The following is a 115,223-nucleotide window of genomic DNA, read 5'->3' on the forward strand; positions in this document are numbered from 1 at the left end:
AGGGAATGGTGGCTGCTGCAGTGGGGGGCAAGGGCTGCTTCTCTGAGCCAACACTGGAAGATTTCGCTGACCCCCCCCCCCCCGTGCTAAGTGGAAGGAAGGTGGCGAAGCTGTTGCTGTGACTATGGCAGCAGGCCCTGGACCAAAGGTACTGGCTACAGTGATCTCAGTCTTGCAGAGCCGTGGGACGTGCACTTTTAGCCTTTCTCTGGCTGTCTCCAGAAGCTGTGAATGAAGTGGCTTTCTGTTGAGCTGTGAAGGATCTCGGTCGGGAGCTGCTGGGGCATTAAGAGGCATCTCGGGAGTGACTCGGAGCAAGAAGCCGATAACTGAGGGTTCTCCTGGAACGGCATCTGATCTCTGTGAGCTTGCTTGCTGCTTCCTCCTCTCCCTGGCGTGTCCCTGGAACCACAGCAGTTCAGAAACAGTAAAGCCAAGAGAGGTGGTAGCTCTTGCTGTGTTTCTGGGCTTGACGCTGGCTGAAATATCCCCCCTTACCCCTTCGAATCCGAATCTGCTGTTTCATCCGCTGCAGCAGCTGCGACGAGTTTGCATTCCCTGAAGTTTAAAGTTTGCCCAAAGTGATGCTGAGGAGTCTGGAGAAGCATCTTTCCTCCTCTGTTTAAACGAGCGAGTGCTCCTGCGCTCTCTCAGCCCCAGCGAAGGAAACGCTCCGTCCTGCGACAGCGTGGTCTGAAAATGTGACGCTGCACGTGGCCCGGGTCTCCGGCGCGGGGGTCGGTGCCCTGTGAGCTGGCTGCGGTCACTCAGGAGCTGCTGGGACTTCGGCCTTGCCCTGCAGGGTGATCTGTGTCCTTGAACGAGACGCAGTCGTGTGGATCTTGGAGCAGCCTGGGAAAAAAACCCTCCGATTGTCTGCCTCTGCCAAGCGCTGCTACGAAGGGTGCTAACAAATCCTGCCCTCCCTTTCTTCACCGTCACCTCTGGCCTCGGTTTTGGTCTTGGAGGAAAAGTTTGTTTGTTTGTTTGTTTTCAAAAAAGGATTTGGCTTCCAGATGAAACTAATAACTGAGCTTCAAAACCTGTAGAAATACCTCATCGGACACCACTCACTACTGACCTGGTGTTGTCGGGGCAGTGGTTATCAGGAAGGGGGAGCTGCCCCAAGACGTGCTGAACCAGCATATCCTGACCCGTGGTGAAACTGGAGCGAATCTTCTCTGCAGCTACTGTCCCCGCTCTGCACGGGCACCGGCGTTCAGCCCTCCGCAGCCGCCGCTGCGCCCCCTCCCCTCGGCCCTCGCGCCGAGTTCTCCTCAGCGGAGCCTGCCGAGACGCGCAGCTGCTCCAGCTGGAACGCCCAGCGCGTCGGGCGGCTGTCGGGGGGGGGGGGAGGAAAAAAGCGTCTGTCTGTCCTTGTGCGGGGGAAACCCGAATATCCCTGCCCCCTGGCCCTGCTGCATCTCAGCCGTCCGTGTGCTGGAGATTTAAATCTTCCAACGTATCCATATGCTGGAAAGGAAAACCTTCCCAAGAGCCCAGCCTGGTCTGACACCTGAAGTGTCCCGCTCTGCCAGCAGAGAACGGTGTCCCCGGTGCACGTGTCTCCTCTCAAGCTTCTCTCCAAAAAACAAAAAGACCCCCCGAGTCAAGGATACGATGGTGTGGGCTGGTGCGTGTGACGGCTCGTAGGATGTGGGAAATGGGGGAGCTGTGAGATTCCCCTCGCTGAAGCCGGGGAGAAGCCGGTCCTGTCCCTCGTGTGACGGTAGTGACGGCATTGTCACTCCTTCCTTCCCCCTTCTGGGGTGGAGAGGCGCAGGTTGGGTTTGGGAAGGGGAAGCGGCCAACCTGGAGAGCAGATCGGGGAAAATTGGGGCTGGCCGGGCCCGGGGGGGGTCGGTACAGAGCCTGTCCTGCCACCGCTGGGCTTGCCTGGGGTGAAAACACACGATCCTCCTCCACGGTGGGGCAGGAGAGATGTCCTGCACTGCTCCATCCCCTGTCCCTGCGGGGAGCTCCCTGTGTGCCCCCCCGAGCTCCTTGCGTACCCCTGAGGGGGGATGGGGTGGCTCTGTGGCTTTCGGAGCTGTCGAAGAAGCCGCCAGACTTTAGGGGCAATACTTGAATTCCGTGTATTTGGTCGGCTGTCACTGTCCTCGGGAGGACTTCTCCCAACAGCCTGCCGGTGCTTCTGCCGTTACTTGAACCCTGCGCAGGGCAGGGGCAGCCGAAATGTCGGAGGAAACGTGCTCTGGGGCGTTGGGTAGGGGATGGTGGGACACCAGCTGGTCACGCTGGTGTGTTTGGTGTCGGCTGAAGCTGCCCAAGACACCCCCCCCCATGTCGATCCGCAGGAGCGGCGGGGACAGCTCTGCCGTGGAGGTGGCAGATGCTCTTCAGCCTCCCCAGGGCCCTGCTCCACCTCTCCGTGCTCCAAGACAGGCAGGGGAGCTGGAGCGTGGTCAGTGCCAGCCTGCTGAGAGTGCTGGGTGAGATCCCAAGGTTAACTGCAGTTTACAGCCTCCTCTTGAAGTCCGTTTAAAATAAAGCTGTTCCTAGAGCTCCTCCACATCTAGGTGCAAGGGGAGGGAGGGACTTGATCTGCTGTTTGGGCGAGGAAAAGGTCCAGAGCGCTTGTTTCAGGGCTGGATGTGAGCGGAGCGAGCAGAGCTGCCCCTGCCGAGGGGGTGATGGTCTTGGTGGGCACGGGTGAGATCTCAAGGAGGTGGCTCGGTCCTGTCTTGCCCGTGAATCCCCATCCCCATTTAGGGAGGGACACCCAATGGTTGTGTCCTGCCTGGAATGGCTTTGTACGTTGGTTCTGGAGGGTGCTCTTGTCCTGCTGAGTTGGAACCTTTTTTTTTTTATAGCCTCCTTTGTCCAACCTTGAATTTTGCAGAGGTGGCTGCTGTCCTCCTCCCTCTGTCAGGGACCGGAGGCAGAGGAATGAAATGGACCGTAAAAACTACCAAAGCGCAGAAAATACCTGGGGAAAAGCTCCTTTTTCAGCTGGATGGGTGCAGCCTTCACCCGTGTGGTGTCGCTGGCTGTTGGCTCCGCGGGATCCCACGGCTCGGCGCGGGGCCCCCGCTCCTCCCCCCTGCAGCCCTGTCTCAAGGCGGGGAATGACCTGGCTCGCTCCTGCGGTGTGAGGTCCGGATAAGCCAGGACAGTTTCCTTGCGTGGAGGTTTTCACCTCAGCATCGACCTCCTTGGGGCCAGGAGAAGGGAGGGAAAAAGAAAAAAAAAAAAAAAAAAGAATCCTTGGCTTGGTTTGGTTGGGACCTGCTGCGGGCAGGGTGGGAACCACCTGAGCCGCTCGTGCGAGAGGGAATCGGTGGTTTTGAGAGCACCGGGCACGGGGGAGCTGACTTGTGTGGCCAGTTTTTAAACCCTAAAAGTGTTTTTAATAGGGACCTGAGTTATCCTGCGTGTGCCTGAGGGAGCACGTGGGTGCGGGGAGAGGTGCAGGGCCGTTGGGCAGGCTCTGCTGCGGGTGATGGTGGGGGCTGAAGTCTTGTCCGGGAGCATTTTGGGGGAGGAAAGCGCTGGAAAGCAGGGATTGCAAAAAGGAAGGGTCTTCCTGCTTCCAGGAGGAAGGGGACCGGCTGTTGTCCGTTGCTCTTCATGGCCGAAATCTCCTCTTTACCCTTAAAATGGACCATCAGGTCCGAGCCTGCCCCTTGGAGGGCTCCTCGGGGATCCAGGCACCCCCCTTGGCTTGCAGGGATGGAGGGGTTGATCGGTGTGCTCCCAGCACGCTCCCTTCCCCGGCCCCTCGCTCCTCATCCAGAGTCTTCCAGGTGAGACGGAGCAGGCGGGACCCCCCTGCTCCTCCCAAACCTCCCCCAGGCTTAACGGGGTCCCAGCGGCGCTGCCTCCGCCCGTGCCTCCAGCTGACAAGCACAACGGGTGCCCACCCCGGGGTGCTGCCCGCCCCAGCCAGGGCTTTACTCCGAAAATCGCTGGTGGGCAGCGAGTAACACTGGATCCGGACTTGCCTTTGGAGAAGGAAGGAGCAGATCCCGGCAGCTCCGAGCGCAGGACCTCGCGCTGCTCAGCGCCAGGACTGTTGAACCACCCTTGGGTAGAAATGCAGCTTTGCTTAATTTTACCTTTTTTTTTTTTCTTTTTTTTTTTTTTTCTTTTTTTTTTTTTTCTTTTTTTTTTTTTCTTTTTTTTTTTTTTCCTTTTTTGGTGTGTGCTTAATTTATTAAAATAGTTGCTGTATAATTTATTTTCGTAAACTATATTAAAAAGTTACTAAATGGTAAAAACAGACTTGCAGGCCAATCTTTCAGAAGAAGAAGAAAAAAAATGGTTTTGATATAAACACAACAAATGCACTTTTGGGTGCGTTTGGTTATTTTTGGGGGTGGGGAGGGGGAGCCTGGCTGTACCTGTGGGTTTGTCTGTATATATTGTATTAATAGGCATGTTTGGCCTCTCGTGTGGAGACGTTAGTAACTGCTGCAGGTCCTGTTGGGGAAGCTGGCGTGAAATTCCCGGGTTTTTTTGTTTGTTTGTTTGGGTTTTGTTTAATTTTTTTGTAAGTTGTCAGTGAGGGAGAGCTGACTTCTGTGTTTGTAACTCATTTCTATCGTCGTTTTGACCCATGGGGTTGGGTTGTTTTTTTTTTTCAGTTGGGGGGGGCGGGAAGGGATGAGAGCGGGGGTTTGAAATAAAAGAATTGGAAATTGTTTTATGTGCTGTCTCTTGTCCTGAACCGCTGACTTTTCTCCCGCCTCGGGGTCCACTTCCAGCATCCCTGTGGGGCAGGATGGGGACCCAAGGGCTGGAGATGCCCCCCTCCCCCCTCAGATCCAGCTCCTGCCCCCCCAATTTCACCTTGTCCCCCTTCCCCAGCCGCAGGAGCCACGTGCGGTGCCTTCCCCTGGGCCCGGGCGCTTTGAACGCCCCCGAGTTTGGCAGATCAAAGGCTGCGGAGCGACAGAATGGGGCTGAGGCGGGGGCTGCGTGGCCCCCCCCGGCCTGCTGGGGACGGGGGGCTCGCAGCCCTGGGGACCCTGCATCCCTCTTCTTCCTCCATCCCTGCTCCTGAGGTGATGAGGGGGTATTGGGAGGGGGGCAGTGGGGTGGGGGGACCCCATTCCTCCTGCCACGGTCCTGGCCCCAGGGTTGGGGTTTGCCCCAGTGCCCCAGCCATGGGCACAGTCCCCGGGCCAGGGCTCTGCGTGGGGACAAAGGCCCCATTGATGGGTCCAGACGGCTTCTCCAGGCGGGATCCGACATCTGGAGCCTCCTCCTGAATTTTTTTTCTCTGCTGATCCGAGCCCGGGGGCTGGAGCCGAGATGCCAACGGCCCCCTCCATCTCCTGCCCGCGGCCGGTGGACCCCGCGAGCTGGGTGTTCTGGGAGAGGAGGGGAGCGGGGAGGTTTTGGGGTTCGCCCAGCTATGTCTTGTCCTGAACCACTGGCTTCTTTTCCGCCGCCTCGGGGTCCGCTTCCAGCATCCTTGTGGGGGAGGATGGGGACCCAAGGGATGGAGATGCCCCCCCGCCCCGGGCAGGCTGTACCCCAGGACTCACCCTCGATGGGGAGGAGGCCGTGGGGAGCCACATGCCCAGGGCAGGGATGGGGCACCCCCTCGATGCCCCCCGCAGCCCCATAAAGCCCCTTTGTCCGGCCGCCTCCGAGCCGCCCTGGAAAAGCCCCAACATGGCTGCGCTGCGCAGAGCTTATTTTTAACATCTCATTAGCATCAGAAAGCAGCAAATTTCCCCGATCCCCAGCGAGGTTCGGAGCCCCCAGACAAAAGCCGCTTTCTTCCCACCCACGCTCCCTCCTCGCCTCCCCCCTGGCCCCTGGGGTGCTGCTGCAGCTGGGGGGGCGGCCAACCAGGACCCCCACCCAGCCCCGAGGGGTGCAGTGGTCTCAATGTGTGGGCTCAGGCGAGGTGGGGGGACCTGGGGGGGGGGGGCAGGTTGAGCATTGCTGGCTCCTGGTGCTGCCCACCCTGTGCCAGCTCCGAGCCTGGTGGGGTCCCCAGCTGGAAAAAGCCCGTTGGGGGGTCACTGCGCTGCTCCCCCACCCCTACCTTGGCCAGCCCTGCCTGAACTGTGAGGCTGGACCCACTCGGAGGTGGGGTACGGGGCATCCCGTCCCCCCAGTGTGGCACCAGCTTGGGGCTGAAGCCCGTCGAGGAGATGGGGTGGGTGGTCTGGCCCTCCTCATCCTCACTCGCCCCAATGTGCTGGGGCAAGAGCGGGAACGCAGAAAGGAAACTGAGGCACAGCCTAGGGCGGTGCAAAGGGAGGCAGAGCGGGGGGCCATGCCTGGGCAGCTGAGGCTGGGCGCGGGGCCGGGTGCTCCTGGCCGAGGCACGCAGGGTGCTGGCGGTGCCCCAGCGGGTCACTGGGCTGTGCTGGGCCTGGCACTGGTGCTGCCTCCGAGCTAATATTTACCCAGGCTGGAGGGCTTGGCCGCGGCGCCGGGAAATGCCACGGCCTTGCCAGGGGCCACGAACCCGCCGCTCGCAGGGAGAGGGCAGCCCGTGCTGCCCGCACGCCGCCCCGGTGCCACCCCATCCTTGGGCACAGCCACCGGCCCCAGTGCCCGTTGGACCTTTGGAGCCCCCCGGGAGCCTGCGGGAGAAGGGAGGTGGATGGACGGAGGGTTGGGGGAAGGAGGGAAGGAGGGTGGGTGATGAGGAGGGGGTGGGATGGAGGAGAGGGTGGGTGGGTGGGCAGATGGGAGGATGGGTAAAGGTTGGGGGGACAGGGGATGGATGGATGGATGGATGGATGGATGGATGGATGGATGGATGGATGGATGGATGGGGAGGAGGGTGTTGGAGGCTGGTGGAAGGATGAAGGGGTGAGGAGGGAGGGATGGATGGATGGATGGATGGATGGATGGATGGATGGATGGATGGGAAGCTGGCTGGTTGGAGGATGTGTGGATGGGCAGGAGAAAGGAAGGATGAGTGGGGATGGATGGATGGATGGAGGAAGGATGAATGGATGGATGTAGAGGAGGATGTTGGGGGCTGGATGGAAGGATGAAGGGGTGAGGAGGGAGGGAGGAATGGATGGATGGATGGATGGATGGATGGATGGATGGATGGATGGATGGAGAGGAGGATTTTGGGGGCTGGATGGAAGGATGAAAGGGTGAGGATGGATGGAGGGAGGGAGGGAGGGAGGGAGGGAGGGAGGATGGATGGATATGGACAGATGGACAGATGGATGGATGGATGGATGGAGAGGAGGATGTTGGGGGCTGGATGGAAGGATGAAGGGGTGAGGAGGGATGGAGGGACGGATGGAAGGAAGGCAGAAGGATGAGGAGTGGAAGGGGGTGTGAGGGAAAGGTGGGAGGCAGGATGCAGGGGTGTGATGGAAGGATGGCTGGAGGGAAGGATGGAGGAAGGGGGGGATGGAGGGGGATTAAGGGTGGAGGGGGAGGCCGGGGGGCGGGCGGAGGGGAGGGGAGGGCGGTGGCGGGGCCCCGGGTGGGGCCGGGCGCGGCCCCCTCCCGCCGCCGCTCACATGACGCCGCTCCCGGGATGCGCCGGGCGGCGCCGGGCGTGGGCGGCGGCGGCGGCGAGAGGCGGCGGCGGCGGCGGCAGCGGGGCCGCACCGGGGCGCGCCGGTTCCGCCACCGGCCCCGGGACCGGCCCATGGCCCGCGGCCGGCCCGCCTCGCCGGCGCCCTGAGCGGCCCCCATGGAGCAGGTAGGACCGGCACCGGCACCGGCACCGGCACCGGGGCCGCCGCGAACGGGAACGGGACGGGTCCAGCACCCGCGGGCGACGCGCCGTTGCGGAGCCCCGAGGCTGGGGAAAGCCTCGTACCGGGACCCCCGGCCGCCCCAGCCCCCCGGAGACCCCGCCCTGCTGCTAGGAGGGACCCCTCCTGCCACCCCCGTGCTCCCCACCTGCTGCTCGGGGACCCCCTTTTGCCTTCCCGGGTCCCCACCCACCTCCCCCAGGGCACACACCCCCCCCCCCCCCCCCGCTGTCCTGGCATCACCCCCCACATCACCCACCTGCTTCCCCGGCGTTGCCTGCGCCCCACCCCAGCGTCACCCACCAGCTACCCCCAGATCACCAACCTGGGACCCCCAGCATCACCCACCTGCGCCAACCAGGACCCCCCCACCGATGCCTGCCCGCTGCCGGGACGCACAGCCCTGGGGCTGAGCCCCTGCCCACCTCGGTCCCCCATGTCCCATCCCTGCCCCACCGATACCACCGGCTTGTAGCATGTGCGTGGGCACCCATGGGTGCTCGCCGTGCCCAGGTGCCTGCCCCAGGGGCGGTTTCTGGCCCCTCGCCCAACGTGGAGGGGACGGGTGGCCGGGAAGGGACGATCCCCGCTCTGCCACAGGTTTCCACCACAGCCCGACGTGTGTCTCACCCCGCTTGCTGTGAGCACTGGGATTTGGGGAAGGGGTTTCTGCTCAGGGAAGGGGCTGGAGCCACCACGGGGTATCTGCTGTGGGGTGTGGAAAAAATCTCGGGGGGGCTCGGATGAGGCTGTGTCTGTCTGTCTTTCCTCTGTCTCCCCGTCCTGTTATTCACCAGCCAACGCCTCCAGAAGCCATCCTGGCCAGCGTGCCCAGGCCAGGCTGTGATGTCCCACCCCGGTGCCCACCCGGAGCCGTGGGTGCTCTCTGTCCCCCCAGCTCCATGGCTCTGCGTGGACGGGACTCTCCCAGCTCAGCTCCCTGGGGCGGGGGGTTATTCCTCCCCTGAGCATCTCCCCCCCCCCCAACCCCACCACTGTGCGCCCAGGCGAGGGGTGCAGCCCCCTTCCTGCCGCCTCCGCGCCCCTCAGGCTTTGCCTCGCCTTTTCCCCACCTGCCCCATCCTTCTGCCTTGGCCCAAATCCGAGCGCAGGATTTAATGCCTTGGGCCCACCCTGGGGGCAGGAGGGTCTCGGGGGCTGCGCTGGGGGGGGGGGACACACACGACCAGGGCAGAGCCACCACTTTGGGCACGACACGTCCCCCAGCACGCGGCGACGTTTCGCTGCACGTTGGGGGCCGCGTGCTTGCGAACCCCCCCCCCCTCGCCTCGCCCCAACCCGGGGAAGGGCCGTGGCCGCGAGAGGCGGCGCAGCGAAGCGCGCGGGGACGCACGTAACGTGGGCGAGCACCAGCCAGAGCCTTCGCCAGCCTCGCCGGACCCCCCCCGGCAGCTGAAGCGGCGAAAGCCAACGTGGGGGGCTGCACGTGATGCCTTGACATCCCCCCCATCCACGGGTTGCGCGACCCGGGTCCGGGCATCCTCCTTGGGGGCTGCGACCACCGGTCCCTCCCGCACCCAAAGCGTGGCACGTCTCAGGGCTTGTTGCTTTCCCGCTGAGGGGAGAAAAAAAAAAAATATCCCCCCTCGCTCCCATCCAGCTGCAATGCAGAGGAGCTCCCGAGCAGCCCGCGCGCCTTCCCCGCCGCCCTCGTTGGCAGCGACGCCTTCGGAGGAGCCGTGGTAATTTTAGGCCGTGAGCGGCAGCAGGTTGGCATGTGCCTGCCGGCACCCGGCAGGATCCGGCAGCGGGGGCAGCCCTGGCCGCCCTCCCCAGTCCCGCTGCCGGCTGCGATGGGCCACAGCAGCCAGGGATGCAGGCAGCGAGGGGTCCCCAGGATACCCCAATTCCCAGCAGGATTTCAGCCCCTCCCTGATGTGGGATGAGCACGTAAGTCCGCGCCAGCCCCCTGCACACCCCCCCCCCCAGCTGTGCTGCCCTGCTTTGCTCTGCCTCGCTGGCGGGTTTCCTCGCCGCTCCCATCCCAGATCCCCCCGGCCTTGCTCTTGTTTATCCCCCGACAGACCCGCTGGCTGGCGGGCAGGGGAAGGAGGGGTTGGGGCCGTAACCCTTTCGTCTCGCCGCCGCCAGCTCAAAATGGCTTCGCGCCGCGGTGGCTGCCGAGAGGGGAGAGAAGCTCTTGGCCGGGAAGCATCTGCCTGGGGCTGGGAGGGTGCTGAGCCCCCGGGGGGTGTGCACCCCGGCTTTGCCACCCATGCTGCGTGAGACCCCCACCCAATGGCGCACCCAACGCTGGGTGTCCCTGTCCCCATTGCCCCACGGGCAGGGCACGGGGTCCCGCTCCGGCCTCGGAGAAGCTTTGGCCAAGCGGTGCTGCCCTCGTGCCCTGCCCCAAAGCCGCTGCCCTTCCGCCCGGCTCCGGCGCCCGGCTTTTGCTTTTCTTCGTTTTAATTTCTAGGATTAGGTTAAAACCCATCGCCCAGCTGGGATTCCCCTCTCGCTCCCTTTGTCTGCAGCGAGGAAGCGGCTCCGCAGGGAGCAGCAGCCCCGGGCGGGCGGGGGGCTCACGCTTGCCCAGCTCTGCTGCTCCGGCGGCCGGGATTTGGGCCAGGGTGGGGGCCGGGGGGGGGTGGTGGTGGTGGTGGTTGAGACGTGGTGGATCTGCTCTGCCAAAACCGAGCAGGGCTGGCAGCGAGGCGGGAGCCAGGGTGGTGATTTTCGGGTGGATGGTTACGGAATGGGGTGTGGGGCGAGCGGCGATGGCGGCTCCAGGCTCGGGGACGCCCTGCCAGGGTGGCGTGTGCCGTCCTGTCCCTGCATGTGGGGGACGGAGGAGCTGGGTGTCCCTTGGGGGGCTGCAAATGGGGTCTTGGTGCTGGGGTGGGGCCAGGGGAGACAAAGAGGGCTGGGAGGAGGGTGGGAGCATCCGCTGGCTGGGTGCATGAGGGCACCCCGCTCCTTGGGGACCCCTGTGGAAAAGCTGCCTCAGGAGTGGGGTGGGGGTTTGGGGGCTCTCTTTGAGCCCCCCCCTGACCATGTACCCCAGAATGGGGGTCACCCCTTGCTGCAGATGGCTGCTTCTTCCTGACCTCATGCGAGGGTCCGTCCCTCTGTCCCTCACACGGGTTCAGGGCCACTACGGACAGTTCGGGTGGCATCACCTCCCCGGTGAGGGTGGCGCTGGGGAGGCCACGCAGGGACCCAGGAGTCCTGGGGTCCATGGCTGCGTCCTGCTGGCAATGGCTCTTCTGTGCTGGGCCCCTGGTTGGACCGTGGGGGCGCTGCCAGCGGGCGCTGCAGGCAGGATGTGACCCTGTGTCCCCTTGTGGGGGGACACAACAAAAAGGATCCCCAGGAGCAGCACTGCCCGCTGGAGGAGCGGTGGCCGGCGGGCACAGCCCGGGGGGAGGTCTCTGCTCCTTCCCATTGAGCAGCTGCCCGGGGAAGGGTGGATGTTGGTCGGGTCGGTCCTCGGTGCCAGACCTCGGTGCCTGGAAAGTCTCTCTGGAGAGAGGCTGCGGTGGCGCTGGCCGGGCTGGCATGTCCTGCCGTGGCCAGGCAGGGCGAGGGCGGCCGGGCAGGCAGAGGGCAGCCATCCAGCGCATCCCATCGGGACCTGGAGCTGCTCCGCTCCACCGCGGGCAGGAGGTGGCCCACGCAGCGGGGCTGGGGACGGAGGGACCCGCCGCAGGGCTTGAGGGGCGCTGAGCGTGGGCGGAGGGTGGCCGGAGACGGGGTGCGGGCGTCCGGCTGCGCCCTCGCGGGGAGGAAACATCCCGTCGCTCACATCCGACTGTTTGTTCCCTCCAGCTGCTGGGACGGTTCCCAAGGCCGAGGCAGGGGACAGCGGTGGTGGCAGCGCCATTCCTCTGGGTCCCCTTCGGGTGCTGGCACCCACACGTTTCCAGAGCGCAAGATCCCCCCATCCCACCGCCCTGGTTGCTGTGGGTGCTGTACCCCAGGGCGGCTGTTTTGGCCCCCCGAGATGCCCGGCTGTGCCGTCCACCCGTGGTTGTGTGCGTGAAGAGTGCGGAGGGCGAGCGGTGCCGCGGGAGCCGCTGGCGAGGAGAGACGTGCCCGTAAGGAGGATCAGGCCCTGCAGCTTCTCTCCAGCCCTGGGTTCCCGGTACTTCGGCGGCGGTGGCTGACGACTGGGTCGTTTATTTTTTCTGGTGGTGCTGAGGTTTCTCCGGGCACCTGGAGGAAGTCGTTGTTGACACAGACTTTCTTAATTGTGTCACGGAAAACTGGCGCTCGGCGGCTGGGTCCGCGCTGCGCGGCACGGGCTGGCACCCCCCGGGCGTGCGGGGCGGCGCGGGCAAACCTTGGGTGTGGGCAGGGAGAGGGCTGCTCAGGAGGGGCTTGGCGAATGGGTTGGGGTCGGCACCACCCTGGGTGGGGGGACATGGCGCGGATGTGCCGGAGCCCCTTGGCACGAACCCGGGCTGCGCCGTGTGTCCGGCGCTGGCGCGGCACGAGCCTGAGGTCGTGTGGTCCCGGTATCCTCCCGGCACCCTGGGGGGCTCTGTGGATTGATGCCTGCGAGCGGCCACCCCCCCACCGCTCACCCCGTTGCCCCACGCACTGAGCCCTGTCCCTGCTGGGACTGGGGTGAGGATGGTGACACCTGCCAGCGGTGGAAGAGCCATCTCGGGGTGCCACGGTGGGAGAATGGGAGACCATCCCGCTGTGCCCTGCCCCGAAACCCCCTTGGCTTCAACCCCCCTCTTGGGTTCAGCCCCCCGCCCTTTGGGTTCGGCCCCCCTTGGGTTCAGCCCTGTTGCTGCCTGGCCGAACCCCAGCTCCAGCCCCCGTGCTGCTGTGGCTGTCCGTGTGTCCCCGCGGGCTGTGGCCGTCGTTCCTCCCTGGTTTCCTGCGCCTCCTCCCGCTTTTCCCATCACGTGGGGCTCCGTTTCCCCTCCGGTGTCGCCCCCCGCCACCCCAGGGCTGGCACTGGGTCCCGGCCGTGCTGGCCCCGTGCCTTGGCTGAGCCCGCGGTGACTCAGGGCTCGTGCCACGGCGTCGCGGCAGCCTGCCGCCACCAAAGCGCCTTTGAGGTGCCATTTGCACCCCGAGACTCAGGTGTGGGAGTTAATTTAGTCGGTGGCTGCTTAATGACGGCTTCAGGATGCTCTTCTGTGGCCCAAGCGGCCTGAGCCGGGCCAGGCCCTGTCCGGCTGTCCCCGTCCCTCTGTCCGCCAGGCCAGGCTCCGTCCGCCTGTCCTGCTGTTTCCCGTCTTCGACGTTTCCTTTCCCTGTGGGTCTGTGTCAGCCTTTGTCCCTCCGTCAGCCCCAACCCGGGTGTTTCCGTCCCCGTGTCTGCCTGTGCCAGTCTCCGTCACTCCTGTCCCCCTGTCCTGGCGTTTCCTGTCCGTGTGTCCTTCCTCGCTTCTCCTCCCGCATCGCCTGGCCTCGGCCTCGCCCTCCCGGTCCCTGTCCGCCTGTCCCTGTCCTGCGATCCCTCTGCCCGCTCCCCCTGTGCCCATCCTGGTTGGTTCTGCTTGTGGTCCTTGTCCCTCTGTCCTGGCTTATCCTGTCCTGGGTGTCCCCTGCTCATCCCTGTCCTGGTCCCTCTGCGTCTCTTGCCTGGTGCGGGGCCCTGCGGGGATCTGCCCATCCCCGGGTGTCCCATCCGCATCCCTGTCCTGGGCCCTCTGTATCCCCTGCCCATCCCTGGGTGTCCCATCTTCATCCCTTTCCTGTTTTTTTGATGTCCCTTGCCTGGTCCTGGAGCCCGGGTGTCCCCTGCCCGTCCCTGGGCATCCCATACCTGTCCCTTGCCTGGTCCCTGGGGGTCCCCTACTCATCTCCAGCCCGATCCCGGTCCCCGGGTGTCCCTTGCCCGATCCCGGTCCCCGGGTGTCCCTTGCCCGATCCCGGTCCCCGGGTGTCCCTTGCCCATCCCGGTCCCCGGGTGTCCCCCGTCTGTCCCCGCTCTGGTCTCCGTCCTGGTGCTCCGCCGGTGCCGGTGCCGGTTCCAGTCCCGCCGGTGCCGGTGTCCGGCCGGTTCCGGTGGCCGCGGTCCCTCCCGCCGGGGCGGGCCGTGCCGTGCCGCGCCGTGCCGTGCCGTGCCGTGGTGTGCCGCGCCCCGCCCGCCGCCGCGGGCGCCCGGAGGAGGCGGAGCCGTAACCGGGGCCGGGGCCGGGGCTGGCCCAGCCCGAACCGAGCCGTGCCGAGCCGAGCCCAGCCGCACCGGATCGTGCGGAGCCGGGCCGAACCGAACCGGACCGTGCCTTACTGGGCTGGGCTGAGCCGGGCCGGACCGAGCCGAGCCGAGCCGAGCCGAGCCCGGCCGCCGCGCCCCGATGAATGGGATCGCCTTCTGCCTGGTCGGGATCCCGCCGTCCGCCCCCGCGGTGAGCGGCACTGGGGGATACTGGGTGGACTGGGGAGGCTGTGGGCTCTGCGGGGGGGGGCGGGGGGGGAGTAGGGACTGGGGGAACTGGGAGATACTGGGAGTGCGGGGAACTAGGGGTGCTGGCCGTGCAGGGCTGTGCGAGGAGCCGAGGCCCGGCAGCGGGGCTGGGCGATGCCGGGGGTCCTCGGGGCCCACGGGCACCCTGGGGGACGGGACCGGGACCGAGCCAGCACCCTGGGGTCGGCAGCAGCGGGGCTGGAGGGGTCTGGCCACCCATGCAGGGCTGCGTGCCATGGGCGACGGCGGCGGCTGCGGCGGCTCGTCCCCGGTGCCCAGCCAGGGTGGCGTCGTGGCAGGGCGGTGGGGCTGAGGCGCCTGGATGCGGCCACGGGGCTGGAGACGAGACCCTGGGGCTGGGCTTCCCCCGGGGACAAGACCCCCAAACACCCACTCGTGTTTCCTCCGAAACTCCCGGCTGGGTTGTCTCCTGGCGGGTCCGGCTGCTCCGTCCTCGCCAGCTCCATCCCCGCCGGCTCTCGGCACGGGGCTGGCAGCCACCCCCCGCGACGTGCCCATCGCCCCTCCAGGTCGTAGCCTGTCCCCACGTCTGGCTCCCCCAACTCCGAGCAGCCCCCCCATGTCCTCGCAGGTACTCGCAGCACCGCTGACCCACGCCGCGGGTGCTCCTCCCGTGGCGTGGGCATCGGCATCGCCCGGCGGTGCTGGACCGGAGGGTGCTGGGGCGATTCCCGTCCCCCCTGGGAGCACCGTGGTGCCAAGGAAGGCCACCCCAGCCGCCGGCTAAAACCCCATTTCCTGCCCATTTCATGCCAAATCTCAGTGGAGGGGTGGGGTGGGGTTGGGGACGGCGCTGGGGGACCTGGGGCCGGGGTCTGGTGACGGCGGGGGGCACGCCGGGGTAGCGCCCGGGCGGGGATGAGGGCTGCGGTGTCGGACTGGCACAACGCCTGCTACTTTGAGCAGAGGTTGCACGTCCTCGCCCCAGAGCTGAATTCGGCTTCTGTTCCTCAGTTCCTGGTTATTTGAACTCGGCTTCCTCGGCCCGGCGATGGGGCTAATAACCGGCCTCAAAGGATTAATTGGGGTGTGCGAAATGGTTCAGATATGAGGAGTGCTGCTCGTTGCAGCGGCTGAGCATTAATCATGGTTTCTCCTCAGATTCCTCCCTGCTTACTCCGTACCGCTGAGTGCTGGCATCTGGATTTTTTGGGGGGGTTGATGGGGCTTAAAGTCTCTTGAAATCTGCTCTTCTGCTGCATTTTGGGGGTGAAATGTGCCCCCCTGGAGCGTGGGGACTTTGCTCGGTGTTTACCTCTGGGTGACTTGGGGCACTGGGTGACTTGGGGTGGGGGGGAGTATTTAACCGCTGCTGCCTCTCCCCTGCGTGTCCGGGGAGGACGGTGGTGAAGGAAGGCGCTTTGCAATCCTCCAGCAAGGATTTTTGTGCTGTGTAAGCAGAAATCCTGCCCGATGGCCGCCCCCGGGGCTGCGTGGCAGGGGCTGTGCCCCACCGTCCCCAAGCCTTCGCCCAGCGGCTGCTGCCCTCGTCCCCGCTGCTGCCTTCGTCCCTATTGACCGGCGCTGCTCCGCAAATTGAGTTTCTTCATGTCTGTTGGTTGTTTTTTTTTTTTTTTTCTTTCTTTCTTTCTTTCTGAACCCTGAACTTGAAAGACAGGAAAAGCCTGTGCTCGGGGCTGCTGCCGCAATCCCGCCTTGCAAGCGTGAAACCTGGCACTGGCGCCAGGTTGGGGCACATGGCGTGATGCCACGCTGGGGTCCCGCTGGCCACATCGGGGTTTTCGGAGCCGTGTGTCCCCGGCCACGTGGAGGCCTCCGACCTCGCCACCGCTGCGGTTTTAACCTTGACGTGTATCATGCGCTGTGCCCGGCTGGCAGCTCTGGCACCCGTCTCTCGCACCGTGGGGGGACTGATGGGTGATGGGCAGCGTCCTGAACCCCCCGGGGCTGGCAGCACTGCCCGGGCGCTGTCAACTGCCAAGGAACCACCGCCGGGTGTTATTTAGGGCTCTGAGACTGTGCTCTCCGGGGGTTTGATGGTGCAAGTTTGGCAGGGGGGACGTCTGGTGACAGCTCTCGGTTTGGGGTTGGAGCGTGGGCGCTGCCTCGTGTGCCCCCCGTGGGGTGTGGATGCTGCTGGGGTGCGGGTGGGCGCTGCGTGAGCGGGTGCCGGGAGTGCTCGGCGCCGGGGCTTCTCCCTGATATGTGTGGAGCCACTTGCTGGGAGAAAACACGGAGGGATGGGAGGGATTGTCCTGGGAAGCCGCCGAGCCCTGGGGATGGCCTTTTATTCTCATTAAAGGGGAAAAAAAAAAAAAAAAAAGATTAGGTTTCAAGTCGGTGCCATCCCATTAATAAACCAAGTTTGTCTTCAGCAGGCAGCAAGACCTCATTTAAAAAGGAATGGAGATAGATGACCTATTTTAAGCTCTCAAGTTGGAAAATATCGACCTGGCTGCCTCTAGGCCGCGAGCGGCGGGGCCGGCTGCGCGAGCTGTGCCGTGCCGTGCCGTGCCGCCTGCTCCCAGAACCCGTCCGGCTTTCCAGGAGCCGGCCCGGCTTGGGATGCCCCAGGTGGCAAACCAGGGTGGCTGCTTGGAACCTGCCGCCGACCTCCTGGCCACGGCCCAGACGTCTCCGGCACTGGCTCACAGCACCCGAAGCGGCTGACTCCTTTTCCGCGGCTGCTTATCCCCAGGATTTCATTAAGTTTTCCCTAATTACCTTCCCGGGCCGCGCCACGGCAGCGAGCACACCTCCGCCGACGCTGCTGCGTGTCGCAAGAGCCGCGGTGTCGCGGTCCGGCAGGTCGGTGCCGCCGCCCCGGTGGGAATTGGGTTTGGTCACCGCCGTGCCAAGCCCTGGGGTCCCCAGCCCCTGGAGCCAGTTGATTTCCTGGGGTGGGAGGATGCTGGGATGGGGGCGGCGGGTCTGTCCCGCTCCCCAGGCGCGTTGGGAAGATGGGAGCTGGAGGGCAAAGCTGGAGCTGGGCTCTCCCCGGGGAAAAGAGGGCTTGAGAGTCATCGCAAAGCGGCTGAAATGAAACGCTGGTGACAGTGGGGACCGATCCTGCCGTCTCACCCCGGGGTGAGACCCGGGGGGGGGGGTCCCTTGCCCTGCGCCTGCGAGCGCTTCGCTTGCTTGAGGCCCCGTTGCAGCAGGAGGGAGCAGGGGCTGCCGTGAGCCGTGTCCAGCCCGGGGTGGGGAGTAGGATCCTGCCAGAATCCCTGAGCCCTGCCGCTGGCACAACTCCGGGGGGGGGCTGGGTCCCCCCTCGACTGACTCTGCCATCAGATACCCCCCATTCGGTGGCACCCCCCAGGGAAGCACCCCCAGACCTGCCGTTGCACACCCCGGGGTGCTGGCATGGGGGTGCCCACAGTTGCCGTGCCCAACCCCCCCCCCTTCTCCCCACACCAGCCACCCCGATGGCAACAGTGGGGCCCTTGATAGGACCGAGCGCGTGGGGCAGCCCCGGGGCGGGTGGGACAGAGCCCGGTGGCTGCGGGGGGGGACAATCGCTCTATTGTGGCACATAGTGGGCTCTTTTTCTGCCCTGCGAGGCGGGGGGCCGGGCTGCGGTGCCAGCGCTTTCGGGGTGAAGCGTGGTCCCCGCCGGGGCTGGCGGTGACTGGTGTGGCACCAGCGGCGGGATGCTGATGTCCCTGGGTGGTGGTGGTGGGGTGGGGTGGGGGGTACTGGTGGCTTGAGGAGGTGATGGAGGGGAGACAGGCTGGCCTTTTGGCTTGTGGATGTGCGTGGGCGGTGGAAAAAAAACGTTGGGCTGCTCCTAATCTCAGGAAAACACCGTCGGGTGTCAGTGCCAGGGCTGCGGCGGTGCTGCGGGAGCACGGCTGTCCCCAAAGCCATGTCCCCATGTGCTGTCCTCGCTCCCCTGGCCAGAGGGAGGATCAGGCCCCAGCTCAGCTCTTTATTTTCACCATCCAGCAAGGGATGCGGGTTTGGGCCCTTCTCCTGTGCATCCCCCCCATCCGAGCAGCGCCCACCCCTGCGCTCCCTCCCCAGCCCTCAGGCTGGCCCTTGTCCCCAGGCAGCACCCCGGGGACGTGCAAGGGGGTGCCCCCCAACGTGTCCGAGGGGTGCACGGCCACAGCCCCCACCCCGGGCCCCTGGCCTTGAGCGGGGCAGAGGCTGGAAGGAGCAGGCAGCCTTCCCCTGACCTCCCTGGGCAGGATTTTTCCGCCGTGGAGAAGCAGGAGCGGAGCGCAAGGTGCCTCTCGGAGCCGCCGGAGGAAATGGCTCATTGTTAGCCCTGCTGAAAAAAAAGAGACCCGAAAAATTGCAATAATGAGGCCAGCTTCTATTTGAGGGTTTCCATGGGAAAAACAGGAAACGGAATCCTGTTACTTTTCTAGGGCTTGCAGGCGATAACGCCGTTTTTAGGACAGGGCAGAGAATGAGGAGGAGGAGCTGGGGATGAAGGCAGCCCCGGCAGCGAGCCCGCTTGTTCCCGCTTCCTCGTGGGCTGGGAGATAAAACTCCTCCTCGGTATCGTTCTGGCTCGATGTTTCCCAGCCTCTCCAGTTGCTGGGGCCCATCGGGCAGGTCCTCGCTGAGCTCAGACCCGGTGTGGCTCCGGTGCGTGTCCCCAACCCTTGTCCCCACCTCGGAGCCACCTTCCCCGCTGGCACCGTGTGTTAACGATGAGCCGTGCGGGCTGGGGACCCGTGGGACCCGGAGTGGGGGACACAGAGGGAGCTGGCACAGGGGATGCCCTGAGGGAAGAGGCCACAGGGTTTCGGCGCAGGATGGTGGCACCGTGGGCGCCGCAGGGAGCCACTGCATTAACAGGGGATGTGGTGCCCCCAAAACCACCCCCGGCCATCGCGGCTGGCAGAGCTGCCCCGGGAGGTGTCCCTGTGAGCATCCCCCAGCCCCGTGGGTCTGTCCCCTGCGGGTGCCTCCGCTCTGGGGCCGGAGGTGCTGCGGTGGCTCTCGCAGGCAGAGCGTGGCGCCTGGTGTTTGGGAGGAGCTGGCAGCGTGGGCAGGCTCCCCGCGTACCCGCTCGCGTCGATGCGGTGGCATCAGCCTGCGTCGTGGCTACCGGCACGGCTGTAAACGGGGACGATCCTGGCCCAGCAACTCCACCAGGGATGCCAGCGGTGGTGGGGGCCAGCACAGGCAGAGCCGTGTGGTTGGGGAGAGCTGCAGCGGGCACCGGGGCTGGCAGCCTGGTGAGGAGAGGTCAGGAAAGGGGACAAAGCTCGTCCCCAAATTTCTCTCGATGTGGCACCAGTGACCTCTGGGCCGGGCGAGCCGGAGCCCTCCAGAGCTGCCACTTTGAGACACGGCAGGAATGAGAACCCCGCGGAGCTGGGGCTGGCGTCCCCGGTGCGGAGGCTGCCAGAAGGGAGCTCAGTTTGGTCACGATGCAGCCGGGAGGGGACGGAGCCAAGCGAGGACTCGGTGTGGGCTGACAAACGGGGCTGTGAAGGAGACGCTGTCAAGATAAAAATTTGTGTTGGGAAGGAACAAGGCGATTTCCTTCCCCACGTTAACACCCAAACCGGAGCGAGAGGAATGTCAGAGCGCCAGTTTGCGGCTCCTCCGGCCTCCTCGTCGCTCCGCTTCTCTTTGGCACTTGGCTTGGTGTCACCCGGGCTGTGTTGCTCCCCCTCCCGGCTGCTTCGGATGATGGGGATACAGGCGGGGGTCCCCAGCCAGGCAGCGGCTCTGGTGTAGGGTGGGATTTGGCAGCGGGTCAAGCCGTTCCCTTGGCAGCGCCCGTCCAGCTGCTCGGTGCTGCCAACCCAGCGTCTCCCGCGGGACCCCTGTCCTGTGCCGTCCCCGGGACTGGCTGTGAGGATGGGGACCCCTACGCTCACGCTCGAGCCGTGGGTTCTGGCAGCCTCTGCAGTTCCCCTGCGAGGTCCGCAGGGTTTGCCCGGGCCCAGCGACGTTGTGAGCGGCTCGGCGGGTGCTTGGGTGCTGCCGACAGCCGGGCGGTTGTGGAGCTGGTCGGGAAAAGGGGACAATGTCCACTCAGCGACTTAGTGGATGCTCAGAGCAAACCCAAAAGCCGCCCATGGGGGTTCCTGCCCTGCCTACGGATGGTGCATCCATCCCCATAAACCCCTCCCCAGGCTGGGACGTGGCACCGGTTTCCCTCCATCATTGAGGCGCTGCTGCCTCCTGCTCCCGTGTGGGATGTGCATCCGCTCCCCAGCGGCTCCCAGCCCACTCTCACTGGGGGATGCAGCAGTGCCGGAGCTGGAGCATCCCCGGGGGCAGGGAAGCATGCGCCGGCTGTGTGCAAGCGAGCAAGCAAGCACGCCCCCAAATCCCTGCTGAGCTGCAAAGCTCCTCAGCCCTGGTTTGGGTTAAAGAGAATTAAAATGCTTTCTCCTGTGGGGTGGTAATCCCAGAGGGTGGGGAACGGCCAGGCGGGCTGCCCGGCTGCTCCCAGCGTGGGTCATCGGGGTGCTGCCCCCCGTTCTCTCATCCTGCGAGCCAGGTCCTGCTGCTGGAGGATCCTCACCTCGCCCGAGGTGCGTGGGTGGGTGCAGGCAGCCCCCACCCACAGGGCAGCACCGGTGTTGGCTCCCTTTGGGGGGGCTGCCTCCCCAAATGTCACCTCAGCTGGCCCGGACCAAGGGGTGCAGGTGGGAACCCCCGTCCCCCCCTTCCCCACCGCAGGTGGGAGCAGGCAACGGCTTTGCCATATAAGGGCTGGAAATCGGTTATTGTCTCAACATGGCTTTCTCCTCCCTGAAAATCCTATTAAAACCTCATTTTTCTGACCCTAATCTCAGGGAAGGAGGGATTAGTGTTTGCCCCCCCTGGCCCCAGGCCCTGCGTGCTGGAGAAACCTCCTTCCCGCGCGGGAAGCGGTGCCGGAGGAGGGAGGTTGAGGCCGAGCCCAGCACGCCGTGGTGGCGGCAGGACCGGCAGCTGCCTGTCCCTCTGTCCTCTGTCCCTGCCCGAAGCGTGACGTTATCCTCGCTGGTGCCAGGGGTTGCGATGGCCCCGCTGGCAGGGACCCACGGCTGCAGCTGGTGGGGCCAGGACGTGGCGAGTGGGGTGGGGGGGGGTGTCACCCCCCAATTAGGACCACCGAGTCCATCCCAGGGGCGTCCGAGCAGGGTGGGAGAGCTCCGGGAGCAGCAGCAGGGCGACATCGGCGCAAAACACAGCGAACCCCCGCACCCCCCCCCCCGTAAAGATGGGGTGCTCCCTGCTGCCGGGGCAGGGGAGAGCAGAGGTGGGCAGTGGGCTGGGGCAGCGTCGCCGTTGCACAGCTCCTCCGTGCCTCAGTTTCCCAGCAGGTTTGGCCGGGGGGGTGCAGGCCGGGAGGCGATGGCGGCAGAGGGACCCGCAGCCCGTTGGCAGCGTGGGCACGTCGGGCGCGTGTCCCCACGCCTGCGCGCCTGCCCTGGCGCGCTGGCAGCGGCGGCGGTGCATGCCGGGACCGCGCTGCCTTCCCCCTTTGCTCCTGTTTGGCTGCGTATTTAGGACACTCCTGTGCAAAACACAAGTATTTTGGAAGGCGTCCAGGCGCGCTCGCATTCCTCGGGGTGGAATCTGCCCCCGCGAACGCCGCCTGACCTTTCCCGCTTTGGGCTGCGGGAACAATCCTGGGGCCCATCCTCCCCTCGACACCCACCCTGGGAGTTGGGGACCCTTTCTCCAGCTGGTCCCTGCACCACCCCCCCCCCCCCCCCCCCCTTTGCTCAGTGCTGCCAGGAAAGGTGGGAGCGGAGGTGGCAGGATCAGACCCGCCGTCCCCAGGGCAGCCGGTGCTGCTCCAGCTCCCCCGGGACCCCCGGCCGGAGCCAGCCCACTGCGGCTCCTTGCTCTTTCCCCCCTTTCAGCTGGAAAACGAAGCCCCCCCCGGGCTCTGCTCGCACCGACAGCTGTGTCAGCCCCGTCTCGCTGCCCTGGCCGGGCAGCTCTGCCTGCTGGGACACGCCAGCAGCTCTGCAGGCTGCCTGTCCCCAGGCTGGCGGGGAGGGACGCGGGGCTGCCCCCGGGGTGGCTCCCATGGGAGACCCCTGGCCCACGCACCGGGTGACATCGGGGTAGCCAGGGGAGGAAGGCGATGGCAGGGATTTGGCTCCCGTATTTCTCCGTCTCAGTTTCTCCCTGGGCTGTTGGTGCGGGGACACCAGGACGGTGTCGCGGGGTGCACTAGGGGTGTGCAGCCGGGTCCCTGGGGACACGGCTGCCACCAAGCCAGTCAAACCAGCCCCCCCCGGCGAGGCTCAGGGCAGGCGCTGGGGCTGTTTTGGGGCAGAGCCTTGGCACCGTGGGGACGTGCCGCACAGCACCGCGCCGCCAGCGTGCAGGGGGTCCGTGTGCCATTGCACCCCGGGGACTGGCTCCTCGCTGGTGTCCAGTGCCAGCCCGGCTGGTGGCTGCGGGACCGTGGCATCGTAGTGGCGAGCTGGTGCTGCTGATGGGGTGGAGGGGGAGCAGAGGAGAGGAGGGGGCCACAGCGAGCGGGGCGGCTGGCCCTGTGGCTGCGGGCTGCAATCCCAGCAATGCCCGGCATTTCCCCGGCGTGGCCGCACGTGCCTCTCCTCGGCCTCCAGCACGGCAGGAATGCGACGTGGGACCCCCTCGTGTGGGGACAGGGACAGGCAACGTGGGGGGAGGCAGGGCAGGGGGACGCTGCCCACCCACAGCCTTTGCCCAGGTTGGGTGTCCGTGGGCACCGGGCTCACCAAGGTGCTGCTGGTTTCCTTATTCCTCCTGTGTTTTGGCCACCGCGGTGGAGAGCGGCTTGGAGGGGGGACACACACAGAGGGGGTGCAGGAGTGGCCTGGGGAGGGGTGATTTGTCCCCATGGAGCAGCAGGAGCTCCCGGGCACCAGTGGCGAGGGTGGTTTGTCATCCCTGCCTGTGGGCTCAGCGCTGGGGAGTCAGGATTGAACTGTGGGGGCTGGTGGCTCCATGCCTGGGGGACAACAGGGACCTGCCGTGCCTACAGCCCTGGGTTTCCCCTGAAATGGGAGATGGGGCTGGGAGGGGGGGGCTCTTGGTTCTGCTCCTGGTGGGAAGTGTCCTTGGAGGCACTGCCCTTTGCCACAGGCGCTGAGCAGGGGGGTCTGGGGGCTGTGTCGGTGCCCAGGGGGCCTTGTCAGTCCCCAAGGGGCTGTGTCGGTCCCCAGGGTGCTACGTCGGTCCCGGGGGTGCTGCGCCAGCAGAGCCTGGGGCTGAATACGTGTCTCTGCTGCATGGGCTCTGCTGGGTACTGGGGACAGAGAGGGGACCAGGGGTGTCTCAGAGCCCCCAGTGGCTCCCCCCTCGCAGAGCCCGGCGGCAGCTGACTGAGAAGGGGGGACACTTGCCACACCCGCGGGCCGTCCCCCTCCCTGTCCCCAGCATCGCCCGGTGCCCTGTGGAAAGCGAGCGAAGGAAGGAAGGAAGGGGCCGGGAGGAGGGAGAGGAGGAAGCGGGGAGGGTGGGATGCTGCCCAGGGTGATGGAGGAAGAAGGGGGCGGATTAAAAAAAAAAAAAAAAAAAAAAAAAGAAGAAGAAGACAGAAATCAAAAAGAGAAAGTCTGGGCAAAGTGACACCGCAGGCGGTGGGGGCTGGCTCGGCGCGGGGGGCGGTGGGCTGGGCACACTGATCCCTGCCAGCAGCTGGAGCCCCAGCTCGCCAGCCCAGCCGGGACGTGTGGCCGCCCGCCTTCCATCCCTCCCGCCCTCCGTCCATCCCTCCATCCCACCCTCCGTCCCTCCGTCCGTCCGTCCGTCCGTCCGTCCATCGCTGCGCAGCACGGGTGGTTGGGTGGGGGCCGGCTGCCGCCTCGTCGCGCCGGGGCTGTCTTGCTCGCAGGGGGTGTGAGCGAGCGAGCGAGCGAGCGTGCGGGTGTGCATGCAGCATCGCCGGGCTGGCAGCACCGCACGTCGCCCCAGCCGTGCGAGACGTTGCCGCCGGCCCCCACCGCCCCGCTGCCCAACTCGGGGGCCGAAGCCGGTGAAGAAGGCGGTGAGCCCATGGCCGTGCCGGCCGCCGGCTGAACGCTCCCGCGGCTGCACCTCTCCCGTCGAAGCCAGGCCTGGACTGCGGCCGCATGGTGGAAGAGAGCGTGGGTGGAGGGCAACGGGGGTCCCGGCGGGGGCTGCGGGGCACCCCCCGGCCCCCAGCAGCCCCCAGCCCCGTGACGGTGGTGAGCAAAGGGCTGTGGAGCGTGGAGCGAGCCGGTAAGGGCTGGCGCTTCGAGCGTGCCGTCGGGGTGGACTGCAGCTCGCCCGAGCCCCGCTGCATCTGGCTGAGCAGCCTGCGCCGATACGCCGCCGCCCCAGAGCGCTGCTGGCCCCCAGCCCCCCGACCCAGCCGGGGGCCCCCCTGGACCGACAAGTGCCGCCGGGTGAGAACCGTGTGCCGGAGACGGCGGGTGTTGCGCCTCGTTTGGGTGAGGGGGGGGGGATGAGGGGAGAGCAGGGGATGGGGGGTGTCCCCTGGTGCAAGGGGGCTGGTGGAGCTGGGGGGGGGGGTGTGGATGGGGCAGTGCGGGGGCTGTCAGAGCTTCTGGGCAGCGGCGCGTCCCCTTTGTCCCCTCCTGCGCTGGAGGAAGGGCTGGGGTCAGGGTTGGGGGTCCGGACTCCTGCCCTACCGGTGGCCACAAAGGACAGGGCTGTGCCCGGGGGGGGTTTTACTCCTGTTGCCCTGCTCGCCATGTCCAGGAGGGGGGGACACGGATCGTGCCCCCCAGGACGCAGGGAAAACACTCCTTTGTTCTGCAGGGCTGGGACAGCAGCGGGAGCTGCCTTGTCCCATCGTGTCCCCATGGGGGGAGCGAGGTGGCACGGTGACATGGGGTATGGTGACACCTGTGCTGGGGGCGGGGGGGGCAAGGGACCTCGCAGGCATTAGGGCTGTCTGGGTGCAGGGGTTTGGAGGGGGGGGGGGGGGCAGCGTGCCCAGCCCTGGGCTGTCACAGCCGCTGGCACAAGCCGTCCTTGCCAGGAGCAAGGGGCTCCCCCCGTGTCCTCGCTGCCCCGTGGGATGGGGGTTTGGGGGAGCCGGGCGAACGCGTAGGAGGCAGCTGGTGGGAGCCCAGCAGAAACCGCTGGGCTGAGGTTAAAATAAAGCTAAAAAAGACGGGAGGTAACTGGCCCTCTGCGGGGAACGGGGACGGGACGCTGAGGACAAATGGCTGAGGTGACAAATCAGGTGTCAACCCCACTGCTGGGATGGGGGGGGGGGGGGAGCTGGAGCATTTGCGGGGCCACAAACCAGCGTGGGGGATGTCTAAGCCCACAGCTTTGCAGCCCTCCCCCCCCCCCAAAAAAAGCGCCAAGCCAGGGTGGGTGAAGAGGAAAACTGAGGCACAGCGGTCTGGGATGGTTTGCTCTGCCCGTCCCGGTGCAGGTATCTCCTTTTGCTCGGTTTTAAGGCTGGATGGAGGCTCACAGGATCAGGTTTGGGGGGGCCACTGCTGCTGTAATGGGTACAACCAGAGCTGGGGACGTGTCCCTGTGTCACGGGCGTGCCGGAGCCGTGGCCACGGCTCCGGCACGCCCGTGACACAGGGACACGTCCCCATCCCTGCGGGTTGGTGCTGCCGTTGGTGTCTCCACCGATCCTACCCTCTCCGAGGCTTGTCTGTGCCGGTTAAAATCAGCAGGGCACATTCAGCTGTCAGCTTAAAAATAATCCGGCGAGCCGGCGGCCGACACAATGGAGGGCGCAGATGGGGACAGGCGCCGCGCCGGGATGCTCGTGGCCCCGTGCTGAAGGGATGGGGGTCCCAGCGGGACTGTGGGGCGCCCGTTGCCATCTGGTTTTTGGGTCACCGGTTGGGGCATGGTGCAGGGAGGCCTTGGGGGCTCGTGGGGAGCTTTGCCCCCTGTATGGTGCTGGTAGAGGCGGGGGGGGGGGGGGGGGGGTTCTGGCTCTTCTATAGCAGGGTTTGGTGCGTTGCGGGTCTATATTTTGGGGTATCTGTGGCGTCCACAAGCACCCGAAGTCTTTGTACCCCCAAGTTTGCTCCCGTGGTGATGGAGCAGGTCCACGGGGGCTGTGCCAGGGCGATGCCTCGTGGGCTGCAGCGCCAGAGCCGTGTGCTCACCACGGGGACCCTATCCCCAAGGGGGACGGGACCCCCAGCGCCGCCGGCAGCCGGGCTCCATGCGGGACGTGCCGGCACAGGGGGTGCAGCTTGGCCCCGCCGTCGCATTCCCCCACCGGCAGCGAAAAGGCCCACTCAGCACAGGCGCAGACAAAGGCTTTTTGTGCCTCGTCCCTTTGTGCGTCCCTCTCCTCTCCCCTCCCCGCTCCCCAGCCACCGCTTCAACCGAGACAGCGCCTGAATTTTAACACCCTCGCCCCGGGATGGCCTGACTCGGGCTGCCGCAGTGGGAAAGGAGACGGCACTTGGGCAGGACCCCGGTGGATCCCCTCTTGCCCGGCTGCTGCTGCTCTGCCTGTCCCTACCCGCTCCCAGGTTGCCGATTTCTCCGGTTTTGGTGAAGCTTGGTGCTGCCGGGGCATCGGGCAGGGCCCTCGGCTCCCTTCAGCCGTGAGGCTGCTCCTGCCTCGGCAGGGCTGGTGGTTCCACACCCAGATGTGCAGCCACGGAGAGCAACAACGTCCCTCGCCGGGGCTGTGCTAAACCCTCCCGCACTCAGCCAAGGGGTCAGGACTCCTCCTGCCTCTCCAAACTCCCTCCCCGGGTGCCAGGCGAGATGCCCACGGCTGCTCCGGCTCTGCCGCAGCCCCGTTCCCCCTCCTGACACCGGCACCGGGGGGGGGGCTGCGGGATGGAGCCGTGTCCCTCTTGGCCCCGTCTGCTGTTCCAAGCAATGTCCCCTGCCAGAGCCCGACACGGTGCCAGGTCCCTGCCCCGTCTCGGGAAACATCACTCATCCATCAGCTCTTTCCGCCTTGCCCGAGGTTGTTACCGTGGCGTCATCGGAAGGGGACCTTTTGTCCCAAACTGCCCCATCCGCCCCCGTCTCTCGTCCTGGGTCCCATCCAGACCCCCAGGACCAGCTCGTTCCTCCCCACCATGCTTTTTTGTTTATCCCTTTCCATGCACCTTTCCCCAAAAGGTCCCGTGCGAGGCCTCTGGGGGGATGCTGGTGGGGTGGTCTCTGGGGGGGCTGGAATTTGGCTGGGAGTAGGGAGGGGGTTCCTAGGAGTGGGGCAGCTTTTTGGGCAGATCCCAGCCCCCAGCACAGGGCTTTGGGTGGGCAGGTGTGGGGGGGGCCACTGCCTGCACACCCCCCCACACACCCCACACCCCCCCAGAAGTGACATCTTCATCCTCGTCCCCTACAGCCAACGTCGGGCCGGAGAGATGGGGCGTCCCCGAATGCCAACGCGCCCCCAGAGGGACCCTTCCCCTGGGTGGGCCCGAAGACGGTGGTGCTGCGGAAGAGCTCGCAGGGGGGTTTTGGTTTCACCCTCCGCCACTTCATTGTCTACCCCCCAGAGTCGGCGGTGCACTCCACCACTAAGGTAGGGCTGGGAGCTACTGGGGGGACTGGGCTGGGCTGGGCAGGGCCACAGGGACCCCCGGGGCTGCTGGAGCGGGGCTCTGAGGTGCCGTGGTTGGGTGCAGGATGTTTGTCTATGGGCTGGGAGTGGGCAGGGGGGTTCTGGGGAGCTGCGGACCAGACCATCCATCGCCTGCTTTGTTGGGGTACCCAGGGCTGCCCCCCTCCATGGGTGCCTCTGGGCTGGAGGAGCCCACGGAGCTGCTGGGAGATGTGCTCTGAGCGAGCAGGGAGTCGACAGCATCTCTGGAGACGTCCCTGAGCCTTTTGGTGGGGGACACGGATGTCTGCGGGACCGGAGAGAATCCCTCAGCTCCGAACAGTGGCTCTGGCATCCCCGGGAGCAGCAGGAAAAAGCACCTCGGAGCTCCTGAGGCCAGGGAGAGGCTCGGCACAGCGGGATGTCGCTCGAGCCGAAGCGAACCTCGCATGGCCACCACGAAGCTGAGCCTGGGAGCAGGCGATTCAAAGGATCCTGTTTGAGCCCTTCATCACAACCCTCCTCCTCCTTCTCTGACCAGCATCAGCTTGTCCCCTCGGGCACCCGGGTCCTCGCCCGGCGATGGGCGCATGCCCAGCCCCACCGGTACTCGCCACCGCAGATTTTTGGCTCCCAGTTTCCAGGCTGTCAGCAGGAGGTTTTGGGCTGGATCTGCCCCGGGACCTGGTGGCCACGGTTGCATCTTGGCTCAGCTGCAGCCCGGACCCTTCCCTGGTGCTGCCTTTTGGGGGGAAGCAACCCCCCAGGCTGGCCATCGCCTCCTGCACCCTCTGAGCCGCTGAGAAGCCCCGATCCGGGCAGCACCTTTCCCCTCCAGAAGGGACCCTGCGAAACCACCCAGCAGCTTCCAGCATGGACCATGCCCTCTGCACCCAAAGGTGATGAGCCAGCTCTCCTGCTGTCCCAGCTCCAAGCCCCTGGCGTTTGAAATCCCAGTTTTCTGCAGCAGCAGCTTCCTGGGAGAAGCATCTGGGCACCACATGGTCCATTGTAGCCTTTTTCCCTGCTCTGGAGTGGGCAGACCTGGATGCTCCCACCACTCCTGGAGCTCTGTAGCTGCCCACAGCCCCACGGCTCCAGCTGCCCCACGGCTCCGGCTGCCCCATGGGCTGGCATGGGCTGCCTTGTCCCCAGCGGGCAGGGAACTGCAGTGGGAAGTGAGTCACAGGGTGGGGGAGAAGCAACTCACCGGAGCCCCCGCTCGGCATCCTCCATCACAGCGCCTTTTCCCAGGCTCCTGATTCTGCTTTCCCAAATCCTTCCTGCCTGCACTTTCCTGCCTGCACTGGGAGCACGGACCTGACCCGTCTCCACCAGCATCACCCTGCAAAGGAGCTTTTCGTCGTGGGGGTGGCCTGAACCTGCTCCGAACTGACCCGCTCACTTCCAACTCTCCACCGTCGCTAAGACATCCCCCAAGAGCGAGGGACTGATCCTGCCCCGTGGCGTTGGGCACCAAGGGCTGAGCCCTGCCAGGGCGGGAGCACACAGGGCTGCGTGGGAAGGAGCCAGATCAGCCCCGGGAGGTGGGGATGCTCTTGGAAAAAGGCTGGGAATAGCTCCCGGCACCCGTCTGAGCCGAAGCCGGCGCTCCTGGGCCGGCGGGGCAGGGTGCGGTGCGGCTGGCTCAGCACCCACGGGTGCCGGCGGGCAGCCAGGTCCGGGGGCTGAGTTTCGGTGGGGTTGACTCAGCAGGGAGGGTGACGGTAGAGCTGCGTTCACCCGTGCCCTATTTCGGCACCACCGCACCCAACCTCAGCCCCAGCCCTGGGGCTGCCCCGGGGGCCGGGAAGGGCTCCGGGTGCTGCAGGGTGAGGAGCGGCAGGGAGAGGGGTGAGTCTGTGCCTCCAGGGGCCCTCGGTGGCGCCGCGGTCCTGCCGTGGCACCGTGGCAGCCACTCGGTGCGTGGGCAGTGGTGCCGAGTGGGTGCCGAGGCCGTGGGATGCGGCTTTTCCTTCCCACCGTGCGATGGGCACGGTGGGGAGATGCCTCCAGCCTCCTCCTCGCTGGCAATGTCCCCCGCCCCGTCGCACTGGGATGGAGACTGGTCCCATCCCAGCACCCCGGAGGGACCTGCCTGCCCTGGGGACATCGGGCCTGGGTCCCCCCTGCCCTGCACCGGCTGGGGGCTGGGGACAGAGCTGCGGCTGGCGAAGCCTCTTGGCTGGAGCACTTGGATCTGGCACTTGCGGAGCAAGACATCCCCTTCCAGGTGCCTGGGTCCCTCCTCGGGACCCACGCGTGGGGCTCAGCAGCCTGGGGGTGTCGCCAGCCCCGTGGCAGGGCTGAGGGCTCAGCAGTGTGGGTGCAACCCCACGTGGGTGCCGGCACCCTGTGCCCTGCCCCAGCTTGGGCACCCTCCCGGCCGGCGTGGCTCTCCACACGGGGGTCCCCACGGGAGGATGGGATGAGCGAGAAGGGCAGGAGCCCACGGATGCATTTCCCACCCCAAGGGACAGAGCCACGTGGCTCCCAGTGCTGTCCCTTGCCTGTGGCTGGGAAGGGGGTGCCGCGACCCCTCTGCCACCCCCTCTGCAATCCCCACCTGGCAGCCTGCCCCCCACGCAGCAGAAGGCTGCAGAGATGCTCCCCCATTGCCCTGGGGACACGCTCCCCCCCCCCCTCCACCACCGCCAAATAATTGCAGGGCTAAATATAGCCCCGCTGGCGGCCGGTGCCCCTCTGAGGACGCCTGCGCAAAGCTGTCCCCTTCCCGGGGGTCCCTGCCTCTGGGACCCACTGCCTGGCTGCTGCGGTGGCCTGGGTGCCGGGGGGCACCTCCATCGCTGCCCTGGGACCCCACCGCGGGGAGGGCTCGGGCTCTCCCCGGCCAGGCTCGGTGACCCAGAAGCAGGGTGAGATGCCACCATAGGCTGGCTGGGGCCCTTCCTGCTCCCCTGCCCTAAAAGCAGCCCCTTCCCCAGCAGCTGGGTACGGGGGGCTGCGGCGGGTCCCGCTCCCTGCCCGCCGGCGGGGCTGCGCGGGCGGCCGGGCCGGATCCGGTGTCAGGAGGTAATTTTAGCCGGCGGCGGCGGAGGGCAAGAGGGACGCGGAGGTCCCACGAGGGGCTTTGTGGGGCTGGCACCCCTCTGGTCCCCTCCTGGTGTCCCCCCCCTCATCGTGGCTGCCCTGGCTTGGCCACCAAATAAGTGTTTTTCTCTTCTCTCGGCAGGAGGAGGAGAACGGGAACCGAGCAGGTGAGCACCGGCGCTGTGCCGCTGTGGGGACCCCCCCCACACACACACAGGGGGATGTCACCGCCCGGACGGGTGGGCGCAGGGGTCTGGGGGACACGTGGCCGTCACAGGTTGCAGCGGGCGATGCAGCCCTAAGTATCGGCCGGCGGTGAAGCGGCGCGGTGCTTTGGTGGCAGCTCGGTGGCACTTGGTGTGGCAGACGGGCTCGGTGTCCCCAAAGCCCTTGGGAGGCTCGCTGGCCCAGGCGCTCCATCCCGAAGCCGGAGGGGCTGTGGCGTGGCCAGCATCGGTCCCCGCGGCGGGTGGCTCGGGCGAGTGCGGGGTGTTTGGGGACGGGGACACGGCCCTGGTCTCCTCCTGGAGGCTGAGGGTGATGTGAGCGAATGTGAAGGCGTCAGAACGGATCGGCGTGCCGGCGGGGTGACGAGGCACCGGGGCTGCGCTGCCCAGGGAGCTGGTGCAGGCAGCGGTACCCAGACCTGGCACCCAGCACCCGTCGGGGCTGCGGGGGGGGACACACACACTGGCCTCGCTCCGGGCGGTCCCCGGGGGGGATTCAGCATCCCTTGTCATCCCCGTCCCTCTGCCGCCGCCCCAGCCCATCCGCCCTCCGGTTTCTTGCAGCACCCGGTGGCTTTTGCTCTTGCAAAAGGGGGAACAGCCCCGGCTGGGGGAGATGGGTGCTGGGGGGGCTGCCTCGAGAGCGGGGCTTCGCCCAGGGCAGGACCTGTGGTCTGCAGGTCCCCGGTGCAGGCAGCGCTGCCGCGTGTCGGTTTGGGGAGGCGAGGAGGGTACCGCAAGGGGCCAAACACACTCCTTGCCATGGGGTGGGTCCGGCCGTGCCGGCAGCTCCCTGACTCTCTGTCCCTGGGGAGCAGGTCCCCCCCGGAGCCGCCTGGAGCCCATGGACACCATCTTTGTGAAGAACGTGCGGGAGGACGGGCCGGCACACCAGGCTGGGCTGCGTACTGGTGAGCGGGGGACACGTGGGGCTGCCGGGCTGGGAGGGTCTCAGAGCCGGGGATGGCTCCAGGCTACTCGTGGGGTGCACAGGATGCTCTGCGTCCTCTGCTGGGGGCCTTTTTGCTTATTTTGCTCTTTTTCTTGCATCCCTTCTCCCTCCTCCCTGGTGCTGCAGGGGCTCTGCTCTCTTGTCCCTGGCCTGGGATGCTCAGAGCAGGTCCCCATGGGTTAAGCCGCGTTTGGGGTCCCCACGGCTCCCCTTGCCACACGGGACCTGGCTCTACCCCTGGCAAAAGCCCTGGGCATGTTCAAACCCTGCTGTGAGTGACCATGGGGACAGCCAAGTGCCACCACCTCCCCACTCACTTGCGGTGACACTGTCTTCTCCCCACCTGCTCTGCAGGGGACCGGCTGGTCAAGGTGAACGGGGAGAGCATCATCGGGAAAACCTACTCGCAGGTCATCGCCCTGATCCAGAACAGGTGAGTCCCCTTCCCGGGGCTGGGAGGAGCACAGGGGTGGACAGAGCTGGGGAGATGACATGAAGGGGACATCATCGGAGCAGGCATTGTCCCCCTGGGTGTCACCGGGGTGGGTGGGAGCCATGAGTCACTTGGGCACCCGCAAGCAGTGACAGTGCAGGGGACCAGGGACTGGCAGCGGGGTGCTGTGACCATCACGTGGGGACGGGGACGTTCATCTCCTCGTGGGGGATCCGGCCGAGTGTGAGATTGGCCTCGCTGGGGGCAGGCGGGGACCGGCACCAGCCAGCCTGACCACTCTGTCCCCTCTCCCCCCCAGTGACGATGTGCTGGAGCTCTCCATCATGCCCAAGGACGAGGACATCCTCCAGCTGGTGAGTTTGCCGGGCGGCTTCCAGGGACCGGGTGGGTCCCAGGGCTCGGTTCCCTGGCATGGCATTCCCACGCTGGGCCGGCGTTCCCACCTCACCAAACCTGAGGGGCTGGTCTGTCCCTGCCCGTGCTCCTCCTGCCCCTTGGGTGGGGGTGGCCAAACGCCCTTATCTTGCTGGGGACACGTGGGGACACTTGGGGACAGGGCCCCGCCAGCATCCCTGGAGGAGCAATGGGTGCAGAAAGGAAGGTACCAGGGGGTCTGAGGCAGGAAGGATGGGAGACGTGGCCCCTGGCTTTTTTGGGGGTGCATCCTTGGGCATAGCTGGAGGGTGAGTTGCCCAGGGTCTGGCTTATCCTTGGAGAACCCCAGGCGGCTCTGCTGTCAATGTGCTGGGGTCTGGGGACAGCGGTGGCCCCCGACGGGGTGGCCTGAGCCAAGGGGTGCGTGTAGGGCTTTGCCTGGTGCTCCTCCGGTCCCGGCTGCCTCCCGGGGCTCTCCTGGCCATGCTGCTGCCGAAGCTGCTGGCACCCACCCCAGGCTTGGCTATTTGGTGCTTGGTCCCAGCCTGGGGGGCACACTCCCCTTGGGCTGGAGGGGGGTGTCTTACAGCCTTGGCGAGGGGAGGGGGGTCTCATGTTGGTGCCTGCCCTGGGCTCTGAGGATCCCCTGGGCATGGAGTCAGAGGTGCTTGTGAAAAGTGAGAAGGGAGAGCCGGGCCTGGCCAGCCGTGCCGGGGTATTTTAGGAAGGAGAGGAGGGGAGGGCGGCCGGGCGCTGCGTGGCGGTGGGGAGAGCCGAAGGGCTGGTGTGGGCGGCAGCGTTGCTCGGTGCTGGGGGGGTGGGGGGGCCCGTGGGAAAGTGGGACTGGATGGGGGGGGGCTGCCGCCAGCCCTGCTCAGCTGGCCGCGACGGGGAGGTTTGCTTGTGGGTTGGGGTGTGTGTCCCCCCCCATCCTCCCCCACCCTGACCCCCCCCATCCATCCCCCCCGCAGGCGTATTCGCAGGATGCCTACCTGAAGGGCAACGAGCCGTACTCTGGCGGGGCACAGAGCATCCCCGAGCCCCCTCCCATCTGCTACCCACGGAAGACGTACCCCTTCCAGGCACGGGGTGCCGAGCCCCCCCCGGGCCAGCCGCCGGACACCCGCGTCCACCGCCCCGCTGCCGCAGGCCCCTCGTCCCCGCTCGGCCCAGCCGCGCTCGCCAGCCCCCGGAGCGAGGCGGGTGGCAGCCCCGCGCACCGGCCCGACGAGCCACAGCCTGGGGGTCCCCCCCCGCGCCCCGTCGCACCCCATGGGCACCCCGGCTCCTTCTCCCGCACCGCCTGCCCCGGCAACGTCGCTCCTGACCGCTACGGGATTCCCCCCACCGCCTCCTCCTGCTATGGGGTCCCCAAGCACCTCCCGGAGCACCGGACTCACTGCGGCTTCAAAGAGGGTGTCGGGGGGCTGGCGGGCACCGGGCGACCCCCCCGGGAGGCGGCGGGCAGCCAGCGGGTGCCCGGCCGGCAGGAGTGCCAGCAGGCTCTGTCCCGCTGGTTTTGCAGCCAGGAGCCGCGGCGGAGCGCCTCGGAGGAGCGGCGGCGTGCCATGCCGCCCCGCTACCGCAGCGTGTCCCAGGACCGGCTGGGGGGTTCGGCGGCGGCCCCCCGGGGCTGGCCCCACAGCGCTTCGCACGACACCCTGCTGCAGCCCTCCCGGGAGGGCTGGGCACCCCGCGCCCGCTCCGACCACTACCTGGGCAGGTACGGGCGCTCCATGGAGGCGCTGGAGCCCAGCGCCCTGCTCTCCCCTCACCTCGACCGCTCCGCGTGGCCACCTGAGAGGGTCTGCCGGGCCACCGTCGCTGCCGCCGGGCAGCCCATCCCGCACGGCTCTTTTGCACCTTCCTCCTCCTCCTCCTCCTCCTCGCGGGAGCCGGCGCCCGTGCAGAAGCACCCGTCGCAGCCCAACCTGCAAAGCACAGATGATTCGGGCTACATCGGCTACCGGAGCTACAGCCCATCCTTCCAGCGCCGCACCGGGCTGCTGCACGCCCTCTCCTTCCGTGACCCGGCTTTCGGTGGCCTACCCACCTTCAGCATCTCCCAGCGGTCGGCCGCCCCGCTCCCGGAGAAGGTGGTCCCCGCCATCCCACCACCCACTGGTCCCCCACCGGTCCCCGCCGCACCCAGGGAGCAGCGACTGGAGAGCAGCCGGGTGCCCGAGCAGCCGGAGGAGCGGAGGGAAGAGGTGGTTTTGCGGCAGAAGCCGCCCACGGGCCGCAAGATGCCGCCCCCTCTGCGGCAGATGAACTTTGTCTTCCCCGAGGGGGTGAAGGAGACGGACATTTGCGACCCCCCACCGGCCAGTGGCAAAGGGGAGAGGGCAGCGGCTGAGCGGCAAGGCCGGTGTGTGGCTCCCTTGGCAGCCCCCGAGGACTCGCTGGCTTCCATCCCCTTCATCGGTGAGTCGGGGTGGTTCTCTGGTGGGGGGATGGCTGCTGGGGAAGGCACGTTTTGGGGTACAGGGCACGCTGCATGGTCTCAGAGCATCTGTCTGTGGGCAGCGCAGGGATAGGAAGGGACCCCACCAGCAGCACCCACTGAGTCCAGCACCCCACAGTGCTGGGCTGGACTGGGAGGGAGGGGATGGGGCGCGGAGAGGAGGGGCACGGGGTTGCTCTGTGCAAGGGTCCGGGCGCACCGGCAGCTCCTGGCTTTGCTGGGGGTGGGGGTGTGTCCCCCAGCCCAGCCTGGGCACCTGCAAACCCACCACCTGCCAGAAGTGCTGGGGGGGGGGGGATCCCAGCAGGGACTTCCCCTGCCCTGACCCCTGCTACAACGCTGCCCACCCCTCTCGCAGACGAACCCACCAGCCCCAGCATTGACCTGAAGGCCAAGCACATCCCTGCCTCCTCGGTGGTCTCCAGCGCCATGAACTCGGCGCCCGCCGTCGCCACCAGCCCCTCCTCGCCCACCTTCGCCTTTGCCCTGAGCCGACACTACTCCCAGGATTGCAGTAAGTGCTGGGGGTCGGGGCGGGGGCGGGGGGGGGAACCATCCTGGAGGCCACGGTGCGGGGCAGGATGGGGAGGAGCAGCCCCCTACCCTGGAGCTTCGCCCCGTGCCCGCTGAGCTGAGCAGCGTGGGCTTTGCCCTTCTCCCCCTCGCAGGCAGCATCAAGGCCGGCCGCCGCTCGTCCTACCTCCTGGCCATCACCACCGAGCGCTCCAAGTCCTGCGACGATGGTCTGAACGCATTTCGGGACGAGGGGAAGATCCTAAGGTAGGGCTGGGACCTCCCCCCCTCCCTGTCCCACCACTGCAAGGCTCCCATCCCCTCCCCACCGTCCTGCTCACGGGGGCTGCTCTCCCCCCCCCAGGAGGATGCCCAGCCGGGTCCCCAGCCTCCGCATGCTGAGGAGCTTCTTCACCGATGGGGTGAGTGTTGGGTGATGGCGAGGGTTGGGGGTCCTGGGGGTGCTCCCCCCCGCCCGGGTGCCCTTGTAGGAGGGTAGCCCGGGGTTGCTCTGCCTGGCTGGGTCAGCGGCGGAGCAGGGGGTGCCGATGGCATCGCCCCAACGACGGTGCCCTCCGGTCCCCCCCGCAGTCTCTGGACAGCCTCGGCACGTCCGAAGACGCCCGCTCCAAAAGACACTCAACCTCCGACCTCTCGGACGTCCCGTTCAGCGCCGTGAGGAAGGAGGGCTGGCTCCACTGCAAGCAGATCCTCACCAAAAAGGGGAAGGTAGGCGGGTGGCGTGTGTCCCCCACTCCCTGCCCCGAGCCCCGAGCCGGCGATGCCGGGGATGGAGGATCACACGTTCCCCCTCCGCGAGCATCCCTGAGGTCCGTGCCCCCATCCCTTCTCCCCGCAGAAGGTCGGTGGAGGCATCCGGCAGTGGAAGCGCGTCTTCGCCGTGCTGCGCACTCACTCGCTGTACCTGTGCAAGGACAGGCGGGAGGCGGTGACCTGCGCCCCGGCCCCAGGTGAGGAGGAGCCGCCGATCAGCATCCGAGCGTGCCTGGTGGACATCTCCTACAGCGAGACCAAGAGGAAGCACGTCTTCCGGCTGACGACCGCTGACTTCTGTGAATATCTCTTTCAGGCAGAGGATCGGGAAGACATGCTGGCCTGGATCAAAGTCATCAGGGAGAACAGCAAGGCCGAGGGCGAGGTGAGAGCCACATGGGGCTCCCGGCTGCCTCTGGCTCTCCCGGCACTAACCGCCTCGGCTCTCTCCGGCTCTTTGCCTTGTGCTGCTTCCCCAGGCCATGGTCAGCCCGGCTGGTGTGGGGCTGGCTGGTGCCGTGCCGTGCTCCCAGGGGTGCACGGGGCGGCTCGCGGGCACCACGGCATCCAAGAAGAGCGCGGCTCCGCCGGCCTCGGCTGGGGCAGGGGGCGCGGGGGCGCTCGGCGGAGGATGGCGTGGCTCTCCGTGCGCCGCGGCGGCGCTTCCAGGCAGGGTCGGCGCCGGATCCGCCGGCGGCGTTCGGTCGTGCGGCGGGAGAGGAGCGCGCGTGGCTCTGCCGTGGCGTGTTGTGTCTCCGCTGGTGGAGAGAGATTTGGCAGGGAGAACCCGGCCTGCGTTGGGCTCGGTGCCTGCGTGGTGCTGCCGGGGCTGGCACCGGGTCGGGGTTGAGCCCTCGCCGGCAGCCGTGGTCTGTGCAACGGCTCTGAGATGGGGAGAGCTGCTCTCCGGGGGCCACAGGCTCCAGCGGAGGATCCGTGGGGCTGGATGTGCCGGCGCTGGGCTGGCCACCGGGCATCTCGCCGCGGCGTCGGGATGGCCACGTCTGGCGGCGGCGATCGTGCCAAGGTTGTAGCAGGCTCCGGCCCTGGAGGGTGCGTTGAGCTCGGAGCGGTCTCTGGTTCTCTGCGGCACAGCCCCGCTCCGGAGGGTGCAGGGGGCTCGGCGGGGCCGGCGGCGCCGGCACAGGGCAGGTGTTGCCAAGTCGGAGCGCGTGGAGCTGTCTGGGTACCCGCTGGGGCGGTGGTGCTGCCGGGCAGGCAGCGTCCCGCGGGGATGGGTGCGCGTCTTTGGGCTCGGCGTGGCGCAGCGGGTGCGCCTGGCGCGGGCGGACGGAGGTGGTGTGCGTGCCGTGGAGGGATGCGCCGTCCCCAGGATGTGTGTCCGGCTTGGACCCTGCGTGCCGCCCCGCCCCGCGGCGAGGAGCCCCGGAGACCGCGGCGGGGCGGCGAGCGCTGGCGGCCACCGGCTGTTTCGGGGCAGCGGGGGACCCGGTCCTGCCCTTGCCTGGTCCTGCCTGGCCCCGCGGGGTGCCCGGCAGAGCGTGGACTTGCCCGGGGTCTCCGGTGGACGCGCTGCTCAAGCTCTCCCTTCCCCTCTTCTCTCTGCCTCCCCAGGACCCCGGTTTTGCCAGCCAAGCACTTATCAACAAGAAGTTAAACGACTACCGGAAAGTGAGGTACGGACCCGGGGGCGGTGGGCACCGAGACCCCCGAGCGCTTTAGTCGCCTCAGTTTTAACGTGATGGAGCAAAGCCAGTGCCTCCCTCGATGGGGCAGCGCCGGAGGTGCCACCTGCACCTGGCTTGGCTTGGGGGGGCTGGTGGGGTCCAGTTCAGCCCAACGGGCACCGAGCAAAGGGTTCAAGTGGCCCAGTGCTCCCCAGGGATCCCCATCACCCGCCGGGGGGGGGGCACGGGTAGGACACCGGGCAGCCCGGGAGAGACGCCGGAGTTTGCCGGGAGGTTTTGCGCTGGGCTGGTGCCCCCCCCGGCCGTGCCCCGCCTGAGCCCCCGACGCTCTCCCCGCAGCCCTGCGGGCGCCAAGCCCGATTCCTCGCCCAAGGGCTCTCGTGGGCTGGGGATCCGAGCCGAGTTCCTGAAGCAGACGGGAACCAGCGCGCCCCGGTCCCCCAGGCAGGATGCGGCTGTCACAAAAGGTGGGTCCCACCCCCGCGGCGTGGCGCACCCCGGCACGGCAATTTTGGGGGGCTTTGCAAGGAGCGGGGAGGGTCTCGCCCGAGGGCTGCCATCGTGCTCATCCCCGTCGGGCAGCAGGGATGCTGTTCCCGTTTATTCCGGCTCATTAGCAAGCGATCCTGTGGGTTTTTCTCCCCAGATGAGAGCAGCTCCCAAAAAGCCCCGTGGGGCATCAATATCATGAAGAAGAACAAGAAATCTGCCCCCCGGGCCTTCGGTGTGAGGCTGGAGGACTGCCAGCCTGCCCCGGACAACAAGGTATGGCCGCGCTGGCGGTGCCAGCCCTCAGAGACCTCGCACGGCCCCAGCACCTCCGTCACCCCCTCCCTGTCCCCACAGAACGTCCCCCTGATAGTCGAGGCTTGCTGCAAGGTGGTGGAGGACCGAGGGCTGGAGTACATGGGCATCTACCGTGTGCCTGGGAACAACGCGGTGGTGTCCAGCCTGCAGGAGCAGCTCAACAAGGGAGCCACGGAGATCAACCTGCAGGACGAGGTGAGGGCAGAGCAGGCTGCGTGTCCTTGTCCCTGTCCCTGTCCCCTGTCCTTACCCCTCCATCCCTCTCCCCATCCTGATCCCCATCCCTGTCCCTCATCCTTATCCCCATCCCTGTCCCCATTCTTATCCCCGTCCCTGTCCTCCATCCTGATCCCCATCCCTGTCCCCCGTCCTTATCCCTCCATCCCTGTCCCCATCCTGATCCCCATCCCTGTCCCCATCCTTATCCCCATACCTGTCCCCCATCCTGATCCCCATCCCTGTCCTTCGTCCTTATCCCTCCATCCCTGTCCCCATCCTTGTCCCCATCCCTGTCCCCATCCTGATCCCCATCCTTATCCCCATCCCTGTCCCCATCCTTATCCCCATCCCTGTCCCTCATCCTTATCCCCATCCCTGTCCCCCATCCTTATCCCCATCTCTGTTCCCATCCTTATCCCCATCCCTGTCCCCCATCCTTACCCCCATCCCTGTCCCTATACCTCTGGGCTGCTCCTGGGACTGTTGTCCCGGTCCATGGCTCTGTCGCCATCCTCTCTCCATCATCATGCCCGTTCCCATCGCCGTGACCTTCCCTGGAGTGGCAGGGCCGCCTAGCGGTTGGTGGCAGCAGCGGTGGTGGCAGCTTGGGGACACATTTGTCCCCTTGCGTCTCGCCACGTTGCTGCAGTGACACGGAGCTTTCCCTGCCAGATGCAGGGTGGGGACAGCTGTCCTGCCGTCCTCACAGCCGTGGTGCTGCTGGCTGCTGTCCCCCTTGGTGGCCTGGGACTCCCCCCCCCCCCCCCCCCAGCTTGGGGACTTTCTCCCACTGGTGCCTGGGTTTGCCTGGCGTGGTCCCTCTGAGCAGCCTCTTCTCTCCCCCGCAGCGGTGGCAGGATCTGAACGTCATCAGCAGCCTGTTGAAATCCTTCTTCCGAAAGCTGCCCGAGCCCCTCTTCACTGACGGTGAGTCGCTGCGCCCCAGCCGTGCGCTTCCCCCGGGTCCCCCCAAGTGGCCACAGATCACCCTGTGCCACTGGCCACGTATCGATGGCTGATGCTGACCAGCAGCCCCAGAGCCTGTCCCACCTTACCCTTGCTAAGTCCCCTGGGCCAGTCCCTCCTTGCCCTTCTGTGCCCCATCAGCACCCAGCCCCCTCCCCAGCATCTCCAGATGGTGCATCCAGGGGTCCCGGGCCGTGTGGGGGGGGGGTGTGCCCCCTCCCCTCTGCCTGGTTCTGACCCCCAATATCCCACTTTCAGATAAGTACAACGACTTCATCGAGGCCAACCGCATAGAGGACGCCAGCGAGAGGATGAGGACGCTGCGGAAGCTGGTAGGGAGCTGGGGTGGGGGGTACAGCCTGGACCTTGGGTGCTGGTGCGGGTGGGAAAGGCAGTGGTGGAGGCGGGGGGGGGGGTGAGCAGAGAGGTGACCCAGTGCCGCCCTGCAGATTCGGGACCTGCCAGGTCACTACTATGAGACGCTCAAGTTCCTGGTGGGCCACCTCAAGACCATCGCTGACCACTCGGAGAAGAACAAGGTACCGTCCGCCCGCCCTGAGCATCCAGCCCTGGGCACCATCGCGGGGCCAGGCAGGCTCCCCCAGACCTCTGCCCCACCTCAAGCCCCCCCCAGTTTGGGCTAAGCCGCGGCTCGTGGTGGGGTGGGAAGGGAGATGGTGCCTGATGGAGCAGCGAGTGCTGAGGGGTGGCCACAGGCAGGCGTTAACCCCCGCTCCGGTTGCAGATGGAGCCCCGAAACCTGGCCCTGGTGTTCGGCCCCACGCTGGTGCGGACATCAGAGGACAACATGACCGACATGGTGACGCACATGCCCGACCGCTACAAAATCGTGGAGACCCTCATCCAGCACGTAAGTGGCATCGGTGGGCAGGCAGGCATCGGTGTGGCTGGAAGAGGGGGCTGATCTGCACCCCAGGCGTGGGGGACGGGGGCTCCCTGGCCGCGCCGAGCTCCCCCCGCTCCTCACCGGTCCATAACCCCTCTCCTGTCTCCCCCCACAGTCGGACTGGTTCTTCAGCGACAAGGAGGACAAGGGCGAGAAGGTGAGCGCTGCTCCCCCCTGGGGGGTCTTGCTGTGGGGCAGAGGGGGTGCAGAGCCCTGCTTGGGAGCCGGGGTGCCGTCGGCAGCGGCATGACCACTGTACCCCCTCCCCTTGCAGACCCCCGTGGATGAGAAGGAGGTTCAGTCTGTGCCCAACATCGAGTACCTGCTGCCCAACATCGGCAGGACCGCGGCGCCCGGCGATGCCGCAGGTGAGGAGCAGAACCCACGGCACCAACCCCTCCGGTCCTGGCACGGGGGCACCCCGGGGCACCTCTCCAGCCGCTCCGTCCCCCCATGCTCACACCGCTGCAGCCAGCCAGCCCGGCTCACCGTGGCCACGGCAAAGCCCTGCGTGCTGGAGGAGGATGTCCTGGCGCCCTCCGCACCTAAAAGCGGGGACATCCCCCCTGGGGGTGCCAGCAGAACCCCCTCCCCGCCCTCTCCCGTCACCCTCCTCTCCGGTGGCTGCTCCTCGTCCCTCTGCAAACCCAACTGGCCGCGGTGCCCCGGCAGCCTGTGGGACCCCTGCCCGCGCCCGCTCCCCTGCGCCGGCCCATGCTGCCAACCCGGAGACCGGGAGACTCTGATGTTCGACTGATTTCTTACGTTCTTTCCTTGAACTTCTCTGTGCTGTCCTCTTCCTCCTCCTCCTCCTCTTCCTCCTCCAGCGGACCTCCTCGAGAGCTAGAGCGGGTACAGTGTTGATCCTGGGTGCATTGCTCACGCACTAACTCCTCGGGGTGACCACGAGAGAGCGGGAGCAGGGGAGGGTGGTGGGAGGGAAGAGGACCCTGTCCTGCCTGGCCGCTGTCCCCAGGGTCCCCAGCATCAGGAGGGGCTGCCGAGCCCCCGGGGAGCCCCAAATCCTTTAACGCTGCTTCTCCCACATCGACGGCCGGTGCCTGCGGTGGCGCTGGGGCTGCTGGTGGCATCCCCCAGCAGGGATGGGTGCCGAGTGTCCTAGGACCAGCACGCTCAATCCACTGGGGTGTGGGGGGGGGGGTCCCAATGCCCCGGCTAGGGTCAGCACCCCCCTTTCTGCCTCCCCCTCTCTCGTCGTCAACAGTTGCTAACCCCATCCCGGGGCGTGCGGGGCGGGAGAGGGTGTCTGTTGTCTTGTCCTTGTCCTTCACACCGCGGCAGTGGGGCCAGGGCTGCCCGTCACCCGCAGTGTCCCCACGTGCCCCCCTAACCCCCCCGGGGAGCCAGGGCAGCCCCATGGCCCGTCCCAGACCCTGCTCCGAGGTTGGACGTGGTATCGAGCCGGCTCCCCGTGCCCCATCCTGGTGACGTGGTGGTGTGCCCAGCCCCGGCACCCCCGTGCCACATGGCTGTGGGAGGGTTGGGGTCCTGCCGCTGGGATCCTGGCTGTGTTTCCCGCCTGTGTGTGCCTGTGTGTGTCCCCCCCCCTAATCCCCACTCCTCGCCTTGGGGCTCTGCAGTGGACAAGCGGTGCTGGGGACCCCCGTGCACCACCAGAGCCCCCCCCCCCCCCCCCCCCGCAGCCTCCCGGCACCTCCAGCAGCCGCTGGCCCATGAACCCACTCAGCGTTGGCATCCCTGTCAGGAGTCTGATGGCCCTGGCATGTCCCCATCCTGGTTTGGGGGAGCGGAGCAGCATCCCCCAGCTCTACCCACTGAACCCCCTCCCCAGCATGCACCCACCCCCGGGGCCTGGCTAACCCCCGCCCCCTCTCTGCTCTGCTTTACAGGCTCGACCCGCAGCGGCTCCGCCAAACCGAAGGTAAGAGGGTCCCGGGCTGGGGGCTGGCAGGGAGGGATGCGATGGCTGGGGCACGGAGCCCTTCCCTAACCCTGGCACCACCTCCCCTAACCCCGGTGTCACCGTCTTCCCCAGGGCACGTGGCCATCGCGGAAGGCGCCGCCGCACCGGGACCTCCTCGCCATCCCCTTCGTCTCGGCCGCCGCCCGCAAGAGGAAGAAGAGGAGAGAGGCCGAAGGCGTTGGGAGCAGCACCGACGACGACGTGGAGCGCAGGGACACCCCGGGTCGGGAGCAGGAGGATGAGGGGACTGAGGCCACCCCACCGGGACCTGGCAAAGCCCCCCGCGGCACCGGTGCCGAGCTGGTGACCCCCAGCCCAGCTGGGATGGAGCGGGAGAGCTCCCTGGAGCCTGGGGGTGCTGGGGCCGATCCGGCGCCGGACGCCCGCTCCATCGTGTCGGGCTACTCCACCCTGTCCACCATGGACCGCAGCCTCTGCTCCGAGGTGCAGTCGGTGGCCGGGAGCCGCGGGGAGGAGGCGGACGACGAGCGCAGCGAGCTCAGCCACATGGAGACGGACTCGGAGAGCCGGGAGGGTGGCCGGCCCCGGCTGGGGCAGGCGGAGAGGGGGACTGGGGATGAGGACAAGGGGCTCCTGAGCCGCCCGTCCTTCAACTCCCACCGCCTGATCCAGTGCGACACGTTGGCCCGCAGGAAGCTGGGGCGGCCCCGGCCGGCCGGTGAGACCCCGGCACCCACCGGAGAGGACCAGGGCTGGGTTCCCCCCGGGCGGCCCTCGCTGCGGGAGCAGCTCCGGCAGCGCCTGCGAGCCTCTGCCGATGACATGGGGGTCCGCCTGCGCCGAGCCCACTCCCCCGAGACCCGCCGCAAGAAGAGCAGCTGGCGCCGGCACACCGTGGTGGTGCCCGGTGGCCTCAAGGACCTCAACTTCAACGAGTGGAAGGAGCCGCGGGGGCTGGAGATGCCCCCGGGACCCTGCCGTGACAAGGACTCGGGGCTCAGCAGCCTGGAGTCCACCAAAGCTCGGCCCCCAGCACCCACCCCGGCACAGCCCGGTGCTGCCGGTGAGGGGCCGGGCACCAAGAGCCCCCCGGGCAGCCCCGGCCCCCCGGCGCCCCTGCGCTTCCCCCAGTGTCTCTGACCTCCTGAGATGCTCCCCCCGCGGCTCCCCCCGCCCCAGCCAGTGTTTAATTTAAGGACTCGCCTTCGTTCTTGTATTTAATCGTGCTCTGGACAAGCTGCTGTTAATTTAACGAGTCTCGGTGGCCCCTGCGCCGCGGGTGGGACAAAGTCACCTTGTCCCCCTTGCCTTGGGGACTGGCAGGGTCCCGTGCCACCCCCTGGCCCCATCCCATGGCCCCCCTCGGGCAGTGCCAGGAGGGTTGGAGTTGGGGGGCTGACGGGGACTGTCCCCACCCCCCGTGGTGGTGGTGGCGATGGCCCCGGTGGCCCCGGCCGCAGCGGTGCGAAGTGCGGGCGCTTCACTGGGGGCTGCGGCTGCCCTCGCCGGAGACTTCCCCCCCCACCCCGAGGGAACCCTGGGGACCTCGGTGCCATCGCGGTGACCTGGGTGTGCTCTGTGCCGAGGGGTCCGGGCTCTGCGCCGGGGCGCGGCTGAGCCGGCGTGGCCCTTGGCGCGACTGGGTGGGTGCGACAGGAGGGGCTGGCACAGAGGGGGACCCTGCGGTGAGGCGGGGGGGACACCCACACTGTCGTCCCCTGTGACGCCGTGAGCCGCAGCCACCATCCGGCAGCAGCTCAGGACCTGGCGTGCTGCCTGGCACGGCACGGCACGGCACAGCCCCCTCCCCAGCCCCGCTCCCCTTCGTGTCCCCCCCCCCCTCCCCAGGCCAGAAGCACTTTAGGAAGGGGGTGCAGTGCAGCCGCCCTGGGGGGCTACGGCTGGCGGGGGGGTGCAGGGACCCCCAGCCTCGCCGTGCAGGGACCCATGTGCCGCTGCCATGGGGGTGGGTGTCAAGTCAGGTCACTGTTTCTCCGTGTCGTTCTCATATGTTATGCAAATATTTGCTGTAAAGTTGTTTTTTGGGTTTTTTTTTTTCCTTCTTTTTTTTTTTTTTTTTTTGTAAATATTGTCTCTGACTGTGTAACATATTACAAAGGATTTATAAGGATTTTTTAAGAAGTTTTGCTCAGCTGAAAGGCCAGCCCCAACCAGGGGACGTGCTGGACCCGTGTTGACTTTTTAAACCCTCCTGCATGTTCCCCTCCCCGTCCCGGCGTGTTGTACGAGTCGGCCGCGGAGCCGGTATATGCAAAACTGCAAAAAAAAAAAAAATTCCACCCCAACCAGACCCCAACCAAAACACCCGCTTCGGATGCTGCCCCCCCGCCCCCCGCCCGGTCCCGGTCTATATATTGCAAATAAACTGGTTATTCGAGGAGGTGGTTTCCTGCCATTGTTGCTTCTCCTGCTTGGGGGGGTTCAGTACATGGAGCCCCGTTTCCCTGTGCTGGGGGTCCTGAGCCCCGACAGCATCTGGGGAAGGATTTATCCTGGCTTTTCTCTGAGCCTGGGGAGGGGGGAAGGAGATGGACAGCCCCCCCGCCCCGCTCTGGGATGTGGGACTGGGGTGGTCGTGGGGCCGGGGATGTCCCACCCCATCAGCAGCGACACAGGCCCAAACCTGGGGGGAAAAAAAGTACCAGAGAGCGGAAAAAAAAAAAAAAAAAAAGTAATTTTATTAAAGCCAGACACTCTGATAGAAAAGAAAAGTAATAAAGGGAAAAAAAAAAAGAAAAAGAAAAAGCAACCCTTTGTCATCGGAGTTTGCAAGTTACAATGGTCACGTTGCGCACAGAACTACCCATGGCATCCACAGCGACACAGGGACAGCGACGGGCACAGGGCGGGGGGCCAGCCCCCCCCGGCCCCCCCCTCCGCCCTGTGCAAGGCCTTTTTTTTTTTTTTTTTTTTTTTTCGGTTTTATTTTTTTTTTATTAATTCCTTTTTTTGCTTTTTTTTTTTTCCTGTTAAAACAGTTCACAAGAAAATTCATGCGGAGACACACGACGTTGTAGAAACCCCAAAACAGCCTCTAAAGAGTAGTAGGAATTTTTTTTTTTTTTTCTTTTTGTCCTTTTAAAAGTCGAAGCCTTTTTTAAACAACATCCAGACGAGTAAAGCGGGGTGCGCATGCAGCGGGCGCCTCCGACACATGCACGATGCAGGCAGCGCTTTTTTTTTTTTGCATAATTTTTGCAACATTTTCCTTTTTTTTTTTTTTGTCCTTTTTTTCTTTTTTTTTTCTTTTTTCTTTTTATTTTTTCCGGTTTAAACCAGAATCAAGTTTGTTTGCTTGTTTGGTTTTTTTTAAGGTTTTATTCTTTTTGTCCTCTTGCTTCAGCTCACGGACGGTTTCGCACGATGCCATGAACGGACGGACGCACACGCACGCAGAGACACACGCTCACGGAGAAACCAGCCTGATGGGCAGCGGTGAGGGGGGGGGGGGTGTGTGTGTGCTTTGGGGGGTGGGGTGGGGTGTGGGGAGGGGAAAAATGGGTGCAAGCCAACCCCGTGCACCCCATCACCCAGCGCCGCCCTCCTGGTCTGGAAGGGGGGGAGCCCCCCAGTGTTGCACCCACCGGTGGCGACGGCTGGGAGGGGGCGTCCGGCACCCACGGCAAAGCCAGGGTGCAGCAAAGGGGAGGGACACCCCCCCCCACCCCACCCCACCACGACAAGCAGAGCTTGCCCCCAGCGGGATGGGTGTCCCCCTCCCCACCCACGGGTGCCACTGGGATGGGGCGGCACTAACTAGAGCCCACCGACCCCTTTGCACCAGCGTGGCCGTGTCACTGTGGGGGGGGGCTGGTGGCACTTGTCCCCCTCACACCCCCGGCACAGCAAGGTGGTGGGTGGGGGGGGGTGTGTCTGTCTGCACGTCCCCCTCCATGGGTGCTGGCAGGACGGAGGGTGGCACCAGCCCCACAGCAGCACCAGGAGGGGGGGGGTGGGTCGAGGGGGGCTGTGGAGGGGCGGACGGGGCTGGGGGAGAGGGGGGACACCCCCCCTTGCCCCCAACCCCATCCCGGCCATAAGAAGCTGCGGCTTTGCTACAGTGTTCCACTTTGGTACCAAGAAAAAAAGAATTAAAAATGAAATTAAAAAAAACGCATCAAGTGACCGCTATTGCTGCTGGGAGGTGGGTGCTGCGGCACCCCGGGACCGTCACCCACGGGAGTCAAGTGTCCCCGGGGTGGGGGGCACCCGGCCCCTTCCACCCCCTGCTCCGGCAAGGGACAGGGACGGGGACGGGAGGAGGAAGGTGCTGGACGGAGGATGCGAGCTCAGCACGAGGGCTAACAAGCCGCTAGGAACCGACCCTCTCAAAATCACAAGGAGCTATAGTCTAACCAGGGAAGAAAATCCACCCCCTAATATACCAGACGTGAAGAGATTTATTTCTTTTCTTTTCTTTTTAAATATTTATATATATATATTTATATTACGTATATTATATATATATAATATGTAAATATATTTTTTAAAACAATATAAAATGTTAAGACACTTCACTTAAATGTAAAGAGTTGCTTTTTTGCAATCCAAAGAAATTGCATCATGATTTTTTTTTTGTATTTTTTTGTGGTTTTTTTTTCTTTTCTCTTTGTTATTCAAAAAAGGCTCGTTCTTCTGTACAAAAATGATTGATATACAAAAAAAGAGAGGGGGGGGGGGAAAGAAGAAGAAAAAAAAAATAATTAAAATAAAAAACCCAAACACCAACCCAAGGGACGAACTAGCCAACGAAAGGAGTGATTCGATCTCGCGGTGCACTGCGGCTGGGCTGCGCGGGCGGCAGCGCTGGGTACAGGCGCCCGCACACCCGGCGCACACCCGGCTTGGCCACGCACCCTGGGGACCCCCGAGGTCCCCCAGGCTTGGCGGGGCTGGGGCTGCTCCCCCAAGGGAACAACCGTGGGGGTCACCGGCTGCGGCGTGGGATCCCCCTCCGGCACCTCTGCCGGAGCGGGGGGCTCCGGGGACCTGTCCTGCCTGCTTGTCCTCAAGGGCGTTGGGCGCTCGGGAAGGGGACAGAGGTCCGGCAGGGTGTCCCCGTGAGGTCGGAGTCCCCTGAGCATCACAGCATCCCTCTGCCCCGGCCACCGCGACCAGTTAAAGTGCTACGTTCCGACCCGAAGGCGACGGGCGGCCCGACTCGACCCGGTTCCACCTCTCCCCATTTTACACCCTTGGCCTTCGACCCCTCCGGCACGCCCGGGCACCCCGCGGCGCCGCTCCCGGCTCCCTCCTCCCCAGCCCACCCACCGCCCCCCGTCCCCGGGGAAAGCTGGGGCCGGCGGCTGGTGGGCGGCCGGTGGCAGCGACACCCCCTCGGGACGGCGCCGACCCCTCGGCCAGCGAAGGACGCAGCCCAGCCGCGGTGCTGCCCGTCACCCACCGCCGAGACCTGGCCGGAGCGCCGAGCATCCTCTCCTCCGGGCGGGTCGGCGTCACAGGTACCGGGATGCTCGGCAGCGGTGGGGGGGGAGCGGTCGGGCCTGGGGGTGTCGGGGGCGTCTTCGGCCGCCGCTGTTTCCCACCTTTCCGCGGTGGGATGGGTGCTGCCCGGGGGTTCGGGCGCTGCCCGGCGTCCTCCTTGCTTGAAGCTGGTGAAACTGGTGGAGTGAAGCTCTGAGAGCTCTTAAATAAACAGAAAACGGCAGGGTGGGAGAGGGAGGGAGGGAGAAAAACCAAACCAACAGCAACCCAAACGAACCGAAACGAAAAGGGAGAAAAGTAAAGAAAAAGGGAGGAGAAAGAGAGAGAGAGAAACAGAAAGTGGCTGGTTGGCCATTGCGGAGCGAGATGGGAGACAGAAGTCGGGCCGTGGCGGAGCGGAGGCGAGACACAAGTCGGGCCGTGGCGGAGCAGAGGCGAGACACGAGGTCGGCCACATTGGAGCAAGACATTGGAAAAAAAAAACAACCAAAAACCAAAACCAAAACAGAAAGAGAGGGACGGGTGGCGATTCCCTCCAGGTGCCTCAAGAAGACAAGTCCCAGGGAGGAGGAGCCCAAGGAAGAGAGAAGCCCGGCCCCAGGAGCAGGAGAGCGGTTGGGTGGAGCTGGCAAGGATGCTCAGAATGAGATGGAGGAGTTCCTTGCCCCAAAGGAAGTCAATACGGGGATGGATGTTCTGCCAGATGCGGGTTTTTCTGAGACCGCGGGGGAAGTCTCACTAGCCTCTTTAGATGGTCTAGCGGCCTAGAAAGAAAAGCAAGATTCAAGGAGGAGGAGGAGGAGGAGAAAGGGGAGGAAAGTCAAACAGTTTCTCAAAAAAAAGACAAAACGAAGGGAAAAAAAAAAAAAAAAGAAGAAAAAAAAAAAAGAGGAAAGGAAAGAGAAAAACACAACCAAGAACCAAACAGAAGTTTGTTCAGAAGCAGCATTGAGTTAGGCCTGAGGTCAAGCAGCTGGAAAAGGTCCACCACAAACAGAGCACGAGATGAGCTGGTCCCACGCGTTACTGGACGGGAAGGGGACGTCCCCGAGAGGAGAGAGACGAGAGAGACAGACGGACAGACGGACACGTGGACAGACAGGCACACACACAGAGAGGCGGGTGGGGAGAGGGGAGAAAGGCGGGGTAGGGGTGGGGGGGGGGGGACAAGAAGGGCAGTGTTAGACCGGGCGCGCACGCCGGCGCTGCCGCGGAGGTGCCGTTGAGCCGAGTGGGGCAGAGCCTCGGCAGCCCCACGCCAGCCCTGGCTCCCTCCGAGAGGTGACCGGTGCCCACCCTGGCCCCCTGCGCCCACCGTGTTGGTGTGATCACCACCACCAGTGACATGAGCCAACCCTCCTCATGCAAGAGCTGGTCCAAAGGGAGACGGGGTGCCGGGAAGGAAGGATGCTCATAAACCTTCCCGGAATGGGGAGGTGGCTCCTCCAGCGCCCCCTCACCCCCGCTGCAGGGGGTTGGGCTGCTGGGGGGACGACAATGGCCAAATCCTGCACGGGGAGGGCAGTGAGGGCAAAAGTGCCTCGGAAAACTCCTGGTTCGGCCACCCCAGTGAGGGCACTGGTGGGTGCCAGGGGTTGGGTGCCCGATGCTGCCACAGGACGCCCCGAGGTGGGGGCGAGGAGCACGGTCACACTGGAAAGCCGGGACTGTGCTGGCATGTGGCATCCAGGGAAGGGGACTTGGTGGCCTACCTGGGGTGCCTGAGGCCAGAAGATGCTTCCCAGCCCCTTGGAGCTATCGGCACAGCCCTTTCGGCCGGCGTTTCTCCGCTCCCCAGCCCACAGGGCAGCCCTGGAGTAGGGGTGGGGGCAGAGGGAACCCCCTGTCTCTCCCTGACTCTGCAGGGTTGTGAAAACCCACGTGCACCCGCATATGCTGGGGGACACACACACACACACTGGCAGAGAGACCCCGACCTTGAGGACAGACCCTGCCTGGGGACATCTTGGTTGTGGTCATGACAAGCAGCACCTGCACGACTCCAACCTGGCGCCAGAGGAGGGGGACAGGGGGGCCGAGCCCTCTTGCCGGCGCCGGTGGGGGGAGGAAGGTGCCCATATCGCTCATGCAACATCTGCCCAAACTGCATGAAATCTCCCCCGCAACCCAGCTCTAGGTAGGTGGGACAAACCTTTGATTTATCCAACAGGGCTTATGGATCCAACAGAACGAGCAAAATTGGGTTTATTGGGTGGTTTGTTAACGCCAGGCCCCGGGAAAGGGATTGAGACACAGAGCGGGGAGGAGAGGATGGGGTGAACCCGCTCGCGGTGCTGCTGCCCACTGCGGGGGCAGGAGGCGGGAGGGGAGGGCTGGGATGGGGATGGGGGGGGGAGAGGAGAGGCGAGGAGGGGTGGGGGGCAGCGAACTGGCTGTGGTTACCTTGCCTGTGGCCTGAGCAAGCTGGAAAGCCACTGCCAGCACTGGGGTGTCGGCAAGAACAGAGGGGAGGGAGCCCCACTGCCCGCAGCAGGAGCAGTCCCCGGGCAATGGGAGAGTGGTGGGTGGTGGGTTCACACCGTCCCATCCCAAAGCGCTCCTCTTCCAGCTGCTGTGGCCCCCACACACCCCCTCCCCATGCTGCTGGGCGTTCTGGTACCATCACCCTGCCCGTGACCCCCCCCCCTCCCAGGACAAGCTGCTTCTGCGGACGCGGCATCGCGGTGCGGGGAGGGTCCCGGCTTTCCGAAACCTCCCAGGACGGGATGGGCAGCCCCAGCCCCGGGTAAGCGAAGCTCCTTGGAGCCCCTGCGCCAAGCACGTGGCTCTGCAGCGCTCATCACCGTGGCCAAGATGTTCCGCAAGGAGGTCTTGGGGGGCCCTCAGGACGAGGGCACCAACGCTGGGGCTCAGCCCTGTCCGTCAGGGCAGCGGTGGCACACAGGGCTGGGGGACAAACGACTCTGGCTTCAGCCTCGCACCACACTTTGCCACTCTCAGCACAAAGTTGTGGCCCCATCCCCAGCAGCCAGCCATGGAAACCACCACGCCAGGCACGGACGGGGGGGCGAAAGCCTCTCTTGCACCCCAACAGCCGGGTCCCCACACCCCCAGCCCCACCAGGCTCAGCCAGAGAAGGTGAGGCACCGAGAGACCCCAGTCCCCGAAAGCAGCGCCCGCAGCGTCTCCCCCGCCCACCACCCATACCCTCGCCCCGTACGGGGCAGCGAGGGCGATGCCGGGGCTGTGGGCAGCCTGTGGCTCATCCTGCTGCCGGGAGAGCCGGCCAGGACGGTGCTAGGGAGAGCCTACCTGCTGCTGGCCCTGGATCCGCATGTACTCCATCCGCTGCTTTATGTGCTTGCTCTTGTCGGGGCTGCCCTGCTGGCTCTGCTTCAGCCGGGACGCCGGGTTCACCACCTTCATGGCTGGGATGGAAACGCCACCGCTCTGTCGGGACAGAGAATTTGGGGAAGGGGGGGGGTTAAATCCGGCAGGTGAAAGCCCACACCGGCACCGTCGGCAGCTGGGCACCGCCAGCGCTGGGCATCGGATGCCTGGAGCTGTGCCGAGCCCCTGCGGCACCACCGTGCCGTCCACGCCCGGGCAGCCCGCGGTGGCAAACCCAGGCAAAGGCGAAGTCACCGGCTCCACGTGCCAAAGGAGCCCTCACCAGGCAGCGCTTTGGCGAGCCCAGAAACCAGCCAGGACTTACCGACCGCCACCGCTGCAAACGCAAAGAGGGAGTTAGGGGCAGACACGGCAAACACCGGGAGACCGAGGGCAGGGGTGCACGGCCAAGAGAAAGGAAAAGAGGCGACGGCAGGCAGAAGCAGATTCCAGGTGGAAACGGCAGCGGTGGGAATAGAGAGGTTTTTATTAACCAGCTGCGCACAGATGGAGGTACAAAGACTTGCACGAGCAGCAGCGAGGGAAGCGGCACCTGCCCGCACGACCCCTGGCACTGCAGGTCCCGCCAGCGGTGCCTGCACGGGAGCCCGGGCAATGCCACACGCCGCAGGCTCGCCACACGTGTGTGTGTGTGTCCCCCCGCTGCCTGGGGCACCCCAGCTCCTCTCCCTGCCGTCACTGCTGCCTCCTGCCTGCCCCGGCTGCTGCAAACCCAGCAGCACCAGCGCCACCCCAGAGACGGGCCATCGCTGCCCAGATCGCGCCTCCGGCGGGAGAGGGCCAACAGGTTACCACGGCGGGGCCAGGTTAATACCTCAGGGCAGGCACAGCTCCCTGCGCTGCCTGCCCTGCCCTGTGACCCTCAGGGGTGCCACCGATGGGACACGGGGACTCCCGTATCCCACAGCACAAGGAAACCCAGTTCCTGCCCGCGCCGCACCTTCCCCAGCGCCCCAGCACCCCTGGCACCAGCAGGCACTGGATCTCCGCCTTCGCAACCAACCCGCAGCATCCCTGAAAGGTGGCACAAGACCTGCCCTCTCCCCTCTCGGCTTTCGGGACCGACTAAGCCGGTGCCGGGGGCGCAGCCTCTCCTGCCGAACCCCGAGCTGAGCTTTGCAGGTACCAGCCAGCGCCCCAAATCCATCCCACAGCTCCGCTTCGAGTTTGCCGGGCTCCAGCGGTGCAAGGGGGAGCCGACAGCAGGAGAAGCTGCACCTACACCCACTCGACGGCCCATTCACCCAGCGAGAGCCCCGCAACGGGGCTGCGGCATCGCCGAGAACCGGGGCCGAGATAATTGCTGCAAATGAAAAAGGAGATTTATTCCCCAGCGCTGACGGTTAATAAAGGATCAGGCTGGCGGCGGAGCGGCTGAGGGGGTTTTCCCCCCCCTCTTTTCCCGGCTATTCAGCCAGCCGGATTCCAGCAGAAACCCATTTGGATGGCTTCGGGGAGCCCGCGCTGTGATTTAATTAGGAGAAGCAGCTGCCACGCTCAAAGGGCAGCTCGTTAGGGAAGTGCTTATAGGGCAAAACGAGGGACGCTGCTCCGTCACCCAGCGCACCCAGCCCTCGCCGGCCCCGTGGGACGCTCAGCGCCAGCCCCCTGCTCATCACCGGCAGCGTGCTCAGCCCCAAAACCTGCCAGGGCAGACGGTACCAGAGAGCCAGGGTCTAATTCGGTGCTACGCACAGCAAGGGATGGGCACCCGGTGGCACCGGCACCAGCGGGGGGCAGAGGGCAGCACCGCCTGCCTTCACGCTGCCGACTCTGCTGCCTGCAGTCTCGCTCCTGCTTGCCTGCGCTTCCCAAACCCCTTCAAGCGAGAGGGAGAAAAGGAGATCTGTTTTCCACCTTGGCTCTGCCTGGAGGTAGAGTCACAGAGAGGGAGCAGGTAGAGGTGGAGGAAGAGAGACATCAGAGTGAGTCCGGGGCAGAGCACAGCAAGAGGGAGAACAGAAAATAAACCTGCGGAGTGTCGAGGGGGAGCTGCGGCTTGGGTAGCAGAGGTGGCTTGGTCTTGCTTGGAGACGGGCTCTTGGAGGCATCATCTTTGGCCTGACTGAGGTCCAAGGCAGCCCCGTCGTCACAGCTCCTGTGTTTGAGATCCCCCAGGTCTTTCCTGGTCTCCTCGACGGCCTCCTTGGATCCCGCCTGTCCTAGCAGTTCTTTAGGGAACACAAATTCAGCCGAGGGATGGTTGCTGATCTCGCTGATGGTTATCTCCAGCTCACGGATAGTTTCTTCCAGGCTATCCAGTCTCTGGTACGTGCCTTCGTAAATCTCCTTGCTGCGCGGAGTCATGGAGCGGGGAGGGGACAAGTGCCCTTTGCAGACCCCCTCCACCGCCTTCCTCCCTGCCCCAGCGTCCTCCGTGCCACCTTCTCCCCCGGCAGCCGGAGCGACGCCGCCCTGGCCCGGTGACGCTGTGCAATGGCTTGGCCTTGAGAACGTGGTGACCTGCTCCCGGGGGTGCTCAGCCTGGGACTGTCCACTTCCCCGTGGGTCTGGATCCCTGCCCGGGAAAGCTCTGGGATTTGGCACTGGGCAGGCTGGGGCTGGCGAGCTGGCCGCCCTCCGTGCTTCTTTGCAAGCCCCAGCAGAGTCTCCAGGAGGGAGCGAGGCCTCCCGCACGCTCTGCCCGGCTCCTCCTCGGGGGTCCCCATCACTGGGAAGCCTGGGGATGGTGCTGGCGGAGCCAAGTGCTGCCCTTCCAGCGCTGGGACCCGTGGCTTCCCCTTGGGGACGAGGAGGTTGTGCAGCCAAGGGACCTGGGTGAGAAGTCTTGCTGCTGCCTCCCTGCCCGCCGGCAGTGTTCAGAGCGGTGTCCCCTCCTTCTCCCCCCGCGGGACAGCTCGTTTGACGCCCTGAGAAAGGTGGGATCTTGCTGGCTGCTAGAGGGAACCTCCAAGGCTCTGCTGCTGCGTGGGCACGGCCCCGAGATGGGCTGCTCGGGGGCTGCAGGGCTGAGGCTGGAGGGCACCCAGGTGTGGACGGAGACTTTTTGGAGACGCCAGGAGACACACGGCATTTTCTTCCCCCCTCGGGCGCAAGCTCCCCTCCTGCTCCTCCGCTGCCAGCCGGGTCCCCGTGCTCCGAGCAGCCCCTTTCCACCCACACCTCCGGTTCGGCTTCGGGGGACGGCGGTTCGGACACCCACTCGGTGAGCACAATCTGCGGGAGGGAGAAAGCCCTGCTCCCCGGGGCTGCCAGGGCCAGTGGCTCCTAGGTAAAGAATTCAGACAGATTAAGAGCCGGGGGAGAGCGGTGGGAGGAAGCGGGGGGCTGCCGGGGAGCGCTACGTGTCCGCACACGCTACTTGGGTCTCCCGTCGATGGTGCCTCTGGGCATCGCCGTGCTGCAGGGAGGTGTTTGGCCAGGAAGGGAGACGCTCAGCTCCCTCCTGCCCAGCCCTGATGTCCCATCCGTACCCACAGCACGGACAGGGACTGGTTTTCTACTCTGCTTACGGCAAGAGATTTTGGCAATAACTTGCCTGGAGTTTTTAGCACTAACGAGCCACTGTTGCTGCTCGAATGCCTTTGGAAACCCGATTGCCACAGCCTGGCTTGGGTTTCTCCCATGCTGGTGTAAACTGGCATGGCACTGGTGCAAAAGCAGACCCCAGCCCTCGTGGGCCGCTCCCAGTAGAGCTGACGGCAGGGCACCAGCCATCACAAACGAGCTGCCAAGGGGCAGCAGACCTTTAAAAGCCTGAGCAGCAAGAAGTCACCTCGAAAACGCTGTGCTCCCTCCCCCACCTCTCTGTTCCTGTCCCAGGGGAGATGCAACAAGCCATCATACACCTGGAGGAGGAGAGACGGCCACCGTGCCCGCCGTGAGCTGGAGAGAAGCTCTGGCAGAAGAGATGCCCCCCTGCAGCTGCAGCCATGGGGCTTCTGCCCCATGCCCGTGCCCTGCCCTGGCCAGGGGGGGCTGCTGCCTCCACGGGGGCTCTGTGTGCAGCTGGCACCGGCACCGTGGCCTCACGGCAGAGCAGGACAATACAGCGGTTACGCCAAGCTGGCAGGTGGCACGGGATGGGCAGCAAGGATACGTGCCCTGGCTCGGCGTGTCTCGCTCGTGCCCCACGCCTGGGGGTCTGAGTAGCACCCAGGGCAGAGAGAGAAGGAGACACGAGCGCTGGGACGGCCGCGGAGCTCTGGGTCTGGAGCTGGACCCATCTGAGCTCTGGGGAGAGGGTTTGTTGCCCGCAGGGACAGGAGATGCTGCTCTGGGGCAGCCCTGGTCGATTCAGCCCTGGTGCTGGGTCTCCCAGGCATGTGGAGGGACCCAGCGGGACCCCTGCAACGTACCCAGACCCCCACCAGCGGCTGAGATGCCCGGGTGAGGCAGAGCTCCCCCTCACTAGATGCTTTCTGGCGAGGGGCTCAGCAGCACCCTCTGTCCTGCTCTTTGCCTCCTTGTTCCTCCCCCCTGGGCATCCCCTGCTCCATCCCACCCACTCTCTGGGCACCTTCCCTCCCTCCTGCTCTCTCCACCCCAGAGCCCAGGGCAGGAGGGCCAGGAGGGGGCTGCCCCAGCAGCGGGGAGGGGTGATGGAGCCAAGCCCAAGCGGGTCCCAGCAGCCACTGGCCTCTGGTCCAGCCTTTCACCTTCCACCCGCATCATGCACGTGAGGCAGGGTCTCCCTGAGCCGGGCACGGGCATGCATCACCCACCACGGACCCCCCCCCTTCCAGTGACACCCTCCCCAGGCACCCAGTGAGGCGTGAGAGCGGCGAGCCCACCCCGTGCCCTGCCCGGTGAGGTGCTGGGGTGGCCCCTTTCTTCCTCCCATCCATGTGGCCGCAGGATGTGGCCCGCAGGGGAGCTGCAGCAGCCCCGTGCCGCTGTTGCGTGGGTTAGTGCTGGGTCCTGGGCCATGTCAGTGCCGTACACGCGGTGGCGGTGAGCGAGGGAGCGGAGAGAAGCCATTAGTTTGTTAAACCAGAGAAAGAAGCAGAAGTGAGTTAAAAAGAGGTGGGAAAGGAGGTGGTTAAAGTGCAGCCCGTCAGCAGAAGGGATCGTCGCTCCGAGCGAGCTGTTACCTTCCATCCTTCGGCTGCAACGGAGGCTCCGTTGGGCCACATGTCTGCGGGCCCAGGGGAGACGGCAGCCACGAGCGGATCGTAACGGAGCTTGGGAAGGAAAGGGGAGGCAGAGCTTCTCTGAAACACCTGGGGAGTCAAACACGGGGGGGGGGTTGGAGGAGGGAGGCTTGAGGGTAAGGACGGTGCAGCCTGTGCCTGCAAGGGATGTTTGCCAGGGTCACGCCAGGACCAGGGCTCGGCAGCCATCGGCAGCAAGCGAAACATCGGCTGGTCTCATCAGCCACACAGGGCACCCCCGTCCCTCTGCTGCTGGCAGCATCGCCGGTCCCCCTGCCTCCTGGGGGAAAGCCAGCCAAGGGAAAGCCATCCACAACCCACTTGGGCACCTCGATTGCAGCAAACAGAGGGGGGGGGTACATGGGGCACAGCCAGCCTGGGGGAGCTCAGAGCCTCAGGACGGCGTCTCGGGCGGGATTTCTGCAGGATGCCCTGCGCACAAACCCCAGTGAGCCTCCCGCTGCCGCTGCGTAGCGTTAAAAAACCAAATGAGTTCGGTTTAAAGCCTAAGACGGGGTGAAAGCGCTGATGGGGAACCTGGCACGCTTCCCCTTGGACCCAGCGAGGGGTCCGGCAGGGGGCAACCGCTCCGTGCCGCCCGTCCCTGCGGCACCACGCTCCTGCCGGGAGACAGACGAGGAGCGGGAAGCCCGCTGCCGTGCTGCCGTGTGGGGGGGTTGCTCCCCAGACCTGATGCCAAGGTGTTCCCCGCGGATGCCCCGAGCTGGGCTCAGCCACGTGTGAGCAGGCAGGGCAGGGTGGGCATCGCCGCCGGTGCGGGTAAGCTGGGGCATCCCGCAGCCCCTCCCGCGCTCACCTCCAGCTCCGCGATGATGCGGTCCTCGTCGTCATCGTCTTTGATGGCAGAGGCGATGATGGGAGGGGTGGACGCTGGCCTGACCACCTCCGACACCGTCCGTCTCAGCTTCACCTGCGGCTTCTGGGTCTCCAGCTCCTCCGACTCGGCCTTCTGCAAAGGGGGGGGAGCAGGGAGGTGAGGGCTGGGGGGGCACCGGGAGCCGGGGCTGGTCTTGCCGACGGTGATGCTCAGTCCAGCCCAGCAGCCATCCCACAGCCCCGCTCCCTACCTTCATAAAACCGGGCTCCTTCTTGCTGGTGACGATGACTTCGCCGCTGCGGGTTGTGGTCAGTCCGTGGGACGAGGGGAAGCTCCGGCGCGGAGGGGGAGGTGGCGGCGATTTGGAAGGTTTTTCGGTCCGGTACCGCGGCACTGTCAGTTCGTCTGGGCACAAACGATGCTGTGAGGGCACGAGACCTTTCCCTGCCCCTCTAATACATCACCCGGGGCTCTCCCGCTGCCTCCCCGGGCGTAAACCTCCCTTCAGGGCAGCACGGCTCAGCCCAGAGAGACCCACCGGTGATGGCACGGCCCGGGCACCCCCAGCCCCGGGATGCGGAGGTGGACCCCCTACCCTCCCCAGGCCATACCTGAGCCCCTGCGGCCGTTGGGGTCCCCCTTGCCCCCCGATTTCGGTGCATGCTGCGGCTTGGAAGGTTTGTGCTCGGGCGTGGAGGCGGCGCTGCCGCTGCTCGCGGCTTGTTTGTGCTTGGCAGCGAACTCCAGGTCGGGGATGGCCTTCATCAGCTCGGCTTGCGTCTCCTCCAGGAGGCGGTTGATGTCCTTGGCGCTGTACTGGGTCAGCGCTGCCCGCTTCTCCTCCCAGTCCCGCTCGGCAGCCTGCGGACGGCAGGCAGAGCCCCTTGCAGCCCCCTATCCGCACCGGCGGCTCCTCCTACCCTCGCAGGCAGGACGTGACCCACAGCCCTGCTGCCACCCCACCCCCCAAACCTGCTGCTGAACCAGGGAGGAGTTGGGGGGGCCAGTGTTGCCCCCATCCCCAAGCTGCAACCCCCCTCAGCTTGCAATTAGGGGTGCTCGAAAGGCTGCGTCACCGGGGGCTCCCCACCCTCCAGACACCCTGCTGGCTACAAACCCAGCAAGGAGGAGGAGGAGGAGGATGGACCCAGTTCCTGTTCCCAGTTTCAGCTGGGACACATAAGGATAGACCCTCTAGAGGAACCCCCCCAAGTTGAGGAACCCACCCCAGGCTCTCACCTCCACAGATACGGCTTTGTCCGCACTCTTCTTGCTGGGGGTCTCCGGACCCGTCTGAGTCTTGGCAGGTACCATCTCCGGAGCTCGGGAAGGGTTATTGCTCTTGGAGGGGTGGGTCTGCGTTTGGGGGGGGCTGTGCCCAAAGCTGGGCATGCCCAGGTTCTCGGTGACAGCCGTCAGGTGGTGGAGGTTCACTGGGGGGCTGGTGGGCATCTCCAAATCCAGCCCTTTGCTGAAGTCTGTCTCGGGGGCCACCTTCTTGGGGGACTGGCTGAGGTTGCTGGGGGAGGTCCACACACCCTCGTCCACTTGCCTGCGAGGGACAGAGCGAAGGTGGCTGCACGGTACGGGAGGTTACCGCACCCTCTCCAAGCCACGCCACAAAAAGCTGGCTGTCCCGCAGCTCTGCATGACACGGCTGAAGGTTTAGGTTCTCTGACGTCTTTAGAAGGGGTTGGGGTTGATGCTACAGCCTCTCTTTGGGGGAGCACACGAATGAGCTCCTCTACCTGGCTGTCCATTTTTATGAACCTCGCAGGAAATTGGATCTCCGAATCCTGCCTCTCCGTCAGATCTGGCTGAAATTGCCCTTTGGCTTCAGGAGTCATTAGGGCCGGAGAATGACAGGTAGGCAGATTCAGACACGGCATGATCAGACAAGCTCATTTCCGTAGAAATCCAGGCTAGCAATGAGCCCGAGGCAAGCCCGGTGCTGGAGCCCTTCTCCTGCAGCGTGGCCGAGCTGTAAGCCATCCCGAACCGTCTCGTAATGGGAAGAGGCAGGTGGGCTCAGCCACGGTGCATGGCCCCGCCTGCCACTCCCATTAGGTCTGGAAGATGATTTTTCTCCAGCAGAACGTTTTTCTGCTCCTCAGGAAAGAGATTTCTGATCATGCAAAGGGCTGCCTTTCTATCTGGATACAGGACCGTGCTTTTTTCAAGGTGACAAGGCAAAGGTTAGTAAGAGGGCTCCCACATGCACACTGTAAAGGACAGAGAGCTCTTTTGAGTTCCTTAGCAGAAAAATGAGCCTTTTTTCAACAGCCCTTGGGATTTGCATCTGTAACGCAGAGAGGACACCGACACACAACACACACACGTGAGGGGGGCACAGGGAACAACTGAAGGGACCAGCTGTGTCCTCCAGGGTGCTCAAAGGGCCAGGATCGGAGCTTGGCGCTCACCTGCGGATCTGGGCGAGGGTGTCCGTCACCGTCTTGCAGCGCTTGAGCAGACCGTCGAGGCGGTTCGGCTCCTCCTTGAGGAACTTGACAGCTTCCACCTCCACCCGCAGCACCACCCGCATCTTGCTCTGCAGGCTGGGGAACTGGGCTGGGGTGGGAGAGCGGGGGGGGTGGTCACTGGGGCCCCATCGTGCCAGGGAGTCCCTGCCGGTGCCCCGTTGACAGTGCCAGGGCACCCCCGACCCGCCAAAACCATGAGGGCCATCACATCCACGGCAAGGGCACCCTGCCAGATGGAGTGGGATGAACGCTGGGGAACCTGGGCTGGTGTCTCCCTGCGCCCATCATCCCTTCTCCGTCCACCTGCAGGCACCCCTCTTAGCCCCTGAGGGTGCCCTCTCCACGTCCACGGGCACCAAACACTGCTCTGGAGCTGGGGGCTTGGTCCCCAGCACCCTGGGGACACGGTGGCAGGGGCTGACGCGGAGCGTGTTGCTCCTGTCTCGCTGCCCAGTGCTCTGCTCGCCCTCCCGGCGGCTCAGCATCAGCCCGACTTTACGGAAAGGCTGCAGGGAAGCCGAGCTGCTCCTACCTCTGCCCTGTGCCCCTTCTGCCCTCCCCACAGCCCCCCCACGCCCCCCCCCCCCCCCCATTCTCGCAGCCTCGGTGGCTGCCGCCAAATCATTATTTTGGCTCCGGCGGGCAGGAGCTCTGCCACTTCGAATCGAGGTGCTGTCCCTCTGCTTGCCAAAGGCAGGATGGGGACAGCCCGGGGACGGGAGGCAGCAGGAGCCGCAAAATCAAGGGCAGCAGGCACGGGGGGTGGGTGAGTGCAAGGTGCCGCGGGCCAGGGCCAGAGCAGAGGGGGCAGTGCAGCAGGAAAGGGGGTGCAGCCCTCACCCCTGCAGCAGCCCAAAGCCTGCGGGACACTCACAGCACCTCCAGGCACCGGGGGAAACCTGCCCTGCGGATGCAGGTGAACACACCAGCAACTGCAAACAGGCAAACCCAGAGGCGAGGGGCAACCTGGAGCATCCCACGCGTGAGGACGGAGCAGGGAGATGCAGGCAGGCTCTGCTTGTCACCCAGCCCCGGACACGGCCACCTCCTCACCCTTGAGGTCCGTCAGCGTCTCCCCCAGCTGCTTGAGCACCACTGCCTTCTCCTCCAGCTCCTGCACGGGGATGAGCCGGTGGTTGTGGGTCAAATCCTTCTGGATCTTCTCCACCGACTTCTCCAGGTCACTGTGAGCGCAAGGGCAGGGCACGGGTGTCACTGCTGCTGCTTGGGGATGCTGAAGAGCCCCAGGGATGGCCAGCCTGCCAGGTCGCCAGGCAGCAGAGGGGAGAGGACAACTGGGCTGGGGACCCTTCCTCGTGCTAGACATGCGGTCAAGGATGTGGCCTGGCACCGCGCAGAGCTGCTGCTTTACGCCCACGGAGGATCTGGCCCATCGAGGTCAGCGTGCAAGGACCTCCCCCTCCCCACTGGTACGCCCAGCCCTGCCGCCAGCCCCCGGCTCACTTGAGCTGCTGGGTGATCAGTTCCTCCTCGTTGAGGTAGCGGAGCCGCTCCTCTTCCACCAAGCTGCGCTGGCGCTGCAGGGGGTCCTCGTGCTTGCGCATGGTGTCCGTCACCCGCACGCTGATCTCCGTCTCCGTCCGCCGCAGCATCGTCTTCACCGTCTCCTGGTTCTGCAGCTGTGGGTTTGGGGACGGAGGGGGCTTCAGGCTGGGCAAGGTGCCCCCTCGATGGGGACTGGTATGGCCACCGGTAGGGACGGCTCTGAGCTCAGCGTGGACAGGGATTCCCTCGCTCTCCCACACCCAACCCCACGCAAGGTCACCAGAAAAGGGGGAATTTTTCCTGCGCCGGGGCCAGAGCCACCCCAGGAAGAGCTGGGTTGGGTTGGGGTCTCCCCCCCACCCTGCCCCACCCCGCTCCCCGGTACCCACCTGCAGCTTCTTGAGCTGCTGCAGCTGGTTGCGGAGGTCGCTGGCGTTCTGCTGCAGGTCGTGGAGGTGCAGCTGCATGTGCAAGCGGGTGATGGCAGTGGGCTGCCCCGCCGGCGTGCTGGTGGCGGAGGGCGGCGGGGGCGCGGGCACCGGTGTCCCCATGCCGCTGCGGCTGGTCGCTGCGGGGAGGGCAAGCAGAGGCTGCTGAGGGAAGATACCCCAACCCTGGGGGAGGCTGCAGACTCCGCTCCTCTGCTTTCCTGGGAAAGACCTCTCTTTCCCCACCCTGTGCTCTGGTGCAGCAGTTCTGGGTGGTCTCCAAAACTACCCCGCGTTGGCTCCAAGAAGAGGTGACCCCAGAGCTGCCTCTTAGCAAGACGGGGGGGGTCCTGCCGGTCGCTAGCATGTGGTGGGGGCCACAGAGCCCCCGCTTCTGCACCCCCCCCGGGAGTCCCAGCAGCCACGGGGCAGAGGGAAGGGGTGCTGCGGGGTGAGGGGCTGGCTCTCCAGCTACTTACACGCTGATGGGGGGGTCCCGCCGTTGGTGGCTTCTGTCTTCTCGCTGCAACGAAAGAGAGGAGGGGAGCGAGTGTGGACCAGGCACCTCCATCCTCACCAGCTCAGGGGGCCGCCGGGGCACGGCGGGGGCTGGCATCCCCCAGGAGGAGGGGCAGGAGCCCCCAGCCTCGGCGGCAAACAGCCCAGCTGGAGGCATCCCGCTCCCCGCAGCAGACCCCGGGGTCCCACGCCCGCCCTCCCGCTCCTTACCTGGGGGTCTCAGCCTCGGAGCCGCGCAGCAGCGCGCTCTGCACCAGCCCCGTCAGGCTGGCGATCTGCTTCTCCATCGCCTCCATCCGCTCCCTGCCGCGGGGAAGGGAGAGGAGCCGGGTGAGGAGCTGGCTCCGGCGTCGCAGACGTCGTCCTGGCCTCACCCCCCCCCCCCCACCGCGTCCCTGCAAGTCCCAGGAGGGACATCGGGGAGGCGGCAGCGCCGCGGCCACCAGCGACACCCACCCCCTTCGCCCCCTCTCTCTTCTTGCCTCCAGCGACCCCCAGTCGCTCCCCTCAGCCCTGCACAGTTTGGTGCTTCGTTACCCATCCCGGCACCTCTGCTGCGGTGGTGACGGGGCAAAGCCTTCCTCTGCTCTTCCTCTACCTCCCCAGCTGCACTGACGGAAACCACCCGAGCAGCAAAGCTCATACTTGCGGTGGGGTTTCTCCCGCGCCCCGTCTCACCTCGTTTCCGTATCCTTGGCCGGTCCAGGGGAGCCGAACCCGGAGAGCGGGCGATCGCCGGGGCCGGGGAACAGCTCCGGAGGGCCGGAGGAGCTGGGGTTGCGTGGCTTGTTGACGGGGCTTTCCATGAAGACAGAGGAGCAGGAGTCCTTGCGGAAGGACTGACGGACGGGCGAGGAGCGGCTGGGGGGTCCCGAGTAGGGGCTGTGCGGGCTCTGCCCCGGCTGCACGTCCACCAGCCGGCCGTCAGCCATCTTCTGCGGGGAGGAGGGGGGCATGCGGAAACCCAAGCCGGGTCCGTACGTGTCGCTGTAAATGGGGGCGTTGGGCTTGTACAGGCTGTCCTCCAGCTCCGACTGCAAGGCGGCCGCCGAGTAGGTGCTGAGGGAACGAACGGAGCCCCGCTTGTACAGCCCCCCCGAGTAGCCAAAAGGGTCTCCCATGCCAGCCAGGGACTGGGTGGAGGTGATGCTGAGCCGGCCCTCGTGCACCATGCCGTAAGGATCGGCGTACAGCCCCTCGTTCTTCACCAGCACCACGTTCTTCCCGGCCAGGTCCTCGTCCGGCTTCACATCCCGGCGCTCCAGGATGGCGCTGGGGCTGGGAGAGACGCCCTGGGCGGGCGGCAGGTTGGAGAGACGCTCGCTGTGATGGACGGGGCTGCCGGCGTAGGAGGGCGGGCGGCCGCCGCTGTAGGACATGCGGGAGCGGGACGGGGAGGAGGACTGGAGCACCGGCGGAGGGGAGCCGGAGGTGAGGTGGGAAGCTGGGGACATGTTGTTCAGCCGGCGGGTGGGAGACGACTCCCTGGAGGTGTACACCATCTCCCTCTGCGGAAAGGGGGGGGGGGGGGGAAACGGGTCAGCACCGTGGCCCTGCGGGCCAGCCCCCTGCCCTTGCTCTGCCTGGCTGGGACCTTGCCTTGCCGCATCCCTCCCAGGACCGAGATCTGCAGCTCCTGCATCTTCACCTGGCCTTGGCAAATGGCAGCTCCTTCATTCCCATCCGGGAGAGGGATGATTTATTCTGATGAATCCCCTAATTATCATGTTTATTACCCTGCTGTCAGGCCCCAAACATCCATTCTCTTAAAGTAACACTTAACAACGCTGGAACCGGGCAAGACAAATCGCAGCCATTACTCCTTCCACAAACACACGCAATTACCAGTCCCTGTCCCCATTGCTTTCTCTCTTTTACTGGTCCCAGCCCACCACAGCGCACCCACATCGCAGGCCCTCCCCATGACACCCTGTCTCCCCTTACCCTCAGGTCACCGTTGGTGATGTGCGAGGCTGGGAACGAGGCGTAGAGCGGCTCTTTCCGGTAGATTTTAATGATGCTTCTGTCCTGGATATCACTGGAAGGAGATGCAGAGCCGTGAGCATCCCACCAAGCCCCCAGCAAGCGCCTGCCACAGGACTGCACCCACGCCCACCCTTCTGCTTTCATCCCCTTGATTTTCTCGCTTGTGACGCCCTTAAAGAAAGGAAAACCAATCTGTGGTGGATTTCTGAGCCCCCCCCCCCCCTCACCGGACATCCTCCAGCTCGTAGAAGACGTTGCGTGACTCGTCCTTGATGAGGATGGCAGTGTTGGGAGACTTCAGCATCCCCATGGTGAGCTTCTGGGGGAACATGTGGACGATGAGGGCGTGCAGGGTGTCCATGCTGCTGATCTCGTGGGTGATGTGGACGCGCCTCGTCTCGTCCCCAAACTGCAGGAAAAGGACCCCTGGAAGCAGAGGGAGGAGAAAGCGGTGAGCTGCGCCCTCAGCCCTTCCCCACACGACGCCGAAGACGTGCCGAGGGCAGCGATGGAGGTTTGCCCACCCTCTTGGAGGTCCCTGTGTGCACCCGACCAAGGGCTCAGGGACCTCTGGCCACCCAAGCTCACCCTGGAGCAGCGAGACCGAAGGCAGCTCATCCCCCTCGGTCACCCTGCAGAGCATGTAGCGCCCCCCGCTCCCCCCTGGGGTTATTTGGGACACCAACACCACAGCCGGCACACAGAGGTGGGCAGAGAGGTTTGGCGTTGGCCAGGCAGGTACGGGCTGCCCGCCCCGGGGGGGGGCAGAGCCCCGAGGGTGGGTACCTGGTGATCGCAGCTTTGTCTGGCTGGTGGACCGGGACAAGGGCAAGCTCTGCCGGAACCGGTTCATCCTGTTGAACCCCAGGGGCAGCTCCGCTTCCGACATGGTTTCCAGGGATTCGGCCGAGGCGAAGGAGAGTTTGGCTTGGTCGGCCAAGCCGGGCTGGGAGCCCTGGGAATGTCGGGAGCTCCTCGTCTGGAAGGGGAGAAGGGAGAGGTCAGAGGGAGAGCCACGCTGGGTACCGGTCTGCTCCCCCGGCGGTGTGCTGCTCCCGCGTTTCCTCCGGAGCCCGGTGCCGGGATGGAGCAGCTCGGGTGAGGCTGAGCCGCATCCAGCGATGCTGAGTCCCGGATCCCCGGCAGAACCGGCACACCGATGTGCTCCAGATACGGCGCCAGCTCGAGGCCTCCTCCATCTCCTGCTCTAAGCGTGTTCAACCATTTACAGGCCCCTCGCCTCCTGCAATTGCTCGCTCACGTCTTCCGCTCCGGGCTGGCAGCACGCTGCATTTCAAAGCCTCCCGGTGCCGTTCCAGGCACCTTTGAGCTCCCCCACCAGCAAACCCACTCGAAATAAAACCAGCACGAGCTAGCTGGTGACAGAGCCGGGGCTCGCATGCAAGCACTGGAATAACCTTAGCAATTACTGGAGGTTACACATCCATTACACCAATGAACCAGCTCCTGGGAAACATAAATGCCCGGCTTATTCTGGAAGCAAAGCAGCGGCAAGGTTTATGGCTGCCTGAGCCAGGGGAAAGTAATGGGTTTGGGTTTATAACAGTAAAAATTTAATATGCCAGGAGTCCAATTTCACGTGGCCAAGCGTATATCCAGCACATAAAAGTTCAGGCTACAGACACGGGGTTTCTGCACAAACATTTCCAAGCAGGCAGCCGGGTCCCCTTGCCACAGGTACCCGCCCGGCAGCAGCGCGAACGCCGCCTGTCAATACCCCGAAATACAAGGCTTGATTTTCCAGACACATGTTTAACGTTGGCAAATCAAACAGAGAGAACAAACAGCTCCTGGGGTGTGGAAAAGGCGGCATGGAAGGGACAACAGCTCTATTTTAAGACCAAAAAGAAAAATCAATATGAAATGATAACAGCCATCATCATCATTTAAATTAGACATTAATTGGAAGATTTAATTAATCCTGCGGGGCGGGGTTTTCTGGGACTTGAAATGTTCTCGCTGTAGCTAATTGCTGGAAAATTGACTGCTTAGTTTTGTTGTCGTTTTAGCACAAAGCACACTGGCAGCGCAGATGCTTCTGGTCTTACATCAAGAAAGGGAAGTGGGGCTGGACCGAACGTGGGCCAGCGCATCCAGCAGCCCCCTCCCTGGGGGGCCAGGGGGGGCTTTGCAGCAGGTAGGGAAGCTGCAGCGAGCAGGAGGCGATGGAGAGACCCGGTCTCCTCTCCCCCATATTCACGGCGTGCAGGTCTTTGGGGCGTAGCAGCTGGTTTTTGGGGCTCCCCGCCCTCGCACAGCCCTGGGAAACCTTCAGGGTTTGTGGTCCCCCATCTCTGGCTGTCTTGCTCCGGGTGCGGGGTGCTGCCCCCCAACTCCTGACCCACGATAGCCACAGGGAAGCGCAGGGATGGGGCAGGCAGCACGTGGCCAGGATGCGCCCCACGCTGCCCGGGCTGCCCCTTAGGCTGCCTTTGCCCTCCTGGCAGCCCTCTCCTCTCTGCTCCTTCCCCTCTCCACACCAGTAGGGTCTCACCCTCTCCTGTCTCCATCCATCCCTCTCTGCTCCCCCCCCAACCAGAGCCCACGGCTGGGCTGGACTTTATCGGCCCCCGAGCTTTCACAGGAGATGATGGAAGGCTGTTGGCTCACACCTCCCCCCCCTCCCCAGGACGGGTTTTGTCTGGAGAAAATAATCGTAAGGAAAAAATGGATTTAACCGAGGAGGGGGGGATCGCTGCCTCCCGCTCCCCGTGGCATGACAGGATGGCTGAGACCGTGTTGCCACGTAGCATCCTTGTTGCTAAGGGCTGCGGCGGTGTGCGTGCCTCGGCGCATCGCCCCAGCGCACCGCGGTCCCTGGAGCACAACACCCCAACAAACCATGGTCCCTACAGCCCCTATAGCGCAACACCCCAACGCATCACGGTCCCTACAGCCCCTAGAGCACAACACCCCAACACACTGCGGTCCCTACAGCCCCTAGAGCACAACACCCCAACACACCGTGGTCCCTACAGCCCCTAGAGCACAACACCCCAACGCACCACAGTCCCTACAGCCCCTTTAGCACAACACCCTAATGCATCACGGTCCCTACAGCCCCTAGAGCACAACACCCCAACACACCACGGTCCCTACAGCCCCTATAGCGCAACACCCCAACACATCACGGTCCCTACAGCCCCTAGAGCACAACACCCCAACACACCGTGGTCCCTACAGCCCCTAGAGCACAACACCCCAACAAACCATGGTCCCTACAGCCCCTATAGCGCAACACCCCAACACATCATGGTCCCTACAGCCCCTAGAGCACAACACCCCAACGCATCACGGTCCCTAGAGCATCCCTATAGCACGATACCCCAACACATCACAGTCCCTACAGCCCCTAGAGCACAACACCCCAACAAATCATGGTCCCTACAGCCCCTAGAGCACAACACCCCAATGCACCATGGTCCCTACAGCACAACATCCCAACACACCACAGTCCCTACAGCCCCTAGAGCACAACACCCCAATGCACCACAACCCCTACAGCCTGCGGGACGGCTGTAGGAGCGGGGGGGGGGGGGAGAGCCGTCCTGCTCCAGGTGAGCCTGGACCCCTCTTGTCTTCTGCCGCTGACCTCGAGGAATTAAGCTCGTCCGATGGAGGTAATTACGGCATCAGTCAAAGCAAAAAAAAAAAAAAAAGGAAAGGAAAAAAAAAGGAAAGATGGAAATTAATGGATTTTTAGCCCGGAAGGGACCGTTCTGGCCTGATGCTCAGCACAACGTGCTCAGCAAACGGCTCTCCCGGCCCGGGCAGGGACCCAACGGCCCCGCAAAGCCCTCGCTGGCACCAGGGCGAGCACCACGCACCCCCCCACACACACACACCGCTACCCCTCGCCGCGGGGCACCTCCGTGGGCACGGGACACCCACGTCCCCCTGGCCAAGGCAGGCTGCTGGCGAGCTGGACCCTGCGGTGTGGGGGCAGGGGGGGCTCCAGGCGCTGCGGTGGGGGGTTTCTCTGCCATTTCTTGCCTGCGGCCGTTTCGGCCACGCAGGCTTTGCCAGGGGGTGCAGCCGTGAGCCCCGGGTGCCCCACGGAGCTTTGCAGCCCCAGCGGGGAGCTGAGATGCTCAGCGAGGGGCGAGCGCGGTGGCTGCTCTGTCCTTGGCCTCCAGCGGGCCATTAATGAGCCGAGAGAGCTGGTTTTTATTGCTCTGCCTCGCTAATGACTTACCCTGCTCTAAGATATTACGTTCACCGACAACTCAGCCCCCACACATCCTGCCTCCCGCCCCTGCCACCGGCTGGTGCGGCCGACGTGGCACGGCAGCCCCCGGGGAGGCTCCGCTTCCACCCCCAGCCCCATTCGCAGCGCTCGCAGCCCACCCCGAAATAGGTGGGACCTGCTCGCAGTCACCGAAGCCGTGGCTCACCCCAAACAGGTCGGGACCTGACGCTTTCACGCCGCTTCATCCATCACCGTGGAGTCTAAAATGGGTGCCTGGAGCCCTGCGTCGCTGGAGATGCTGGGGGGGGGGGGCCCAATCCTGCCTTGCTGGGTGCTACCCTGGGATGAACAGCGCCCAGACCCGTCCACATCGACACGGTGGATAGCCCCTGCTGTCGTGGGGGAACACGTCACCCCGCTGAGCGCTGCCCCGGGGAGATGTGGGGCTGGGGGTGGTGCCCCAGTCCTGGGGGCACACAAGGCGCTGGGTGCCTGGTGGGGCCTGTGCTTGCGGTGCATGGGCCAGCACCCAGCTGGGGAAGGCTCTGAGGGTGCAGGATAAATCCCAGCTGCTGCAGGGAGGTGACCAAAACCCACCCTGAACCCCCAGCCTGGGAGCAAAGGCGTTTTGCCCCCTGCTTCTCCATTATGACCCCCCCAGGGGCAGTTTTAGCTCAAGCCCAGACCCCCACGCAAAGGGCTCGGTCTCCTGCAGCTTCAGAAGAGCCCAACATCCCCTGTGGGCACCGAGATCTTTCCTCGTGGCGTTTGAAACCCACCCACGGTGGCAGCGAGGGGCTGGAGGGGAGGGGACGCAGCCCTCCCGCTTGCTGTCCCTGCGCTGCAGCGATGCCACGCTGGGAGATGACCCATTTCTTGCTGAACCAGCGTCACAGCAGAGGGTTAATACGGGGCTGGGTTGATTTCTGCCACGGCAGCAGCCCCCAGCTCAGGGGCAGCAGCGTCTCCCCCTCGCCCCGAGCCCGGGGTCCTGGCGCCTGTCCCACCCCACAGCTTGCAGCGTGGGAAGCAGCGGGTTCGTGGGAAGCAGCGGTTTCATGGGCAGAGCGGGAAGGGAAGGCGAAGGAGTTGGTTTGCTTTTGCCCAAAGGCAAAACAAAAGCCACCCAAGGCTGGGCACCACGAGCCAGGAGGGTGTCGAGCAGCTTGCTTTCGGGAGGGCAGAGCCGCAGTGGATGGGGTGATGGGCATCGAGGTCCATCACTCCCTCCGACCTGCTCGCCGGCTGCCAGGGAGCGGTTTAAAGCCCCTGGGAGCCTCCTGCGGGCTAGAGCGGAGGAAATCTCGCTGGTGCAGAAGCATCAGCAAAGCTCTGCACCCTGGGAGTGCACCACGGGTGCTATTTTCGGTGGTTCTCCCAGCGAAAACCCACTCACAAAGCACCCAGCTCCCCCCGGACCCCTCCTGGGGAAGGCAGCAGGAACACCCCCCCACACACACACCAGGAGCATCCCCAGCCCCTCCGCATCTCTCTGGGAGCCTTATATAAAAGAGATGGGATGGCCAACGGGGGAGACTTGGGGGCTTTCGTCTTTTATCTCTCCAGAGCTAAAAAAAGATACAATTAAGTGCTTCTTTTAGCTCCTAAAACACCCAACAATCTCCTGAAGCAGCTTCATTATATCTGCCTGGCTAGATGAGCATGCTTCTCTCCTCCTTCTCTCCCCTCCCTTCTTCTTGTCCCCATCCTTCCCTTCCTTCTTCCACACCCCTCTCTCCTCTCCGATATCACCCTCCCCAGATTTTGGGGCTGGATGCCCAGGACTGGAGGGAGTGAGGGAAGGAGCTGAGGTGGCGGTGGTGTTTGGGGGACCTGGGCGAGGAGCGAGGTTGTCCCTCTGGACCCGGCAGTGATGGGCACCGCAGTTATCCCGCTGGAGTTGGGACAAGCAGCGGAGCCGCTCGGTCTCGATGGAGAGCTGAAGTGGCTGCGGGGAAGAGGGGGAGAGTTTAGGAGAGGGGCAGAGGGACCAGGGGCACAGAGGAAGGTGGCAGAAGGAGTTTGGAGGGAGCCGAGCTGGGGCAGAGGAGCAGCTCTGGACTCACAGGGCATTTAGAAATAAAAAACCCCAACAAATAAAACAAGAAAAAATGAGTGAGGAAAGGATCCTGCCCCGGGATGGAGCAGGGCACTCTGCAGCTGTTCCCATGCAAAACTCCAAGCCGCCGGAGCTCATTAATATTTCCACTCGCTTCCTAGGACAGGCAGCGAGCCTGACGCTGCAAAGGGACCCTCGGAGATGGAGCAGAGGGTTTGTCACAGCAGAGGCAGCCGAGGCTCTGCCAACACCCTGCTCCTACCCACAGCGGGCTCCAAGGGCGGTGTCGGACTTGACCTGAGCAGAAAGCAGCCGTTTCGGGCCCATTTCTGCCTGACCCCTCTGCACATCACACGCCCCAGCAACCTGTGGTGCTCGGGGGTGTTTCATGGTAAGAATATTATTTGTCACAAGGAGACGGGGCAGTAGAAGAGGGGGATGTCCCCCAGCACCCTGCTGAGAGGGCGCACGGCTCCTCTTCCCTTGACCTAGCGCCCAGCCCAGCTCAGCCCAAGCTCTGCAGCCTGTCCTGGCAGACAGGCCAGCCCCTCTCCCCTCCCCAAAACCAGCCAGAACACGGCCCACAAGCACCGATACAGACCTGTCCTTGCAGCTGGGATGGATAAACCCTCGCTGTGCTAACGCCACAGGCAGCGTCTGGCCCCGAGCTCAGCCTCTTGCCAGGACCTCGCCGTCACCAGGCGAAACAACCCCGGGCTGTGCTGGGCAGTTGTGGCGGGGCTGGGTCCAGCAGCAGCCCCCAGACCCCCCCAGCTCACGCTCCATCGTGCCCCAGTGGCAGGGACCACGCGCTGGAGGGCACTGGGGCCGGGCATCGCCCTTGCACGGGTGGACGGAGCCCTGCAAAGGTGCCGGGCAGCCGCGTTGCTCGGCCACGCCGCCACCTTCCCGGCTCCCAGCTGTTTGCAGCTCCTCTGCCGCGCCGCATGATGGGGATAAAGGCAAGAGCCCCCTAAAATCCACTCTGACCAGCTTGGGAAACAGCTGGCCTGGAGCTGGCGAGCCCAGCCCTGGGCAAAGCAACGCGACCCGTTATTTACCAAGTACATAAACCCCCGGCTCCAGCCCCTGGTTGGACACTGATCTGGATTAATTCCTCATAATCTCCCTCTCATCGTTTAATCCAGCATCTGACTACAGGTCCCATCTGGTGGCGTCCTGAGCTCTCGGGACGGGCACTGGGTCTCAGCACCCTGGCGGTCTGGGCTGTGCTGGGGATGAGGAGATCCCACCAGCCTCCAGCTGTGACGCTGGGAGCCGGGGAAAGGATGTTTCGGCATCACTGCGGTGCGGATGCTCAAGCCATTGCTGGGAGCCACCCCAGGCTCTTTCTGGGGGACCCAGGTGAGCTGCTGCACCTCTCTGTGCCATCTCCTGGCACAGCATCCCTTGGAGGCAGCGTTGGGAAGAGCCATCGGAGAGGGTAATGGGACCCCTCATGTGGGGCTCCTGCCTGATGCTCCTCGGACGCTTGCTCTCCATCACTCCCCTCCATCCCTGCCTGTCTCCCTATCCATATATAAAAAAATACACTTATTTCTCCCAGGTATCACCTGCATCCCTACGCCTGCCTGTGAGCACATCCCCTCAGGCTGGTGCTCGAGGCCTCCTGCCCTGAATTCCCAGACTTTGGTTCACTGGAGCTAGAGGGGACCATCCCTCCCGACAGTGCAGGGACCGTGACACCACAGCGCACCCTCCGCAGGGCAGGGCCAGCAGCGGGATGGGACAGTCAAGATTTACAAGCCAGAGCTGCAGGGGAGCATCTCTGAAAGCCCAGCCCGGACCACTGCTGCAGCCCACACCATTCCCTGGGTAAACGGATCTCAGAAACAAATGGATGGGGAAAAACCAGCGGACGCAGTCCCTTTGCTCTCCTCAAAGCCTTTCCATGGGCATTGCAGGTGTAACCCCCATCCCCAAAGGCTGCTCCGGGACCCAGCTGAGCCTCCTCCATCCCATCCTGTAGAGAAACGTGTCTGTGCCAGGAGAGCTCGATGGGAAAAGCTTCTCCCTGCAGAGCTGGGGATGCTCCTGATGCCTGAGCGCTGGAAAAGCGAAGGATGCACCAAAGGGTGCTGGGGACCCTGGCCCCGCTGGGACCCCACCTGGGGGAGAGCAGTCCCTTGGGGTGTGCAGGGAAGTGGGGAGCCTCGGCCACTCGTCTCTGCGCTGCCAGCGAGGGTCAGCGGCGAATAAAGCCGTTGGCGAAGCTGGGAGAAAAACAACATCTGTCCCTCCCGCAGCTCTGCCTCTGTCAACATTTCCGAGGAAAATTTTAATTGAAATTTGAAACTTTTTTTTTTTTTTTTTTAAGCAGCTCTCAGAGCTGTTAAAGAAACAGAGGCAGGGGAGGGAGGGAGGGATTCCCAGATACCTGTCCTGTAAGGTTTCCCCCTCATTTCTCTGCCTGCCTAACCCTATCACAACATCACCGCGGGGTTTCAGCCAGGCCAGCCTGGTCCCACATTTTCCCTGGAGGCCATTCAGCCCAGGTCTCAGCAAAGCAGCACCTGCCCTTCCCTCCCTCCAAGATGCTGGGATGAGAGCCCACCACCTTGGGCCCCTCCCGGGCCCCAGTAACGGCTGGAGGGGCTCCTGCGGAGGGGAGGGCTGCGCCGTTAGTGCCCCAACGTGTGGGACAGTGGAGCCTTCGCAGAATGACCTCCACTTGGTGGCTGGAGAACTCGTTTGAGATTCCCCAGCCTGCCCAGCTCACACCATCAGGAGCCTGGTCACCCCCCGAAGCAGCTCTGGCCCCTCTGCAAACAAACCGACGCCAGCCAGCGCATCACAAACCTCTCCATTCATCCACTCGCTCATTCATTCATTCATTCTTAACGAATTCCGCTCACCCTTAATTATTGATGCTCCCAGAGAGTGAGTCAGTGAAGAGCTGCCGGCTATTTTGTAAGAGGAGCAGGATCCAGGTAATGGGACACTTCCCCAGCAGACACCTCCTCGCCTCCAGTCTGGCTGCAAATCGTCTTCTGGGGAGCACCCCCCGACCGGAATGCAGCATCCCCGACTGGGATGCAGCATCCCCAGCATCTTGGCATCACCTCACCAGCCCCCCCCAGCCCAAGTATCAGCTCTCAAGTTTCAAACCAGTCTCAGACAGGGCAGCCCAGCTGCCCCAGTACTGCCTGCACAGGGCTGTGGTGCCACCCTCCTCCCGCACGTCCCAGTTTGGGTGCTTGCTCCCAGCAAGCAGGGGCCAAGCAGATGCAACTGAACCCCTCTGCATCCCTGTGCAGCATTTCACACCAGCTCCACCGGCCAGCAGCACTGGAAGGACTTCCAGCAGCCCAGCTCCTGCCTCCCAAGATGGAGGAGCCAGGAGATGCCCAGCCGGGAAGAAAACGAGGAAAAACTGGACGTAACTGGGGCTGCAGCAGCAAAGATGGAAGATACGAGAGGCCAGGGTGCTCTGAGCATAATACGAAGGGATACACCATGAGGCTCCGCCATCCAAGGGGGTTGTGGCCTCTCCATCCCCGTCCACTGGCCCCCACCCCTCTCACCCCGCCTGGGTCTCGCTGCCAAATTAAAAGCGTACCGCTCACGGCAGCAATAATTCATCCAACGTCTAATGCTCAACATTTTGTCAGGATTATCCCGATTAACCCAGAATTAATCCTGATCTCAATGTTAACAGGATTAGCGTTAAAATCGGATTAGTTTTTTAAACCGGACCCCTTGACTAAAGGAAGGGGCCTTCCCCACCAGATGTGCGCAGCCTGCTACCGGCAGCCAGATGTGAGCGGGAGCCGGGCAGGAGCTCGTTCCCCGGCGATGCGCCCCACGCACGGATGAAGCGGGGTGGTACCCCTGCAGCAAGCACCTCTGTGACACCAGCATCCTGCCCTGCAAAGCGCACGAAGGTGACGAGCAGGAGTCCAACGTGTGGACGTCGTGTTTCCAAGCAGAAAACACCCTTTTGCCCTCCGACATGGCCCGGTTGGCTCTGCTGGGGACATGGGTGGCTGCTTGCCCCTTCTCTGCTTTTTTTTTTTTTTGCCCTTCCTGCTGGCACCAACAGCCTCCCGCCTTCGCCTGCCTGATGAATATTTAAAAGCCTGGATCCTCTGCAGCCTCATGAATATTGACGGCTGCTGGTTGCCCGACATGGTGATGGTCCCTCTCGGTCCCTCTCCGGGCACGGGCAGCAGGGTTGGCAGCGGCAAGGACGGCATCAGCAGGGCTGTCGGGGGGGCCGGGATGCCTGCACGGGAGGAAGGCAGCCCTAAGGGCTGTCCCCACCGCACGGAGGACTCTTGCTTTCTTCCAAAACATTTGTTTTCTTCCCAAAAGCACAGCCAGGGGAGCAGTCTCACCGCTAGCAGTGGGGCAGCAGAAGGTCCTGGCACCCAGGGCAGGGCTGGAGCTGGGATGACCCATGGGTGAGGGGACACGCCGTGCCCACTCATCCTCATCTCCCGGTGCTGGGTGCGACCTTGGCTCCTGCAGGGAGGGTAATCATTGACCTCCCAGCAAAGGCAGCCAGCCTTTTGTTCCTGGAGTTGTTTTCCCCGTGCCTCGACCAGGTATGTCCACCCTGGGGAGAGAAGCATCCCTGCCGTGATACCCTGGACAAATGGGTGGCAGGGGGGGGGGGTGTGTCCAGAAATAGGCCTGATCCAGCACCTCCCCTGAGGCTGAGGTCGTCCCAGGAGATGGATTACAGAGGGGTATGTGGCAGGAGACACTTTTGGGGGTGAGGGTGCCAGTCCTGCCTCCACCCCTGCTACCTCGAGCCCGCCTGGACGTTCACCCCAGTCACCCCCTTCCTCGCTGGGGCTGAGCGGTGGCCGCACTCAATCCCTGCTCTCTGAAGCCGCCGCCTTGTGTGACAGCATCTTCCAAAAATAAGCAAATTACTGCATCCTTCAGGGACGCTGGCGGATGGGAAGCAAAGCCGCGCGCGAGAAAGCAGCAGAAAGGGGATGGGAGGAGAAAGGGACAAGCCCTTGCTTGGGGTCGCAGGGCTGCAGCCAGGGACGGCAGGGCGGGGAGCCAGCACAGGGCGCAAAGCAGCGGGAACACTGGGGCGAGCAGCATTAGTGACGGGGACTTCACAGTGACAGGTGACAAGGCTCAGCTCCTTGGCATCTGAGGCATGATTTGCTCCAACAGCTGTGTACAGGGAGACCGGGCTCTGGTTAACATGTGCGGGTGCCTCTCGGGAAAAACATTTGAAGGGGCTGGTTTGAAGTGGAAAAATAATATTAAAAAAAAAAAAGCAACGACAACAACAACAAAAAAACCCACCCAACTTCGGCAGCAACAGCTGTAGGTAAACAGCCCCAAAACTGGGACGGCGGCAGGTCGTGCTGCTGCATCTCCCCTGGGGGACCTCAGACGAGTCCCCTCGTCCCACCCCACCTCAGTTTCCTACACTGAGGACGCAACTCTCGTCCCTGCTGCGATAACAAATAGTGACAACAGCCCAGATCAACAGATACTCGAGCACCGCAGAGCAGCTCCCGTGGACAGGTCAGAAAAACCAGCAAACGCCCCAAAAGCAGGGAACGAGGAGGGTGGGAGCAGGCGTTCAAGCAGCTGCTCTCCCCTCCCGGGTGCACCCCGACGTCCTCCTCCTGCGAGCAATAAAATCTTACGCCGCAAACGCCGGTCCCCGAGGAGCGCGGGCGGACGCCAAGGCCACTGGGAGGGCGCGGGGAGGAGGGCTGATGCAGGAGCGGCAGGATTACAGGAGCTAAGCCTGCCTGGTATTTGCTCATCTCCTGCAAGTAAATACGCCCGCCTGCCTGTAACACCGGCTGGGCAAACGTCTGGAGTCCCCGGTGGGATGGAAGTGGCCTCCTCCTAACGAGACGAGGGGCTCCCACGAAGCCCCAAGCCCTGGCCATGCCGCCGCAGCCCTGCCAGGGCTGAGGAAGAGGAGCCACAGCCCGAAGCCCTGCTCAAGCCATCGACTGCTGCTCAAGCAGAAGCCATGCAGTCCCAGCACAACGCGGGTGACACAGCCCCAGACACTTGTTTTCCAAAAAAAATGTGGCCCGTCCTCCCCCCTCCCCGGCTCCCACCGCTTTCTCCCACATCCCAGTCATTTTTTCCCCCGCTAGCTTTTGCTTTTGTCCCTTTGATGTTCTTTCAAAGTCCCAGCACCAAAGGAGCTCATCCGAGGCTCTGCCTTCAGTTCTTCCCATTCCTCCTCCAGCCCACAAACGACAGCAAGGAGCCAGCCCACCCCCTGCATTAGCACAGTGGGAGCCCCCAGCCCTCGGTACTGCCTCACCGCTCTCCCCGCTACATCCCTGGGATTTGCCCCCTCGTCAGATCCAGGGATGTGTCCCTGGAGCCCCTGAGCCCTGCAAACCAACGGGGCCGAGATGCTCCTGCCCTGGAGAAGCTGACACCCAGAACGTGGTTCTGAGTGACCCCAAAATGGCAGGGACGCAGGCTGTGAGCTGGGATGCGGTTTAGGTGGTGGGAAGGTGGGTGGGTACCAGGCTGCCCCGGCCGAGGGACTTGGGCATCTGCCTGGGGACTGGCTGGGCATCTGCCTGGGGACTCGGGGACTGGCAGCAGCGTGACAACGGCCACGGAGCGGCTGGATCGATGGCTCCGTGCGAGCACAGAGCTCAGCCCAGCTGGCAGGGAGGGACATTCGTGAGGTGAGCGGGGCTGGCTCAATCCAGAAGCGAGTGCAGAAATCCCAGGGACGCGCCGGGGCAGGAGGACAGAGCAGCGCAGAGGCAGGACCCGCAGACACGAGGGGGTGCAGAGGATGAAACGGCTGGGGACAGCGGGGTCTCCCGGACCCCCCTCCGCGATGCTGGCACCTCCGTCGACATACAAGAGCATCTGCTCATCTCCAGCACCGAGACCGACAAACACAGGGTCCCCCTTCCCCCAAAACTCATGCCTGGAGAGCCCCAAATTGCAGCCAGCACCTGCCATTGCCTGTCCCCAGGCGGATGGGGGATGCCAGGGCAGGAGGAGAGCAGGTCCTGCCCTGGGCGCCCGGCAGCAGCAGCGCGCCACGTCCCTGGGAATTTGGCACAGCCCTTCCCACCATCCGATCCCCTCTTTCCCCCCATCAGCTGGGGGTCTGGTTGTAGCCCCCCCCCTCCCGCCGCCTTTGGCCAAGGGAGGGGGAAAGGCTGGCTCTGCACCCCCAGTAGGGGCGGGGGGCAGCTGGACACAAGCCGGGAACCTGAAGAGTCATGAAAGTTTTATTTTGGGGAGAGAGCAGGAGGAGTGGGAGGCAGCTTTCCCAGCCGAAAGCCAAGCCTGCAGCTACAGAAGACCCCAAGGGACACAGGTGGCTGCGGTGGCCTCGAGGAAGCCCCCAGCACCTGCTTGCTGGGATCAGCCTCCCCGCAGGGCTCTCCCCACGACAAGCCATCTCCAGCTGCCTCTGGATCATGCCCCACTTGGTAGCGGGGTCAGGCAGCTGGGGACCTCCCTCGGCCGGGAAGCAGAGGGTGATTTAACCCGTAACGCAATTCCACAGCGGATACAGCCAGGGAAGATGCTCCGCTTGCAACGCAAAGTACTTCCAGGCTCGGTGGAAAAATATGTAGTTACAAAAAAACGCACCTTCTGCGGCTGCAAACCCCCAGCTGCTGCCAAGGAGGATCCCTCTGGGGTGGGTGGACCCCTAAAGTTCATCCCCATTTTATTGCTTATACAGAAAAAACGGAAAAACAAATAACATAAATGGAAGCTTTTGTGCCTTCCCCCCACAGTCCCAGGAATGTCCCTGAGAACACATGGCTGAAACCGGCCGGTGAGAACTCAGACAGCTGAATATTCAGGGAGCCACGGCTCACACGCTTTTTACGCTGCAAGTACTTCAAGAATGAAAACTCGGAACAAGTGCACATATTATGCGTTTTACAACTCCTCCGCTCCCCGCTGCCAACGAAGGAAAGCGCCTGGTTTTTCCACAGGAAGAGCCAACCCGCTGGGGATAACACACCAAGGTCATCCAGCAACACACCTGACCTTGAAGTGTTGCCACCGCATCCCTGGGTGAGGAGGAGGAGGAGGGAGGAAGGGGAGTTGGATGACATGCGTACTTCACCTTGCCAGACAATAGGGCAACTGTTGGCGAGGTGCCGGCAGGAACCGCCAGGCAGGCACAGACCCTCGGGGTCCCCTTTGTGCAGCCTGGAAAAGGTGGGTTTAGGCACAAAGATCCCGGGGCAATAAAGCAAACGGTCACAATTTCTCCGTTCGGCCGCTCCCTGCAGCAGCCTCCTGACAAACAGGCTGGTACCGTAACGCCCAAGCGACAGAGCAGAGGATGGAGACAAAGATGCGATGGCCAAGGCGGGACAGAGCTGCCCCTTCCTCTCCCACAGGGTCCAACACCGCCCACCGAACAAATCTGCTCTAGAGATCCCTCGTCACGCCAAAACCAAACCCATCTCTGGGGTCCAGCACGGCATTTGTGTTGGAAAGCCCGTTCCTCCTCCCTCTCCGCCAACCCCACCTCCTGCAAGGTGCAGGCACAGCCCAGATTTAGGGAGCAGCACGTTGGCACCCCCCCCCCTGTCCTGAGACCCCCCGAGCTCATCTCCTGCCCATCACCGTGGTTTCAGCCTGGGCTCTGCGGGGAACGAGGGGCTTGGGAGAGGGAGATGAGGAGCCCGAAGGGGGAAGCTGGGCAAACAGTCGGGTGCAGATAAGTGACCAACACACCGCGCGATGGGAAGCACGGCAGGGCCACCGACGGCAGGGCCATCGACAGCAGGGCCACCGACGGCAGGGCCACCAACGGCAGGGCCACCAACGGCAGGGCCAGGCTCTGCTCAGCAGCTCTCCGATGACGGGGAGGCTGGAAATCAGAGCAGCCCTCGTGTCTCTGCCTGGGAGCAGGCACCTTGGATGGAGCTCCGCAGGTGGACTTGCGAGCCCATCCAGAACAGGCCCTTTTCTGTCCTTTTTCCCGGAATTAAGGTCTCTGCTGCAACGAAATGACTCTAAAGCAGCAGGATTTGGCTGTGGGGCGGTAGTGGTCTAAATAAGGGCAGGACACAGGTCCATCGCTCCCAGATAACAGGTTGGTAGCTGCACAACAACTCGACCCAAAAGCGTAAGACCCTCCTCAGGAGCTTGAACCGCTGCTGAGCTGAGAACAAACTGCTTTGGCACAGGAATCCTCAACAAAAACCACGAGCTCCCACCCCCCCTACACAGACACAGAGATGAGGCAAGGGTGGAAAAGTGCATGCATTTCAAACAGAAGCGTGAAAAATCAGAAATACTGACCTTAAAGCTCCAGTAGTTGGGTTGCTAACAAAAAATAAAACAACAAAACAAAAGAAAACAAAAAATACCATTAAGATTCTGGTTTGACTTTTGTTTTCCTTTTGAGAATTGTTGACTTTAAACTGAAACATTAAACCTGCTCTCGTTTCTGCTTAAAGTCCCCTCCCAACGGGTTGCTTAAGTTTCACGCTGCTAAGGGCTGGCGAAGGGGGAGCAGGATCATGCAAGCAGGCAGGGACGGCGATGGGTACTGGATGCAGACCAGGGTGCAAGGCAACTGAAGCAGAGCAAAGCGGGGAGAGGGTCAGCTGCCCAGCATCCCTACTGGAGTCACTGGTATGCCCACACCATCCCGGCACGTGCCCGTCAGGCTGCTGCCCTGGGAGTCAGTGCTGGAAGCCAGAATAATTTTCATTTTTAAAGGGATCTTCCAATCCCCCCCCCCCCGGCTCTTTGCCCCTGCTACCTCCCTCTGTTTCTTCTTCGCAGCGTTTCCACCGGTGTCAAGGCAATGTGCTAGAGCGAATGACAGGAGCTGGCACTGCTTACAGCCCAGCAAGCTGGAGAGCTTGGGAGCTTTCTTCTCCCAAGCCACCCACCGATAATCACCAGTGGGAGATCGCACCGCAAGTCCCGAGGATGCTCGGAGCGATACCCGCCGTCGGGCAGCGGAGCGGTGCGTGGCTTAGAGACACGGGACCCCCTCCCAGGGCAGCACCGGGCTCGCCCAGCCAGGACGGGGCTGCAGGAGCCCAGCAAGTCCTCAGGGGACAGCGCGGGGACCAAAAGCCCACCAGGGCCGAGCATCCCCAGCACACCGTGCCGCCGGATGGGGATGGGCGAGCTCCTCGCTGCTGCGGGCGCAGAGAAGGGCTGCAGAGCAGGGCATGGGCTTGGCCCAGCAGCATCGCCAGCAGCTTCATCCCACCCCGGGGCTGGTCCCCTAACGCCCGGGCAGCAGCACCCCGGCTCCGGCGGTGCCCTGAGAGCGAGTTCGAGGGGGCAGCGTAGTACCCAGCAGGAGGGACGTTGGACCCGGTGACCAGAAGTGTGATCCATCGTGCTGGATGAGGAAGCATTTTGGTATCACCGAGACGTGCAGATAACGTGGGAGAAACAGGGGCAGAGCAGCTTTTGCCCCAACGGCCTTTTTGTTGGGATCAAAGTTCTCAACCGCTCGTTTCTCCCCTCTCACCCCTGCCTATCGCCTTGCTTTTTTACAGCATTTAATTCCCCACCACAACCACTGTGGCTTCAAACCTAGCTTGTTACTTAGAGGAGGATTTTTTAATTCTAATTATTACTTTAAACAGGCAGCAAGCTCCCGCACAAAGCTCCCAGTCCCCACCAGTCCCTGCAATGCCCGGTGGTTGCCAAGGAGTCTCCTATCGCAGTGCTCTGGGAGCAGAGGAAGGAATTGCAATAACATTCGACCATCACAGAGTGTTTATCCAAGGACTTCAACGATCCACTAGCAGATTTGCTGCTGGGGTATTAACCCTTCTGCTGACAAGGTAAATGGAAGTCTAGTCTCTGAGTATAAACACAAATTCACCTGTCAGGCTCATCTCAAGCGTCAGCAGGATACCCTCATTTCAATTCAAGATGCAGTTCACATTAATACTCCACAAGACATCAGTAGACCCAAACCAAGCTCTGCCTCAACCAAACCAAAACTCTTCTAAAAGTGATTTAAGTCAAACGAGTGCAGTGTTTTCATGCAGACAAGCCTCAAGGCACAAAGGTCTTTTCCAAGGGCACACCGTGACTCAGAGGCAGAAACAGAAATAGAAGTCCAGAGCGGTGATTACCAGGCACTATTAGATAACAACCAGCAGGATTCAAGCCTATCCTGGGCACGTCAAGCTTTTCCAAAACACCAGGAGCTTGGAAGTGAGAAACCACCTCGTAATGCCTTTCGGTACTAAACGAAGCCACCCATCCTACCTAGCAACTAACACACCAGCTGCCCCAGCAGCTCTTTGCAGCCTGAGCTCCCGGTGCACGCTGCTGGCTGCACGACGGCAGGGGCAAGATGCTGGGTGCGCCGGGACCTGCCCGGTCACACAGGGGGGCAAAGCCCAAACCTTGCAGCATCGCCGCGTGTCGTGCCGAAAGCATCTGCCCCCGGGGTGAGGAGCTCAGGCTGCGGAGCTGCTCCTCGGCTGGAGGAGCCGCGGGGAAAGGACAGCCCAGCTCGCCGTCTCGGAGAGGTGAGCAGGATTGCATCAGCTCCTGAAGGGTTTGACGGGCCATGCCTCGCTTCGGAAACGTCTCGAGTGCAGCCGCACAGGGCGGTTTTGTAACCGCGCTTCTGCTCGGCGGCCCCCACCCAACTCCCCAAGGCCGGCCTCGGATGCCCGTGTGAGGGATGCTTCATAAATCACTGCTGATTTCAAAGGGACAGGAGCAAATCCTTCATCCCCTTCCCTTGCCAGACTTGCCTCCTCTAGCAGCTGGGTCTCCCCACCTCCCCACCAGTACAGCCAGGCAACGACTGGGGCAAGGGACCCCCCACCTGGTCCCTGGAGGCATGGATATGCTGCCTTCGCACCGAGGGGATGCTCGCCCCCCCCTCTTAACTCCTTTGTGCTTTGAATGGTTGCAATGGGTCCCCACAACGGGGATCGGATATTTTGGTCAAGTATTCCAAGCACTGCTCCAAAAAGTTGTGGCCAAACCAGCCTGTCCCAGTCCCTGAAGGGCCCCCACCCAGTCTGTGGTGGCAGATGATGCTCCTGACTTTTTCCTCCTGCAACTTTATTTTTTTTCTCCCTTTCCCCTTCGTGCTCTTTCTTTTGCTGTTGAAGAGTCTCGGTAATTTTCCTCAGACCCTGATATTACTGATCCTATCTCGTGCCAGCCCTTGGTATATATTTTATTTATTATTTTAGGATGACTGGACAGGCTTATCACAAAGTCCATAAATTACATCCCCACCGCACACAGCGACTCCACATCAAACCGGCGATGAGCTTGTCTGAACCCCAAGTGCAACGGGAGGGAAGCGAGAATATTCTGGAAGCCATTGGAGCCCGGAGGACACGCCAGGATGGCACAGCACCGCGCCCTCTCCCAAATCCCTGGATCTGGCCCCAGAAAAGCCGGCAGCCCCAGGAGCGTTGCGGGACCCCCCCCGCAAGCGAAGCTCTGCCTGCAATGGGGCTGCTGCTGCCGGCCAGGCTGCGGGCTGGATGGGGGACAGGGGATGCGCTGCCTGCCCTGCCCGTACCCTGCCGAGAGGCAGGACTGTCCGGGGCTGACAATCTGGTGCTGCCTGCCAGGGCCAAGTGGGTGACGGACACCACCACGCAGACCTTTCGGGGGGGGGCTCCATCTGTCCTCGCAAGGCACTGCTGCCGCACCGGCGCTTTGCCCAGCCCGTCCTGCCCTTCGCTCAGCCTCCACCCACCCCAAATCTCCCAAAGCAAAGAGGACGCGTCCCCCTGGCACAGGTAACCCCTCTCGGGGCGCAGGCTGCACCCAAGGCGTTGACAGTGATGGGGAGCCAGGGCGGCACAAGCAGCCACCTCCCACCAGCTCCCCCAAAGTAGGGGGGGGGACGGGGCAGGGAGAGCCCGAGCGCGGTGCCCAGCTCCCCGGCGAGCCCCACGGCAGCCGGCCAGGCTGGCAAGGGTGGTTTTGTGCAAAGAGAAAGGCAGAGGAGAGGGCCAAGGTAGAATTAACATATCGCTGGCTCTTCAAAAGCATCAAAGGGAGATAATGGTCTGAGAGAGGATTTGAAGCGACAGCCTTGTTACAACCGATAAAGCAGGCAGCTCGCTCGCAGCAGAGCTCTGCAGAAGGTATGAAGAATTACAAAGGCTGAGATTATAATTACAATGAAAGTCATGACCATGATGCTGCAAAATTGATGGACTAAGCAGGACTGGGGGCACACACACCACCACCCCCCCCCCCCAAAGCACAGACACGGGCACACGCGTGCACAGGCGTGCGCTTAGGAGCTGGAGCACGCACGGAAGCGCGAAATAGGGGTTGAGACGCTCCCGTGAACCCACGGCCATGAGGGAAGCCAGGCACGCACGAACGCTCGGAGAGATGCACCCGCAGACACGCTCACTGCTGCAGAAGAGAGGAAAACCAGAGCTGGGGGAATGTAGTGAAGAACATTTCGGAGTTAAGTCAGGAAAAAAAAAATAGTCTTTGTGATTGTCCCAGGAGAAGACAGGAGGTAAATGAAATCCAAGTGAGTCACTGCCTTGACCAAGGCAGACTTCCCCTGGTTAGCAATTATAACACAAATCTGTTAGTGATTAACAAGGCAGGACCGAATGCGTCCCTCTAAAATGGACAGCAGCAGCATCCCCAGCACGCTGCACTAAAGGGAGGGACAGAGGCAGTTTCATTGGCTTTTTAATTAACTCATTTTCAGGAGTTCCAGTTTCTGATAGAGCCCGCCTCAGGCACAATGTCTTGACAAACAAAAATCTCCTTGAAAAAATAACAGTAAAGTGAATTTAATCTGTTGCTCCTTATTAAAGTTTTGCAACGCTTTTCGGCACAAGAGGAACTGAATTGAAATGGAAATCGCAAAAGGACAAGATAGGGAGTCGAATGCAACGAGTCACCAGACAGAGTGAAGAGCGACACCTACGCTGTGCGTTGCAGATCCTGTCATCTGAGGACTCGCAATTATCGCAAAAGGACCTCTCGAGCCCGAGCACCCCAGCCAGCGTGAGCCAAGACGGGGGTGCAGCAGCGCTGGGGTTAGTTCCCATCAGACCTGGGCTCCTAAGGGGCCTCAGTGAGTGCCCAGCCCAGCCCCCACCATGACAAGGGCACCAAGACACTTGCTTTGCTGCTCCCCTTTCAGGTGCAGGTGTCTTTAGGCAGAGACTTGCGTTTTGCTCCAGGTCTCCCCGGTGCCCAGCCCAAAGAGGCTCTGACGGCCGTCAACAGATGCCAGCAGAGATGCCACAGCAGGTTGTCACAGCGACCCCATGGCAGGCAGCACCGACAGACCCCCGGCCCCACTGCACTGCTCAGAGCTCGCCCGCAGGACCGCACCGTCCCTCCGCCTGCCCACGCACCGAGAGAGTTTCGCCAGCTCTCCGGCAGCAATCACAGCCCTGACCTCCAACGCAGCACCTCTGGGGCAGCCCAGGGGATATCAGAGCACAAACACCTTCGGACATCCGTGGATTTGCGCTCCTGACCCTGAATCAAGCCCCCTCCTTCCCTGACGCCCATAGAAAGCAAACTCAGCGACGCCTGTTTACAGCAGCGCAGCCCCAAGCAGCGATGCACCAGGACAAATGCTCTGCTGAGGATCAGCCATGCAACTGGCGGCTCGGGCTTGAAAAATCTCCCTTCTCTGGCCTCCACATCCAAGGTCAGGGACCCCCCCCCCTGTGCTGCAGGTTCCCTGGGGTCCCAGCTTGGTGCTCAGCACATCCCCAGCCTGCTCGCGATGGGGAGGAGGGGGCTGTCTCTGCCCCTGCACCGGCAGCAGCTTGTGCACCCCAGCGCGGGGGCCAAGGTCTCCTCCATCCTGCTCCCGGGGTGTGACGAGGGGACCAGCCAGGGAGCAGGGCCAAAGGTTTTGGAGGGGGAAGGCAGGGAAACCTGGCAGAAGTTGGGCAGATCAGATCGCAGGGTAGCTATGGCAACGGCACGGCGTAGGTGGACCAACACAATGGGGACGCGCAAGGTAAACCAGGCAGCCAGCAGGCAGCCAGCAGGCAGCAAGCATCCATCCCCTCCCCGCCTCACACAGCCAGGGACCTGCCAGGGACAGCACCGGGGGTCTGACCCCTGAGAGGTTTGGGATGACCTCCACGCTCCATCAGGTGCCTCCAAACCCAGGGAAGCTCATCCCTGCAGGCAAATCCCTGAGAAATCCCCACGCCAAGGGCGAGGAGGGTCAAATCCTGGACCTCTAGGACCCGCAGACCTGCCAGCGCCGCCGCCATCTCCCCGTGGGGCTGCAGCAGCCGCCGTCCCCCCGCTGTGCCACGGGCCCTGCCTCCCCCCGCAGGGTCCCTGAGGGGTACCAGCACCTCGGGGTGCAGAGGAGGGTGCTGCCCTCACCCTGCCCAGCCAGCACCAAAGCCTGGGGGGCGGGGGGGGGGGGCTGCAGAGGGCACCGACACGCAGCCGCTGATGGAGACGGACCTGTTCTTCTCCACTCCCTGCCTAACGCTGCCAGCACCGCCGGAGCCAGGTCTGCATCCGCAGCGGGGACGGAAGAGCTGCCTTTCTGGCTGCGGCAGCTTTTTGGTGGTCCCTCTCCTAACGCTGCTGAGCGCTGTGACACTGGAGTAGGGAGGGGGGGGGGCAGCAGCCTGAGGTCATCTCGCAAGGACCCCCGAGGCCATGGGCAGAAGGAGCTGAATTTGGGTTAGGAAGAGCAGGAAACTTTGGGCGGCGGGGCAGGGATGGGTGCACGCGTTCGCGTCGTCGCGTCCGTGTGCGCCGGAGAGGCGGGAATACGCACACCCCTTCCAGGTTGGTGGCCCCCATGGCGGCACCAGCGCCGTGGTCCCCTGAACCGCGGTGAGGAACGGTCAGGGAGGCCAAGGGTGCCAAGGGGAGCGTGCCAGGGGCATCCCGCCTGCCGCTGGGTCCCATTCCCGATGGGCATCCACTGGGTACCCGTCTCCCTGCTGGACTATACCGTGGGCTCATCAATGACCTCCCCAGGGCTGCCATCGCTGTCACCGACGCGGCCGTATTTATTACCCGCTCCTCAGGGACTTCTAGACCCACTCCGTGCATAAAGCCCAAGGAGAAGTGGGGTGACCCACAGACCTTTGCACGACTCTCAGCGACCCGATTCCCAGCTAAATCATGGGCCAGGTCTCTTTTAATCAGCCAGGAATTGCTCCCAGTAGGGGAAAAATAAGAGGATCAATAGAAACAGCTCTGGCTGCAGTCACAGGGACGCACACACAGGTTTGTTCCTGTTACTCCCGACAGCCACGCACGCTCTCCTCCACCATTACAGCACTTTGCAACGGTTCACAACGCACTGCACCGCTGGAGGCCAAGATCCGACCCCGGGAAGAGCAATGAAGGGCCCCTCTTCTCCCTCCCGCTGCCCCAGCGAGCTCCCACCAACCGGTTCCCTTTGGGCACCGTTCGCAAGCCACCATCGCCACGGGTTTTGCAAAAGCGGAGTATCCAGGTACCCCGCACCCTGCCAGTGCAGGGGCACCCCCAGCCCGGCCAGGCACCCCGTGAGGACCAGACGATGCCAACCTCACGCCAAGGCCACGGGTACCTCTCCGTGTGCCCAGCTCCACCGCCTCGTGGGGGGCGAGATGCTGTCAAACCGTTCCTCCCGTCGTGGAGGTCCAGGTTGGATACACACCCGGGGGGTCCCCACGGTGCCGGGGGGGTCCCCCGCAGGAAAGATGCTCGGCCAAGCGAGCTGGAGGTGAGACAAGCCCCCGCATGGTGCAGGGATGCTGAGCGCCCAGGCCACCATCTGCCCCTCTCTGGCCGCCCGCACCGCAGCCCAAGGAGGGGAGAGGGGAGCAGTGTCCTCTGCAGAGGGACAGGGACACGGGTGACAACGCGGGGCTGCCTTGGGGAGGCGGGGGGCTGCACAGCGGGGCTGGCAAGGGCACCACCGGGGGCTTTGCATGGCACCATGCACACCCGGGGGGAGCAGGGGGAGCCCCCCCTCCCCAGCTGCTGCACCAAAGGGCAAGGCAGGGACGATGGCACCCACAAAAAGCCGTCCCCTCCCCGCAGTGAGCCTGGGAGTGGGGGGACCCCCAGGAAAGGGAAATGTAGCCGGGGCTGGAGGGAAAGGGGGGGGCTGGAGGGAAAACGCGGGGGGAGGGGGGCTGCCCCCATCCTGGGGCTTGAGCCCCGCGGCCAGGGGAAAGGCACGACCAGGGACATCGGTTGGTGATGGGGACCAGGATCTCGGGGTGGGGGGACCGGGACGTTTGGGGAGGGGGCTGCTGGGATGGGTGGGGGAAACACCGGGACCTCTGGGGAAGGGGAAGTCGGGAGGACTGCAGCAGGGGGAGGCGGACACCGGGACACGGGAGAGGACGGCGACAGCGCACCCGCACCCCCCCCCCCCCCTCCCCAACCAACCCACCGGAGGGATGCGCCCCGCTCCGCCCCGCCAGACCCCGCTCGCCCCGGTACCTGCGGCAGGTGAGCAAGGACCGGGATCCGCAGCGCCGACGGGCTCGGCTCGGCTCGGCTCGGCTCGGCTCGGCTCGGCTCGGCTCGGGAAGCGGGGCCGGGGCCGGGGCCGGGGGCCGCTGCGCGGAGCGGAGCCGCCGCCACCTCCCGCCGCTGCGGCCGCCGCCGCCGCCGCCGCCGGCCCCGCGCGCGCTCCCGCCCGCCCGTCCGCCCCGCCCCTGATCGGGGCGCGGTCGCCATGGCAACCGCGACTCCACCTGCCGCCGGGCCGGGCCGCCAGGCGGGGGCGCGCGCTGCCGGCGGGGGCGGGGAAAGGAGGGGAATTGGGGGTGCAACGGGGTAAAGGGGGGCGCTGGGGGGATTTGGGGGTGCAGTGGGGTAAAGGTGGGTGCTGGGGTGCGGTGGGGCCGGGGTGGGTGCTGGGGAGAGCTGGGGGTGCAGTGGGGCGGGGGTGGATGCTGGGGGGATTGGGGGTGCAGTGGGGTAAAGGTGGGTGCTGAGGGGAATTGGGGGTGCAGTGGGCTACAGGTGGGTGCTGGGGTGCAACGTGGTAGAGGTGGGTGCTGGGTAGAGCTGGGGGTGCAGTGGGGTAAAAGTGGGTTCTGGGGAGAACTGGGGGTGCAACAGGGCAGAGGCGGGTGCTGGGGGTGCAATGGGGCAGGGGTGGGTGCTGTGGGGAATTGGGGGTGCAGTGGGGTAAAGGTAGGTGCTGAGAGGAATTGGGGGTGCAGTAGGGTCAGCGTGGGCACACCCCCACCCCCCCCTTCAGACGCTGCTGAAGCACAGGGTGCTGCCGGGCTCCCCCCACCCCAGCACCCCTGGGGTTCAGCAGCTGCGCGGGCCCCGGTGCCACCCTGTACGCAGCACCCAGGCTGCCCACCCGCGGGGGCCCACCATAGCCTTCATCACCCCCCCCCCCCCCCCGAGCTCCCCGGGGTACCAGCACCCCGAGTTCCCCAGGAGTTTTTCCTTCCTACCCTTACACAGAACCACATCAGCACGCGCTCCCCAAAAAGCTCAACAGCGGCAAGGCCAATAACCGGGGTTTTTTAAATATTCTTTTCAATCCGCGGGAGCTGGGTCCAAGCAGGGAGCGGGGGCTGCTGCACCCCCGTGATGCTGGACCCAGGCATCCCCCCAGCCCCCCCGCTGCATCCCTGGCCCGAACCCCACACCCTGCCGAGCCGACAGCGCTATAGAGAGGGGCAAAGCGCGACTGAGAATAACCGATGCGAACGAATTGCTTCCAGCTGGGAGAGCAGAATCACCGCTCCCCCTGCCCTGCCCTGCCCGCAGACCCCACCGCACGCACCCCCAGCCCCAAATTTCAGCCCCGGCAAGATCCCCGATGTAGCAGCACACCCCGCTGCAGAGCGGGGAAGCAGCCGAGACCCCCACTTTATGTGGGGAAACTGAGGCACAAAGCCAGCTGCAGCCAAACCAGCACCTCCCCAGCCTGCCTGCACCCCCTGCCTGCACCCCCTGCCTGCGGGCTCGCTCCTGCCCTACACCCCACCAACACCGATGCTCTAAGGGCCGCTTGATGAGGCAGGAAAGAGCAGAGGCCTGGCTCCGTGGGCGCGTACATCTGCGCTGGCTGTTATTTATTTATTCCAAAATCAGATTTATTCTGGGCAGCTGCAAATCTGCTGCTGTCAGGCAGCCACCGACACGTTAACACTCAGCTCGAGCCTTTGCCTTTTTTTAATTTTTTTTTTTTTTTTTTTTCCCCCTGCAGCAGAACTGGACAAGCTTAAATCCAAGCTTTTATATACTTTTATTTAGACCTGAAAGAGGCATGTTTCTGCTCCAGCTCCGCTGCGGTATTTAACCCCATGCTGCAGCTTACGAGCTGCGAGGCGCCCCAGTAGACGGGGCTTAATTGCGGTACAGCTGGCACGCACGCGTTTAACTGCTTACGGGCGAGGGAGGGTTGGTAATCCCTTATTTTCTGGGGTTTATAATTTGCCTGCGTAAAACCATACATTCCTGGTTGGTACGCACCCTCCGAGCCCTGGGCAGAAAAGCACATCCAAAAGCAACGTGGATATTAGGGAGAAACAGGGAGAGGCGACGGGGTCACCCCCTTGAACCATCTTATTCTTATTTTTCTAAACATTCCTGACTTTCTGTATGTTCAGCATCGAGCACCACGGGCTGGCCCCGGCCAAGTCGCGTGTCCCAGAGCACGGATGCACACAGAGATGAGAAACCCGGCCGTGCCACCCCTTTCCTGCTGGATTTACCCTCCCAGGGCAGGATTTACCCCGAAAGCAGACCCAAAGCCCAGCAGCTGATGTGCTCCATCAGCCACCTCATCCTGATTCCCACTCCTCTCTTTATTGTTAACATGCCCATTTAGCAAATTTTCCCATCTGGGTTTTAAATTAGCTAGCTGCCGCCTTGGACTTCTCTGCAGATTTGCTAGCAGTCTGCTGGGTGTTGGTACAATTATTTGCCTGGGTTTTTTTCTCCTCTGTTATATATACATATGATTAAAATTAATATTGCACTCACTTTCCAATTCCTATGCAGGAGTACAATGGCGTTTTGCTGCAGGCTTTGCCACGCTGAAAGGGATGTTGACATTTATGAAATGCTTCTGTTCACCTCTGATTTTGCAAACTCTCTCATATGTGATTTAAAAAAAAAAAAAAAAAAAAAAAAAAAAAAAACCACAACAAAAAACCCCACCACAAAATAGCAAAGCCTGTGATCTGAAGTACCTGCCAGGCTCCCCTAGAATAGCAAAGCAAGTTTCAAACGTTTCAGGCAGGCCCAGAGTGTTGTATCCCAATGTCATTTAAAGGTTGGCACCCGGGGTTTCCAGTGTTTCTAGTTTCATTTTCTCCCTGTTATTATTTACCGCCTGCAGGGAAAATGAAGAAAAAAGGAAAAAAAAAAAAAAAATAGGATTTTGGGTTGGGTTTTTTTTTTTTGCTTTCCCCACCAGTTGCAAACAGGTGATGCTGTGGCTGGGCTCAGGGATGGAGCTGCACCCCTGCCCAGGGCAGGGAGGGATGGAGCCAGCCCTGCACGGCCACGCAGCGGGGCCCTCACCCCTCTGAGCCCCAAAAAGCCAGACTGGGTTTGAGCGGTGCCAACAGACACCTGGATGCCCCCCCCGTTCTGGTCCCATTGGGCACCCACAGCCCCGAGCGAGGGGGTTCAGAAATAAAGAAGTTAATTCCCGAATCCAGATCATCTTTCTTTCACCTTATAAAAATCCCTCAAAGCTTATCAGACCCCGAGTCAACCTGAGCTGGATTTTTTATAGCTGCTGCTTATTGCAAAAGGGGAAACAAAAAAAAAAAAAGTAGTCTTTAAATCATTGTAATAATAGGGGAAAGATTCTTAGTTATTTACTGAGCAATGTCGCTCTGCGGCTAGAAATGCCACCGCTCCGTCTCGCGAGCAGCAGCGCAGACACGGCCCGTGCACCCTGTGCGGCACCGGCCCCGCTGAGGCTGACGGCGATGGCAAAGCCGCCACCAAGCACTCGCCCGGTGGTGCTCGATGCTGAACATACAGAAAGTCAGGAATGTTTAGAAAAATAAGAATAAGATGGTTCAAGGGGGTGACCCCGTCGCCTCTCCCTGTTTCTCCCTAATATCCACGTTGCTTTTGGATGTGCTTTTCTGCCCAGGGCTCGGAGGGTGCGTACCAACCAGGAATGTATGGTTTTACGCAGGCAAATTATAAACCCCAGAAAATAAGGGATTACCAACCCTCCCTCGCCTCGCACACAAATCCCGGCTGCGCAGGATTTGGCCGCTCTCCTTTGCATCCAGCCACGAGCCTTTTGCGAGGAGAGGGGTTACAGAGCGAGGACCCCTCCACTCCGGCGTTCCCCAAAGCAGCCTCGCTGGGCGAGGGAGGGTGCAAGACGGGCAGCAGCTTGGAGGAGGCAGCGATGATGATGATGATGCTGCCGCCGCCGCCTCGGCGCGGGCGGCACGCCGGGGCCCTGCTGGTTTTCCTTACAAAGCTGGATTTCTTTCCACCGCGCGAGGGCTGGGAGCTGTCGCCTCCGTCCCTTGGGGAGGCGTCTAGTTGGAGATGATATAAGATTTCTTTCCAGCCGCTTCCTCCAGCTGCTCCGCGCTCGCCCTCCCCCGTGCCTTTTTATAAAAGTGCCAGTTTAGGTGGGGATTTACGGCTGCCCCAACAGCCCCAGGGCTGGGGCATCGCTGCTACCCAGAGGAGGAGCAGGGTCCGGGTTCCCCGGCACCCTGGGGTGCCGCCTGGCCCTCGGGGTCCCCCCCTGGGCACGAGGGTTGGATGTTGTCCCCAAGGACCGTTCGGCCCTTGGGCGCTGCTGCTTTCAGCAAGGGTGCCCAGACACCTCACCCACTGTCCTGCTCTGAGGACCCGCAGGTCCCTGGGGGACGATTGAGCCCCCGAGCAATGGGCAACGAAGGGACACCCAGGTACCAAACCCCAGGCACCCCTTGCCCAGCCGCATCCCCTCCCGCACAGCACAGCAACGCACGCCGGGACGGAGCCCCGGCCCCTCACCGCCTCTGCTCATCCTGCCCCGCAGCTCCCCCCAAGCTCACCGGCCTCCCTGGCACCTTGCTGGGCAGCCGGGGGGCAGATACCTGCCCCGGGAGCTGCACTGAACCCCCCTGGCTCAGGGAGCATCCCCGTCCAGGTGCCCGTGCTGCTCTGGTCAGGGCTGGGCACAGGTTGGCACCAATATCCTCAGTTTGGGGGGTCCATAACGCAGAGGAGAGTATTGGGGCTCGGCAACCAGGCTGGGATTTAAGGCCAGGCTCACAGCAACAGCCTGCCCAAACGCTAAATCCTCACCCCCAGCACCGCTGCACCGACCCCCGGGGCTGGGCTGTGCCGGGGCACCATGGGCTGGCACAGGGACGTGCCGCAGAGCTGCGGGCAAGGGCCAGGGCGACACTTAGCCTGGGCAAACTATTTATTTAGACCTTTTGTACCATGCAAGCTAAGGCAGGGCGCAATGGTGTCAGGGCTGGGGGGCTGCAGAGGCGTGGGGAGCCCGGACGAGGCTTGCGGGGCCGCGCAGTGCCAGGCACACAGCAGGGTTTGCAGCCACCAGCCCGTGGGTCGGGCTCCTCCTTCCCCGGAGAGGTTGGGGTTTGCAGCCCAGCCAAAATCTGCAAAGACCTGGTCTGGGTGTCACCCCGCCGTGGGGCAAATCCACGGGCCAGCTGCCCCTCATGGCCATCACACCCACCCCTCTGCATGTCCTCTGCGTGGAGAAATTTCCCTCTCCTCCCCACAGCTACCGACAGGACACCCATCAGGGTAAAATCCACCTGGGACCCCCCCCCAGCCCTGGGGAGAGAGACGGGTGCTCCCCCCAAGGGCTGGAGGATGCTTTTCCTCCGACTAGGGGATGCTCCCCCCCAGGGCTGCTGCAAGCGGCCACCCATTTCATGCACCATCCAAGCTCCCCGTGAGCCCCTTCTCCTCCTGACAGCCCCAAAGGACAAGAGGGGGTTTCCCCGTCCCCGCTTCTACCCCGAAAAGACGCCCCTTACCTGGTCCCGCATGCGCTCCTGCTGCCCCCGCAGCGCCAGCGCGTGCTGTGGGTACTTGTTCTTCAGGTGGTCCATGAAGGCGTCCCGCTTGCGCTCCATCTCCGACTTCTGGAGCCCGGTGAGGGCCTCCAGGCTCTGGGCGGCGATGACGGTGTGCCGGCGCTCTGAGGTGTGCACCAGCCCTACGTTGGAGAAGCGCCGGGTGCCGTTGCCCAAGGTCCGGTATTCCCGTGGGTACTCGGCATCGTCCGCCGAGATCATGTGGGTGCTCGTCCTCTCGGGATCTGCACGGGGGGAGGGGGAGAGCAGAGCGGGGTCAGGGCCAGCCCCGGGACGGCCCCGCTGCTATGGGGCAGAGGTGGGGTGCTACGATTTGGGGATGGGGAAGGGGGGGTTTAAGCTGGAAGTGGTAGCTGAGCCTCGCTGGGAGCGGGGTCGTTCCTCAACGGGATACAACTGGGGAGCTGGCAGGTGCAGGGTTTGTCCCCCCTGCGATGGCAGCGGTGTTCCCGCTCCCGGGCACGGGGCTGGTGGTGGCAGGAGATGGATGGGGCGGGGTGGGGCAGCAGGAGGGATGGAGGGGCTGGGATGCCACCGACACCACGATGTTCACACCGAAACATGGATGAAACAGCGCTGGGTCATTAAAACAGCACAGACAAGACACGGGAGCTGGGCAGCGCTCCGGAGCACAGACGGACGCGAGGCACACAGACACACGGACAAACCAAAAAGAAAATGAAATTAGGGGCAGGGTAAGAGAAGGCTCACGTCTGCTCATCAGCACCTGCACTGTGCTACTGCCCACGGGGGCAGGCAGGACCCCTCCGTGCCCTGCCTGCCAGAGAGAGACCCCCGCCGGAGGGTCAGCCCCCCCAGTCCTGCAGCCGCTGCTCCCAGGAGCCGGCCCAGCCCTCGGGCACCAAACCCGGCATCGCCGCCGGGCATCGCAGGGATGCTCTGCCCCGTCCCAGCCCTCTCGCAGAGCTTCACCCCATCCCGGGTGGGCAGAGCGGGCAGCGAGCGCAGGCAGGGGGGGCCGGCAGGCGGTCACGAGGCGAAAGGCGCTTGTCCCTTTGCTAATAATTCATTAGCTGCACGTTGCGATTTTAATTTCCAGGGAAATGGTGCCGAGCACGCGCAACGCGAGCGGTAACGAATGCCTGGAAGTCCCCACACGCTGCCAGCGCCTGGCACCTCCTCGGTGGCTGCAGGACGAGGCCACCCCGCGGTCCCCAGCCCCTGCCCAACCCCACGCTCGCTGCAGAGCCGCCCCGGGACACCAACCCACACCCCAAAAAGCCACTTTCGAGGGGCTCGTGCTGTCCGAGCCTGTGTCGCGCAGCCCTGGGCTGGTCCCGGCCACCGCCGCCGTGCCTGCGCCGAGGCCACGAGCGGTCTTTGCCGCCGCTAACTAGTTTGGCAACCTGCAGCCTGTGTGTTGCAGGGGATTCACCGCGTTAAGGCTTTCCTCCTTCGCTCACCGTTTAACCTTGATCCATTATTTATCTCCCTCTTTGTCCTTTTTTTCCCCTCCCTTCTTTCCCAAGCTCCTGTTAAGCAAATCATAGAGGGTTTTTCCTTTTCCCTTAATTATTTATCAGCCCAACATATTAGCTTTATATCAACTGATTGTGTTATTATTAATGTAGAACAGGACTCCAGCGTGTGCTACAGACATAACTCCTCTGCTCAAGGTCATACAAGGGGGTTTGCTACGAGCCAGGCGGGGACACCACGCTTCCAGCAAATGCCGTGGGGATATCCTTACCTCCCCCCAAAGCATGACACCCCCTTTCCTCCTCCAAAAAACAACCGGTCCAGCTCGCATCCCCCACAGCTCCACCACCGAATGTGACCTCAGCCAGGGGACAGTACCCAGAAGACAGCAGCGGAATTCGAGTGAGAGCTGAAGCTCCCGGTTCCTCCCCCCCTTGCCCGTTCGCTCAGCCAGGTCCCCACGTCATCGCTGCACAGGAGAGGTCGTGGTGGCGCATGTGCCACGTGCAAAACACCCCGAGATCCCCCAGGGAAAGTGGCACAGGAGAGATGTCGGAGGGGACGCCTCGGTCCTTCTGCTGGCAGAGGGGAAGGCGGTTGTGGGGCTGAAAGCATCGTCCTGAGGTCCCTTGGCACAACCGGCTGAGGAGCCTCCACCAAACTCCAGCACTGATGGGAAATGCAGACGGAGCAATTTCTCCTGTACCACCCTGCTGAGCCCCAGGAGATGTCTCCCCACCTCCCCTTTCGTGTAACAGCCCCCCCGTAACAGACGCTTCTCACTGCTACCAGGCAGAAAACTCCTTCCAGCCCTCGGCCGGTCACTCAAGCGCTCGCTCCATGACAGCAAAGCAGTGGGGATGTGCTGGGGGGCCGCATCCAGCCCCGGGCACCCATCCCAGCCCTAGCATTGGGTGCCTGTTGGCAGTACCTGGACGCATCTTTGGAGTTCTCAGCTCTAGGGTGGAGGAGAGGGGGGAGTGGGAGCCCAGGCATCCCCCCAGCACGGGGAGGGCACCCAGCATGGTCCACTCCCACCAAACCAGCCCCTCTGCAGAGCTGGATCCCGAGTGCCACCAGGACTCCCACCTTATTGTATCCCATGGGAACAACGAACCCAGAGAGGCTGTGAAAGCGGGGTGACGGGGCACCCCGAAAGGCGCCGGCCACATCAACAACAGGGCTGGGAGGAAGGAGCTGCAGCTCCTGCAGCTGCAGGAGAGCAGCAGCGTGGCAGCAAGGAGGCCTTGAGCCACAGGAAGGTGCAGGGATGGGGGCTTTGGGGATGCAAGAGGGGCTGGTTCCCTGCAGCCACCTCCCCAGCGCCTCTGCCAGCCCTGGGTTTAGCAGCCCTGGGGTGAGGCCGTGTTCCCAGCTCCTTCCCACTCTCCTCCTCCTCCTCTTGCTGCCGAGCCACGCATCAGCATGCAGCTCCCTGCTCCCTAATTACATGCTCCAAGAGTGGAACGCGCCAGCTCGCTGTCTCTCTGCCGACTACTAAAAAGGATGATTTGAAAAGCCCTGCACAATCTGCACAGGGGTCAGAGCAAAGCTGGATGCTGTCGGGGGCTCTTCCACCCCCAGCTGCGCCGCATCCGCTCCCGCATCCCTCGCTGGGCTCCAGAGCAAGCCGGGGGGGGGGGGGGGGGGGGGGAGGAGGCAGCCCCAGCACCACGAACCCCGTGATTCCCAAAGCCTGCTAAGGTGGGAGGAGGAAAAGCCACCACAGACACACGTGTACCTGTCCCCACGCCAGCCACCTTTCCCCTCCGGATGCCCCAGCCCTGAGCAAGCAGAGACCATTCGATAAGGGAACAGCCAAGAACCGGGGTACAGGGGCTCCGTTGGAAAGGGACCTTGAACCACCCACGGTCATGCTTCCCTGGCACTAGGGATGAATAAAGGGGGTTAATTCTTCCCTCCTGGCCTCGATCCAAGGGGATAATTACATCCTGCCACCAAAATCCCCTACCAAGTTGTTTGTCTTCCTCCCCTACAGTGCCCATGCATGGATGCTGGAGCAGTGGTACCCACACACAGGCTGCCCCACTGCCAGTGATCCCTGGAAAATGCTTCCCAGGGCTGCTTCCAAGCAGGTCGCTGGAGTGGGAGAGCCAGTGGCCGGAGCCTGCCCAGGGTCCCCACCTCAGCACTGCCCCAGCCCAGCCAAGCGGGGTGTCCCTCTGGGATGCACCCCCTGCACAGGGACCATCCCATCGCTTACCCGTGGGCGCAGGACAGCTTCCACAGCGGCCGGCAAACTGCTCCGGTGGGATGGGGGAGGCAGCCCCCAGGTCTCCAGGGGATGAAGGCGGTTCCTTGGCCGGGCGCAGGGCTCCCACAGCAGCCAAAATCCCACGGTAAATCCTGGCAAGCCCCTCTCCGAGCAGCCGGGGGTTAAAGGAGCGCGGCTCTCTTTGCCGATTCATTCATCCATCTTCCTTACCTGCCAGTAGAGGTGTCTCCCACACCGGGACCAGAGCCCCGGCTCCTAGCAGGATGCGGCCATCGCCTCCTTCCCGTGAGAGCAGCGGCACCAGAGGCACCGGAGCCCAACAGTACTTTGGGCGATGCTCTTCAGGACCGGTGCTTTGCAGCCCGAGCAGCAGCTCTCCACCAGCTGCCTCCTCCTTCGCCAGGAGATGGGGGTGGGAAAGGCCCCCAAAAACCTGCCCCGTGCTGCGGGCGCTGCCCGGCGAGAGCCACGCCAGGTCAGAGCAGCCGCAGGGTCGGCGACGTGGTCCGCTCGGATCCCCCCACCAGCAGCTTGGCAGGGCTTTATCATAAAGAAGATCTTTCAAACACAGTTTATTACTGCAGTTTCATAAATCTTCATGAGGCAGCAAGGCTCACGCGGGCCGTGAAAGCAATGGCAGTTAGCAGAGCATGAAAAATAGCCCGAGAAAGCAATTGTACAAAAAGGGGCAAGGGGAGGGGAAGGAGAGAGTACATCTGGGGAGAAAGGGAGGCGAAAGAATAGAAGCCCCTCGGAGCGATGCGGCTCCCCCGCACGCTGCCATTAAGGCAGCGGGAAGAGTGGGATGCGCTCGCCTTCCTCCCAAAGGCTGCGGCTGCCGCACTGCCAGCCCGCTGCCTGCACAGCACCCAAGGAGGCTGCCCAGCACCCAGAGCCCTGCTCGGCACTAACCCCTTCCCTGCCACGCTGCTGCCAAGGCGCCAGGAGCGAGAGCTGGGAAGGGCAGGGAGAGCCTGCACAGCTCCTGCTGCGCTTAACTCCTGCTGTGCTGCGCAGCCCGCCTCGGCGGGGGACCCCAGAAATACCCTCCCCTGCCCGAGCTGGGACCTGCTGGGGTAAAGAGACCTTCAGAGGGTCCGTTCCTGGGGATTCCCTGTCCCTGACTCAGCCACGCTCTATTTGCACTCATTTTGGGATGAGGGCATGGTGGTCGAGTGACCTTCGGGACTTGCCCCAGGCTCCAATCTCACCCCCACGATGGGGCCAGCAAACACAGCCGAAAAGAGCCAGGAGCTGCACGGTTGACGGCGTTCTCCTACCGAAGCCGTCCCCAGGAGCAGTGACAAGGCAGCCGACAGGCCGGGGGGAGGACGCAGCACCCTCTGCCCGTGCCACTGCCGTGTGCCGAACGGGTCCAGCCATCGCCAGCACTCTACGCAGCCACATCTGCCCGTTTAAAACCCACCTGCAGAGAAATGCGTCTCTGTTTTGGGCTGAGCCCCTGGGCTGTGGATGTCCCCGTCCCATGGGGACACTGGGAGCAGGACAGACACTGGGTTCATCCCAGCAGGGGAGTGTGGGGGTGAGGGTGTCTGCACGCTCCCCTCGGCCCTCGCACAGCACCGGGTGAGCAATACAGGGAGTGAAAGGCGGTGGGCGCCTGGGCTGAAGCTTCCCTGCCATCCTCCTGCTCCCGGGCTGATGCAGACCCGGTGCTGAACCGCCTGGGAAAAGCCAGGCGATGCCAAGGCTGCCCATGAGGGACCGTCCTGGGACAAACCCAGCGCTGGGGGCTGTGGCTTTCCCATCTCCTCTCCCCATCCCGGAGGGTCCCTCCCTGCAGCACCGAGCTGCAGCTCAGCCCGGGCTCAGCAGCAGGCAGCGGGCTCCCCACCGTGCCTTTCACTGCCAAATTCAAGTGGAACCAAGGGAAATAAAAACACCACCCGCTGACCATTTCATCGGGAACTTCCCAGCCGGGTTAGAGCAGACCCCACGGCCCCGCTCCACCGGCACCCGCCGCTTGGCTCCTCCAAGGCGGGCAGGGGCACGGTGCCCACGCATGGTGGCAGTCCGGATGCGACCCAGCAGACCTGGCCCTGCCTGTCCCTATCCCCTACGTGCCCTGGACGCTGCCTGCACCCTGCTCGTGCCAACCCTGTCGCTGCCACTGGAGCTGCACAGGGGCGAGGAGCCGATCCGAAGCCATGCAATGTGTTGGTGAGCGCTGGTTGCTCCCTGGCTGGAGCTCGGGGCGGTCCAGCTGGCATCTCTCCGCGACACTGCCCTGACAAGCAGCTCCTTTCCTTTGGAAGCGGAGAAACAACCCGATAAATTCCCATGTCATTGTCAAAACCCAAACTGAAGGAGAAATCCCATCTGGCCAGCCCTGTAAAAAGCAGCAGCTACTTCCCACCTCGCCGGGTGTTATCACACCCACGCGTGCACATGGAATTGGGAGACGAGTTCACCTCCTAACTCCCATGGACGGCAGCACCAAGGGCAGGACCAGAACACCCGGCTGCTCACTTTGTGCTCAGCATCAGGACCAGCACCCGCCTGCCCAGACCCCCCCATCCCCACGTCCCCACTTTGAGATGGGGCACGTGAACCAGGCTGGTCCCCGTGCTGTCCCCACGGGAAGGGGGACGTGACACCCCAAGTTGCTCCTCCAGCCTTGCCCACCCCAGCCTGCAGCTGCGGGCTGCTTTTGCAGGCAGGGCTCCCTGCCACCACGCTGCCTGTCCCCCCCTGCCCACTCGCCGGGCGGGCATCCCGCTGCAGCAGCAGCAGCTGAATAGCACGACCCGGCCCGTGTCCTTCCTCCTCCTTGCACTGTCTCCTCAGCTCAGCATCTCCCTGGAATCCCCTGACAGCTCCAAACTTGGAGCCATCCCTACCCTCGCCCAAGCATTTCCTCACAGGAGGGCAGGGACCGGAGGGGACAGCACCAGGGCAGCCCCAGCCTTGCTCTCTCGCACGGCGGCTGCGATGCTCAAGAGCAATAGCCCAGTGGGCTTGGGCTCCGCCGACAAGTCGACCGGGGGGTCTGTAAGCGGATAAGCCTCGTGTGGCTCCTCACGCGGTGGCTAAATGGCTCCGATTGCACCTTGGAGCACCGAGCTCAGCAGCTGGTAGAGCTACAGATGCCAGGGTGAGCTCCGGGGCTCCCGGATGGAGCGGATCCCCCTCCTCTGCTGGCGAGGCCGCACGGGAAGGACGGCTCAGAGCTGGGAGAGCCAGGGCAAATCTTTCCCTTGCCATCAGCTTCCTCCCCAACCTACGGCAGGAGGCCGAAGCCAGAGGCATCCTCTGCGCATGGAGAGCATCCCTGCCCAGGGCAGAGCCTTCCCCGCCAGGGACCGGAGGAGAAAGGAGCCCCGCGTGCCCTGGCAAGAGGCCGCATCCTCAGCTGGCAGGGATGGCACAGTGGCTGGGGAGATGCCAGCGGCTCGGGGACGCCGGATAAAAATAAAAGGAGAGGAGAGGAGGGAAGGGGCCAGGCTCTTCACAGCATAAACACAAGCCACATTGTGGTCTCATCTCCCACCCACGTGGCAGCGATTCGAGGCGGCGCGGCCGGTGGCCTGGCAACCGGGATGGGATTAGCCCAGACGGCGCCAGCCAGGTCCGAGCCTGGGGATCCCCCTTGGCCCCAAATGGGAGAGGGAAACAGAGGCACGGGGCTGGGAAGAAAGGCACTGCCCCAGAGGGGAGGTACGTGCAGACAGCACGAGTCCGGGTACAGGTGGGGATGCTGAGACACGAGGGGGTCAAAAGCGGGGTCGGAGCAGGGGGAAAGCACCGGCAGAGCCACGTGCCGCCTTCGTGCTTGGCGCGGTGCCCTGGCTGCATCAGTATTTAGCATCTCCCGAAAGGACCCGGAGTTTTCCCAGCGTCTTGGCAGCGCTCGCTGACTCCCACCACCGCGCTGAGACAGGCGAGCGCAGCGTCTGCCTCCGTGCGGGGCGTGCATGGACGCAGGGCAGTGACTCACCCGCAGTCGTGCAGCGAAGCGGACCCAATTCTCCCTGCAACTCCGGATCCCCCCTCGTGCTCAGCCTCGGGGGGAAAAAACCTTTGGGATGAGCCCAAGGTGGCAGCGGGACCTGGATCCCCCAGAGCCCCCATCACCTGCAAAGCTGCCATCTCCATCCCCTCTTCCCCTGCAGGCAGGTGAATTCATGCTGCTCTGAGCTCCCACCCTGTCCTGCGGGTATCCCTGGAGGATTCCCAGCACCGACCAGTGCCGCAATCCAGGAACAGCCCCAGAGACGCAACCGTCCCCACCAGGTCGCAGTACGGGTCCCGGGTGCTCCCGCTTTGAGCTGCTCGAGCAAATTGCTCTGAAAATCAATTCCAATCTATCCGGCATCAGGGAAGCGATAAACTTCCCTCTCAAGACACCAAATCGATGGTTCCTCTTAGCCCAGAGCAGAGGGAGGGAGGTGGGGAGAGGAGCTGCTAGGGAGGACAGGGAGAGTCGGGGGGGGGGATGGCGGGGGGCCGGGGTCCTGCCGCAAGCAAGAGCTGTGTCTGGTTGGAAGGAAACAGCCCCCAAACCAGCTCTCGGTGCTGCGGGGGGCAGGGAAGCTGGGTGTCCCCGTGCTGTGCAAAACCACTCCGGGGATGGGTGGCTGGGGAAATTTGGGGGAGCGGCTGCCAGCCCCCTGGGAGCAGGAGGCTCGGGCTCCAGCCTTCATCCATAAGCCACGTATTTGCTTGGCTGGAGGCAGGACCTCGTCTGAGCCCTGCGGGCAGGGCTGCGGCTTCGTTTCTTATTCTCATCTCTCTGTAAGCACAGCAAGAGGGCAGAGGTGTGGGGAGGCCGTGGAGCCGGCCAGGGGTGAGGAGGGGGGCAGGCAGAGAGGAGGAGGAGGAGGAGGAGGGTGGGCTGGAGGAGACACACATCAAGATGAATAATCAATCCCCAACAGGACCATTTCTGCCTCTAATGAAACACCAAGGGAAGTCACTGAACAGAGCAAGGCCACCGCAATCGCTTCCATGACAGCAGAAACACGAAGGAGCAGCACGGGCCGGCAGCGGGAGCGGGGGTGGTGGGGGGGTTCCGTCAACAGGACCCTCCAGCCTGCCCCGTGGCCACAGGCAACTGTGAGATCCGAGCCAAGAGCCAAGCACGAGGCCGTTGGCAGCCCACGTCCCGCGTCTTGGCGACGGCCACAAGAGATGCTCATCGGCAGCCCAGGCTTTGCCCCGCCGGCTCGGAAACACGGGCGAGCTTCGCTTCGAAGAGCTTGAGATCAAAGGCAGAGACAAAACGCAACAAGTCGATGGAGAGGGAAGCTCAAGGATGAAACAGAATCTCCCGTGCAGGAGCAGGCAGGCGGGCAGAGCGGCTCCGGGGCAGGCGGGCAGAGCGGGCGATGCCCCTGCCCGGCGTGCAGCGATGCGCCACGCCAGCGCTGCGGTTCTGCTAAATGCACTCGGTGCAATTTTTCAAGCCAGCTAATCACTTCCTCTCATCTCCTGCCATTAGTGCAGTCGTGCTAACCGCTCGCTCGCCGGCGGGAGGCCGAGGCTGCCTGACAGGAGCTTCGACGACGTGCGGCACCTCATCAAAAGCAAATTCATCTGAAAGCGCGTGGCAGGGCCGAGGGAGGCAACCACCCCACCGGGATCCCTGCCAGGAGGGGGGCTCACGAGAATGCCGCTATGGGAAGAACTCAAGCCAAACCCATGGCTTTTCCAGCCCTCGCCCTGCAGCCTGGAGTCACCAACGAGCTCAGTGCCATCAGAAAGCACCCTGAAGGGGGATTTTCCCCGGCTCGGTGTGTCAGGGACCGCAGCGACGCCGGCTGCGGCAGGGAGAGATGCACGGCACTCAGCCCAGCACAACACTTGGCCCGTCTCTGCCTTGGCACGGGGGGACCCAACTCTTTCGAAGACTTGGCTCCTGCCGCCATCGCGATGGGCTTGGATGCACAGCCCGGAGCTCTCGGCAGGTCTGGCCACGGCACCGAGCTCTGCTCCCGCAGCCTCCGGGCAGGAACTGGGGTGAGGGGGGACACTGCCTTTTTTGGGTGACTCCTGCCAGGAGATGGGGTGATGCTATGCTCTGGTGGCTGCGGGGGAGAGGCTGGAAGAAGCTGTTCTGGTGTTATGAAGGGGCTCAGGAGCCCAGGAACGCTCCAAAGGGGGTGTGGAGAACAGACCCTATTTATAAGCGCACAGGTAGCGTGTGGGCGGCTGGTCACAGCCCGCTGTGCCAGCCCGGTTAGTCACAGCTCGTTAAAAATCAAAAACGCTGAAAAAAATTGCTCTGATCCACCTCTAAAGCCTCCTCTTAGATGCAGGAAAGCACACTCACAATTTGAGAACACGGGGTAAGGTCCAACAGGGCTTCACTCTCAGCCTGATCAGAGACCCCGAGGGCACAGACCATGGCCCAGGGATGCAGCTGGGACATGTGTGTGTGTCCCCCCCCATCTGCAGGGCGTGAGGACACTGAGGTCCCCAGTCCCCGCAGGGCTCGCTGACTGCCACCGCATCCCCCAATACATCCCGCGTCGGAGCGCGATGGCGCGGGTGACGCCAGGACAAAGCCACCGCACGGTCCCCGGGGGCACATGCCATCCCTCCGCCCGTCCCTGCCGGCGCTCAGCGAACCCTCCTGCTCTCCCCTGCTTTTCCTAACCCCCGCCGGCGCCCATCGGAGGGAGAGCTCCAGCCCCTCCACCCCGCAAGCCCTCCCACCAGCGCCAGTCAGAAGCTGTCCAGGCAGCGAGGTTTATTCAAGCAAAAGGAGGGCAGCAGCAGCTGCCTGCAACCCTGCCTGCCTCCTCCCACCAGCACCGGGCATCCAGCCCAGCCCGCACCATCGCCTCCCCGGGGCAGAGCCCACCTGCATGGGGCTGGGACCGTCCCCGAGGGGCCAGCATCACCCAGTGCCTCCACATCGTCCCCCCCGCTCCGTGTCTCCCCCCCCCCGCCCCAGTCCATACCCACGAGCAACGGATTCAGGCTGTAGTCCCCGGGCTCGGAGGGTCTCTCCTGCTCCCGCAGCCTCGGCACGGCTCTAGGGGAAGCGCCAAAGGGATGCTTTGCCCAGCGAGGAAGCATGGTCGCACCCAGGCAGCCGAGAGGAACGAGGAGACGGCTCGGAGCACGGCTCCAAAATCTGTGCGACAAACACACGCATCTTATCGCATATGTCTAAACCAAATGAAATACGGTTTCACTAATCGCTTGCCATTTAAAGCAACACGCCGTCTCCGTCAAGTTAAATCTAAGGAGACGTATCGCGTTGCGTTAGCTGTTTATGTTAATTAAACACAGAACCGGTTCGTTATTAAACATGTACGCAGTGAGGTGGATTGTTACCGACCTTATTACGCGGCACTGACCTCGGGGAAGCGAACGCGCAGCAGTCGGTCGGCGCTCAACCATGCGGCGGCTGTCGCCTTACATCCAGAGCCGGATCCCCCGCACGCAGAAGCGGAGCCGGAGCGATGCCGGCGCACGGGGCGGATGGATGCAGGAGCTCCCGAGCCCACGGTCTGCTGCCAGCCAGCTCCCGTCACCCCTCGGTCCCCCCTCCTGTCCCCGAGCTAGCGAGGGGTGCGCGGCCGGTGGGCTGGCGCGGCCGGTGGGGCTGTCTCCATGGCTGACAGTCGCTGCCCCAGTTTCTCTGCCAGCGGCCATCGCATCCTCCCGGCTCCCAGCCAGCGCTTTTGCTCACATCCTTTCCCTTCCCCGGCAACTTTTCCCCCCCTGCCCGGTTTTATTCCTCCGCCCTGTGCAGACGTCTGTCTCTCTTGCTCTCTTTTCTGGCTCAGGCGTTTCAGAGCTCCCAGTGGGTCTCTGGGTATTTTTTTTTTTTTTTCCCCTTCCTCTTGAAATGTCAGTGTGCCCCCTCACACACATCACATGGGCTGGGAGCCAGGAGCCAGTGCACAGCCTTGCACAGCCGTCGGCGCCTGCAGGTTGCCACGTTGCCCCCTCCCTGCCCTGCCAAAACAAGGGCCCACCGGCAGCATGCCGGGGGCTGCCGGCGTGTCAGGGGCTGTCAGTGCCCCTCATGGAGCCCTTCCCCTGCTCCCGCTGCCCCCCCCAGCCCTGGGTGCAAGCCTGGAGGATGTACGTGTACGGAGGACCAGGGCTGCTCGGTGCTGGGGACGCGAGAGCCCGTTTGCCTCCCTGATGCCACCAAGATGCCCAGCCTTGGGCACAGGCACCCCAAGTCCTGCACTGTCTGCAAGGGCTGGCCTCGGGACAGGACGCTGGGTCCGGCCCTTGCCCACGCGGAGCCAAGTCAAGTCACAACCTGCTGCTGGATGGGGTTTGTGCAGGTTGGAGTGACCCTTCCCAAAGCTGCCCAGAAACCTCCCCGGCCCCTGCAGGGGCTGATGAGATTACCCCAAAGGAGGGAGGAACAGGCAGTGAAGACCTGAGAGACACCAGAGGCACAAACCAGCTCCTCTTGGTCCATCCAAGCCAATCAAGGCCGTTGCTCTGCCCATATTTCGGGTGATGTTGGCATGCCTCTTCCCCCAAGGTCCTGGGGAGATGCTGACCCAGCCATAGGTACCCCAAAACTCAGGCTTACCCCAACCCAAGGGAGTCCTGCAGGACCGTAACACCCCAGCACAGCCCTGACCTGCCCCACACGGATCCCCTTCAGCCACCAAGCAGCACCCAAAAGCTGATGCGATGCAATTGAGAGCAAACTCCAGCAGCCCCCCCCCCCAGGCAGCAGCGGTGTCAGCAGCACCCCAAAACCACCTGCACATGCACTTACAGGGACACTTGCACCCTAGTCCCTGGTCACAATTATGGGAGAGCCAAGAGCCGCCTTTCTACCAACCCAAATTATTGAATATCCAGCTGAAAGCACCGTGGCCTCAGCATCGCTCTGAGAAACTCTGATTTGCGCAGATTTAAAAACCCACCAAAGGGCGCTTCGCTCATCCACTGGAGGGAAGCCAATTAAACCACCTTGTTGGGAGAGAAATGGCTCACCTGCTCAGGAGGCGGCTCTCTGCTGCCTGCACGCTGCCTGTCTGCACGGGGAAGGTCTCCTGACACCCACGGCAGAGCAAGCCCAGCTAACGACAGCGCGTGCTCTGCCCAGCTCCGGTCTCTCCGGTGCTGTAGAGCCCCACCTGCCTCAGTCCTTCCCACCTTTCCAGGTCTCTCCCCCTCTTTTCCAATGCTGGGAAGAGGTTTTGCAAACTCATCCCTTTTTTTCCCCCGTCCCCCATCCCCAATGTGTCTCCCTAGCCAGCCTGCCCTGCTGCACCGGCTCCTTTTGGCATCTCATGGACTTACAACCACTCAAGTCTTGAAACCACAGCCCAGACAGCCCCGTGTAGGAAGGGCTGTAGAGCCCAGGAAACCTCACGCCAAAGATCTGCGGGTAGGCTTTCTCCCCATTTTGCAGATGGGGAAACTGAGGCACAGATGGAGCGGGGACAGGAGCCCTCCTGGCTCACAGCCCAGCGGTGGCAGGGCAAGGAGGGAGAAACTGGGGAGCTCTGAGCTCCCGGCTGGAGCCCTTCCAGCCTCCCGAGCAGCCGCAGCTGTGAGTCACGGCTGGCACAGGCAGGAAAGATTCATTGTACGCTCTGCCATGACAAACACCCCCCCCCCCCCCCCCAAAATCCTGCACCTCTTTGCTGAGCACTTCTGGAGAGCGCTGAGCCAGGAGACTGGGCTGGCTCCTGCCCCTGCCACACACGGGGGGGGGTTTTCCCCTCCCTCTCTTGGTTTGGGGCCGAGGGCATCTCTCCCTCCGTGTTTATATCGTGGCAGTATTATCTGTAGCCCCTGTGTTCTCGTTTCGGCACACCAGCTGCACCCACCGTGCCGGGCCAGCGCCGTGGGGAAGAGGCAGGACTTGCTCCAAAGAGATTCGAGTCCGTCCGGGCCATGCGGCTGGGAGGTGAGGAGACATGACCAGGGGCAAGCGGCAGGTCGGTGGCAGGACCCAGAGCGCTGTGCTCCCTGCCACAGAGACAGCCCAGGGTGAAGCTGGAGGTGAAGCTGGAGGTTTGGGGGCGTGAGGGGCGCGTAGGGATGGGACGGTGCTACGCTGGGAAAGCAAATACGATTGCTGCTGGCAGCAAGGATTAATTGTCCTTCCTGCTGATCCCTGAAACCTGGCTCGCTCCCGAATTCCCGCTGCAGGGAGGGCCAGAGGATGGGGTGACCTTTTAATTCTGATTGCTCTGCCGATGAGCAGTAAATAAGCATTATTGCAGTTTAAAAGCCACTTAGAAGGGCCCGCCTGCAGATCTATTGCTGTCTCACATCCATCACCCTGATGGTCCCCACGCTCCTGGGGGGGCAGAGCAGCACCCGTCCCCCATTTCACAGGGGACTGAGCTGCTGGAGGATGGGGGCAGGAGCTGGGGGCAGCACCGAGCACCCAGGTTTACCCCAGGAGCCTTCCACCACCTCCCTTGCTGCAGGGACAGCGAGTGCCAGGCACCATCCCAGGTCCCACCAGCATCACCTGCGCCTGGCGCTGCTGCACCGACACCACGGGGACGGTCCCCAGCACCACGGGAAGGGGCACCATTACCTACACCCGCATCCTGAAAGCCCACCTAGACTTGCTCAGTAACAGAGGCAAACGGCTGTTTTTAAACCCAAAGGCAGATCTTCCCGCTTCTGGGCTTTCCACGGCTAGGACTTCTCCACAGTGCAAACCTGAGCTGGCTGGGTGGCGGCAAGAGCCACTTGTGCGAGCAAAAAGCCCTCTGCTAGGTGACACCTCGCCTTCAGCAGGGCCAGGATCGGCCGGGCAGAGCAGCTGCGTGTCAGCAAGGCAATTCCCAGGGAGAAGCTGGTAAAAGCAGCTAACACGTCAGGGTAAGACATCTGCATTTACACCTGCGACACCAGACATGGGTTTGCTCTCAGCAGCTACCCAGGGAGCTGTTTCCAGACAGCACCAGCACCTAACCTGCCTGCGGGGGGAGAAGGACGAGCCATGCCCTGCTCCGTGCCCCCTCTCCGGTCACTGGTGCTGGCTCCAGCGAGGAGCACGGTCTCCGCGCCGGGCAGTGCTCTCCCCTCCACGCACCACCCCATTCTTCCACTTTCCTTCTCCTTGCTCCCATTTCATCTCTAAGCTCTTCAGAAACACGGTGGCTTCTCACAATGCCTGTGCACAGCCCCGAGCACAATGAAGCCCCAGCTCTACCCCGGCGCCGCTCGTTGCGGTTACAACCCGAACAGTAAGACAGTCATCGGGTGGGAATACAGCCGCCATCCCCCCTGCCCCCTCCCCGAGCCGGGGCAGACAGCACAGCTTTGTGTCTGCTGGCAACAGGGCTCAGCACCCGCAGTCTATACAGCAATATTCACGCAGGCAGCGCCCCAACGTGCCGCACACAGTCGGTCTATTGTACATCGTTCGAGTGACAAGATATCGGGGGCTAACGGAGCGCTCCGCTCCCGGGGTGGGCGATGCTGCTCAGGAGCAGGCAGCGATGCCGAGCACCGGAGCTGGGGGAGGAGCAGGGAACCTGGCAAGCCGAGGATGCCCGGAGAGGCAAACCAGAGTTAACCAGGAGCGGATCGGCACTGGAAGTCTCGCAAAAATCACCAACGGTGCTGCAGGCAGGTTGGTCCGCCCGCGCGATCGATGCGTGCCCTGCGCGGGGCTGCTGGACCCAGGGCCACCCTGTGTGGATGGACGTGCCCCGTTCCTGGTGGCCGGGGGTGAAGGAGGTGTTGGGTTTGAGCTTTTCCTGCAGCAGCCGGGCTGGCCTTCCTCATGAGCGCGGGTACGGACAGACGGACAGCCTTTCCTCGCTTGTACCCGAGTGTTCAAAGCATCAGGTGGCCGGAGAAGGAGCCTCTGCTAACAGCACCCACCCAAGCACGGCACTGAGCAGCTGAGCCAGGCGGTGGAGATCTGATGGGAAATCAGTGTCTCATCGGGAAACAATTTCCCACGCCTGACCTCCCCTCCTCACACGGCAGCGCCCATCACTGGGCCAGAAAAGGCCACGTCAGGACACGAGCTCTGCCTCAAACCAGAGGGGTCGGGTGGCCGATGGCTGCGGGGACCGTGACTGCGGGTCAGGGCTCTTCAGCCCAGACCTTATCCCAGCCCTCGGGGTGCTGCAAGCGGGGAAGAAGACCCTCGCCCAGATGTGATGAAGCACCAGCCTCGGGGCGGCTTAGAGCTCGGTCAAGAGAAAGGCCTTTTCCATTGCAGAGGCCGGTGATTGCACCGTACCGGCAGACGTAACGTATCTGCTGCTATCAGAAACGGGGAGGAATCCAGATGAAGCAAAAAAAAAAAAAAAGAAAAATCCATTTAAGACCTTTTGACATCACATGGCTAAATGCATTTCACAGCTGAAGGGCCAGGGAGTGTAATTTCTTATTAAACTCAGCCAACTGATGACTGATAAGTTCTCAAGTAACAAAAACTCCTTAAAGCCCAGCAAGAACCTGGAGGTGTCAAGGCATCTCAGAAGATGGCTTAGCCTCCTCGGAGGAGCGAAGGGAACGGATCTGCGGGAGAGAAACCGGGGCCACGTGGCCTCTCCGCCTGCTGAGGCTGGCGGCAACATCTGCCGAGGCTGGCATCGCCCAGGAGCGCTGGCAGGGCTGGCAGGACCCGCCACAGATCTGAGCCGGGATCTGCCAAGCGGTGGCAGGTGGAGCAGAGGGGAGGACTTGGCACCCGGCTGGCCCCGCCGCACGCTCCCCTCCCCGTCCCCGCCAGCCTCCCACGGGGACCGGTGTCACCGCGCGCCGGGGCTCGGCTCGGCTCGCCGCCCAAGCTGTTCCCGCGGCCGCCCCAGCACTCGCTTGGTGAGCCCGTGGGGCTGGGGCTTTGCTCCCCAGCTGGCGAGGAAGCCGAAACCCACCTGGGGAAGCGGCAAGCGAGAATTTGTTCCCCAAACGGCACAAGCCGAGCGATGCCTGGCAGCGCAGCCCAGCCCCGAGCTGCTGCAGCAACACCTCCCGGGCCAGGCTGGCGCCCGCAGCACCCAGCTCCCACCCGGCACCGTGGCAGAGCACCAAGTCCTTCTGCGCTCGCAGTGCTTCAGCACCCTTCTCCCTTTACTCACTCGCTGAGCACAGATGCAGCAAATCCCGCTCCCCCCTCCCCGGCAGGATTCGGAGCTGAGCCTTGTCCCAGCCCAGGCGGGGGTGGGGGTTACAGGAGATGAGCCCTGTTCCGCGTTAAAAGAGCCGCCACCCTGAAAGATGCAGGAACATACGCCAGGACCAGCTGCAGCAGCAGTTGATGCAGGTCCAGGTCCCGGCCCAGGTCTCTGGAAGGAGCTTTCAGTTTTAGCTCTGCAGAGAGCAAGCAATCCCCCAGTGCGGTGAAAGCCTCGGCAAGGGCAGTGCCGGATTTTGGGGGGGGGGGGGGGGGGGGGGGGGGCACAAGCTCCCTCCTCCCCAGTGGAGCACATTTCCCAAGTGCCACCGATGAGGTTCCCGACTCCTAAAACCTTTTGGCGTCGACAAGCTGTGCCGCTGCCAAACCATTCGCGTCTTGGGCTTTGCGTGCCTGGGGGTAAATCTGCAGGGTGGGATAAATCAAAGGGGTTACACCAACACTCGGGGGCTGCCCCCATCCAGAGCGGCCAACAGTGCTCCTGCTGATCCGCCTGGAGAGCCAGACCTCTCCAGGACAGCCGTGCCGGAGAGGAAGCAGTCACCTGGCTTAAATTCAGAGGAAAAATATAGGGTTTTTTTCAACAATTACTTTGCAGGGTATAGAAAAACTGCACACGAGCATCCCTGGCACTGGGGCTCAGCGATCCCGGGGCTGCCCGGGCATTTTAGCAGCCCCTGGCTCCTCATCCCCCAGCAGCATCACATCCTTGATGCCCCCACGCTGGGTCCCCCATCACCTGGGGACCGCTGCTCCCTGATCGATCTTTCTTTAAAGAAGGCCCTGATTTACTCTGATTTAAATCAAAGCGCTGTTAGCTACAGTGCTATTACCACTGCCAAAAACGGTAACTAAATAGCATTTCCCCACCGCTCCATTTATATTTCTGTGCTCTTTACCCATTTGTAAACTGCAGGAGGGAACAATTTAAGGCATCTGAGCGAAATGCTTAAATTAACAATTTACAAATAGCTTAATTGAGGTCCTGGTCTCCCTCTTCCTGAGCAGAAGCTGCTAAATGATTCTGAATCATTCCAGTTTATTGGTTCTTGTGCTGCGAATTACAGGCCCTGGACTACCATAAAGGCTTTACTACGTTGGTGCGGGCTGGGGGTACCAGTCGCTTACGCCGAGCACGGCTGGCGACGGCCGGAGCCACAGAGCCGAGAGACCAGAAACCGCGGTGAGAAACGGGCGAGCAGTGCAAGAGCCGAGGGCGGTCGATAGAGCTGCCTCGAGCCGAGGGATGCTGCAGGGCACGCAGCCGTCCTGGGGTCTTTCCACGGCTCCGAAGAAGGGATAAAACGATGGGGAGCAGTTGGTGCTCGGATGCGGTTTGGAGGACGGGGATGTTCAGCCCCGTGGTTTGGGCTGAGTGCCGGGAAGAGGCCTCCCTGCTCTGCCCGATGGCGCGGCTCAGCCGCCCTCTGCCATCGCGGGGAGCTGGGGGGTCGTGCCCCACCGGAGTTGGGGGGTCGTGCACCACCCGATGAAACAGCCGGTCGAACGCAACAGCCCCTTCCCCAGCAGCAGCCTCAAGCCCTCCTGCCACCTCTGCAAACCCCAGGCACGGGGCTGCCCCCGGCTCCTCATCCATCCTTCCCAAAAGCTGGTTCCCAGCAAGGGGAGGGGAGCAGCGGCGGGCAGCCGTGCCCAGGGAGGGATGAGGGGGGGGGGGATCTGCTCTGCCCACGGCCTCGCACTTGTTAAACCTCTCGCTGGCAGCCAAGGACACTCACGTCTGCATCAAACTACTCAGCTCCCAGTCTAATTCTGGCACATCAGACAGTAATTATAGGTACATCACCGGCGCTGACAAGTCTGGAGCTCGTCAGCCCGGCATCTGTCAGCCCAGCACTGCAGTCACCCCACAGGGAGCCCAGAGGGGCCACGTCCTCTCCCACCCGCTCCACATCTATTTTTGGGGATGGCTCTGTGCTGCCCGGCCCCCTAGGCACCCCTTGTTGCACCAGGGCTCATCCCGCTGCCACCAGTCCCATCCCTCTCCGGGTGCTGTTTGGAAGTGGGGTCCGTCACCCCTGGGTTTCCACAGCCCCAGCCCGGGCTCAGGAGGCTGCTCCCGCACCCGCCTGGTGTCACACTGGGATTTCACTGGCACTGAGTGAAGAAGAGGCATCTGCTCCCTGCCCCCAGCATCTTGGAGAAGCTGCCCACGGGCCACACACACCGATCCTGGCAGCGCCGCCCAACCCTGGGTTCAACAAGCCAGACCTTTGCCTGGTGTAACCCACCGTGGCTCTGCTTGTTGCAAGAGATCAGCCCTGATTTACCCCAGGGAAGGGTATTGGTGCATCTATTTCCCTTGCCTTGGTTTTTTGTTTTATTTTTTAACAAAGCAGCCAGGAAACCAGAGGTGAGAACGTCCCCGGCTGCCGGCGAGCCAGAGCTCTGGCCACCCGGCAACGAGGGGCAAGAGCCCATAAGGCTCCAGCCCAGGAGCAGCCTCAGGTTGGGAAGCTCAGACCACACCAGTGAGGAGGAGGTGGGGCAGGGGGACACAGGCCGGTTGCTTGCTGATTTTAAAAGGGGGAGGAAGATGCACGTGGGCAGAGGTGGGGGAGAAGCAATAATTTTAATTAAAACGCAAACGACTGCACTGAACATTGACTTGAAGCACAGAGATATTAAAAAGCTGTTGACTGCGAGTTATTCCTCCCTGGGCTGCTTGACAGGGGAAGGGATTTAGGCAGCACTGGCTGGTTTAACATCCTGACTTGGGGAGCACCAGCAAGGGGAGAGGCGAGTGGGAACCGCTGATGGGGGCAGCCCCTTCCCGTGTCCCAGGGGGCCACCACGGCAGCCGGGAGCCCCCTGCCCGCTGCTGTGTACAAGCCAGCATCATCCCTGCCTGTAGCTGCTGCCCCTTCACCTGGGCAAGCCACGAGCTGAGCACCCTCAGCATCCCGGCTGCAGGGACCCTCCCAGCTCAGCCCCATCACAGATGACCCCTCGCTTCTCCCCGCTCACTCCCGGGGCTCAGCTCCACCTAACAAGTCCCTGTTGCATCCCGTGGCTTGCAGTGAGACTCAGGAAACAAAAGCCAAGCCTCCACGCAACCCAGACACTTCAAAAAACCTCTCTGGCTGCTTCCAGTGTTATCCCGAGTCACGTGGCTGCCGGAACCCAGGATGGGATGAAAGAGCAGGACTGATTTGCTGATTTCCGTCGCCGAGCCGCGGGTCTGCCAGCCCCAGCAGGTGCCAGTAACCTTTCCGAAGGGCTTAAAAACACCTTTTTTTCCACGGGAGACAAGCTCATTAACCAACATCGTTACACGTCTGCGGGACGACCTTCTAACTGTCTGTGTGTTCGCATCCGCAAGGATGCGGCTTCTGAGAGCTGGGGCTCTTTAATCTTGTTCAGACGAAGGCAGAACAAGACCCGATAGCTGGAAGCTGAAGCGTCAGAAAGGCAGACAAGAAAGGAGGCAAAGGGGCTGAATGAGGCCAGGGAGAGCCTGCGCAGAGCGGGGTGGCTTCTCCATCCCTTCCCACCTTTGAACCAGGGCAGGGAAGATAAACGCCCGCTCAGCCAGAAGTCATGGTCCTGATGCAGGAGTTACTGCCGAGACCTTGCGGCTGCTGTCACGTGGCTGGGGTCAAACTGGGTGATCAGGAGGGTGTTTTCTGGTCTTAAAAAGACCCCACAAACCCAACAAATCCAACAAATCCTACCCATCGCCTTCACCCCCTCCCCTCGGCCTTCCTTGTTGTGCTGGTTTTAACACTTCCACGTGCTGCCCAACCCACTCAAGACCTTGAATCCCAACCAAGCATTTCCCCCTACTTTCCCCCCCTAAATATCTCGATGTTCAGCATCAGCAGGACCTGCAGCCCTCCCCATGAACACCAGTGATGAAACTACCAGAGCTGCTTGGGCTTCCAGTCCGGAGAGCAGGCTCCCAGCTCCTGCAAAGACCGACAGAAGCCGCGGCCGCAGCCTCCAACCCTTCCGTCCCGCACGGCCCCCAGGAAGCAGCCGTGCAACCTGCTCTCCGGCTGAGGGGCAAGCGCGCACGCCTTTCGGAGCCAGAAACTTAATTGCATGTGTAATTCTGGGACGGCAAACGAGCTAGAACAGCGTTCAGCGCCCGGGGCAGATCCCCACGTGGAGGCACGGCCCGGCCGTGAGCTGCCACCTTCGTCCTGCTTCCCCGCTCCGGCTCGGGGTGATGTGTTCCTTACAGCTCAACAAGGCGTTTGCAGGCAACGCGACTAAATTACAGCACGCCGTTCCGGCGCCTTGGTTTTACGCCGAGAAGGCTCTCGTGTCGGGAGGCCTGGCACACCCCACATATTACAAGCTTGATTTCCTCCATCTCCAGGTTGTCCTCGCCGGCACAGCCGTGCCTCTGCTGGGACTCCAGCTGCCTGACAGCCGTGTGCATCCCCTAAGACAGACAGACATGCCAGTGCAGCTCCCCTTACCTCCCAGCTGGCACCAGCCCAGAAAAATCGACCTGCTCCAGGACCACCAAAGTCCAGGCTAAACGAGCCTAAAGCAGAAGGAAATGGGATGGGGCAGACTGGTGTCCCTCCAGGGATGCTGCACGATGCCTGTGGCTCTCAGCCCCGGGGAATGGCTACGGGATGGGCTTTTGGAGAGCTTAGATGTTGTTGGAGGAAAAGGATGCTTTTCTGAAGACAGGTTGTTTCCTGATCAGCTGGACCAGGACTGATGGGTGCT

General features: G+C 63.5%; 2 protein-coding genes across 3 annotated transcripts; one reads left to right on the top strand and one right to left on the bottom strand.

Annotated features, from left to right (window-relative positions):
- Positions 1 to 24,134: 24,134 nt before the first annotated feature.
- ARHGAP23 (Rho GTPase activating protein 23) lies at positions 24,135 to 43,948 on the top strand. 2 transcript variants are annotated; one of them, XM_086477928.1, is made up of 25 exons: positions 24,135 to 24,431; positions 27,347 to 27,526; positions 30,738 to 30,762; positions 31,641 to 31,733; positions 32,129 to 32,207; positions 32,527 to 32,581; positions 33,575 to 33,765; positions 33,814 to 35,027; positions 35,426 to 35,581; positions 35,736 to 35,847; positions 35,945 to 36,002; positions 36,172 to 36,309; positions 36,440 to 36,739; positions 37,930 to 37,991; positions 38,343 to 38,470; positions 38,650 to 38,768; positions 38,850 to 39,005; positions 39,878 to 39,956; positions 40,254 to 40,327; positions 40,445 to 40,534; positions 40,741 to 40,866; positions 41,018 to 41,059; positions 41,177 to 41,270; positions 42,774 to 42,805; positions 42,920 to 43,948. In XM_086477928.1, exons 1-25 carry the CDS (start codon positions 24,135 to 24,137, stop codon positions 43,946 to 43,948), a joined length of 4,929 nt encoding a protein of 1,642 aa, XP_086334054.1. The 2 variants fall into 2 exon arrangements, with proteins under 2 accessions (XP_086334054.1, XP_086334055.1); XM_086477929.1 differs by adding an exon at positions 24,601 to 24,606 and having other exon boundaries at positions 24,183 to 24,458; positions 30,741 to 30,762; positions 33,575 to 35,027.
- A 3,622-nt stretch (positions 43,949 to 47,570) lies between these two features.
- SRCIN1 (SRC kinase signaling inhibitor 1) lies at positions 47,571 to 97,634 on the bottom strand. Its single transcript, XM_086478190.1, has 22 exons — positions 97,430 to 97,634; positions 93,706 to 93,989; positions 80,057 to 80,080; positions 65,307 to 65,499; positions 64,748 to 64,946; positions 64,479 to 64,572; positions 63,213 to 64,042; positions 62,745 to 62,837; positions 62,495 to 62,538; positions 61,977 to 62,155; positions 61,546 to 61,721; positions 61,135 to 61,265; positions 60,022 to 60,169; positions 58,838 to 59,150; positions 58,210 to 58,459; positions 57,849 to 58,003; positions 57,578 to 57,730; positions 56,701 to 56,829; positions 53,618 to 54,874; positions 51,548 to 51,685; positions 48,097 to 48,475; positions 47,571 to 47,686 (listed from the first exon to the last, which is right to left on the bottom strand). Exons 1-22 carry the CDS (start codon positions 97,632 to 97,634, stop codon positions 47,571 to 47,573), a joined length of 5,490 nt encoding a protein of 1,829 aa, XP_086334316.1.
- Between the last annotated feature and the right edge of the window lie 17,589 nt (positions 97,635 to 115,223).

Source organism: Leptosomus discolor, chromosome 25, assembly GCF_034619465.1.
Source record: "Leptosomus discolor isolate bLepDis1 chromosome 25, bLepDis1.hap2, whole genome shotgun sequence".
In the NCBI taxonomy this organism is placed as follows: domain Eukaryota; kingdom Metazoa; phylum Chordata; class Aves; order Leptosomiformes; family Leptosomidae; genus Leptosomus; species Leptosomus discolor.

Coding starts and splice junctions, on each gene's coding strand:
- ARHGAP23 (XM_086477928.1), top strand. CDS start 24,135: ATGGTGGAAGAGAGCGTGGGTGGAGGGCAACGGGGGTCCCGGCGGGGG. Junction 36,310..36,439: donor TCCTCACCAAAAAGGGGAAG/GTAGGCGGGTGG, acceptor TTCTCCCCGCAG/AAGGTCGGTGGAGGCATCCG. Junction 40,867..41,017: donor TGGAGACCCTCATCCAGCAC/GTAAGTGGCATC, acceptor CTCCCCCCACAG/TCGGACTGGTTCTTCAGCGA.
- SRCIN1 (XM_086478190.1), bottom strand. CDS start 97,634: ATGAATCGGCAAAGAGAGCCGCGCTCCTTTAACCCCCGGCTGCTCGGA. Junction 62,539..62,744: donor TCCGAGGCTGAGACCCCCAG/GTAAGGAGCGGG, acceptor CTTTCGTTGCAG/CGAGAAGACAGAAGCCACCA. Junction 62,156..62,494: donor CGGGACCCCCCCATCAGCGT/GTAAGTAGCTGG, acceptor CCCTCCCCGCAG/CGACCAGCCGCAGCGGCATG.